The following is a 144,179-nucleotide window of genomic DNA, read 5'->3' as shown; positions in this document are numbered from 1 at the left end:
ACTTTTTTTTTCAGAATTGACTATTTCTCAGAATTGCGGGAATTGAGTAATTATGACTTTATAACTCACAAATGCAAGTTTATATCACAAAATTGTGAGTTTATATTTCACAATTCTGACTTTTTTTCTTAGAATAATGAGATATAAACTTGCAATTGCGAGTTACAAAGTCAGAATTGCAATTAAGTCCAATAAATTCCAATTTTGAGGGAAAAGAGACGATATTTTCTTAGAATTGTGAGTTCAAAACCCACAATTCTGACTTAATAACTCGCAATTGTAAGTTTATATAGTCAGAATTACAAGATATAAATGCACAATTCTGACTTTTTTCTCAGAATTGTGACTTTATTTCTCAAAATTGTGGGAATTGCATAACTCTGACTTTACTCACAAATGCAAGTTTATAGGTGTGTTCGAGCTCATGCTGCGCTGCGCAGACCGATCGGCGAGATTAGCTGAAAGCAGTCGGGGAGGAGCTGAAAACGGAGCCGTCAAGTCGGACACGTTGGTTGCTTCCTCAAACATGGCAGATCACGTGGCGTTTGCCTACTTTATTGCAGATGAACTGGAAGCTATAGAAATACCTTTTTTGTTGGAAGAAATGCAGCACATGCAAGTGAAGCAGCAACTACAGATTTCAGCATCAATCAATGTTGACCACATTACATTAAATGTCTGTGACATTTTAGTTATTCCATAAAAAAATATTACTTAAATATGCAGCTGAATACTATAAGTGGTCTGTATGAAAAAAGTACAATAATAAACTTATGCACAAATCCAATATAAAGAATTTAAGGGAAAAAATGTACTGCAGTCAAAAGATCGTAAACTTTTTACGAAATGGCATGCAAATTGATTTGTTATGCAATTATATGGATTGAAGCACGAAACACGCGTGATCATCGTCATGTGGTGAATGTGGCCAATCATGAGAAGCTGTGATGTCATCGCAGCCTGGTGCAGTCGCTCCTGAAATGCTGCGCCGGCTGAGCAAGCCGGCTGTTCTCGAAACGCTCTCGCGTTACTTTGATGCCACACGTGAACGTCACGTGGTGTCGGCGCCGGTTCAAGTCGGACAAAATTTCTAACCGGCATGCACTACTTCAAGTCAGCCGCCGATCGGTCTGCGCAGCGCCGTATGAAGTTGAACGCACCTTATGTTACCCTGGAAATCCAAAGGTCTCGCGAGAGCACATTTTGAATTGTCTCTGCAAGACACTCTGGCATCGAGCAATGTTGCACTTACTGCATTACGTAAGCAGTTCTGGGAACCAATCAAATCGGTGTATCTGATGTAGGCGGGCCAGAGGCGAGCTAAGCTGATGACGACAGCGCTGCGACGTCCGGAATCATTTAGTAAACAAAGACGGCTACAGATAAACACCAGTTGTTTGAAACGGCTTTGGCCGCTACAATGAACGAGTTAGACTTGGCTTTTCATATAAAAGAGGAACAGAAAACCGCGCTCGAATCGTTCCTTTGCAAGAAGGACATTTTTGCTGTTTTGCCAACTGGATACGGCGAGAGTTTAATCTATCAGTTAGCTCCGCTGGTAGCTAAGCGAATGGGGCTTAGTGAATTTGTGATTGGTCGTGGCGTTATCCAATTGCGTGCAGTGAGAGTTTCAAATGCATGCTTGGTGCCGCCCCTCGAGTTAGGACCTTTTCATTGCTCGATGCCAGACCCTTAATCTTAATAGATTAGGGTCTGGATTTTTTCCAGGCTAAGTTTATATCACACAATAGTCAGATTTGTGAGTCTGTATCACAGTTTTGAGAAAAAAAAAAGTCTGAATTGCAAGATGTAAACCCGCAATTGTGAGAAAAAAAAGTCTAAATTGTCGCAATGACCTTTTTTCATTCATTATAAATATTTTTTACAATAAATATTCAATTTAGGATGCATGTTAAATAAAATAAACCCATATTTGTTTATTGTTGTTTTTTATTTTTATTTTTTTATCTTGGGTGAAATATTGAAATAAGACTTTTTAAAAATAATATAACTTCTTTTTTGTAAAACTAAAACTATACAATGAAGCAATGATAAAATCACAAATAAAGTATATTTTAATCAAATAAATGAAGCAATAAAGTAACATTAAAGCAGTAAAGTAATATTAGGTAACAGCAGTATTTCAAATCACAAAAGAAAACCACAAACATGCAAAATATGTTGTAAACATATTTATCTAAAACAGTGCAGAGTAAACTAAGAATGACTTTAACAAAAGGAACAAATGAAGTAATCTTTGATTTGTTGTAGATCCCTGGTCTGAAGATGCCTCGTGGGATTGCTGTGGATTGGGTGGCCAATAACATCTACTGGACGGACTCGGGTCGTGATGTCATTGAGGTGGCACAGATGAACGGACGCAATCGCAAGACCCTCATCTCGGGCATGATTGACGAACCCTACGCCATTGTGGTGGACCCACCGAGAGGGTGAGCGAATCATAAACAGAAAATAGACAGCTCTGTTTGTGTCAGTATATTTTTGCTGCAAAACATTACATTCATTAGTGGTATTTGCAATCATAGTCAATCATACTGTTGGGTTAGCACTCTTTAAATAAGTGTTTGGCTTTGTTTTTAAAACTACTGTATGTTAACCTTTGATTCTTGAAGCACCATGTACTGGGCCGACTGGGGAAACCATCCTAAAATCGAGACAGCTGCTATGGATGGTACCATGAGAGAGACACTGGTACAAGAAAACATCCAGTGGCCCACAGGTCAGTCATCCTGTGACTCAAACACCATTCATACTTATTTAAACACCTGGGACACCCGTAACATGACCTCTGTTGGGTTTGTTTGCCAGGTCTAGCTGTGGATTACTTCAATGAACGTCTGTACTGGGCTGATGCCAAACTCTCTGTTATCGGGAGCGTCAAACTGAACGGAACAGATCCAGTCGTTGCTGTCTCCAGCATTAAAAACAGTTGAGTCACTTTATCAATTTAGGTCAACATGCATTCCCATGCTAAAATAGTAGGATGTTATAGGACGACAAGCCTGGTAAAATTGTTTCACTAATGCGTCCTTAACTCTGGATTGAAAAGCCTACAGAGAATAAATCATTAAAGCCAAGGACAAAACATGAAAACACATTTTTTGTAATTTAATGCATGTTTTGGTAAAGTTAATGCATCACTAAACTAACAAGTCTTTTTTTTCTCTCTCAGATTTGCACCATCCTTTTAGTATCGACATCTTTGAGGATTTCATATATGGCGTGACCTATCACAACAACTTTGTCTTCCGTGTTAACAAGTTTGGCAAGAGTGCAGTGGAGCATCTGACAACAGGAATGAACCATGCCACAGATTTAGTCCTGTACCACCCTTACAAACAGCCAGAGAGTAAGTCTGGGAAATAAATCTGTCAAACAACTGATTCTTACAAATGACTCAGGCTTTATTATGTGTAAACTCACTCATAAAACATGACAATCAGTGTAGTTTTTGCCCCTTGATTGATGGAGAAATGTACTGGCAGAAATTTTGACAGAATGTTTTGATGAAGTGTTAATTGACACAAATGTGCATGACTTTGGTTTGATTATTAAACAAAAACATATCATGTAAACATTGCTGTTTTATATCACAGTGTCCAACCCATGTGACAGGAAGAAGTGTGAGTGGTTGTGTCTGCTCAGCCCCAGTGGCCCAGTTTGCATGTGTCCGAACGGCAGAATACTGGACAATGGCACCTGTGTGGAGGTTCCCACCCCAACACTGTCCCCAGTGTGTAAGTACTTGAGAAGATACGCTTGAGAAGATAAACAGATTTCATATGGTATTCTTTGAAAGAACAATGATATCTAATGGCTTAGTCAGTATTACATTCTACAGTGCTGTATGAATGGCACAATGTGCTCCTGTGCTATGCAATGCAGTATGCAGTCAGTAACAGCAGTGAAAAAACATAAGAGCCACAGTGGAACTAGTCCACCCAGTCAAAACTGCAAAAATACAAAGCTCGGTCAATGAATCTCTAGATGGTGCAAGCCAGAAGGTTCTATCTCCATTTGATATCTCATCATTATTCACATGTTGCAGCTGATTGGTTTGTTTTCACATCATGAGCTTGCTGCTCAACATTTTAAATATTTGGCCAGTGCTTCACTGTAAAAAGTTTGCTGTAAATTTTACAGTAACTTACTGGCAGCTGGATGCCAGTAAGTTACTGTAAAAATGTTTACAGTATTATTACTGTAAGTGCATTTACAGTACTAAAAGACCTTTACTGTAATTTCATTTACAGTATTTTTATTGTAATTTCATTTACAGTGTTTTACTGTATCTTCAATTACAGTATTTTTACTGTATTTTCAATTACAGTATCAGTACTATAGAGTTTATTTTCATTTATTTTAAACTTTTTTTACCTGTAAAAACAATCCAATTGTCGTATAGCACTGTATTTTAAGATTTTTACCACCCCAACCCCATAAAAATCACAATAACTCATAAGCATTAGTTCTGATAATATTCTTTTTATTTGTTGAACATTTTCTTTTTAAAAGTACAAATTACAAATGTTGACCTCTAGGATACAGCAGAAAAAAGGGCTTCACCACAGTCCCCTGGAGACTTTGTATCATGGCAAACATACACATACTGAAAAGCAAAAATAAGTAAGTACACTACCAGTCAAAAGTTTTTGAACACTAAGATTTTTTTAAAGAATTCTCTTCTGCACACCAAGCCTGCATTAATTTGATCCAAATTACAGCAAAAGCAATACAATTGTGATAAATTATATAAATGAACTGCTATTTGAATATATTTTACAATTTAATTTATTCCTTTGATCAAAGCTAAATTTTCAGCATCATTACTCGTCTTCAGTATCACATGATCCTTCAGAAATCATTCTAGTATGCTGATAAACATATTTTATTTATTTTTTAAATTTTTCAGGATTCTTTGATGAATAGAAAGATATTATTTAGCAAGGATGACTTAAATTGATTAAAAGTGATGATAAAGACATTCATAATGTTACAAACTATTTCTATTTCAGATAAATGCTGTTTATCTGAACCTTCTATTCATCAAAGAAACCTGAAAAAAATCTACTTCACTGTTTTTAGCATTATATTAATCTCAGCAACATCATAATAATAGTTTTTGAGCAGAAAATCAGATAATTAGAATGATTACTGAAGGATCATGTGACTGCAGTAATGATCCTAAAAATTCAGCTTTGAATTAATGACATTTTAAAATATATTCAAAAAGAAAACGGCTCAAAAGTGTACTGTTTTTGCTGTACTTTGGATCAAATAAATGCAGGCTTAGTGAGCAGAAGAGACCTACTTTAAAAACATTTAAAATCTTACTGTTCAAAAGCTTTGTCTGGTAGTGTAAATAAAATAAAATCATACAGTAAAAATGAGTTTGTGTTGTGTTAAATTTTAGTAATTTTGAGTCAATGTTGACAAGCTCTCTGATGAGAAACAGCAGAATGGAATTCAGGCTGATGCTTGTTGTTTGCACCCTCTTTCCAGAAGTCCATCTGATCTGTGACTGTCAATGCATTTGCTGCCACAAAGATTGACTGTCTGAACGAACCTGCAAGCACAAGAAAAAAAAAAGATTTTTTTAAAGCAGTGTTTATAGAATTTGCCTCAACTGTCGAACTTGATGCTGTATGCATTTTTTTATTTTTATTATATACTACATATGAACGCTGTAGTAAGAAAAAAAACTGAAGAAACTTTTTATTGAAATTTTTTATAAAGAATTTTATGAATGGGCCAGTGAATCACTGATTCAAGGTGTTTAAAAAAGGTAAATTCATTCAGTAATTAAACACTGCTGTGTGCAGAGACGCAAGACATGGCTTTGTTTAAAACCGTTTTTACTAAATGGAGCACAAAGACAATATTTTCTTCATGATTTAAATGACTTAATATTACATTCTTGTTTATCTAATTTTGTTGCCCTGACACTTAGTAAAGTCTGCCACAGACCATGCTAAATGCTAACTAATCTGTTCATATAAACATTCTAAACGTGTGTTTCCTAGAAAGTCTGTGCATATAATAAGCCTACTACGATTAAAAAAATCTCTATTTGTTGCTTTACAGTAACAATAATCTAAATTTGACAGATGGTAAGATTGCTATTATGAATTTAAAGGTTACAGTAAGGTAAAGACACCTGAAGCAGCTGCATTTTGCTGTTTAAATGCTGGTTTAATAGAAATCATTTTAATGCGCATGCAAACTCAATCTTGATGTGACAAGACATGGTAATAAAAAACATTCCCAGGGGGGTGTTCCATAAAACAAGTTTACCAAATAAGCCAGGCTTATTTCAGTTAGTCTGACTTATTGTCACTTGATTTGGCACAAAATAAGTCAGACTAACTGAAATAAGCCTGACTTATTTGGTAAACTTGTTTTATGGAACACCCCCCAGGAAATGAATACCTTACGAAATACAATAAATAACAATATAAATACAATATAACTTGCTTAGGATAAAAGCATCTGAAAAATGCATGAATGTAAATGCAATGTAAAACAAAATGTGTTTTGGGTTACCTGATTCTGCATGTCTGTAAAATGGACAGCTGGCTGTATGATGATTCTGCATCTGATGGTCAGCATCCAGTTAGTGCTTGGAGAAATCTCCTGTAACAGACAGTGTCACAACACCCTTTTAGTGTTACTATAGTTTATGATCAGAAAAGACAACTACTGTACAGTAATAAAATTTACATTTTTAATAAAATAAGCATTTATCATATTTATTAGCAAAACTTGCTATATTAATATATTGCTAGTTCGTTACTCTCTTTAAAAAGTTAACCTGTTCTGCAAGTCAGTGGAGAACAGCAGCCTGTGGCTAATTTGGCTAATTTAGTAACGTTAACATTAACTTAGTTAAATTGATGAAAGGGGAAGCTCACCTGTTGTTTGCACCGCAACGACGGCAATCACCAGAAAAGACTCTAATACACCTCCGATGCAGACGACATGACCACGAGACCACAAACTTGAAAATAAAACACAAAAGATGCAGTTAACCGCGGTGTTCAGTTTTACCTCAGTGTTTCATGTTAGCGCGCTGTTTATGTCACGTCTGTCACTGAAGGGACCGTCTATAAAGTTACATACGACATTCATACACACATTTCTTACTTAAACATCATTTGAAGAGAATTACCTTGCTAGCTATAAAGAGGCAGCGTTTAAAAGATATTATGCTGCTCTGTGACTAACGTTAAGTTTGTCAACTTCGGCTTACTGACATTATTAGCTTACCAGTTCATGTTATCGTCGATACTATGGCAGTCATTCACAGAAGAAGATCCAAAATACACCTCCGCGCTCCGACGTTACAGACGACATCCAGACCAGAAACTTGAAAATAACAAACAAAAGAAGGGCTTGAAAATACAGTTTAAAATCTCCACAGAAACAGTGGTGTTGTTTAACGCACTTTACCTCAGTATTTCACCTCAGTTTGCTGTTAAGCTTGAGTAAGGGCTCGTCAGACGAACTAACTTGCATTAAAGGGCAGCCGAATATACAAACGTGTTTCTCAGTTTAAATAAAGTTTATTTCGACTAATATAGGTCACCTTAATTTACTCACCAGTCCATGTTTTCACCGTTATGGCGGCGCCCCGGCCGTCAGTCAGAAAAAAAAAGGCTACCGACATGAAAAACACGATGAATATTGTTAGTTTGCTGTTAACAAGTGAAAACAAATTACAATTGTTCAGTTTTTCATAAAACAGAAATAATATACTAACCTTTTTGTCGAGTTATTGATGCAACATTTCTCTTTTGTCCTTTTTACCGCCACTTCCTCTCAACAGGAGAAAAAAAAATCTCCCTTGCCATTGGTCAATTTTTCGCGGGCAAGTTCACTACTGTAAACGGATTTACAGTAGTGGAGAATTACAGTAGTGATCATATATTTTCCCATAATCCTTTGCAGTTTACAGTAAAATACTGTATATACATTTTACAGTATCTTACTGTAGATATTACAGTAAAATACTGTTCAAATTACAAAAATCGGTTACAGTGTTGCAGTAGCAGTTGCAGCATGCTTCAGAAACCCTTCACCTTCCCCAGCTCCACCTGTATACATCTGCTATGGGATAATTTCACGTATGTTATATATGAGGGTTATTTTATATATGCTATATGTGCAGCAGCAGTATTTCCTACATGCTCATAGCAGCAAGTCTCTGTATTTGCTCTGATGCTGCAGCAGCTTAGCAGATCTATTCCACCAAGACCAAATACATTAACATTACCATGTACATTACGATGCTAAACTCTCAGAGAGTTGTCTTGTATATAATATAATAGGTTGAAAATAAAATGAAACTGCAAAACAATTTTAGTTCTAACACATGCACATCATTTCCACTGAAAATATAGTTTGAAATTCAAGATTCAGGTTGTAAATAAGGTAAGTGCTTATGGAAGAGATTGAGTCTTGAGCTGATATTAAACTGAAAGTTGGTTTCAGTAGATTGAGTGGAGGCTGCAGTTTGTTCCACTACAGAAGAACAGAGAGTGGGAAGGTTTTGGAAAGTGATTTTGTTTTTCATTATGAAGGAACATCTAGGTACCACTAGCACTACCACAGGCAGGAGAGAGAATGTGCTTGTAGGAGTGTACTAAGGTAGTGACAGTCCTGAGGGCCAACGTCAAAGACTTGGATGTGGGCAGAAACAGGTAGTGAGACCAAGTGAGGTGTGACATTGGCCATCTTTGGTAGTTTGAAGACTTTTTCTGGCAAAAAAGAGCAGTAGTTCAATCAATGGAGAACATGAAAGGAGAATGACCAAAAAAGAAAAGAGAAATATAAGTGAATGGCAGGATGGCTGTTATACAGGTATGGGTAAGGATGAGGTCTAGTTGTTTGTCTAGGATTTCAGCAGCTTGAAGTTTGTCTAGGTGGATTTTGAAATTACCAAAAACCTCCAGCAATGCTCCATCCTCAAGGAAAGAGGACCACTGGATGTGTACCTCTTCAAGAAGGTTGTCCAGTTGACCTGGAGGATGATAATTGACTAAATGAATTTTGGCAGGATTAATAGTAGTAATTGCTATTCAAGGGATGTCTAAAAGCAGAGAGATGATTAAAGAGTGAATCTGGACTTAGAGTGTGGTCAGAGAAAATATAGCAACATTAGTGTTGCTGTAGTTCAAACAGTAGAGCTCAGCATTGTCTAAGTCATGGGTTCCATGCCAATAGAATGCCTGAACTGATCAAGTGTAGAAATTAATTGATGTCCACCCATTTATCATCGTATCATCGATATTCTCCGTATTGGTCTTAATATTAATGAATCATTAGTGCATGTTAGTCCAAAGAAAGAAAATGTTTGGGTAGAAATGTTTTGTAGTCTTTCATGAACATAGAAACATCACTTAGGCCACAAGATGCCAAAATAGCTTTTTTAACTATTCAGTTTGGCATAAATCTGGTATGTAACACACTTTCAAACATCAATCTATCAAATCAAATCCCATTCTACATTTTATTCTGGTTGAAAATCATGTTTTATTCTGAAATGTCACATTATGGAAATAAAATGGATTTTTCACCTGGGTTGAACTTTTATAAAAATACTCTTTCTATCTTTCCTCAGCCCCGAGTGGCACCTGTAATCTGCTGTGTCTAAATGGAGGAACTTGTGTCCTGAATGCCAGAAAACAACCCAAGTGTCGCTGTCAGCCTAACTATGGAGGAGATAGATGTGAGGTAAACCAGTGCAGAGAGTACTGCCAGAACGGAGGAACGTGTACCGCATCACCCACAGGTACAATGCCACAAAAACACACTATATGGATCTTTTCACATGTACAATCTTACAGGTTACTGCTGTACAACACATACGTAAGTGAATTCTGGGAGACACCACAATGTATAATTAAAAGGCATATTATGTTATTATAGTAATAAAACAAAACTAACTTTTTCAGGAGCTCCGACCTGCCGTTGTCTGGCTGGCTTCACAGGACCCAACTGTAACCAGCGCACATGTGGGAACTACTGTAAGAATGGAGGAAACTGCACAGTTAACCGTGGAAACCAGCCTACCTGCAGCTGCCCTGCAGACTTCCTAGGAGACCAGTGCCAGTATCGTAAGTACTACAGCCTCTTCTATAGGCTGAAATAAAATGTTTAGGTTTTTCCAAACTTCTCCACTGGACAGGTGTTTTATTTTAAACCCACACACTGGTTAATTAAAAGACGAATAGGGTCCTTCACCGTAATGCATTATTATACAAAGGTCAAAGTGATCCTCAAGCCATGATGAAGAAACTAACTAAGATGAAGTGGGATATTAAACATTGTCCTCTACTTCTCTAACAGGGGCATGTGATGGATTCTGTGATCATGAAGGGACATGTCTGCAGTCCAGCGATGGGTCGAGACAATGTCGGTGTCCTCCACGCTTTATTGGAAACAACTGTGAAGTGGACAAGTGTCACTATTGCCGTGATGGCAAGTGTATTCCAACCAATATCTACCAGACGCATGGAGATGTTACATGCAGGTACAAAATCCTATACTCTAGTATACATATACTTGTTCAAATATACATATGTTAGGGCTACATAGAATTAAATTGATCTGTTTACTGTCTTTATCTCAGTTCTTGTTCAGTTAGCTCGTTTGACACCTTACTATGGGAAATGTCTGTTGTGTGGCCAAACATTAAGACTGTTATAATCACTTAATGGCTGTAGAGCACTGCAGTGATGGTGTATGTCTGTAGACCGATCTGGAATTCAGCATCACCCTGGTTTTCTAGCCACGCTCTATTGTCCAATGCAGGCTAGTGGCCCTGCCCATTCCCTGTTAACTTTTGCACAAGCCCAAAAGGGCATCCTATATTTTTTGACTTGCAGCTTCTGCAACAAGGCTTTCCTGTTCAGTTGCGTCCACACTCTTAAAAATAAAGGTGCTTCACGATGCCATAGAAGAACCTTTTTTGTTTAAGTGGTTCCATTAAGAACCTTTAACATCTGAAGAACCTTTCTGTTTCACAAAAGGTTCTTTGTGGCAAAAGAAGGTTTTTCAGATTATAAAAAGAGATAGTTCTTTAAAGAACCTTGAATGGTTCATTGTGGAACCAAAAATGGTTATTCTATGGCATCGCTCTGAAGATCCTTTTAAAGCACCTTTATTTTTAAGAGTGCATGTTTAATATTGTTGTCTCGATTTGATTCTTTAAGGAGTTACTACTGGAACATCTGGAGCTGACATCAGTGTCATATTGAGACAATGACATTTCAGTGTGCATAAAAACAACATCTGTTCATGCACTACAGCAGTTTTGTTCTCTCCTGACACATACATTGTTGGTTGGAAACTTTAATGTTCATAATGCTTTTCCAACAGTGTGTTTGTTGGTTTCCCTGATTTGTATTAACTAAGTGAAATTACAGAATGTGAATGTGTTTACTCTGTGTTATAGGTGTACCAATGGCAGAATCCAGCCGAGCTGTTATACGTGTGAAGGATACTGTGCTAATGGCCAGTGCTCTCTCAGTGCCACAAACCTCCCACAGTGCAAGTAAGCAGTGTTGTTTTAGTAATATTTACAGCTATTTTGCTTTTTCTTTTGTTTAGTTTTAGTAACTACTTTGTTCTGCCATGAAACTCTAGATGACACAGGCTGACGGGTTGTTAACGTAACTGATAATATCACAGAGTTATACGACTTGGCACAAGCTTATTGGTTCATGTTCCATACGCAACCAATGATCTTGCAGCTTTTTTATATTGCTGTTAGCATTCACTTGGGCATTTCAAAGCACGCTTTTAGAGTTCCTCTGAAACCCTCCACCTTCCCCAGCTCCACTTGTATAGATCTGCTACGGGTTATTTTATGCTATTTGTGCAGCAGCAGTATGTCTTAAATACTAGCACTGTATCGCCATATGCTTTGGCAGAAGCAAGTGCTGTACTTGCTTGCAGCAGCAGCAGCAATAATCTACAACTACAGCAATAACCATCAGCAGCAGCAGCGTAGCAGATCTATTCCGCCAAAACCAAATACATTAACATTGTCATATCATCTACCTCCAACTAGAAAACCAATTTCTCGATATTTGAAACCTCATTTCTTCTTTTCGTGGCTAAAGCTGTGCTGCTTGTCCTCTGTCATTTAGACTACAAAAATATTTATTCTGTTGATGTTGCTTTCGATTCTTAAGTCAAGTTTCTGCACCAAATCTTTGGCTAGAATGTTGTAGCAAACCTTTGCAGTAAATGCTATTTCTATCTATGCATCAGTCTATCTGACACCATCAACCACAGAATTCAGACCAGCAGGAAGTAGCATTTCTATACTAGTGTTTTAGTTCTTATGCTATCTGTACAACATGTCTCATCATGTAAACTGGACAGGTTCTTATTCTTCACCATGTGTGGACCACATTATAAAAATGCAGGATCCTGCGATTTCAAGCTCCATAACATTAAGTTATAACATTAAGTCCTTCTTAAGAAGCTCATCATTGTACTATGACTATAACTATGTGAGAATTTAGTAGCAACAGCATTGTTCATTGTGCAGTTAATAAATAGGCTTGATTTTGCTGTTTTGGGTTTAGGTCAAGGTCATTTTTTTTTTTTTTTTTTAATGAACTGCAGCATTTTAAACCAGCTGCAAGCATGATGGGGAAAACTGGTTGACACCAGCATATATGGCACTACAATAATCAGTCCTCGCTGAAATAAATGCCAGAATGACTGTCCGTAGATCGTTTAAAAAAAAAAAAAAAAAACTTGAAGCTTCCGTAAACTCCTAAGTTGGAAAACATGGGTGCAGATATTAGCTTGCAGCTGTCCTAAATTAGAGGCCAGACTATCTAACTAATGAGGGGAGCCAAATAAGATGACTTCAGTCTTATTTTCATTAAATTGAGGAAAATTATCACCCATCCAACTTTTAATGTAATTTACACAAGCTAACAAAGCAAATAAGTACGTCATACCGGATTTTTTTGGCAAGTATAATTGGGTGTTGTCTGCATAAATATGATATAGAACCTTGTGAAATTCAAAAATGGAGCAGAGAGGAAGCATGTAGAAAGCAAATAAAATGGTACCCAAAATGGAGCCCTGTGGCACCCCACACATAACAGAAGCAGGCAATTAATGAAACTGACCAATCTCTAGAACTAAGAAAGCTCCTCTTTGGTTTGTTAAACCCCTCTGTTGCTCTATGTAGATGTCCTCTTGGATGGGATGGTCATCGCTGTGAGAATCCTGCTCCCAATGAAAATGCTGAATCCAGTAGCCGTAAGTGATTTTTTTTAAATTCCAGTTTAAAACTAGTTAAAGGTTTTGTTAAACATGTATCTTTTTGATATAAATATCTTAATAATACTTGTTATAATACTTGTTTCTTTTAGGAACAGCTTCAATAGTTATTCCATTGGTTTTACTGCTACTACTGGTGTTGCTGATTGGTGGAGCAGTGTTATGGTACAGAAAAAGAATGAGAGGGTGAGTATATTATATAATTGAACTTCTGTTCTTTTTCAAAAGATTTTCACCTCTATAAAGTGTTGTACTGTGCAGAATTTGAAATATAAGCAACTTCCCATCCCCAAAACACCTCTTTTCTCTCCTTCTTTCTTGGTAAACCGCATCTGCTCTTTTCCGTAGGCTTGGCAAATCCCGCTCCAAGCGACCGCGGTAACGGTCTTTGTCCATTATGTCTTTATTTTGTCTCTCTCCCATTCTGTTCATCTTTCTTGCTGGTTTGGAGAATTGTGGTCCAAGTGTTCTTGTTGTCTTCATGGTCCCACCCGACCTCTTTCTGTCATACCTCTGTCAAACCACCTGACTAAACCCTACAAGTGGTTTGTGCCTTGTTTAGTTGAGAAGGTGGTAATCTGTTGCCAACAAAAAAAAGAAAAAGATCCAGTTGTGTTAGACTGTGAGAACCTATCGTATTTTCAACAGAGTCATACCCATCCCGCTGTAATACTGTATGTTTATCTACGATCGGTTCTCAGCAGGACTGCAGATCTGTTGAACATGTGCCATGTTCAAAACCCAGTGTTTATCAAGATAATGTGGCCATTTGATGTCCTTAACTTAGAAAGTAACGGGGAGGGCAGTCAGACCTGAATTCTATATAATGATACCGAGAAATAACACAATTTAAATAAATAAATAAATAAATAAATGTGGTAATGCCTTAATAATAATTATCATTTGTTTAAATTTCTGGAGAAAGAAACGCATATCAATCTAAAGTGAAATGCAATATATAAACATACGCCTGTGACCACACATCAGTTGAATTTAATTGAACTACTGTATATCAAAGTTAGTTCACCTAAAATCATTTACTCACCCTCATGTCATTCCAAACGCTTAAGAGTTTCATTCCTTTGTCTTTTTGACCTTTATCTACATAAACATGATAAACACATACAGACGTTAACAATGTCATTCTGAACTGTTTTTGAAGTTTCAGAGTTTTGGTAAAATTGACTTCCAAAAGAGGGACAGAAATCTCTCAGGTTTAAATAAAATACATTTGTGGTTACAGGCAATAAACTGTACACACATACAATGTATTTTGGTAAATGCTGGGTTTATGATGTTGCTTCATTTTAGGTTGTTCCAGTGACTGTTAGTGGCATCCCTCTGTGTTGTGGCCGTATTTCTCCCTGTGCTGCTTTGTACAGTGTAATACTGACTTCACAACCTCATTTCCTGTGAATAAAAAACTGCACATTGTGTATCTGCAGAGCCAAAGGCTTTCAGCACCAGAGAATGACAAATGGCGCTATGAATGTTGAGATTGGGAACCCAGCCTATAAAATATATGAAGGAGAGCAAGACGACGACGTTGGAGAATTGCTGGACGCTGACTTCACACTGGATCCTGACAAAGTATGATGAGAACAAACCACATATATTCTGAAAGATATCCATCACTACTTCATTATTCCTTGAAGAAAACAAGACTAGATGAGCAAATAACTTTTCAATTCCAGTCATCCGCTTCATAAATGTTGATTTTCTCACAGTCCCAGTTATTGTAATGATTGCAACAGTAGGGAAGCAGTTGAAATCTAAATTATGTTCCCCCATAGATAAACTGGTACCATGGAAAATTAATTTGCAACACTCAAATTATACATTGCAGTTTATGTACTGCACTCAAGTCAGGTCATCTTTATTTATGTAGTGCTTTATACAATACAGATTGTGTCAAAGCAGCTTTACAGTGTTAAAGGTTGTATCAGCGATTTCTAGCCTAAAACATAAAGTGTCAAATTCAGCTGACCTTTATTCACGATCCGCTCGCTGCCTGCCCCATAAATTGTCTGTGAAAAAACCGCGTCTCTCTGGTCAGCCTAGGGTCCGAGATATGCCAAAAAAAACAATCGGCGCTATCAACAATAACCACAGATAAACAAACCGTGTTCCAACCAATCAGCGTCAGGGGGTTCGTGTTGTGGACTTTCCTACTGGTGCAGGGATGTGAGGGAGGCGGAGCGAAAGTCCACAACACCAAACCCCTGACGCTGATTGGTTGGAACAATGTTTGTTTTTGCTGTGGAAAGGTTGGTAGTGCCGATTGTTTTTTTGGCATATCTCGGACCCTAGGCTGACCAGAGAGACGCGGTTTTTTCACAGACAATTTATGGGGCAGGCAGCGAGCGGATCGTGATGAAAGATAAGCTGAATTTTACACTTTATGTTTCAGGCTAGAAATCGCTGATACAACCTTTAAACAGGAACAAAGTGTGTCAGCAATGCAAACAAAATTCAATTCTGGTTCAAAGCAGCTCTAAAAAGTTAGGTCATCTGTGATTTATTGATTTCATCTTCCAGCTGAGTTCAGTTCCTTTTCCAACAGTGTCTATAAATATGAGCAATATCACACAAGTGGACGTGAGATATGTCTGTATATTGGCATGGCCTTGATTCAGCCGTAGGTAATCACAGCGTGCCGATATACAGCCATCTTTCACGTCTACAAGTGTGATATTGCGTTTATACAACAGTTCGAAAGCATGAGTGTGTAAATACATAAAATAACAGCGGAGTGTCTTTAAAATCCCTCTTTTGTGCAGAACTGCTTCCTTCCACCACAAATTCAAACCTCAGTTTGACAGAGCACAAGCCTCCGTTACTAATTCCAAAACATCATTTTAGAACTAGCAACGAAGGAATTGTGAGTTGCTTCATTAAAGGAACACTCCACTTTTTTTGGAAATAGGCTCATTCTCCAACTCCCCCGGAGTTAATAAGTTGATTTTTACCGTTTTGAAATCCATTCAACCGTTCTCCTGTTCTGGCGATATCACTTTTAGCATAGCTTAGCATAGATCATTGAATCCTATTAGACCAATAGCATCGCGTTCAAAAATGACCAACGAGTTTCGATATTTGTTGTATTTAAAACTTGACTCTTCTGTAGTTATATCGTGTACTAAGACCGGTGGAAATGCAAAGCTTCAATTTTCTAGGCTGATAAGACTAGGAACTACACTCCCATTCCGGCGTAATAGTCAAGGAAGTTTGCTGCCGTAATAAGGCTGAAGCAGGAGCAGTAATACCACGCAGCACATGTGCAAATGCTAAACTAGCTGGGAACTCATTTCTGATAATACTCCGCCTGCTTCAGCCATATTACGGCAGCAAACTTCCTTGACTATTACACCGGAATGGAAGTGTAGTTCCTAATCTTATCAGCCTAGAAACTCGCAGCTTTGCATTTCAACCGGTCTTAGTACACGATATAACTACAGAAGAGTCAAGTTTTAAATACAACAAATATGGAAACTCGTTGGTCATTATTGAACACAATGCTATTGGTCTAATAGGATTCAATGATCTATGCTAAGCTATGCTAAAAGTGATATCGCCAGAACAGGAGAACGGCTGAATGGATTTCAAAACGGTAAAGATCAATTTATTAACTCGGGGGGAGTTGGAGAATGAGCCTATTTCCAAAAAAAGTGGAGTGTTCCTTTAAAAGCTTATTGAATTACTGTAGTAAAAGCAGTGTATTATTTGTAATCGAGTATTATGAGAGAGAGATGGACTGGATTACCTGCATCTGTTACAGCATTCATTCTTCAGCTCAAAAAAAAAAAAAAAACGTTAGTTTGAATGTCCGCTGAGGAAAACGTTAATATCCTGTTAAGGGTGATTTCTGATGACAGTGCTGCTCAGTGCACTTGTTAGCTGTGTTAAGCTGATGTTGAAACTAAAAATAACTTCAGTTTATGACAGAGGTAATTTTTTCAATGTAAAAGTCTTTACTGTTAACTCATAAAAACATTGTCACGTATTTATCTAAATATATGAAGCAGCACAACTATTTTCAACATTGATGATATTCATTAATGTTTCTTGAGCAGCAGATCAGCATATTAAGAATGATTTCTGGATTATGCGACAGTGATGACTGGAGTAATGGATGCTAAAAAACAGCTTACTCATGTTTAGGGGCCCCTTGTACCTCTTTATTGCTTCAGGTCACCTCAAAATCACTGTCAGAAGGGTGTTTTTCTTTCGCTTAGTTGAATGTGCTGCCTAAAGGGCACAGGTGTCTTTGAAGGCAGCACATTATTTAAAACAATCTGTGTAGAGCGTGGATATGATGCCTTAAAATGCTGACTATGTTTTGTTACACAGCTAAAGAATCAGTCTGATCACATGTATTTCCAATTATTTTTTTTAGCCGACCAATTTCACAAATCCTGTGTATGCTACTCTGTACATGGGAGCTCACAACAGCCGCAATTCCCTGGCCAGTACAGATGAGAAGAAGGAGCTGCTATCACGGGGCGACGAGGAGCCCCTGGTGGACCCCCTGGCTTAGACTGTCCCTCAGTTTGGTCCATACATGGAAAATACCATTTGCCTTTTTGAGAAAAAGAAAAAAGAAGAAAAAAACAGGAAGAAAATCAATGATTAAGTGTTAACACTGTATAAAATGTACAAAATGAAGGACTACTTTTGTATGTGATTGCAGTATTATATTTTGTTCTTTTACAATTCCTCTGGTCACAGCAAAACATCACAAGAACAAAAGATACATTTTTTACAAAAAAAGATGCAGTTTTTTTTTTGTTTCAATTTTTAGGTCACCTCCCCTTTACCTTAATAGCCACTACCTCTGTGCAATATGGAGTCAAAAAAAGAGATTGGAACAATGACATTTTTTTTATTTTTGTATGAGATGTATAGAGAAAAATGTTGTTCCATCAGTAATGCCAACTGTTTGTTGTATGTTTGACTGTGTGGAGAGGGAAACTTTGACATGGAACCAGTGTCGTTTGCTTCAAACTTACTACAATATCTAGCAGATGTTATCAGTTATGTGCCAGTTTTACTACTCCCATTGTAAGTTCATAATTATTTATAAGGATAATCGATTTCTTGTGCACAGATCCAAAACATTGCAGTATTACATATGCTTATTACAGAACAACTTTTACAGAACAGATTTTTTAAGTGAGAATGTCAGTGTTGTAGATTTGGACACACTTGACAGCAATGTTTCTCATGATTTAAAAACCTTTTGATCTAAAGGCTTCTGCTTAACTGCTTGAAATTAGTTTTATAGACAACAATGAATTGTGCCTATGTATGAATCTCTTTACAAAACTAAACATTTTTGTTTAAATGTACGACAAATAAAATGAAACATTGAGTTGGAAAGGACAGTGAAGAAAAGGCAACCACCAGGAGTCCAGCACATGTGGGAACTCCTTCAATATTGTTTGAATTAAGAGTAAAGGAAAAAAAAGAATATTAGCGTGCAGAGTTCAGACTTAACATTTTGGTCACTACATAATTCCCATACTTCAGTTTGATTTTAGATTAAGTGTAAAGAACGAGTAGGTGTGTCCCAACTTTTGACTGGTACTGTATTTATTTTTAGATGAATGAAGTAAAGCATGGGTAATTGAAAGTGAACATTCCTGTAGAACGTAAAAAGCTGCTTACAAGGAAATCCCAAAGCAATCAAACACACATTTGTGCATTGGTTGTAGTGACACATGTTTTGAGCACCTTTAAAGCTGCACATACTCCTGAAGAGGGTTTTTGACAGAAGAAAGTGAATTTTTACACTTGTTTGTAATTGTTTTTAAAATGTCACAGTTAAAGATGAAAAAACGATGTGTTCTAATATTGACACACTTTTGTCTTTTGTAATCTGCCTCTGAAATATACCATCCATCATGTTGCTTTTAAAATGTACGCTTTTTTCTCAGTAAATCCATATTGTCCTACTCAGATGGTTTCTGACATGTTGCTTTTGTCAGAATTATTAGCAGAAAATACAACAAAGGTATAAGTATAATCTCAGATGAATTACTGATGCTTAAAATTTACTAGACAGGTTATTATATTCATATCAATATTCAAGATAGGAGATTTAAACCCTTTCAAAGTTTTGCTGTTTTGCTGGATCAAGTCATAATTAATCAGCTGCCACAAGAACCCTGGGTTGGGGTAAATTAGCCTCTGCTCACTGATGTGTATAAAGGCTGATAATGAACGTTTATATTCTGATGGATCATGAGGTAAGCCAGAACAAGTGTAGCACAGCGACTGACGCAATCTGTCTAGTGAAGTACCTTATATGGAGAAATAAAAATATAAGGACTCTCAGAAACTTAAGGATGGTTTACCCCTGTAAAACACTTAAAAAAAGATAGACGATAAATGGTGTGTGCGTGTGACACCAGCACAGGGCTCATTAACTGCACATCTGTCTTTTGTGATAAATGTGCAGAGCAGTTAAGAGTCAAGTTCAAACATTGCCAGCTGAAATTCAACAAACGAGGAAAAGTAAAACGGTAAAAAATGTCACAACAGCAAAGACATTAGCAATATAAGGTGGAATTGGCCGTCACCTAGGCTTGACCTATAGCCTGTAGCTCCAGTACTATCCCTGCTTTCAGAAAACCAACCAACCTGCATAGTTTTCTGGGTCAAGGTCAGCATAATGTGTTACCACAGCACTGTGACAAAGCCAATAAGGCAGGTATTAGACCCCCACTCAAGTTACTGACCATACGGTCTCTGCAGGGATAGGACCAATAAATGTTGATATCCTTGGGGAAGTTAATGCCCCAATACAAGTCAGGGAGAGCTTTATTGTAACAAATGTGGTAGAGGGCACAGAGACCATTGTAGGACACCCATTCTTAGCACAAGCACACTTAAACTTTGGAAGCCATAAAATGGTATTGTTCGGTGAGCAAATAGCTTACTTCAACCTGAAGAACAAGCCTAGATCACTAAAAAGCTATGGTGATCTTTATGGGACCATCGGCCACACCAAACTGGTGTGAAATTAAACTAAAAACAGTGAAAAAGCAACCTCATTAGATGGCCTTCAATGATCAGCAAAATGCAGATAAACAGACTAAGACTAAGACCAAACACACCATCAAAGATGTTTACCTATTTCCAAGAATCCAAGACACCCTGGATACCCTGTCTATGGTGAACTGGTTTGGTGCATTGGATCTAGCCTACGGTTATTGGCAAGTGGAGATGACACCAGAGAAGGCAACTTTGTTTTGTAGCAGAAAGGGTTGTTTAAGTAGAAAGTTATGCCATTTGGCCTTTGCAATGTCCCAGTGGTGTTCCAGCATTTAACAGTTCATGTCTTGGCTGAAAGAGACTTTTTTTAAGCAGGGACAATAAACAGCAATAATACATAAGAGCAATTAGCCACATTGGCAAATTTTCATTTGTAGTCCCCTGGTTTATGGTTAGGCGGAATATCAGCCACACCTCCCCTTAACAGTGCATGTAATTGACAAAACTAGCAACTGCAAAACTACTTATTACTGCTGAGATGACCAGATTGTCCAATAATAATGTCCTAATAGATTTGCTGTCATCATGGTCACTGTAAGAAAACCACATGGTTTGGACAACAGACAAAAAGGGAAATGTTGTCAGTGGACTACACAAGAACAACTGGAAGAGTCTTTCTTGTTTTGGACAAAGGCTGCATATTACAATTGGTATGTAATTTGGGTACTTCTATGAAATATCCATATGCAATATCCATGAAATCAATCTTACATTTGTTGGGACATTTAAAATGTACAAAAAGGAATAATTATAATTTGCTGGAGTTAGATGCTCTTCAGTGTCCTAGACAAACCATTTTGAACACCAAGTACACAGAATACTGTATGAATGAGCTGTTGAGTTTAGCATCCACACTTGATCTCTGGTTCAAAAATTGCTACAGTAATGCTGACAGGGTTAAAGACATTATGATTTTGGCAGTAATTTTAATAAAACAGTAATTCAGATCTGTGCACACTTTGATTGAAAAAGAGATCAGTAACTACTTGTTGATACCTGAAGTGGACATTTCATTTACATTTCTCTATACTGGGGAATCTTGAAAAAAAGTACCCCTGCATCCTTGCAGAGGTACACACATTTTGTGACTGTATGCAGAGCAAGTAACAGACCAAACGGCAGGACTATGAGGGGCTATTCAGGTCCACTGGGATAAACCAGTCCCTCGGCTGAACATGCGATTGAAAAAGACGATTTGTTTCAGTGTTATCAATTTTAAGTAATAGCGGCACACATGGTTGCAGCGGTTCGGTAGTCCTGTGAAGGTCCTCTGTTATTGTTTGTGCTTTTATGTCATTATTTTGGACTGTAACATTGTGGCATAGATATCGTACAGTAGTTTTGATCAAACTACAGTTTGTTTTGAGCAAACAAATCTCAATGGACAACATAACATCATCGGGATAAGTTTAGGGCACTACCCTTTAAGGAAGGCAGACCATAAATCATTTTATCCAAAATCCTACAAAAAGGTTAAATTCCCAACTAGGGGAAAGAACATATTAGACCATGTCTACACAAATGCTGATCTTGTGCCAGCTGCTGTTTTGAGCTTGAACATTTCTCCATAGCGTCAGCTAATGACACAATGTCGAAGAAAACCTAAATATAAAGAAGTGCTTTAAAACCTATTGTGAACCTAAAAGTCGGTTTCTGTGTAAAGTAAACATTTTGTTGTCCTTCTAAATAATTGTATAATGTAATAAAACGTGTGGATAGTGCTTATAAAATTTGCTATGGTTGGGTATGCCAGACTTTTCTTAATGTACAGTAAACTTTAAAAGACAACCTCACCAAAAATAAACAATCCACAGGCATTAGGACAAAGAAATTCCTTTTCTCCTAAAATGCTTTGACAAACTCATTCAGAGCCAGGCCTTTGATAAGAAGGTTCCACTCCCATAAAATCTGATCTGTCATCAGTTGTTATTTGATTGTTTAAATATAAAGGATGAGAAGCTTGTGGAGAAGATGCTGGTTTAAGATCAGATAACATGAGGTCAAGCGGTTTGATGTGTGATTTATCTCCAGAGATAAAGTGCTTCCTGTTTTGCCTGCCTCAGTAACCATGGCTTCCCCACATCAAATGCTGACTTCATTTCTGGATTCCTTGACCTTGTAAACTGCCTGTCTCTGCTAGATCTAATTTAATGAGAAGTACAACAAGCAGCAAACAGAAATACCCAACTGACTTGTCATATTCTGTTGAGTTTAGATACTAAACAAAATAAAATATGAAAATGCTCTTTGCAGCCAGATATTGTGAAGATATGCTACCTACCAGAAGAAACTAATGGGGTCATGATAAGACACAGAGACAAACTTTCAGCTTGCAAGTGGCAAGTGGTGGCAAGAAAGGGGAGGAGCACACAAGTTAAGCTTGCATTTTTAACACTGAACTCAAGGTGTCGCCATCTACTCTTCTTGGCAAGCTTTTGCAAATAGATTGTGTAACTGCAACCAATATTGAGGCAGTTCATTGGGGTAACATATAGCCTTGAAATAAGTCCATAGTCCCTTTTTAGTAAAAAATATTGATTCAGGTCTCTATCTTGCACAATGTTGCCAAAAATATACAGTGTACAAAAAAAGATTTCCTGATCCCCCACCCCTTCTCTCTTTCCCCTTTCACTTCCTGTCATATCTAAACTGTCCTGTCGAACGAAGAAAAATGGAAAAATAAAAAAAGGATCTAGTTGACCCCTCCCCCCTTTTTTATTTATTGTGTGTTCAAATTAGAAGTCTATGTACAGCCAGTAGGCAGTTCTCTAAGCAGAATATTGACTTGTTCATAATATTAGCTTCTCTTATTATGATCCACTTCACATATCTGCTATAGAAACATGTTTTGAGAAGAAAATGTAGCTCAGGAGGTAGTTGTATAGCCCCTGGTCACCATTTCCTTTCATTATATGGAAAAGAGCAGCCTTAGGTTCTGCTAAACATCTAATTTTGTCTTCCACAGAAGAAAATCAGTAAATCAATAACAAAGGTTTTAAATTTGTGGTAAAATGTATTTAAAATAGGAATTTTAGCCACAGAAAATGTGCTGCTGTGAACCACTATATTAAACTTATCAAAAATTACACTGTGAATGAAACAGTGTTAAATTGCTAAGCGATTGTTGCTGAAATCTCTCTATTCTTGACTTACTTGACTTAAATAAAACATGAAACAGATTTATTTTTTTTTAAATCTACACAATAACGTTTTTGTAGCTCCTCTGGTTTATGTTGAATGCAAAGGTCATAGGTTCATACAAATATTATTATGTTTTCTATATTTAGAATATGTAAAATTCTAGCTATGACCAAGATAAATGTTTAAAACGATTCTAGCAATGTCATATCCACCACAGAACACTGCTAAACATAGTACTTAATCTGAGATGTGGTGGAAATTACATCATTTCAGGGTTTAAATTGGATATTGCTAGGCATTGTTCGCAGACGAAAGACATAAACACAGTAACTTATTTCAGGAAAGAGAGACTATTCAAAGTTGTTTTAGTAAAGACAGTTGATAAATTTTGGTTCTTTGGTATGGTTGTTTTCTGTAGCTCAAAACCTAATAAAATGGCAAATGTCTCTAAGCAGTGTGATTTGGTAGTTGTTATTGTTATGTTGTTTGGATGCAATGGAAATCTCACTTTTTCTAATCATGTTATCATTCTGTTTTCATAGTTTAAAGGACAAAAACAATACTTGAACTGCTTGTAACCGTGTAAACAACTATAAAAACTAACAAAATCCCACATGTACCATGCTTAGGCACTTAAAGCTCATTTGTGTGGCATTTTGTGCTCATTTTATGAGACAAAATGCCCATAACTGAGGGGATATGTTGCTTGGAAAAAGACCTGTTTATACTCAAACCATATTAGTCTCCACAGTGACATATCCATAGAGCAGCTCTCATTCACTATCACTTTGCATCTCTGACTGAGGGACATTTTATCTGTAGGCAAGACAGCATTCTGTATATGTCTAATTATAGCATTCAATTTCATGGTAAAATTAATTTTGTAAACTGAAAAGAATAGTCAAACTGAAGTGTTTAGCATTTCATACACAATAAAACAATTAACAAAAAATCTATTTAAACAACAAGAAAATAGAGGATTTGAGAAAAGAGAACATCTCACTGAGACAGCAGTGCTTGAAACAAGCCAGATACAAGAGAAGATGGGATCTTAGACTAACTGGCCTCCCAGAGAAAAAGAAAAAGAAGACACAAGAGAAGTGGTTGGCTCTGGTTGGGTCTCCACCTCCATCTGCTTTATCTCGGTCGTCATCCCTCTGGGGTTATCAGCCCAATCTCCACCGTGCCTCCTTCCCTCCTTGACTCCACCAGGGACCTCCTTCCTGCCTGGATTTATGGTCCTCATCTGGCTTCTCTCACCATCATCACCACCATGGTTTCTCCTGCCGTCACCTTGTTCCTGTTGGACCATTTACAGTGTAAGTGCTTGAAGCAAGATATAAGAGAAGATAGGATCTTAGACTAATTGGCCTCCCAGAGAAAACGATAAAGAAGACACAAGCAAAGTGGTTGGCTCTGCTTGGGTCTCCACCTCCATTTGCTCCATCTTGGTTGTCATCCCTCTGGGGTTATCAGCCCAATCTACATCATGCCTCCTTCCCTCCTTGACTCCACCGTGGACCTCCTTCCTGGCTGGGTCCATAGTCCCCATCTGGCTCCTCCTTCCATCATCACCACCCTGGTTTCTCCTGCCCTTACCTTCTTCCTGTTGGACCATTTACAGTGTAAGTGTTTGAAGCAAGATACAAGAGAAGATGGGATCTTAGACTAATTGGCCTCCCAGAGAAAAAGAAGACACAAGAGAAGTGGTTGGCTCTGCTTGGGTCTCCACCTCCATCTGCTCCATCTTAGTCGTCATCCCTCTGAGGTTATCAGCCCAATCTCCACCATGCCTCCTTCCCCCTTGTCTTCACCGTGGACCTCCTTTCTGGCTGGGTTCATGGTACCCATCTGGCTCCTCCCTCCATCTTCACCACCCTGGTTTCTCCTGCCGTCACCTTCTCCCTGTTGGACCATTTACAGTGAGAACTTGCCTTTCAGGATGGGGAGCTAATGTCACAGTCTCTGTTTGTTTACTTTCTTTGCATTTTGGATATCCTTGTTCCTGTTTTGCCTGTTACTAGTCATCATTATTTTCCATGGTTTCTGGTTAGTCTACACCTGTCATTTGTTCCAGTTAATTAGGCTACATTATTCTGTAATTAAGCCTTCAGTTCTCTTTGTTCCGTGTTTGATCTCGTGTTTAGTTTGCAGGGTTGTGCTTCTTTGACTTCCATAGCTATCTCCTGCATGTTAACTTGTTTATTAAAGACTGTCTCTGTTTATTCCTTCGTCATGCTCTCATTACAGCCACCAATGTGAACATCAAGATGAAGTGTGGAAAAATCTAAAGAGGCGAAAGTCTGTAAAGAGATGAACATCCAGTTCAAGGACAACTTGTACTAAGCTGTGGCTTTAATAAGAAGGGAAAAGGGTCTTTCTAAAAGGCGGATATTCTCTCATTGATGGAATCAGAGTTGACCCTTAATTGATGGTGACCATAGTAAGATGACATCAAAGCACCTGGTAAAGAATTCAAGGTACTGTCCTGCATATCAGATGGAAATAATCTGATAAAGTTGTTAAGAAAAGAAAACTACAATTCTGGTATTATTTAACAGGTTTTCAGGCTCTGTAATTGTCCATAAAAGGGATTCATAAGGTCATTAATTTAGGATATGATAGATTATCAATCAATAATTTAATAAGACAGTCAAGAATATGACAGGGTTGTCCATTTTCTCCAAAATTGTTTATATTATGCACTCAAATGTTAGCTTACTTAATTGTCAACCATCCACAAATCATTTTTGACTAATAATTTACCTATGCTACTCTCTTTATGATTAATTAAAATGGTCTGTAATGTTATATGGATAAATAAAACTCTGAACATTTGAATCAGTGATTGGTGTACACAAACTGAATTTGATTAAAACTTATTTAGCACAGCCTAATTTAATGTGGTTTCATATACCAAAATGTGTATTCAACAGAGTCAGAGGTTTAGATTTTTTACTGAATCATGATTTTGAGATTTCTAAATTGCCTATCCAGCTGTCATATTTCCTCAAGCTGATACTGTACTACTACTGGAAAATGATATTTACCTATAACTTCTACACCACATGGTTCCACCTTGTGGAATAACAGAACCATTACAATAAGTAGGAAGACATTATTTAAAGGAGTGGTGTGAGAAAAATTGTTATATAAATTTAATTTATCAAGGATAAAATATTATTTTAGAAAATGTATTAGTGTGTGTAAAGCCATCCCTTTTTCCTTAAAACAACTAATATAAAAAACTTGTACATATTCAAATATGTCTGTCTGAGTTGAAGGTTGGTGAAGTGTACATAAAAGTGTAACAACAAAGTAATAAGTAGGCTATATGTTTTTTTTTTCCTGATTTTTGAAAATAAAACGTAGTTTATAAATAAATATTGTAATTATCTGAAATGGCCAATCTTACCTAAAGTGAGCGAAATACATTATAATAATAAACAATGTTTATCCTGCTGTTATCTGTTTTGAAGTAGATTTTAGTAGATTCTGTCTGAAAGTGTTAAAAACTATTGAAAATGTATTTTATTTACACTCTACAGTTCTGGCTGGATCTTTACAACTGGCTAAACAAGATTACTGACATTCCTTTATTGAATTTATTTCAGTTTTTGGTTTATGTGTATGGTCTTTTAGGGGAAAAAAAGATGTCACTGATGTTAAACATTAATATCATATACATAAAATCAAATGGAATAACAGTAAACAGTATTCTACTGGAGATTTACTTATAAGCCTATCCATATTGGTTTTCATATGCATGTATTGTTTCTTACTTGAGTTTGTACATTTAAATTGTTCAATTAGAGAGAGAGAAAAAAAGATCCCGCCTGAACTTCCTCTGACTGACGTCAGCCCCGCCGCTCCGGACACCGCGCTGAGAAAAATGCTGCTCTCCGTACCGCCGAGGACGGGAATCAACCCCTACAACGGATACAACAGCAGAAACAGCAAAAAGGTAACGCAGATGGGTTTTTCTTTGTATTTGACTGCTGCTTTCTAAAACCAGCGGCTTTCTATGCACAAATGTGAGCTGCAGTGTCCTTGACAAATCAACTCCAGCTTTCTGTGGGATCATTGTCTGTAGAGCTGGATACAGCGCGTTTAAAAGAAGGGTCAGAATCGGGTTGGTTTTGCTGGGAATGGCGGCTTTCATAAGTTTCTGGTAATAATAGCTTCGTCGTGTGGCTGTAAATATTAAAGTCGTTCGCACGCACTCACATTCATACACGCATAGATTTACTACCGAAGTTTCAGCGTCCCCGCGGAAGAGAATAACTTTGGTAGTAAATTATGGAAAATTCACTTTCAATCATTTTAAATATGAAGATATAGATATTATTGATGAACTATTCGAAACGTGACCAGAATCGGAAAGTGATCGACGTATTCTGTATCGTATCAAAAGAGGGATGCGGATGCTTTGATGTTTCATTTGCTTTGCAGTCGGAACGATTGCACGAAAGTTTTCAGCGGTGGGAAAATACAACGCCCCACCCCTTGAAAAACCCACCGTGACGCTTTGACTGTACCGTTGTGGAGTAATAACATGGAAAAAAGTTTCAGTTCAGCGAACTTATCAGACTGTGTGGGCAATGTTTACGCCTCTAGTGACCGTCCATGTTTGTTAAAGGACCAAAGGCGAACAACGCGACGCGACAAAACTACAACGCTATCAGCGAAACAGCCATATTATATAAGAACGTTTACATTTCTTATAAACGAAGTACTTACAGTGTTGCCAGCTTAGTTGTTGATAAGCGTTCCTGTCGCGACGCGTAGTAGCTGTTGATGGGGTTAAACAGTTACATAATTCAGGATGTGAATGTTCCATTGTTTCCCAGAACTTATTTTTTGGGGGGTAGGCTTATCAAATGCGACACTGTAGATATAATGTCAGACACATTTAAAAGATAATGATAATCGATGCTAATCTTCATATATTTCCTATAGCTATCAGTTGTTAGTTTATTTTTTTGTTTATTGGCGGTTATATTATGCACGCCTGCTTATTTTATTTGCATTTTTTTGTTGGTGGATAGAAATTATGGTGTAATGTATAGGTAACCTATAATTGGTTGTTTAAGTTTGACGTTTAATTTATATTCAGTTAAGTAATAACTAAGGTATAATAAGCTAATGTATATATGTTGTCTCTCTGTTTCACATTAAATAATCCTAGAAAGACAGCAAGAGATGTATATAGCATTTGATAGATGCTTTAATTTAAATATGTAGCATTCAGACTATATTTTATCGGTCCAAGTGTTGAACCCATGACTTTGGTGTTGCTAATGCTCTTCTTCAACCAGTGGAACCCGAAGAAACTACAGGCGTTTTAAGAGCACAAGCAACCCGTGTTGGTTAGAATTCTGAAGACTGCTGATGAGAGTTGTGCAAGAGTCAAGTGTCTGGAATGTTTACTGTCAAAAGCTTTTGACATCACTGCTAATAGATACACGGCTTGTGACGCAGTAGTGTTTCACAGTCACGCCTACAGTCAGAGAGAACAACGTCACAGATGAATTATAGAAACTGATTGTAATCTGAGGCTGTCACTTTAATTTCTTTACACTGATAAACTCCCACATTCCCTTATGTCATTGAATATATACACATTTAAGAAAGTGTTTATTTATTTGCAAAATACAGTGAATTTGTCATACAGATTTCTTTGTTTGGATTTAATTGAATGCTGTGATCTTTTTACTATTAAGTTAGAGAAGATTGTTGTCTAAATAAATAAATTAAGTCAACTTTCTTAGTAAATACTGGAATTTGCATGCATGTTATTTATGCTTGCATGACTTTTTTGGTGACATAAGCAACAGCAACCATTGGGGACATGATGTGGGCATGTTCATTGACACAACAAAGTTGAGAAATGTTTAACTTCATGCAAATGATCAGCGACCTTTGGGAGCAACTACCAGTATGAGCATAGCTGGTAGAGTGTATGTGATCATCTCCTGCCAGATACTGTACACTCTTTATTAAAAATAAAGGTGTTTCAAAAGGTTCTTCAAGCGATGCCATAGAAGAACCATTTTTGGCTCCACAAAGAACCATTCAGTCAACAGTTCTTCAAAGAACTATTTCTTGCTTACCTTTTTATAATCTGAAGAACCTTAGTTGCCACAAAGAACCTTTTGTGAAACAAAAAGGTTCTTCAGATGTTGAAGGTTCTTTATGGAACCATTTAGACAAAAAAGTTATTCTATGGCATCGCAAAGCACCCTTATTTTTAAGAGTGTAGTGAAGTGTCAGCAAGGAGAAGCTGATCCCATCAACCACAGTTTTTCAAATGATATTAAGCCTTTTATTTTAAGTCAAGGCTACTCACTGCAAACAAATTGACATCCGTTTGTCTTATAAAATGGCATGGCAGTTTTTTTGCTTGTCCACCTTCTATAGCAGCTCATCAATCTTTGTCCTCTCCAGCCTGAATTAGTGGAAGCAGATCACAGACCACATGCCCTGCACCAGCCGCTGGTATTCGCCATGCTGGCTGCCAGCCTGAATGGTCCTGTCTACCCAAACAGACCAGTAGTGTTACTCGCACCACAGCTAGAGGATGTGTTGTTTCTCATTTATCTTTTATATTATACATTGTATGCATTGATTGTATGTGTTAATGGTTGAATGCTAAAATCCTTAATGTTTTATGAACCATTGAATGTAGAGTGTGATTCCAAACGTTCAGGTTCATGTGTGTGAGTGGTTTTATGCTGCTCTACATGAACCCTTTTCACATTTTCAGTTTTGGAATGTACAAGTAAACTAGCATGGAAAATGGAGTTACAAATAGAGACCAAAGCCAATATAAATTTTGCATTCTCGCTTGCTCCAACACCAAAAAATACAACAAGACAGAAAAATACAATAAGACACATTAGGGCTGAAAATCCAGACCTAATATGTGACCCTAGACCACAAACCAGTCATAAGAGTTTTTTTTTTTTTTTTAAAGTGGACATTTATACATAATCTAAAAGCTAAATAAATAAGCTTTGTATTAATTATGCTTCTGTAGTTTGTTAGAATATTTGGCCGAGATACAACTATTTGAAAATCTGGAATCTGAGGGTGCAAAAAAAATCTAACTACAAAGAAAAATCACCTTTAAAGTTGTCCAAATTAAGTTCTTAGCAATGCATATTACTAATCAAAAATTAAGTTTTGATATATTTACGGTAGGAAATGTACAAAATATTTTCATGGAAGATTATCTTTATTTAATTTCCTAATGATTTTTTGCCATTGAAGAAAAATATACCCGTTCTACTTAAGACTGGTTTTGTGGTCCAGATTTACATATGTTTTAGTGGTCCCACTGATATCTGAAAGGCCCTTCAATAAAGTGAATATTAATTTGAAAATGTATCTCTCGTCTAAATATATTTATGTTTTGCCAAAAACACAAGCTTTAAGCAAAAAGCTTTTAAAATTGTAAACATAAGTCCAATGTGAGATTATATTTGTATAAGAGTACGTTTATTAAATTTGTTCCATTTAAAAAAATCATGTTTTAATGGTTTCAAATTGTATTAAATATTTTTAAATAAATTGTATATGAATCACAGTGTGGAGTGTTCAGCATTTTCAGCATCCATTTAACAAAAAACTGTTTTTCTAAACTATTAGAATTACAGGCAGAGATTTTTTTTATTATTTATTTCATTTGGCTTTAAGTAGCTTTAATGATGTTTTAATTTATTATGATTACTGTCATTTTTTTAATATTTTACTACTTTCTTCGTCAGAATCACTTTGTCAGAAAATGTCTTGCACTTGCTACAGATACTCATTAATGAAGTACACAATATTCCTGTTAAATGCTGTTAAAATTCTACAATTTTAATAACTCCTTAATAACCTGACAGACATTTCCTGTATTAGTTATTTCGATATTTTGACCCTGTGCTTGATTGTATGAAAATACACATTGCAGACAAACATTTCTATATTCACATACATATCGCTGGTAGGCAGCAATATAACAAACATATCTTAAACATTATTTTATGATGTTGTTTTTTCATGTTTTCTCAACATAGCTATGTTCCTCAGAAGAGAGCGTTTCACAACACTATGGCCGCAGTGAACTGTTATGTTAGTGGTGAGAATGTTACTCCCATGACTAGCTGAAAAACATTTGGCCGTAGCCTGGAGTTCAGGCACAGGTTAAGTGCACATGTGGAGAATTCCAGACATATCTCCTACCATCGCTCTTTTCTGTCTTTCTGACCTGATCTCTCGTTCCTGTACCTGTGCCATAAGAGTAAACAAAGGAGAGAACACAAAATAAACACAAGCCGAGGGACCAGAAAAGGCTCTTTGTAAGTGGGAGGCGATTATAGAACCAGATGGCACAGGGTTTTGAATTACCACATTGCCTTTAAAATGACGTTACTCAAAACTACATTTCCCAGAAATCCTAATTCTGCTGGCTGTCTTGCTGTGCTGATGAACTCTTGAACGGAGGCAGCGTGGGTTTGTTTTCCAAGCTTTTACAAAAAGTTGTGAAGGAATAAGAAATGTTGTTGCTGTAAATTGAATCACTGCTTTCTAAGCAACAGCTTGTAATAGTTTAGTCATACTTTTGTGTCTACACTATTCACTGCCTGTGAATACATTGTGGGAAGAGAGCGTTTTTTGTTAAAATGTTAAATATTTTCCTGTCTATACTTTTCAAATGTGAACACTATAACAAATGTAGAAACTAAATGCGTACTGTAGTCTTTCAAACACTTACTTATCTTGTGTTCTTGAGTTTGATTATTAAATGCTCTGTGCTACTTTTTATAATAGATATTAAAATGTAAAGCCAAAGGCTACCTGAATAGTGGTAAAACCGTCACGTAATGAAATCCAGGCTAAATTCATTGGGATTTTTAATCTTACAGCCTCATTAACATTATCTTTTTTTTAAACAACAATGCACTTTTCAGGTTTGTGCTAGAAATCTTACTGAAATTTGTCAGTAATAAATGTTAAATGTGGTGATTAGTACAATTATTTGGTACAAGAGTTTTGTAACAACTAAAATGTCAGAAATGTCTTTGTTGGATATATGAAACAAACCATGGCTTTACCAGATCAGATAACAGAAACTTTGACACAGAGATAATGCAGTTTGTGCCTGTAAATTTATGCCGCTTTAATCATATTTAATGTAAAGCTGGGTGATTGTGCTGGTGATATGATGAGACACACACCCATTCTGAACTTGTCATAAGATAAGATAAGATAACCTCAGTCTCACTGAAGTCCACAGGATATCATTAAAATCTAATTTCAAATTTAGCTTACTTTTTCTAATTGCACAATAACTGATGCTGCCTCATTACTGTTCATTTCTTTATTTGGACATCTGTGAACGTTGATGCTTAATGCAGCTCACTGAAATTACAATTTAGCATCATTATTGTTGCTTTGTATCAGCTTTCATGCCAAATTAAGCCTATGTTTTAATTAGATTTTTTGTTGTTGTAAGTTTAGTCTATTTTTGTATACACTGTAGAACATTAGACCGTGAAATGTTATAATACTAGGTGCTTACTTTAGTTGAGGTGCTTACTAAGTGGAAGTGGATGCTTGCTAATTGCATGATAATTTAGGTTACAATGCCTCATACAAGTCTAAACTGGACATCTTTCAGACAGACTGGTCAAATGAAAAGTTCATTTTATTCATTCAAACAACTGACTGCTGTCGTAGGTTAATGTGTTGATTTTGTATCTTGAGTCAGGTCGGTGTTTAGCTGAGTTATATTCTGATGCCTGAATTGGCAGGGACAGTTTGTTCAGTGCTCAACCCAGACCTGGCACCATCATAGGTATATGATAAATGTTAAATCTGTGCCATTTTCATGAAATAAATCTTTTAATATTACTAGAGCTTTTTTCTCTAGTAAGTGTCTCAAAAAAAAAAAAAAAAAGATTACTTTAAAATAACACAAACGTTTGTTTCGGCTTTCTCTATTATTAACCGGTGACAGCTATATAATTCACTCACTAAGGGTTTTATTTGAATTTTTTTAAAATTTATTTGGTAAATTTGCAATATTCATTATGAAATAGTTTAAAACAGCTGTCCGTGCCGCTAGCCTTGTGATTAGCGTGCTGACATATAGCGCAACTGCGCTTGTGGTGACCTGAGTTCAATTGCCTTTTTGTGCACTGTAAATTCTAACAAGTTCAGTTTACTAAAAAAAAAAAAAAAATTAAAAACCTTTGCCTTATTTTTTCAAAGCAAACTTAGTTCATTTAATAATCAGTTTAAAGTAAGAAAAAAGCAAACTCTTCCCAAGTAAATTAAGTAATAAATATCAAGTAAATTTATTGTCAATTCTAATTAACATACTCTAGAATATTTACTAATCTTACTTGGGATTAGGGGTGGGCGATATCTCGATATTTAAAATATATCAAGATATTTTTTTAAACTTGATATGAATTTTGACATATCGTATATCGATTTAATGTTTATATTTAATTTTCGCCACTTTGCTAGTTTGCCTTCTCTGTACTGTGCTCGCCCCCGCCTCCTTGCTTTTGTTCCGCCTGTCGTCTCATTCAACATGGCGGCGCCCGCAACCAGCCCGGAGGCTACAGAACTCGTCGCAAAAAAAGGACAACTGGCTCCATTATATGGAGATACTTTGGTTTTAAGGCGTCCGACGAACAACAGACATATGTCTACTGTCGTGAATATATGTATACCAGTGTCTCCCCTACCATTATCTTAGGGGGCGCCACCCAACCCCCCCCCCCCCCCCCCCCCAACGGCACCCCCGCCCCCCTTGAACGTCAAGTTCATTTTATTTTCGATATAGCGCCAGATCACAATAGAAGTCATTTAAGGTTATCTTTCCTAGAACAGGGATATACATTGTTCTTTTATTAAACAAACTAAGGTGTTTATATATTCCTATTTAAATAATTTACATAAAACAAGATTCACCACTTAATTGTAGAAAAAAATACTACAATTATTATTTAAACGTTTTAAACTGAATATAATTTGTCTTCCATGTATTGATTTTAACAGTAAACCTCTGTTTGTTTGCCAAAAATTAAAAGGGTTTATTTATATATTAAAAGAAAATTCGCAGAAGCACTTTGTTCTGAACTGCCTACCTCTGAGTTTCAATAAAAAAGACTTTGGTATTTGGCATATTTGTTTTTGCAGTAGTTTTGGGGGGGTTATTTATCCTGTAAAGATATCGAGATATATATCGTATATCGAGATATAGCAAAATACATCGAGATATATTTTTGGCTCCATATCGCCCAGCCCTACTTGGGATTTAATACTTAAGTTTACTTTATTCATTCTGTGTGTTCCAACAGTGTTATTTTGTGTTCTGCAAGCATCTGAAATGCTGTTATTCTCAACATGGATTTAATTTGCCATTTTAAGCTACCGGGACTTAAAAAACTTAAAGAATATCACATTAATAAATCTAAGTTTTTAAGTTCTTGTAATTGTAATCATGAATAACGATGTGGGGTGAAAACTAACAATTTAAAAATATTTACTTAACCCTGAACATTTTTAACATTCTAGTAGACATTATAGTCTACCAACAAAGCACAATTTAACTTAAAATTAAGCCATTTTTAAGACCCCCTTCTTGAATCAGGCATGTGTGTTTTTTAATGTACAAATAAATGCAGCCTTGCTGAGCAATGGAGAATATTATAATAAATGTATTAATAAAGCTGTTGTAATGATTGTAATCATTATTTTTGTCTTACTTTTTTTTATTAGATTTTACAGAACAACAGTAAAATTACAATGCTAACATTTATGAATGTTGACTTTTATTTTGTCGGAAACCCACAAGAAGAGCTCAGTGCTACTTTTTATATTTTTGCTGACAGCAGCAGATTTATGAATGATTCTCATTACGCTGTTTCAGTACAGATTTCCCTCACGCTTTGGACTTTGAACCCTGGCTAATGAGCTCATGCAGAGCTGTCAGAATACATACAATTTATGCGTGTATTAGACAACATAACGTTCTGTAGTTTATTTACTAATGGTTTAAGGCCATCATACAGTAACCAGCAACAACCACCCCTTTTTCAACATGCAATGCGGTTCTAAACAGTCTCTCGCTGTTGGTGCTTGTAATGATTTTTGATTCTTTTTCTGACAGTTTTAAATGCTTCCACACTGCCGACATGTTTGCTGCATTAGTGCGCGCATCTATTTGATTGCCTTTTTGCTTATTTGGCAGAACACCGAAAGAGCTTTTTTGCTATTTTCGTCCAAATAATTTCGGTTGCCGAACATTCGGTGCATCTCTAGTCCAAACAGTTGATAAAAACATCCCAATAATCCACAAGTAATCCACACCATCCATTAATGTCTCGTGAATCCAAAAGCTGTGTGCTTGTAAGAAACAAGTCCATCATTAAGACATTTTTAACTTCAAAATGGTTGATTATGGCTAAGTTACGAGTCCTTTATCCATATTGCTTTCCCCAGTGCAAAAGTCGTCTGGTCTGAATCAGAAGAGAAATATGCACCGATCAAACACTGTTTACAAGCCAAACCAGTTCTAAACAAATAGTTGATGGATTTTGGTGTGAGAGGAAAATAAAGGATGGACTGCACTCATTCTGACGGCACCTATCCACAGCAGAGGATCCATTGGTGATCAAGTGATGTAATGCTACATTTCTCCAAATCTTTTCCCAGAAACAAACTCATCTACATCTTGGCCTGAGGTTGAGGACATTTTCAGGCAATTTTAATTTTAGGGTGAACTATTCCTTTAAGACAGATCTTTTAAAAAGTTTAAAAGCTACACTAAGAGAGCATTAGGATAAGAGAGACGCCACTCTGAGCAGAATCAGGTTAATGTAAGACAACATCAGGTTTCCGCCTCTGAACGCTGTTTTACGTTACATAGCAGACGGTATTGAAGACATGAGACAGACAGACAGCGAGAGTGAGACGCTGGGGACGGAGCGAGTCTGGACTGGAATCTGATGTCGCTCTGCAGTTGGCAGGAATGTGGCGTAGCATGTGAGAATGAGTGTGTGTGTGTGTGTGTGTGTTTGAGGGTGATATAAGAGCGTGACAGAGGATGTCCTGCCCTGCTCTGCCTGCTGATGATGGTTTGTCTCTCTTCAACCACAGAGACTTACGCAAACCTGCCTGCAGATTTCTGAAAATGTTGCTTTTTTATAGCAATACAAGTCATTCAAACAAATGGTCTGTAACTGTAACCATTCACAGCAGAGGATCCAGTGATCAAGTGATGTAATGCTACATTTCTCCAAATCTTTTCCCAGAAACAAACTCATCTACATCTTGGCCTGAGGGTGAGGACATTTTCAGCCAGTTTTCATTTTAGGGTGAACATTTCCTTTAAGATAGATCTTTTGAAAAGTTGAAAATGCTTTTTTATAGCAATACAAGTCATTCAAACAAATGGTCTGTAACTGTATTGAAGCGATCAAGTTCAAACAGTTTGAGGGAAGGTTTTTCACAGAAAACATGTTGAAACCAACCAACTGAATGTTCAATTCTTGAGTGTGTTGTGAGTGCATGTAGCTATTTTTACTAGAAGTCACATTAAAACATAGCTGATGTACACAAAATAGACGCAGTAGAGCATCAAAAATAAGCCCAAATTATATTTAATGCTTTGAAATTATAATACATAACCATGACTTTTTTGTCCAGTAGGCTTTTAAATTATACTTTATGCTTTTCAACTGTATACCAACTTTATTAAAAGGTTGTTCACATGTGTAAAAGAAAATAAAACTAAATTGGGTAATTTTCCCAAGATTATACAAACTTACATACATTATGAAAGCGGCATTTACACATTTTATACATCCCAAAACATGTCCAAACATTCTTTACTACATTCTTCCCATTTTAATGTAGAAGTAAAATGAATCAGAAATCTATACTTTATAATACATAAATACATATAACTTTTTATTGCACTGTTACTAGGTCACTAATGTAATAAATATATGAGTATTTTTGAGTGTAACAAAATTAACAATGTAATTATTTAGTTTTGTCACGTGAACTCTTATTTTATTATTAGATTTTATTTATTTATTTATTTATTTATTTATATTTTTAAGTTAAATCATCATCATGCCATAGGTTTAGTCAGCTGTTCTGATGTGTTGTATTTGTTGTTATTGCTGTTTGTTGATGAGGTGTGGAAGCAGGTGTGTTGTTGACTGGCATGTTGTTAATGGAAGAGAAGAAAAGATTTGCTTCTTTTAGGAACATCCCAAAAATTCTTGGAATGTAATTGATTATAGGGGCACAAAGGACACACACATGTAGAGAACAAACAGGCATGAGAAGAAAAGGAGGTGAATTCTCTGAGATGTTTAAAGAACATTGGCCTCGTGGATATCCGGAGTCTTAATTAAGACCAGAGGAGCCAATAAAATGCTCCATGTGAAGCACAAGTTTCTATTTTAGCCCTCATTGTGTACGACTAGACCGTGACACAGGATTTGGAGTTCCTTTCTGAGCCATCAGATCGGAAATGTGTTTCCTCCTCTCACACCTAATGCAGAGTCAACTTCATATTCCTCACCTTGCAACAGCATTTAGAAAGTTTTCATCCTAGTTTTTTTTATTTTTATCTAATGCTATGTATGTTTACATACACTAATTTTTTTTTATCAAATATTAATTAATCCGTTCCAATCAGATTTTGAACATTTTGTTTATATGAACCCTAAATTTTTCAGTCTGATTTACATTTCTTCATGTGTATTCTGAACAAAACTTGTGTGCATGTGCAGTGCTCAGTTGATGGATTCAAAACGAAGGAAAACTTCTAAAAGGAAAACATACACATTATGGCAGTGCAACTGTGTGCTAGGTATTTTTTGAATCCAGTTGAGAAGATTGAGGGTTTTATTTTTCCCTGTTGATTGGAATATTGCAAAGTTTCAATCTGATTCAAATTTAGTTTGGATGGAGCTCATCTGGATCAATGAGGTGTTTACATGAGGGATTTTTTGGGTGCATGTCAGTGTAGCCACATTTGGGGAAAAAAGAAGTAATAATCTTGATTCAGAAACAATTACAAAAAAGAAACACATTGAATTAAATGTGAAATTCCCAAGTAGAAAGACTGAAATTGTATTTTCTTGTAAAACATGCACTAATATTTTAAAAAATGTTTTACAGTGTGCTTATACACACAAGTGGGAGGGTATGAGGATCCCTCATATGTCAGATTGCTATCAGAGAAGCTTGATTATTGTTTTCACATCCGTTTGTTCTGTTTAAACAGTCACTCAGGTGCCATAGCAGCATTTGAGAGCACATAGTGTTTAGAGTCTGATTGTTGGTTATGTGTTTTGTACGTCTTATGTTTCAGTTTTAACATAGAAATAAAATGTTTGTAAGCTTTTACGTTACCATATATGTGCTTCCGAGGCATTTATACTTAATAATAACAATATGATGACGCATTTCTGAGAGTGTTACATTTCTGTTTACGAGGCCCTACAAAGGTCTTAAATTAAGCCTTATGAAACTGCAGAAACCCTGTAATTGAATACGAACTGACTCATATGACTATGGTTTTCCCTGATCTTCAGGCATTAACTGTTGGCAAGGCAAAGCTAAGAGCACTTTGAAGTAGTTCCCTGTGTCTAATTATTGTAGTATTTGCACATTGATCTGTGTTTTTTGGCACCTGTGTTCTCTATGAGTCATTGTGGATGTTGGAGACGTTTTGGTGCAAGTTGGGTACTTTGATGCAAATAATGGATTCAAACTGCTCCAAAATTGCTTAAGTATTCTTCACTTTTGAATATTAGGAGTGTTTTTCTTTGAATGAATCAGCAGACAGAGATCAGCCAGCCCTCTACAAAAGGCTGTATTTTTATTTTATTTTATTTTTTTTTGAGCCAATGCGTGGTTCTCTTAAAACTTTTAAAGCGCAAGCAAGATGGTCTCACAAAAGCAGAAAGACTCATAATTAGCACGACTGAAGTGGGTCCCCGCAGGGCCCCTGAACCCTTGATTTGTGCTGGTGGATCCTTAAACTAGCAGGCCGTGATCTATAACCCCAATGGTGGTGTGCGCTGTCAGAAGTCTGCTGCCGGCTGTAATTGGACGCTTTATCCTTCTCTGAACCCCGTCAAGAGCAAATAAGGCAGCCAGAAAGTTTCCTGGAGTGATAATACAGAGGGAGTGTTATTATGTGTCACATGGTGAAGCTGTGATGAATTCTCAGTTTGCTTAATGTGGTGTTCTTTGTGTTCTTTAATGCAGTCTTCCTGTAAATGTCTTGAGGAAACTTACATTAGTGTTGTTAGTAGTGTGGAATGGAATGGATCATTGAGTTTGTTGTAAATGACACACTATTTCAGACAAAGCAGGAATCAGTGAAACTCAGTGAATCACTTCTTTTTGTGTGTTTATATATATTAGGGTTGCACGGTATACCGGTACTACGGTAGTATCGCGATACTAAAGCTTACAAATACCCCCGGTGCCATTGCATTTTTGAATCGTCCACACAATAGTACCGTGAGATATGTTGTAGATATGTTGAACACTGTTTAAAACGTTCATGCACGCCAGCAGAAACATTACAAGTTGATTGCCAAAATGTCTTTCTGCTGTGCGTTGTGTAGTATAGGCTGTGTATACGCTTTCTGTGCTATTCAGTGTTTCCCGACGCTTCAGTTCAGTTTGAAATGAGCAGCTGCGCGCGCACGTCGTTCTTCACGCTGCAGTTTCAGAAGAGAGGGTGTGATTCAGACCGTCTAATGTTATTTAAAAAATAGCAGCTCAAGAATCACTTATTAAACATCAAAATATTTTACTAGAAAGAATTTTCGTATTTTTATTCATTTGCCCACTTTTAGAACAAGTGTAATAATTCGTTTCTGGAAGCATCTTTGCGATCACGAAGAATGTTTTTTTTAACATTATAAATGAATATGTTTTAATATACAACCTGCTTACTTTGAAATTTTAAGATATGGCAGCAAAAATGCTTCAGCAATATGACACGAGCAAGATGTTTTTGTTTCGTTTCTGTGTTCGAATCTGAATTGGCGTTGGTTTGGGGCGAATCACTGATTCACTAAGCCATTCATAAAAATGAGTCATTTGATTCACTCCTGAATGATTCAGCCGTTTTGAAAGAATCGTTTGAACGACTCAGTGATTCAATTATGAACATTGCTGCCACCTGCTGGCGGTTTTAAGTTTCCCGTCATGTTCCATTCTTTTCCAACATATTTCTATATTCAGAGTTTTGTACTTAAAATATTAATCTTATAACATTATTTATGCAATTATAAGTACAGTCTAAATGTATAAACACCACATCTAAATGTCACTCCATAAAGCTTCTGTGTAGTGCTCAGATGAGTTTTGTTTACATGATTTCATGGATAACAATAGCCAGTCATTCATTCACATTAATGAAGTATTCAGAGAAAAATCTTGCCTGTTTTCATGTACATCTTTTTATTTATGAATTTTTTATTCATTTTGTAGAATTGAATTCTAAATTAACAGGATACTGCATGGTATCGTGATACTACTTGGTATCGTGATACTTCAGCTGGTATAGTATCGTAAGTCATTTGTATGGTATCGTGACAACCCTAATATATATATATTAAGTTTTTATAATAGCAATTTGAATATACTCCAGAATGTTATGAAGAGTGATCAGATGAATTGCATAGTCCTTCTTTGCCATGAAAATTAACTTCCCGACAAAAATTTTTCCACTGCATTTCATTGCTGTCATTAAAGGACCTGCTGAGATCATTTCAGTAATCGTCTTGTTAACTCAGGTGAGAATGTTGACGAGCACAAGGCTGGAGATCATTATGTCAGGCTAATTGGGTTAGAATGGCAGACTTGACATGTTAAAAGGAGGGTGATGCTTGAAATCATTGTTCTTCCATTGTTAACCATGGTGACCTGCAAAGAAACGCGTTCATCATTGCGTTGCATAAAAATGGCTTCACAGGCAAGGATATTGTGGCTACTAAGATTGCACCTACAGTAAATCAACAATTTATAGGATCATCAAGAACTTCAAGGAAAGAGGTTCAGTTCTTGTTAAGAAGGCTTCAGGGCGTCCCAGAAAGTCCAGTAAGCGCCAGGATCCTAAAGAGGATTCAGCTGCGGGATCGGAGTGCCACCAGTGCAGAGCTTGCTCAGGAATGGCAGCAGGCAGGTGTGAGCGCATCTGCACGCACAGTGAGGCCAAGACTTTTGGAAGATGGCCTGGTGTCAAGAAGGGCAGCAAAGAAGCCACTTCTCTCCAAAAAAAACATCAGGGACAGATTGATCTTCTGCAAAAAGTATGGCGAATGGACTGCTGAGGACTGAGGCAAAGTCATATTCTCCGATGAAGTCTCTTTCCGATTGTTTGGGGCATCTGGAAAAAGGCTTGTCTGGAGAAGAAAAGGTGAGCGCTACCATCAGTCCTGTGTCATGCCAACAGTAAAGCATCCTGAGACCATTCATGTGTGGGGTTGCTTCTCATCCAAGGGAGTGGGCTCACTCACAATTTTACCCAAAAACACAGCCATGAATAAAGAATGGTACCAAAACACCCTCCAACAGAAACTTCTTCCAACAATCCAACAATAGTTTGGTGAAGAACAATGCATTTTCCAGCACGATGGAGCACCGTGCCATAAGGCAAAAGTGATAACTAAGTGGCTCTGGGACCAAAATGTTGAAAATCCATGGCCTGGAAACTCCCCAGATCTTAATCCCATTGAGAACTTGTGGTCAATCCTCAAGAGGCGGGTGGACAAACAAAAACCCACAAGAATGGGTTGCTATCAGTCAGGACTTGGCCCAGAAGTTGATTGAGAGCATGCCCAGTCGAATTGCAGAGGTCCTGAAAAAGAAGGGCCAACACTGCAAATACTGACTCTTTGCATAAATGTCATGTAATTGTCGATAAAAGCCTTTGAAACGTATGAAGTGCTTAATTATATTTCAGTACATCACAGAAACAACTGAAACAAAGAATTAAAAGCAGTTTAGCAGCAAACTTTGTGAAAACTAATATTTGTGTAACAAGTAATGTAACGAGTAATGTTTGGCAGCATTCCAGACTGGACCAACCTGTCTCATATGTAGGGCCCTCTGATTTCCGTGATGCGGAAAACGTGGACGGAATAAAAACGGAATTTACAGTTTAACGCGGAATGTTACGGAATTTGTCAAAGTTTGGATTAATTAATCAAAAGTAGGTCATTACACGAATCAAATCGTGATATGGACTAATATTTGTAAATATTAAGCCGCAAAACAACTATTTAAATAAGAATTGTGCGTGTCTCTGTTTCAGTGAAAAGAGGCGCGGTTTTGTTTGCTGCTTGTACTGAAGCACGCGTGACACTTTTGGTAATATTACAGGGCTCCAGGCTATGACTAGTTTTTCTGCCAGTGCGATTAATTTTTGAGAGCGGTTGCACTGGTGCGACCACCGCATTGTTCAGCTTATAAGCGCAGAATTCTCTGTTATAAACAGCGCTGATGTACATCAGAAAACCAGAAGTAGTAATGCTAATTATAAAAATACTGTCAAACCATAAAATATGGTTATGCACACCATAAAATAGTTTGATCAATCAATTCATATAGGGCTAGTAGTATCTACAGCTGTATATACAGATACGCACCCAGGTATTGGATCAGTACTCAGTATCGTCCGATACCCCGAGCCCAGGTATCAGAATCGGTATTGGGAAGGGAAAACGGGTATCGAACCTCTCTAGTCGCAGTATCAGATGCCTTGTGAGTGAGAACTGTCTTGAGACTGAATGTAAGTGGAGTAGAATGACTGCAGTTTCCCCTTATACCCCTTTAGGTTTTGAGCTGGAGAAATCCCTCAGAGAGTTGAATAGACTACAGATCTGAGAGGAGAGAGTGACGTATTGCCCTTCTTTTCATTTTTTCCTCATTCCCTTATGTGAAAGGAACCCTTCATCATGTTCTTCTAAAAACTTAAAATTCCACTTTGAATTTTTATTTATCGCCACATTCAAATTACCTGTTAATAGTTCTTTTGCATGTAGTAAATTATTTTTGACATCGCATTTCGGGAGCATTAACATGCTTGCAATGTGGTAGTACTGGAGTGACAGAACACAGACACTCAAGCTTCTCGCTCCAGGCAAAATTGTGCAATTCCTGGTTTACTCACATACTCTGGTTTAAAGCTATCACTCATGCCGTCAGTCATGTCAGTCCACATCCTCTCCATGTCCTGGCTCAGTGTTTTGTGGGCTAAAGCTGTCTGTGACAGCTTTATTACCTGTGTCCATGTCCCCTGCTTTCCCTGTCTTAGTGTGATTAATGCTTGATACATGGATGCTTTAAACTTTAGACCAAGATTAACTACACATTTTGCTGTCCTTCACATTTCAGTGCTGGTTTTCTGTTGGCAAGCATCTGGAGGTTGCTTAATGTTGTTATTATTGGATGGAATAGACAAAAGGTTAAGTCAACACACTCATAGAGCGGAGATGAAAGGGAAACCATGAGATGTTGAAACATGCAGGATTTTGATTCTGTATTTAGTTGAATTAGCCTGTCCGTCACATTAGCCAGTGTAGGTTGATGCAAGGACACAGCTGTCCAATCCAAGAAGTGGTGACCCACTGCCCTGAATATCATAACATATGACAGAAATCTGTATGTGACAACTAAGTCCATTTTTTCAGGGTGTTCTGTTTGTTGTATTTGACAGAAACGTGTTCCACAAAATAATTGGAAAATAGAAAAGGCATGGGATCTGAACATGGACTTGGAACACAGGCCAAATGTGAATTTGTGTACTTGCAACTTGCTGACGAAGCACTTTCACTCATATTTGACTACTTGACTGATCATAAAACAACCAAGGGTTATTAAAAATATGTGCATGTGTCAACATTTTTGCAACACTGACATTACATGTCTTATCACACGTTTTGTGGCAACTTTAAAGTGAAATGTCCAGTGAGTAGCGCTAAAACAGTAAATCAGTTTTCTTTGAAACAGATATATGTGACTGTGGCAACGTTTTTATTATGTTGGTTTTGGGAAATATTGCGGGGATCCAGAATTCAAATGTCATTGGAGTGTCGCTAAAAGGTTAATGCTCAGTGTGGTTAGAAAATATCATACCCCTTACACTAAACCCAACCCTAAAACCTATCCATTAGTGTAACAAAACAAAAGTTATATTAAACACATTTGCTGATGCAACTGTGCTAATTTATCTTTCTTAGACGTAGGTTTGAGCTGTTTTGTTGAAATCCGAACAAACCTACTGTGTTAGGAAATTCATACGTATTAAGCTTTTTTTATTAAGTTTTTAAATTTCAAAGTCATAAAACAATATTGTGCATAGAAATGTGTGAAAATTAAACTTTCTTAATCAAAACTCTGGCCCTGTAAATCATACTTTGTTTAAAAAATAATAAAAGTTGTCAGAGTTTTAGTGCCTCTAGTGTTTATTTCAACTGGAAACTTCAGCGATTCATACATTTAGGTATGTTTTTTTGAGTTTTGCAGAAATGTAAGTAGAAGCGCACATTTTTTAATGAGCCTTGGTTGTAAATGCCATGGTGTTTTGCATTTTTGCTGCTACCTTTACAAGTGCATTTTTTTTTCTTTTTTAAGACTTAATTTTTTCACTGCTATTTTTAGTCTTTTTCCTTAAAGAAGTTCATTTCCAGAACAAAACTTTACAGATAATTTACTCACCCCATTGTCATCTGAGATGTTAGTGTCTTTTTTTCTTTAGTTGTAAAGCAATTATGTTTCTTGAGGAAAACATTTCAGGAATGTTTTCTATAGTGGACCTCTATTCCAAAATGCAGTTCAATGCAGCTTCAAAGGGCTCTAAACGATCTGATCGGTTATTTTCTAAAAGAAATGTGCACTTTATATACTTTTTATTCTTAAATGCTAGTCTTGTCTAGCTTTGCAATGTGCATGCAAACGATGTAATCCGGGTCAATACTGTTAGGGTATGTCGAAAAACTCCCATCTCATTTTCTCCTCCAACTCCTCCATGTTTTTCGACATACCCTAACTGCCTTGAACCGGAGTGCACAGAGTATACAAGGCGCATGGCAGAGCTAGAAAGGACAAGCATTTAAAAAATATTTAAATCGTAAAATATTTTTTTAAAATAGCCGATCATTTTGCTAGATTAGTCCCTTCTTCCTTGCCTGGGGTTGTTTAGAGCCCTTTGAAGCTGCATTTAAACTGCATTTTGGAAGTTCAAAATCGTGGGCACCATAGAAGCCCACTATATGGAGAACATTGCTGAAATGTTTTCCTCAAAAAACATAATTTCTTTACGACTGAAGAAAGAAAGGCATGATATCTTGGATGACAAGGAGGTGAATAAATTATCTGTAAATTGTTGTTCTGGAAGTGAACTTCTCTTTTAACAGTGATAACACTGATTTAACTATACTTATATTTTATTATCTAAGCACAATGTATGTTTTTTTTATTTCAACAGCAAGCCTATGTGTCCTCCAGCCACCAGATGGCGCTGCCCAGTCCCAACACCAACAGTAGCAGCGCGAGTAGCGTGGGAGGCGGGGAACAGCTGAGCAAAACCAACCTTTACATCCGTGGACTCCATCCTGGGACCACTGACCAAGACCTAGTCAAGCTCTGCCAACCGTAAGTCTTTCTGGTCTATGTAAACTACTTTAGGCTAGCTAACTGTGTTGTGCTTGTATGTGAATGATGATTGTATTTCTTGAAAAGTATTGATGGGAATTGTTTTGAAACTGACTTAACCATTCAATCATGTGATTTTGGAAGTTGAATACAAGTTTGAAATTTTGTTTGTTTATTTTCTTAGTGCCATTCTTGCATCTATGGCTATATTTATGGGGGGAATCAGTTAGTCCATACACAAGTCATTCCATACACAAGTCTGTTATACACACAAGTCAGGAGATAATTTAGAATGTTCAATTCACCTAACCTGCATGTCTTTGGGGTGTGGGAGGAAACTGGAGTACCCGGTGTAAACCTACGCTGACACAGGGAGAACATGCAAACTAGTTTGAAATAAAAGATTTCCAAAGGTTTTGAAGCTTCAAAGCAATATTTCATGAAGTTCCTCAAGGATTATTACACTTAGATGTTTCAAAACACCAATTCAGTTACAATATGCAAAGCAAAGGTAGCAAAGTTAAAGGGATAGTTCACCCAAAAATGAAAATTCTGTCATTAGTTACTCACCCTCATGTCATTCCTGGAAACATGTCAGTTACATTGCTGTTTACGCAGGGTCAGAAAGCTCTTCGATTTCATCAACAAACATCTTAATTTGTGTTCCGAAGATGAATGTTCTTACGGGTTTGTAACAACATGAGGGTGAGCAATTAATAGCAGAATTTTCCTTTTTGGGTGAACTATTCTTTTAACAACACAACTACTACAACACACCATGATATTACCACTTTATGTCTGGTCTGAATGAATTTGGACCTGAAATTATCTTAGTAAGGAAATTTTTAGTCATCTCTCAGCTCTTAAATAAAAAGGTAATAAGCCTAGTGTAATGTTGTAGTCACTGTATATTTAAAATCAATGAAAAAAAGGTCTTCTCACTGCTTTGATGGTCCTTCAGCATTCATCACTTTTTAAAGGAGTTCACTTCCAGAACAACAATTCACAGATAATGTACTCACCCCCTTGTCATCCAAGATATTCATGTTTTCTTTCTTCAGTCATAAAGAAATTATGCTTTTTGAGGAAAATATTTCAGGATTTCTCTCCATATAGTGGACTTCTATGGTGCCCTGAGTTTGAACTTCCAAAATGCAGTTTAAAGGCCTTTCCACACTGAGCGCGAGACGAATATCGCATGCGATGACGCACTTGAATAAAACAACAGATGGATGGATGCTTCCACATAGAGCGCAAACTTTTGCCTCACGTTTTTAACATCGTTTTCACATCGCGCTCAGTGTGGAAAGGCCTTTTGGTTGTAAAGGATCCCAGCTAAGGATGAAGAGTATTATCTAAATTATTTATTATAATTTATATACTTTTTAACTTCAAACACTTGTCTTGTCTTGCTCTGCCTAAACTCTGTTTTTTCCGGTTCAATACAGTTAGGGTATGTCGAAAACTCCCATCTCATTTTCTCCCTCAACTTCAAAATCGTCCTACATCGCTGTTTTACCTTTTTTTTGTTAAGGGTGTTTGATCTTCTTTGCATGTTTACTTTGCAAACACTGGGCTGGTACTTCTGCAGTAATGTAGGATGATATTGAATTGATTTTTGAAGTTGAGGGAGAAAATAAGATGGGAGTTTTTCTGTACGTTATCTGTACATTTTTGTTCTGGAAGTGAACTTCTCCTTTAAGACTTATTTTATTGTGATACACATGTATGCGCTGTTTTGTTTGTTTGATTTTTTACAAATCCTGTTGAGAACCCTTTAGTTGGACACTTCATCTTTAAACTTTACTGGACACAAACAAAAATCCAGAACTTTAGCTTGGTTGCTAATGTGTTTACAGTCTAAAGATCTCACAATCAGATCTTACTTTGAGTATGTATTATTTCGCAAACTACAGTGTGCTTTGAGGTTTGAACTCAAGCCATTTGCGGTTCAAAAGAGGAAACATGAGGGTAAATTCAGGAGACATGAATCAAATAGGAGTGGCAGAAAGGAAATGCTTCGTTTTCTGTCCTGAGGTGGCCCTGTGGTGAAGCCAAGAGCTTTAGTTTAAAACGTTACGTCAAGCAACTTTACAAAGACTTTCAGCAAGTTCCAGTATTTAAATCGAAAACACTAATTAAACTAATTAGTATTATTATTAAATATTTATTTATATTTCATTTTATAATGAATTGTTAAGGTGCTAGGTAGTGTAAGCTAACAAAATACATCTACTCATGAGCAGCTTTGGATAACTTGATTGTGTGTGCTTTGATTACAAGAGTTAATTGTGCCTGAGTATACCGTAATTTAACAGATTTGTAAAGGCTGAGAACTGGTTTTGCTTCTGCAAGTCAAGACCAATCTTGTTTAGACCCTATCATTAATGTTTAAACAGACACATTCTTTAGTTCAGTTCAGATGTGGGACAGCGTTAGCACAGCGGCAGGAGAGAGAGGTGCTGACGCCTTGCTTCTGTTGGAGATGAACTGGAAAAGTGTGACGCTACTCTTAAACACTTCTGAGAAAAAAAAGTACACGTCTAATGCTTATTTTCCACAAACATCAGCGCAGCCGTATTTAGGCTATGGAAAAATTCAGGCGACAGTCCTCCATTTCTAGGTACGCAAGCGTAGTGCTATACTTCGTAATCCTGCAGTTCAGCACATCAAGTGCGCAACTTTGTCTGTTAGATACACTACTAGTCAAAAGTTTGGGCACATTGGACTAAATTGAAATGAATGAATGAAATTATAAATACGTAATATGTTGAATGAATGAATTTCTTTAGAAAACAGGAAAAGCATCCAACAAGTCTCCAGCGTAAATGTAAACTTCAATAATATTTCTGAAGTTAGTTAAGCGAATGAACAGAGTTTGCAGAGCTTTTTGACTGGTATGCAGATCAGAGTAAAAGCAAGTTCATCAACATTATTTGTTATAAAATGAAGCAGGTCAGTTTTGCTTTCTGTTTCGCAGCTGTGAGTCTCATCTCAGTAACTGTCGCAAATGAATTTGCGAATGATTATAAAGAATCTGTTCATGATCCACCCAGTTTTCCCTCCGCCGGGAGACTGTAGGGTAAGACGGGGGTTTACGGTAATTTCTCGATGATGTAATCTGTGTAAATCTCTCCGTTTATGGCCTCACAGGCTGTCTAGCCAACAGTCTTTTCCTGCCGTGTGAAGGATGTACCAGTCTAGAACAAAACTGTGTTTATTATTTGCTTTGGTGTGTAGTCAGCTAAATGCATGCATCATGTACTTCTGTCACAGTTTAATATGCAAAGACAACTAAGTAATTCATTCATAAGTTAAACACTGTGGCTCTGTGGTGCTTTGAACATTGCTCTATTTGTTGAGCGCTCTGACATATCAGCTTTAGTTGCGACAGTGTCTGCTTTAGACATGCCCAAAGTTGGCCTGTTGTGGCCTTAGACTTGGACTTAGTTTATTTACTCATTCATTTATAATTTAAATTAATCTAAAAAAAGTTTAAGCACCTCTGGTTTACACAGACAGCTACATTGAAAAACATTAAATATTTCAGTGTCTTTGTAAATATCAAAATAATAGAGAGACTCTTTTTTTTTCCTGGGCATAAGTTGCACGTTACATAAATATTTTTGCCTTTCACCTCATCGAGGGAAAAGTAGTGCTTATACTTCCAGTTTGCAAAAGCTACCTTTGAACTTGTTGGACTTCCCATCGTTGTGACTCCTGGATGTTGGTGTGTGCGACTGATCGTGGGTGTGCTTGTGTGTGAACACCCGCACTACTCTGCCTCTGATTGGCAAACAATGGAAATTTACTCAATCTAAGCCAATCATCGCGTTCTCAGTTATACCAGGTTTACAGACACTCATCATCACTGGTTATGTGTCCCGCCCCGAACACACACACACACACACACACACACACACACCCCAGAGAAGGAGAGGTCTTATGGCTGAGAGAGACGCTACTCGCATGAAAACCGCTTCAGTGTTCTCAGTTATAGTAACGCGCATTTTATTGCCAGTAACGGTAACGGCGTTGTAACGGGGGAAACAGTAATTCGTTTGATTACTCGTTACTGAAAAAAGTATCGCCGTTAGTAACGCCGTTTATTTATAGCGCCGTTATTCCCATCACTGGTTATGTCTAAAGTGAAAGTAAACAGTTGAGAGAAAAACGCATGCGCGCCTGTATATTAGATGCGCAGTGATGGGCAAGCTACTTGGAAAATGTAGTGAGCTAAGCTAACAGTTACTCTTTATTAAATGAAGCTTAACTACACTAAAGCTACAGCCTTGGGTAATGTAGCAAGCTAAGCTACAGCATCATGGCAAAAGTAGTTCACTACATCTAAGCTATTTTTTAAAATGTAATTTTTCTATTGAACCAACATCATACCAAATCAATGCTCTCTCGGTGATCAATTAAATTGTCAGTCATACAGGCATACAAGTTCAGTTTAATTGTTTATTCAACCACTCTTCCAAACCAATTTGGCAACAAAAATCTGTATCATGTACAGGGCTGGATTTATCTCATATTTTGGGGGGTTGAATTCTTTCTTGAAAAAAACAAAAACAAAAAAACAATGGCACCAGTTTCAGAATATTAAACGAATAAAACAGGGAAAACATGAAATTTGTTAATAAAGTAATTTTATACATATTATTAAATAACATAAGTCTATATATGAATGGGTGCATGTCATCAGAGTTTACAGTGTTGACAGCTTCGTAAAAAAATGGAAGCAATGTAGATTTGCTGTATATAGCTACTAAAATATGACACACAAAAACAGCACTCTAATTTACTGCCGTTTTTTTAACAAAGATAGTGGTTGATTTCATGAATACAGGAGCCTGTTTTTTTTTTTTTAATTGTCAGAATCTATAGTACATAACAAATACAAAAATAAAACAAATCACAAACATTTGCAGTCAAGACTGTGAATAAAAGACAAGTGTGGAATGTAAGCCAGATTTAGCCCAGACTAGGGCTGTCGCGGTTAAGGAATTTCCCTTGCGGTAATTTTGAGTGGCTCAGTAGCGCGGTATGCGGTATTACCGCCATATAATTGTGTGTAGGCTGTTACAATGTAAGGTCATATTTAGAAATCAATAAACCGAAACCAAATCGCGTTGATATATGAAGTGAAGTAAACAGTACTTACATAGAAACCTAGCAAGAAAGAAATGCAAATTTTGAAGAAAAAATGTCAGACATACTTAGAGGCTTTGCATCTGAAATCTTCGTGTATATAACAGTTAGCGCGCACCCTCAAGTCTGACTGGATGAGAGACTTTCTGTCAGTATTTTACCTGCGTGTTTTAGGCGAGCTGTCAGTCAGTGCAGTTTCATTGATACGCCACAAGATGGAGGCAAGAGACTATCTTTGAGTAAGTCTTTAATCCGTTCATTCAACTACACGTTCAAAAACGCTTATTTATTCAAAGAGAGACGTAATGAAACACGATGTTAAAATCATTTCAACTTTAATCGCCACTTTTAAAGGCTCAGCTGACCAGCAGAGCATCGATGTTAAGACAGAGATTTCACTTTCCTTGGACATGACAAGCTAGTTTCACATACATACCTGACTCGGTCTGAAAGACAGACGCAGGTAATCACACAAGCTCAGTCGATCTCTCTCTCATTCGCTGTCTGTTTAGGCATGTTAAGTGCATATCTACTGAGCCTCATAATAAATACATTATGTTATCATTACTAACTTATTACTAATTTAATATTCAGCACACAGGCATTAAGTGAGAAGGGCAAATCCTTAGGAAAAAAGAAAACAGGCAAATATCGCGGTTGCTGCGGTTGTTGCATTCCTCTGCGGTTATGCACGTCAATAGCGCGGTATTGCGATATTGCGGTTATCGCGACAGCCCTAGCCCAGACCCTGTTACTATCTGGGAAGCAAAGCTAAATTCTATTGTAAATTTGTTAACTGACAGTAAGAATATATAACCGAATCAAGCAGCTATTTTCGTTTGCAGAAGGTAAAACACATTAAAGGTCCCATATTGTACACATTTCTGGAGGTTTATTTTAGTTGTTGATGTCCTTAAGAATATATATTTGCGGTATAAGTGCCAAAATCCATCTCAATATATTTTTACAGCTCCTTTTTAGGAGCTCTGTCAAAAACAGGTCGATTTTGGCCCATCTAATTAATATTCATGAGCCGCTCTTCTGATTGGCCTGTTGTTTTCTGAGTGACGCACAGCCAGGCCAACCACAGTTAACTACGGTCATATGCTGTAGCCTAGCCAAGAGCCATAGAGAGAGCCTAGCCTGCTGATACTCAACAGGATATTTCAGAATGATCATTAATGTTTTTTCTTTTTCAAACACCGAATGCAGTAAGCTACATAACTGTTGCTTTAGTAAAGCCCCTTTCACAATGTGCGCTGATTCTGGAAAATTACGGGAACGAGCGCTGTGTGAACAAAAGCCAGAACCATAAAGGCGGTGTTGTAGTGATGATGCACGTTATCATGCGACTCTTCACAACGAAAAAATACGTGCAAAGTGGAATGAAGCGGCGATCGGGCAGAGCCAGCTCCTCACTATCAGCGCTGAAGCACAGTTTGTTCAGGTTAGTTTCAGTTTAGTGAAACGTACGCGTTGCATTACATCTCACATCCAAACGTCACATGTCTTTATGGGTTGTGTGTAAAGCACGCACAGATACCGGAAAACAACTGTGAATGAACCAAATCAACTCTGGAACAAATCATGGGACACATTATCCGTGTATTTACCGGAATTGCTGTGTGAAAGAGGCTGAAGTTGATGTGCCAGTGGTCTCTTATATTCACGTTGTTCTGAAGCCTGTGCAATGATGTAGTTTCGACATCTATAGACTGAACAAGGTTTTCTCGACTTGTTTTCATGTTGTTGTTGCTTAGCAATATTATGGACACGATACTGTCTGGGTTTGACAAAAGGAGGGTGGGACGTGATTGGTGCTCGGGGTGGTGACTGAAGACGGTGACTGAGTAGATCGGACGTCACATCTTTGCGGAAGTCACAGTGGCATATGAAAATGAACAGCTACTTTAAGCAGGCTGTGTGCAGTTTACTGTGGATTGACTGTTTTGAAACTCATATGGTAGTTACATAGCCCCTAGACCTCAGTTTTCATGAAAAAAGCCAGGAAATTTCGATTTTGACAATATGGGACCTTTAACATAAATTGTAAGTCTTTGAGAGGAAAAATTAAACCGACAGGTCACAGCGGCTAGGCCTATAAGTCACATTTTATGATGTTTTATTAACAAGGTTCGGGAGGAGCACGATCAGATAATCAACCTGGCCCAGGTGAAGCTCATCAGCCAATCACCTTAACAAGCTTAATTCGTACATAAATACAGCCAGCTCACCTCCGTTCCACGACGGTTTTCTAGCATCCCACCCCCACCCCAACACCTCACTCTCCATTTAAGTCATCCCAGTTCGGGATGGGGGGGGAGTTCTCCGGGTTCGGGCTCCATCCCGAGCTCGGAGCCCTCCCCTCGGACAGCACGCCAAAAATGTTTACTATATTGCCTTTTCACATTATATGAGAGTGTGAACTCGTGAAATTATATTCTGAAATAAACAGGCCTACAGCGTAATGTTATAATGTTTTGACTAGGGATGGCGAAAACTAAAAAATTTCTTGACCGACCACCGAGCCTCATTAGCCGGTTGAAACCGGTTAACCGATTAGTTTAATATGGTACGCTATTTGAAATAACAGCCATTTCGAGCCGCGCCTGCAATTTCGCAACTCTGTCGCATCTCTCTGCCGCTCTGCCTCCCGCACACACACACACACACACACACACACACACACACTGCCACTCACGTCACTTTTTTAAAATCCACTACAGCGCGAAACATGAGTCCCGCAAACGCGGCGCCGAAGAGCTTGTTGTATGTAATCGTAGGACAAATGGCTCCTTAGTTTCAAATGGTTTGGGTACAAGGTGATCGCTTTGAAAATAAAGACGTTTGTTTTGGTTAGAAGCTCATTTGAAACATTGCCACGGCTCATTTAAGAAAATGACAGCTCCGAAGAGACGCCGCTTTAGTTGAGGTAACAGTGCTAACCATAATAAAGAAAGATGATGATCATCATCACCTTATCGGTTACCACTGAAATGTAGATGTAATGTATTTCCAAATCTAAGCCCATCTTATGCGGAATGTTGCCTAATAGACTGCAACATGATAAAACCAATGGATAAAACAGGCACCTTCAGAATGCGTAAAAGACGCACCGGCACTTTTTTTTTTAACCGACTACCGACAACTTTGACCGGTTAACGTTGATACGGTCAACCACCGGTCAAACGGTCATCGGTTAACATCCCTAGTTTTGACATTATTTCTTTCACTCCACTACAAATCGTTTAACTTTAACCTTATTCAGAACAGAACAATGATGAAATAAATAAATAAATAAATAAATAAATAAATAAACAAATAAATTTGCCTAAACAATCCAAAACAAATTAAATGCGAAACTGAAAGTAAAGTTGGGCTTATGTAGACTACCTTTCTTGCCACAAATACAAATGATCCATTTCTGCAATGTATTTGAAGTGAAATTATTATGCATTGGGTAAGCTTTGTACTTCATGCACGTCGACGGAAAATCATGATGAGCAAAAATGTGCCACAGGACCGGTGGTCACGCTGAACTGCATGTAATACACACTATTTAAATTGACTAGTGTAACTTTTGGGTGACTGTGTTTTATTTTTTTAAATGAACAGGCTGCAGTGATAGTGTGCGCGTAATAAGACACCGGTGCGATCAAACAGCTGAATGGCATATTCTGTCATTTTGGTCATAGTAAAGACAAAATTCGATACTGCAAAGTCCAAAGCAGTTTGAAGTATCAAGAATATTAACAAAGATTATAATTCGTTTGTTTTTGATAAGAACGAACCGAAACATTTTGCCTTTCGCCATGAATTTGACACCCACACCCACCCACTCCCTCCCCATCTCATAGCCTACTTCTGAGGTTTGAGATCTTCCCAAAGCACTAGCCTGCTTCAAAGACTAAAATCAAGGCGCCCATCACTAGTTCTAATACTACGTTTTGCATTGCAGATTATACAGTTTTCTGTTGCTATGTGGGCGCTCAGTTGTTTTCTGACATTTAGCTAAAATATAAAGATTCAGCCCTTCACACAAGCAATTTGGTTGTGTCGACAACAAATGCTAAACTAAGACACACTTCTCTCATGTCCTCGAATGCAAAAAAAAACAAAAAAAAAACATTCGCCTTTATAAATACAGTGCTGTATTATAAATACAGAAAACATGTACTTTTCAATCAACACTTCTTTATTTACCTCAAGTCTGCAAACACGCTGAGATGCTTCAAACTGCGCGCCGCACTTCATTCACAAGAGAGGCAGGAGGAATAATACGGTTTGACTGACAGTTTAACGAGCCAATGGTGTCACGAGGTTTAGTGGCGGTGGCGCCGCTTACTGACCCAGGATCAGTGATCCGTAGCAGTTATATTTACGATTTGAGCTTAAAGTATAGAAAAATATATAGCTTGTAGCTTTTGTTGACGCTACCGTGCTACTTGATCAAAACAATAGCTTAGCTACTGAAAAGCTGATTCAGAAAACAGTGATGTTACCAGCACGCTACTGAGAAATGTAGTTAAGCTAGTAGCGTCACTACTTGTAGCGACGCTACTGCCCAACACTGTAGATGTGTGCAGCTCTTAAAGCGACATAACTGAACATGCTGCTGACTGTCATTGAAAGGACATTCAAAAGTTTACCCGAAACAGTTACTCACTCACATGTAAATTAAATTAAAGTAAATTATGACAGAATTGTCATTTTTGGGTGATGGTAGACTCATAAAAATGAAACACAAAGAAAAATCACTCACTTTTCTTCACTGAAGAAGTTTAATACAATTTTTTTTTTTAATAAGAGTTAATGTATAATTTATGTTTATAGTGTATATAATGTTTTATTTTTATATTTGTTAATTCACTTTTTAAATGCTACTGCTGCTGCACCTGAAAATGAAATCACAGTTTGTTTTATTTGTATGTTATGTGTATTTGTAACATGTAGTCTATCTTTGTTCTTATTTTTTAATAACGAAGATAAAATAATTACAAAGATTTTTTGTCTTCGCCCACTTTGGTCTAAACATTTGCCATTCTTTTTGTTTTATATTTTGTTACTTTGTAAGGCTTTGGTTTTAAAATAGGGAAATTAGTTTGGCTGTACTGCTCAGACAACTTGCAAAATAGTAAAACCAACATGACAAAGAATCGTAATATAAAATTGTGAATCGTGAAATTTCTGAAAAAAATCATAATATGATATTTTTGCCATATCGCCCACCCTTACTCACGCATTACATAATCACGCATACCTGACGTAGACGGAAGTGCCGACCCAGTGTTTACGAAGCAAACGTGTAAAAAAAGTCAAATGATTTTGAAGTTGGAGGAGAAAATGAGTTGTTTTTTTCCCTACCCAACTTTTTTTGGTTAAAAAGTCAATATTTTTTTAAGAAAACGACCTACGTTTCGCTAGATAAGACCTTTTTTCCTTGGCTGGGATTGTGTAGAGCAGTGGTTCTCAATCCTGGTCCTGGGGGACCCCTGCTCTGCACATTTTGCATGTCTCCCTTATTTAACACACTGGATTGAGATCATCAGCTCATTAGTTCAGTTCATGGATCTCTCTCTTAATGAGTTGATGATCTCAATCAGGTGTGTTAAATAAGGCATACATGCAAAATGTGCAGAGCAGGGGTCCCCCAGGACCAGGATTGAGAACCACTGGTGTAGAGGCCTTTGAAGCTGCATTAAAACTGCAGTTTGGACCTTCAACCTGCTGATCTCCATTGAAGTCCATTATATGGAGAAAATACCTGGAATGTTTTCCTCAAGATTGGAGAAAGAAAGACATGAACATCTTGGATGACATTGGAGTGAGTAAATTATAGGAGAAATGTTCATTTTGGAAGTGAACTTCTCCTTTAGGTTAATTATATAAAATACAATAAAATATTTGAGAATGGAGAAATTATACTGATCGGTGCTCAAGAACTACAATTATTATTTATCAGTGTTCTTTAACAACAGCTTAAGAAATGTAGTTGGACAGAATTAACAAGCATGCAAGGAGAGGGAAATCTGCTTTTCCCACGCTTTCCTATGAAATGGATAAGGAGAGGAAATGTTAAAATAAGTAGTTGTTTTGTGTTTTTGCACAGGTTTAATACGAGGGGGGATCTGCTAGTGCTTATTGCTCTGTTATGTTGGGATTTCTAGGGATTTCTTTAATATTGGGGTTACTGCTGTGGTAAAGAGCCTGTGGTTAGGCAGAGGATGTGCCAAGAGACGTTTAGACTATATAAGACACATGATGCTTTATTTTAAAGGGATAGTTCGAGCATTTAAGACATGAAGTTGTATGCAATCCTTATCAGCACTATAGTGTATACACACTGACCCACACTGCGTTCACCTCCCTGGTCAGAGTTCTGGCCGCTGGAAGTTTTTCAAGAAAGTAGTCACGGTTAGTTTCCGGGGCCTCAAAACTGTGCATTTTTACTTGAAAAAAATATATGCGTTTCAAAGCTTGATTAATTTACATCCCAAAAAACACTCCTGACAAAAATCATACCTCAGTTTTAATCGGCACTATATTCTTTCCGTTTCCATCAATCCGCGCTGCTGTCAGTTCGCACGTTCCGATCAGCTGTTGATAGCGCGACTCGCTGACAACATGTCTGACTACGAAACTTCTGATGATGAAACCAATTTTAGCACAATGTCGGACGGAACAGACGATATATATATTTTTATATTAGACCTCGTTTCACGTGATTTCCACAGGAGTCTAAACATCAGATTGTTTACTGTACAGTTTAGACATGGGATCTCCAGTCCTCGTGAGCTACTGTCTTGCTGGTTTTAGTTTTTCTCTGATGCAACACACCTGACTCAAATCAACGGGTTATTAGCAGGCTTGTACAGAATGTCTCATTTGAGAAAGGTGTCCTGACATAGGAAAACATCGCGCTGCAGGAATGTAGCTCACGATGACCGGAGTTGGAGATACCTGGTTTAGACCTACCTGTATGTGACTTCAAGCACACTTATAAACACGATGATACCGACACACGTTCCGCATAATTACAGACAATAACAAATATAGCAAAGCATCATATTTTGTTGTGTTATATAGATTCAATTAAATTCATTAGTTATGACATTTGCTGATTTTCTCACCACATAGACAGTCGATTATTGTCGATGCTATCACTGCCCCGGTTATAATATTCTTAGTGTAACGTTAGCCTAAAAACCGACGTTAGCTTCAAAATAAACCTGTCGTATGCGACATAAAGTTAGTAAATAGAGCTTACCCATGGTACTGGTACAACAGAACTCTTTAAAATCCGTTTTTTGATTTTTCCTCCTTGGTTGGGGATGTAATCGTCTTCGCTGAAGTGAGCGCACACGCGAAAATCCTTGATACTGGATATTTTAGCTCCCACAGAGTAGCCGATGGCAACCAGCCAAAGCTGTCTCATAACTATATCAGAAACAGGAAAACGATGGAATCTGTGGTCACAACCTGGGAATTTACAAGTTCGCACCATTGTTAATTTTCTACTTTTTACGTCGTTGTCATTCGAGTGTGTAATGGAACAGCTGATCGGAACGTGCGAACTGACAGCAGCGCGGATTGATGGAAACGGAAAGAAAATAGTGCCGATTAAAACTGAGGTATGATTTTTGTCAGGAGTGTTTTTTGGGATGTAAATTAATCAAGCTTTGAAACGCATATATTTTTATCACGTAAAAACGCACAGTTTTGAGGCCCCGGAAACTAACCGTGACTACTTTCTTGAAAAACTTCCAGCGGCCAGAACTCTGACCAGGGAGGTGAACGCAGTGTGGGTCAGTGTGTATACACTATAGTGACGATAAGGATTGCATACAACTTCATGTCTTAAATGCTCGAACTATCCCTTTAAAGCAGTAACTGTGTGCACATCAGTGCTCTTTGCTATTGCATAGGGAATAGGAATAAAAGATGTGTTTTATTTTTTTAGTGAATTTAAATAATGCAAGTTCACATCGCTGATAACTACTGTACTTTAAATCAGTTTTCTCAAATGACTTGGGTTTTATAGTGTATTCAGTTTTATGTCATCATGACTAAATAGAGTTATTCAGATCTACTTTTTACTAATTTACTCAATTCATAAGGTATATTTAAATGATTTCACAGCTTTAAAATTTACTCACATTTTTTTAAATGTAAAAATGTTTCACCAGTAAATTAAGTGCATCATTGTTTAAGATTTTAAAGTGTATGATACATTAATTCAAGTCTGTAATTACAATGAGTTTTATTTATCTGTTTGATTGTTTGTAACTTTATGCTGACGTTCAGCTGTAGATGATTTATTAAAGCCGTGGAGTTGAACAGTGCATTCTCGTAGACGTGACCGGTGTGCAGCAGACTGGATTGAAGTATAGAGATCACAGAGGGTGAGAGGTGAGGAAGTGTCAGCAGTGGAAATTCTTTAAAGGGGAAACAAATACCAGAGCAAGTGAAGGAAAGGACAGCATCAGAGCTAACTAGGTCATGGTTGAACGGTAGTGGCTCAGCTATCCTTCTGCACAAACACACACACAACCCAATGTCAAAATGAGATAGCTGTCTGTCTGGTTACCTTTGAACTGTTCAACAGGATGTCACACAGTCTTCAGCATAATACGGCACTTCCTCTTTTTGTCGTTCTGACTTGTTGGTTTTTCTCCCTTTATACCTTTATCCTCTCAGTTATCTTTCTCTCACACTGATAATGTGAAACTCAGACCTCTATTATCCCTTTCTGTTGATAATTTGTTCAGAAAATGATGTCAACCATAAAGGGCATTACTGCATTTTAGTTTACCACTTAATAGAGAATAGCTATTTCTTTTAAAGAACTGAAAATTGCCATCGTTTTCTCACCCTGATGTAATTCCAAACATTTTTCTGTAGACAAACATTAAAATTCAACTAAATTATGTGCTAACTTTTATTTAAACAGTTTTAAAATATTTAATCTATTCTATAATTCAATGGTTATTATAAAAAAAAGTAATTTAGGTATTACCTTGCGTGCAAAAATGATACAAAATAAATGCATAGCATGCATTTTATTGGCTTTAGTAGTTCACTTCGATAACATAAATTTACAGATAATGTACTCACCCCCATGTCATCCAAGATGTTCATGTCTTTCTTTCTTCAGTCATAAAGAAATTATGTTTTTTGAGGAAACATTTTAGGATTTATCTCCATATAGTGGACTTCTATGGTGCCCCCGAGTTTGAACTTCCAAAATGCAGTTTAAATGCAGCTTCAAAGGACTCTAATGATCCCAGCCGAGAAAAATGGGTCTTATCTAGCGAAACGATTGATTATTTTCTTTTTAACCTCAAATGCTTGTCTTTTCTACGTCTGCATGAACTCTGTTTTTTCGACAAACCCTAACTGTCATAAACAGGAATACACACAGTTCATGCACAGCTAGACCAAGACGTGAGTTTGAGCTTAAAAAGTTTATAAATTGTCATTTTTAAAATAAAATAAACCAATCGTTTCACTAGATAAGACGCTTCTTCCTTGGCTGGGATCATTTAGAGCCCTTTGAAGCTGCATTTAAACTGCATTTTGGAAGTTCAAACTCGCGGGCACCATAGAAGTCCACTATATAGAGAGAAATCCTGAAATGTTCTCCTCAAAAAACATAATTTATTTACGACTTAAGAAAGAAAGACATGAACATCTTGGATGACAAGGGGGTGAGTACATTCTCTGTACATTTTTGTTCTGGAATCAAAGAAGTAATCAACAAATTAATTATCAAAATACCAGTTTATTGCAGCACTACAGCAGACTTTTATAGACACAAGGATGGGCGATTTTGACTAGTTTAAAATTCAAAGCTGATTTGGAAAAGAACCATATTGGCCTTTTAATGCGGTGTTAGTAACTCATGACAGACAAGGTGGTTGTTGTAGCAGCCAAACGGTGTGTTAATAACGCTTATACTGTTCCAACACTTGTACTCAATGTAGAAAGTTATGCTTCATTTAGTCATTCCAAAGTAGCTTTGCCAACAACACTCCTCTGTGCCAACTGGCCGAACGACAGACTTCCCACATGTCAGCGCGATCGGAAAAGAGTCCGAGACAGACAGGAATGTCTGTGCGTATTGCCAGAGGCGGTGAAGAGTTATCTCTGTTGTCTGAACAAGGATTACAGTGAGTTTATGGCGAATGTTTTAAAAGTTATTACTAATAAGCAGCAGACATTATGCATCATTTTTCTTCTTTTGTTTATGTTTTTTTATTAACTAATTCATTATTTTACTCATTCATTCATTCGTTTAGTTCTTTTAATTACTGTTTACTACAAGTTTAGACTCCATTTTGGGAAATATATTTCCCATGCATGCTGGACAGCCATTGCCTGCTTTTCTTTAAGATGGATAAGCTGGAGCTTTTTCTGTTCCAGCTTATCCATTACAGTTTGGTTCAGTTCAGTTCAATTCATTTAAAAATTCTTCTAGGATTTGAGAATCAAATTAAACAGTAGTAATGTACATTAGGTAAATATTTTAATTTAGAGTTATTTTAAAAAGCATAAGGAAGTATAATTGTAGTAAAATAATACACGCAAACATAATTAGCATGATAGCATAGTGAATCCAGACTGCACTAAGACCCAGAGAGAGAGGAGCTGAAGGAGGAGACAGAAGCGGAGTCAGGTTACATTAGTCGTCTGCTCTCACTGAAGCTCACGAGAGCACAAAACAGGCGTTCACTTCGTCTAATACATTATTTATGTCATGACAATGTGTCTGTGTAATGTACACAAATAAGACATATAGAAATACTGCCCCTGTTTAGTCTGCATTTAATTGAACATTAAATACATTAGATATGTATTTAATGTTGCTGAAATGTCCTGTGTGTGTTTGCCATTAGAAATATTTTTAAACAGCATTGTGCTAATTATTTTATAATTATGTTTATTAAAATATTATTAAAATAAACTGCAGGTTTTTTTTAGCACAGTGGTAACCTAAAAATGGTAAATTGAACTGTTTAAATGAACTGGTAATGGTAAATGAATTGTTTTTATTCAAGTTCAACTTTTTCAAAATTGGTATTTAATAAAAATGAATGAATGAATGCATGTTAAATACATGAGTTTGTACCAACAAAACAATTCTTGGGGGGTTAAATCAGGTAGAACACTCTTTATGCAGGTAACCACTTTTTGCAGTGCATGTTTTAAATAGCACAGAGAATATTTTTGCTTTTAAAATGTAATTCCAAAAAGAACCAATGGGAAAAGAAACTACTACAAAATGTATTTTCCTCATTCCTATATTACAATAGAATGATACCTAATATACAGTGAGGGGAAAAAAATTGATCCCCTGCTGATTTTGTATGTTTCCCCACTGACAAAAAAATGATCAGTCTATAATTTTAATGGTAGGTTTATTTGAACAGTAAGAGACATAATAACAACAACAAAATCCAGAAAAAAGCATTTCAAAAACGTTATACAGTGATTTGCATTTTAATGAGTAGGGTTGGGCATCGTTTTGATTTGAACGATTCTGATTCCGATTCCGATTCTTCCTTTCGATTTCGGTTCTTTTCGATTCTCAATTCCGATTTTTTGTGGGCTGAGTCAAAACATGTCACAGGCTCATTTGATTTCACAGAGGATAATTTTATTTTGATTCAATATGAGTTTTAGTTTTAGGAGCTGCAGCCCATGTAGGAGAAAATTAGGAATACCTCTGCACCAGCCCAAAAACAGATTTATATATGCAGAACTTGCACCCTGGTCTGGACTCTCTGTGCATGACGAGACAGTGGACCTGCGCAGCACGTAAAACACGCTACACCCCTTAATTTGTACATCATGCAGGCGTAGGTGTTTCGTTATATTCGTAGTGCATCCTTCCGTGCAAGATATCATTTTGTCACATGTGTTGCATGTAAAAACACAGGAAGAGCGCGCTCTCGCTGAACGCAATTTAGTCCATCGCTCTTTTACTTTGTGGATAGTAATTTTGAGTCGTTTGTTCCGCGGTTGTCCACAGCCTATCGTTAAACATGTCTATCGCATTTGTGGCACGAAAATTTTCGCGCAATCGTGCTGCTTGTATGAGGAGGTTTGCAAGTTACCAGCTGAAGTGCAGCAAGGACTTTGCAGCTTTGATTATGGACTATAAAAACGCTGATTACCTCGCAAAAACGCGACATCACGCGTCCTGTTCCGTGCTCCAGCACGGTTAGCGCTCACACTGCATGCTAACCGCGCCAGATTCCAACTTTACCGTCCCACCTCTTCCAAGCGGGCCAGGGCCGGCTAAACGAGCCGCGCCCGGGCACGGCTCGGAGAACTCACACTAGTCAAACGAACCTCGCTTTGGTGGTCAACGCACTTGGGCACGGTTCAAACTGCCTAGTGTGAGTACACCCTTAGTGTGAAATAAAGCCACACTTTTGAGCGCCGCTTACCGTTCTCCATAGCTGCAACTGAACAAGCGCGCGGCAAGCATTTCCAGAAATACGGTGGCCACAATGGAAACCAAAACTTGCGTGTTTGGAACCGATGATCGGAATCGAAAACAAATTTTATAAACGATTCCAATGGCATCGTTATTTTTTAAACGGTTCCAAGTTGGAACCGGTTCTCGATGCCCAACCCTATTAATGAGTGAAATAAGTATTTGACCCCTTCGCAAACATGACTTAGTACTTGGTGGCCAAACCCTTGTTGGCAATCACAGAGGTCAGACGTTTCTTGCAGTTGGCCACCAGGTTTGCACACATCTCAGGTGGGATTTTTTTTCAACTCCTCTTTGCAGATCCTCTCCAAGTCATTAAGGTTTCGAGGCTGACATTTGGCAACTTGAACCTTCAGCTCCCTCCACAGGTTTCCTATGACATTAAGGTCTGGAGACTGGCTAGGCCACTCTGGGACCTTAATGTGCATTGTTGTTATGAAACAATAAAATAACTGATGATGATTGGCTTAGGTAGAGTGACTTTCCATCGTTTGCCAGAGGCAGAATAGTGCGGGTGTTCCAGTGTTGCCAAGTCCACGTTTATTTTTAAACACAATAACAACATATGCAGGTAATTTTAGGCTACTGATCAGAATGATCTCCTCCACTGGATCAAGCTGTGCATCGCATCGCATTGCATTCTTATTCTGAGGTAAATTCTGGCTTATTCCTCGTCTTCCAGAAACAAAAGTAGCCAAGATGAACTTGATAAATGTTCAAGTTTGTTTACGGAGGTGATGTGGGTGTTTACCTGTCCTCGTGTCAGTATACAGTATACAGTGCTAAATCTGTTTTTGTATTGATTTTTATAGGTATGGAAAGATTGTGTCCACCAAGGCTATTCTGGACAAAACTACCAACAAGTGCAAAGGTGAGTGAAAATTGCCTCTATGTTCTTGAGAGAATCATGCCTGAATTCTCACTGTTTTATTTACAATGGAGTAGCTTATGCATGAATGTATTCACTTTATTTATTTATTTATTTTGTATGTGTTTGTGTGTGTAGGCTATGGCTTTGTGGATTTCGACAGTCCTGCAGCAGCACAGAAGGCCGTGACGGCGCTCAAGGCCAGTGGGGTTCAAGCTCAGATGGCCAAGGTAGACTATTACAGAAAAACATCATGAATATAATTTCCATTCAGCATATAAACCTCTGTTCCTTACGTAACAATCTGGATGAACTTGCGATGACGCTTCAGCTTCAGCAGTATGGTTGAGAAGGTCATCTTTGTTTATTTCATGAATTCCAGCTCTCATACCTTAAAAGTGTTTCTTCTCAGATGTCCGACTCCACTGACGTGTTTCCTTTTGAGCAGTTCAGCCCTGATTAATCACCATGCCTTGATTGTCTCAATGCTTTTGATAAAACTGAATGCAGTTTAGACTGGACCAGAAATGAAAGTGCAACAGTCTGAAAAAAATACTTGCAGAACACAGTCTCAGTCCAGTCTCGGAGAGTCTACTTCAGGGCTATTCAACTTGCGACCCGCAGGCCAAATCCGGCCCACCAATCATCTTCATCTAGCCCAAGGGAGAAGTACGCACAGGTCGCACATATACCTTGAATTGTTGTCCACAAGGTGGCAACGCTGAGAGACAAAAGAAAGCAATGCAACAACAACAATCTACGGAGACCGCAACATTAATAGATGGCAGCATTGACAAGTGCTTATGAGGGAGTTGAGGGAGAAAGACAGACGCTTCAGACAGACTGCCAGTAGCCCTCCAGCTGACAAAAACGCACACAATTATGTCAAAATGTGCGGTTTTGGCAAGTTACCTTGTAAACACAGTCTAAAATGAGTCTAAAAAGTCTTAAATGACCGTAAAGAGTTTGGAGAAAAACGGATGTGTGTCAGATCTGAGTCATGTGTGTCAGGTTTTAAAGAGATTGCGTTGATTTTAAAGCAAAACCTGCTGAAAGCTGTCATTGATGGACATCAAAGAACAAAAGAAAAGGAGAAATCACTCGACTGCTCTAGTCACTGATTTATTTTTGTAGCTTAAATAAAAAATAACCTATATAGTTTATGCATATACAATTTATAGTTTATGTGAAGATTGTTTTAAAATCACTTAAATTAAAAGTTGTTATATATTTCAGAGCCTATTAAATGCTAAAAATAATACCTTTCAATTATACTGTAATGTTGAATGGCTATAATTAATAGGTAAAGTTTTTATTATTTTTTTTTTTGTTATAGTATATGTCTGCTATAGGATACTTACCAAACTGGCAAGGCTTAAATGAGTTTAGTTTAAACACAGATATCAACCTGTGCTGTTCAGGTCTTACCAGTGCACACACGCTATCAGCACGCTGATGGAATAAATGACTGCGTATATTCCAGCAAATGGCATTTGCATTAAACGAGAATAAATGGTTTGTCCACTTTTTTCTTTTTTTTTATCGCTGTTGCTGTAATGTACTGGGAAGCCAGAATGCGTATCCATCAACAGAAACATAAATTAGCTGAACCCTATTTGTTTTTCGGTTAGATTCCACCATTCCACCCCTAGTATTAATACTTCTTTAATAGTAGGCTACTTAGTAAAATGCCACACATATATTAACACATATATATCATCTTTATGTTGTTTCTACATTATTTGGAGGTTCAATGTGAAATTATGACAATATAAATTCATAAGTATGCGATAAATCATGATTAAAGGAACCGTATGTAGGATTGTGGCCAAAACTGGTACTGCAATAACTTACAAAATACTGTAGAACGGTGTATCCCCTCCCCCTCCCCCCTGACTCGAGGTTGCCAGCTAAGCTGCAGGATTCAGCAGGAACGTAGGCTGCTACAAGGAGCTTCCAATGGCAAGTGACGAGTCCTACACAGTATTTTTTTTTCTTCTGTTAATTATGTTTATGCTTCACAAGAGATGTTTTGCGAAGTAATTATGTATCGCAAAAATGTACTAATGGCGATTAGCGAAATACTTCGTAAAGATGTACTGTAATACCACATTTCAGTCGGAACATAGATTGTTTTCATACCCTGCTAGTGGTGCGATATAAAGCTTTTTATGAACGCATTTAGTACAGGCGACCGTGGAAAATCCACTGTGTACGGAAGCAAAGTTAGCCAAACATAGATGAATCTTACCTGTCCAGGAGAAAATCAGCAACGATGGCGTCTGTCTTCAAATTCTTCTCCGTTTTCAGTCGTCTGCATCTTTCAAAGGCATCTCCTATACAAATCCTTGTGTTATTTCGGACTTTGTCACAACGTATTTCGGATTCATAACGAGGCTTTTAGGTTTCGTAACGTTATACATGTTTTATCCGACACGTTCGTAACTGCAGCTGAGCTGGCAACCCGGAGGACGAAACTCTACTGACTTCGTGATTAGTCGATAGCTGGAGGGTGGAGCCTCAGACCAAAACACACAATGACAACAATAACATCAGTCGTGGGCTGCAACTCTATACAATATCCTGGCCGGACCACTGTTGTCGGTGATATAAGTATTTGAAATGAACATGATTTCTTAATGTCTAGTGACATGTCAGGACCATTTTATGATTAACTGAAATAAATTTCTTACATACAGTTCCTTTAATTACAGAAAAATTAGATTTTTTTTTTTTTTAATTGATTGACAGACAGAACTACTGTTAACCTTTCATAAATCTTGGTGTTGGTAACATTAGTTCATTTTACTGCTAAATATGCATTTCAGTTTAATTTCTAATTTTATAGACCTCCCAGAAAGAGATTGGGATGGCCCCCACCCCCTTGGCCCCCTTCAAATTTTTAGTTCGATAATCCAACCCTCAAATGAAGCTTGTTAAATAGCTCTGCTCTTTTTTAATAATATAATGTGTCATATTACTGACACTTTTTAATTCAAATTAATTTAAATCAAATTAATTAAAAGTGACATTTATAGTATTACAAAAGTATATTTAAAAAAAATGCTGTGCATTTGAACTTTATATTCATCTAATCCTAAATAAATATAAAAAAAATGTCCACAGAAAAAATATTAAAAAGCAAAAATAACATTGATTATAATCAGATTATAATTTATTGTGCAGCAAATCAGCATATTAAAATGATTTCTGGAAAATCAAGTGACACTGAAGTCTGGAGTAATGATGCTGAAAATTAAACTTTGATCATAAAAATACATTTCTACCAGAAAGGCTGAGAGGAAAGGTGAATGTTTTTACATGGTAAACATGGAATGTTTGGTACTTATATACAAGCAGTGATTGGCCAGAGCTAAAAGTCATGAATGAATGACTAGCGTTAGAGTCTTCCTGGTAGAGTCTTTACTGATACTTTCACTATTATATTTATATTTTACAATATATTAACACAGATAACAGCTGTTTTAAATTATAATAATATTTCACTGTATTATTGTTTTTTACTGTATTTTTGATCAAATAAATGCAAAAGCAGAAGATACTTATTTCAAAAACATTAAACAATCCTGCTAACCCCAAACTGTTTAACAGTAGTGTATGTACAGAACAGTACTGTAAAATAAAGTACTACCCAAATTTTTTCCACAAACTAAAAGTATGTACACATTTACATACCAGTATCATATACCAGTACCTGCGTGGCCTCATGGACACAAGTCAAGCTTTGTGTTTTACAATGAGGTTTGTTGACATTGGTTAGGTAATGTTTGGCTCATTTAATCACACACACACACACACACACACACACACACACACACACACACACACACGTTGGGTTTACATGTTTTATGGGGACATTCCATAGGCGTAATGGTTTTCATACTGTACAAACTGTATTTTCTATCGCCCTACACCTAAACCTAGCCCTCACAGGAGATTGTGCACACTTTTACTTCCTCAAAAAAACTCATTGTGCATGATTTATAAGCCTGTTTCCTCATGGGGACCTAAGAAATGTCCCCACAAGGTCAAAATCTACTGGTATTACTATCCTTGTGGGGACATTTGGTCCCCACAACGTGATGAATACCAGGTACACACACACACACACACATGTTGGGTTTACATGTTTTATGGGGACATTCCATAGGCGTAATGGTTTTTATACTGTACAAACCGTACTTTCTATCGCCATACACCTAAACCTAGCCCTCACAGGAGATTGTGCATACTTTTACTTCATCAAAAAAACTCATTGTGCATGATTTATAAGCCTATTTCCTCATGGGGACCTGAGAAATGTCCCCACAACGTGATGAATACCAGGTACACACACACACACACACACACACACACATACATATATGCTGATATGAAAGTATCTTTATTCCCAGTGATAAGATTAATTGACACATAAAGATATGTATCTGTCTCTTGGCTCTATGAGTCTTTTTTTCTGGCACGTTCTGTGGCATTGTTTGCCATTTAGCTGTAATGTGATGGTGTGTGTGTGTGCGTGCTGTGAATGGCTCTGTTGTAGTCTTTTGAAGTTGATCCCTCTGTGTCTTCCAGAATCCCTTTTGTACCATACACAGGGAGTGTGCTAAGGTCATATGGAAACACACATTTAAACACACACACACACACACACACACACACACACACACACACACACACACACACACACACACACACACACACACACACACACACACACACACACACACACACACACACACACACACACAAACAAACACACACACATAACTGCTAGGTATACATCCATACAGTAAACCTACAAACATTCCATTGAAAGAACAGTATTTATTACTTAAATTTTCTAATAAAATCGACAGAATTTGAAATTTGAGACCTTGTTTTATTGCAATTTATTGGATGGGAGGCGCACTATATACTGTTCATTCATCAACTCCAAACAGCATAGACCAAAATATCAATTGGGATTTACAAATCGATATTGGACAAAAAACCTAGAATATATTAAAAAAGCTGTCACTGCAGGGTGTGTTGTTGAACATGAAAAGTTACACAGTCTCATCTGTTCATCTTTTCTCTTCAAAATAAATGCATAAGCCTATATCGTCCTGTAGGTTTATAATAAAAAAAAAGGTGAACAAAAATAAATGCAATTAAACGTGTTATTATAATTAAAATGTGTCTGGTTAACACTTTATTATAATTAAAATCTCTGGTTAACACTTTAATTTAATTACTTAAACTTGCTAAATCAATTACAGTAAATTATGGGTAAGTTAATTAATATCATGTGTATATATATATATAAAGGTTTTATTTTATGTCAGTATTATGAGACATTATATTATTAAAAAGGAGCAGGGCTGTTTAACAAGCTTCATTTGAGGGCTGGATTATCGAACTAAAAATTTGAAGGAGGCCAAAAGAGTAGGGGCTGTCCTCCTGCACGTATTTGAGTAATTACACTGTAACAACCTTAAAAAAGTGTAATTGAACAAACTGATCCATTTGTTATCACTCTCTGCTAGAAATTTTAATAAACTACTCCTATTTGAATGGTTTTATTGTAACTATAAAACAGTGGATGCTGTTTTATATTTAGCCCTAATACACAATATAGTTGTTCACTGTAGAGGCAAAGAATGAACTTTAATTTACATGTCAGGGTTAAAGGGTTAGTTCACCCAAAAATTAGCCCATTATTTACTCACCCTCAAGCCTTCCTAGGCGTATATGACTTCCTTTTTTTTGTAGACGAATCCAGTTGGAGTTATATTAAAAAATGTCCTGGCTCTTTTAAGCTTTATCATAACAATATGCGGGTGTTTTACTTTAACAGTCCAATAAAGTGCAGCCATCCATAATAAAAAGTGCCTCACATGGCTCTGGGGTGTGAATAATGCATTTTTGTAAGATAAATATCTATATTTAAAACGTAATAATCACTTTAATCTAGCTTGCACTCACTGTTGTACACGGAAACTGTTCCAGGCGGATTACGTTTTAAATATGGATATTTTTCTTACAAAACTGCATCAATTTGCTATAGGAGGCTTAATTCACCCCCTGGAGCCATGTGAGGCACTTTTTATTACAAATGGATGTGCTTTATTGGACTTCTTTTGACTAGTTAAAAAGATACTTCCGTCTATTGCCATGATAAAACTTGAAATAGCCAGGGCATTTTTTAATATAACTGTGATTGGATTTGTCTAAAAGAAAGGTGAGTAAATAATGAGGGTGAGTAAATAATGGGCTAATTTTCATTTTTGGTTGAACTAACCCTTTAATGTTTGTAATGTAATTGTGACTTAGTAACTTACTAGCGACAATGCCTGCTACCTATTAAAAATAGTAAGCAGTAGACATTACTCTTCAATAATCAGTTCAAAGTAATCAGTTCAATGTAACACAAGTTACATTGTGTTTGTCATGATCTGGGCTGTGGGGCTTCCCTCAGCCACCTGAGGTCGCTGTTCCCTTTCCTTGCACTGCACTTCCCTGATTGTTCACTCCTGTCGTGTCATTAGCAGCTCATCATCTTACACCTGTTCACTATTACTCAGACTATAAGAAACTCTCATTTCCCACCCATCATCGTGTCTGCATTGTCTTTGTATGTGTGTCTCTGGCTCCTGGATCTCCTGATCGTGTTTTCGGTTCTGTTTACTTTCTTTTAGTCTGAGTAATAGTGAACAGGTGTGAGATGATGAGCTGCTAATGACACGACAAGAGTGTCAATGACACGACAGGAGTGACAAATGACAAATGACACGACAGGAGTGACAAATGACCGTCATTTGTCAGTGCCTCACATTAATGAGTGTGTAGATGACACGAAGCAGCGGATGTTAGCTACATTATAAACAGATGGATGCTATTTGAATGGGTTCCTATGGAAACCGGAACAGAAAAGCATTCAATCTGACGTTAGAATTCGTAATGGTGGCGCTCATCGTTTACTCAGGAAAAAGGTCTATACAACTATACCCCCAACTGTTGTCTAGGCAACACCCCGTGTGCTATGTAATGACACGCCCCACAGAACTGAGGGGCGGGGTGAGCAGAAGTTCATATCATTTAAAGGGCCAGGTACTGATATCGCTTGCTGAGAACAGAGGCATTTTTTACCAGGTAAATTAGTGTTTTTTTACACTACCATAGATAATTTTTAATCAAAGTATATTACAAACTTTTCATTTGGACCCTAAAGCATCATATTAACTTGTGGAAAATGGGCATCGGATGACCACTTTAACAGCAGATAGCACTGTGTGCTTTAGAAACAGCCGTACTCTGCTTGCTTCTAGTTCCTTACACACATCACTTCAACTAAAAATAATCATTCATAAAGTTTGAAAAAATTTAATAGAATTACAAGAGTGTTCACAGTAGGCTGTATTTACATTAATCTTTTGTCATAAAAGCCTAGGTGCAAGTACATTTATGTCACCAATAGCGCCTCTGTGGCCCTCTCTAACCGGACACAGCGGGAACCATCGCCCGAGTATTAGTTCCACACGGACCCATTTCACACACGTACCCCGGACATTTCCGTCTCAGCTGTTTCTCGTTTTTTCATTAGTGTTCGCCTATTTAAGGCACGGACTTTCTCTCTATCATTGAGAAGTCTTATTGTTCCTCATGGTCGTAATTCTGAGCTTTTCTTTCTGTGTTGGATTTCCCGTGTATGACTCTGGACTGTGTACCCCGTTATTGATTCCTGCTGCCTGCCATTGCGACCATTGCTTGAGTATTGAACTGTTTCCCGGATTACCTACGTTGTTCCTGTTTTCTGGTGTTTACTTCTGCCTGTCGACACATCTCAATAAAGCCTTGCAAATGGATCCGAATGTCTCTGACTCCGTGTTACAGAAGACTTCGCAATCATCAGGATCCAGCGGCTTTAGACCAAGTCGTGTCTGAGGTTACAAGGCAAGCCTCTCTGCTGACTGTTCATCACCAACAACTGGAACGGTTGACCACCATGACCGAGGAGTTGGTGCGGTCTATGCAGATGCTCACCTTGGCAGTACAACAAACCTCCACTCCGTCCAATCCTCCTGCTGTAGTCACTACCGCACCGCCTCCCGCTGCCCTCACCGTGGGAGCTCACGTACGTCTGGCACTTCCGGAGAAGTATGACGGCTCTCCAGGCAAGTGCAAGGGTTTCTTGATGCAGTGCGCCATTTATGTGAACTCACAGCCGCCGGGCTCCATGACGGAGGATGGCAAGGTTTCACTTGTTTGCACCCTTCTCACCGGCAAGGCCTTGAGCTGGGCAACGGCCCTGTGGGAGGGCCAACAAATGTCTTTTCCCTCCTATCAACACTTTCTGGCCAAATTCCGGGAGGTGTTTGATCATGCTGAGGATGGCAAGGAGGCTGAGGAGGAGCTGTTGAACCTTCGCCAGGGATCTTCCACCGCCGCGGATTACGCCCTCATGTTCCGTACCCTGGCAGCCCAGGCGGGCTGGGAGGGAAAGCCCCTTAAAGCCATGTACCGCCAGGGGCTTCGTATGGATCTGCAGGCCGAACTCACTTGTCGGGACGAGAGCAAGACTCTGGAGGAGTATATGGAGATGTCGATCAAAATGGACCATCTGCTCCGCTCTCGCAGGAGTCGTCAGCCACGATCTTCCCTCACCTCACCACAATCTCCTGCTCACGCCATGGAGGAACCCATGCAGGTGGGATTCACTCGCCTCACTGACGAAGAACGCGAGAGAAGGATGAGAAATCGACTCTGCCTCTACTGTGGCCAGTCTGGACACTTCCGAGCTCAATGTTCCACTCGCCCTCCTAGAGCCACCAGTACTCTTGATCGTCCACGGCCGCCATATCAAGACTAAAGCCTTTGTTGACTCTGGGGCGGCCGGTAACTTTATAGATCAGGATTTTGCTAACCACCATCGCATGTCTCTCGTTCCATGTAACCCTCCCGTGGCGGTGGCAGCCCTGGATGGAAGACCACTAGGAGCTGGAAAGATTCACCACATCACTGAGGCAATCACTTTGATCACCAGCTCCCTGCACACCGAGACCATCCAGTTTCACGTCACTCAATCACCTCACCATGCCATCATTCTCGGTCATCCCTGGCTCACCCTCCACGACCCACAGATTTCCTGGAAGGATCAGGACATCTCACAGTGGTCCCAGTCCTGTCTCCAAAAGTGCCTCAAATACCCTCAGAGGAACCATTCCGTGATCCCAGACCCCCAACCTGAGACCCAGCCACCGAAGGGCCTTCCCGAGGTTTATCGGGATTTCCACACAGCATTCATCAAAACCCGGGCCACTCAGCTTCCTCCTCATCGGGACACGGATTGTGCCATCGAGATCTTACCCGGAGCTACGCTCCCCAGAGGCCGAGTATACCCACTGTCTCAACCCGAGACCCAGAGCATGCAGCAATACATCGACGAGGAACTCGCCAAGGGGTTCATCCGCCCTTCCACCTCACCTACCTCGGCGGGCTTCTTCTTTGTGAAAAAGAAGGACGGGTCCTTGCGACCCTGCATCGATTACCGAGCCCTTAACGAAGTGACCACCAAGTACCGTTATCCCCTGCCATTGGTACCTTCCACCCTGGAACAGCTTCGCTCTGCTCGTATCTTCACCAAGCTCGACCTGAGATGCGCATACAACCTCATTCGCATCCGGGCAGGTGACGAGTGGAAGACGGCCTTCTCCACTACGACTGGTCACTATGAGTATCTGGTCATGCCCTTTGGTCTGTCCAACAGTCCCTCTGTCTTCCAGGCCCTTATCAATGACATTTTCCGGGATATGCTCAACAAGTTTGTCATTGTCTACATCGACGACATCCTGGTCTATTCCGAAAACTTGCCCGAGCACGTCCAACATGTACGAGCTGTACTCCAGAGACTCGTCCAGAACCAGCTGTACGCCAAACTCCCTAAGTGTGCCTTTCATCTCCCCACCGTCTCCTTCCTAGGATACATCATTTCTGCCGAGGGCGTCACGATGGACGACAACAAGGTTTCTGCCGTTCTGCACTGGCCCCGGCCTCAGACCGTCAAAGATCTCCAACGCTTCCTGGGATTTGCTAACTTCTATCGGAGATTCATCCGAGGATTCAGCCAAGTGGCAGCCCCCCTAACTTCCCTTTCTCATCCTGACTGACCACAAAAACTTGGAGTACTTGAGAACAGCCAGACGTCTCAATGCCCGCCAGGCCAGGTGGTCGTTGTTCTTCTCTAGATTTCTCTTCACCATCACCTATCGGCCCGGGTCCAAGAACGGAAAGGCGGACGCACTCTATCGCCAGCACGACCAATCCCAATCAGACACTTCTCCTGCCACCATCATTCCTACCTCCCTGATCGTCTCTCCCGTGCAATGGGACATCATGGCCGAGATCTCTGAGGCCCTTGAAACCGATCCTACCCCTCCCGAATGTCCTCCTGGGTTGACCTACGTCCCAGCTCTCCTACGGCAACGCGTGCTAACCCTGATTCATGAAAATCCCAGCGCTGGTCACCCCGGTGTTCAGGCGACCAGAGAGCTAGTCCTCAATACGTTTTGGTGGCCCTCCTTGACTCAACAGATCCTAACCTTCATCAGGGAGTGTGTCACGTGCAATCAGACCAAGTCCCTGCGCCAACGTCCCGCCGGTCTGCTCCAGCCTCTTCCCATCCCAGAGAGACCGTGGTCCCACTTGGCTGTGGACTTCATGACCGACTTGCCACCCTCTCACCACAACACAGTGATTCTCACCATTATTGACCGGTTCTCAAAGTCATGCTGTCTCATTCCACTTCCTAAACTTCCCACAGCATGGGAGACAGCTCAGGCCTTGCTCAACCAGGTCTTCAGATTCTACGGTTTGCCTGAGGACATAGTTTCGGATCGAGGACCACAATTCACGTCCCGTGTGTGGAGGGCTCTCTGGTCTCAACTGAATGTCAACGTCAGCCTCACGTCAGGGTACCATCCACAGTCCAACGGACAGGTAGAGAGGCTGAATCAAGAACTATCCCGCTTCCTACGGGCCTACTGTCATCTCCATCAGGAGGACTGGAGCGACTACCTCTTGTGGGCGGAATACGCCCAGAATTCTTTAAAGAAACCCTCTACTCAACTCACCCCATTCCAGTGCGTGCTAGGCTTCCAACCTCCACTATTCCCGTGGTCCGGGGAACCCACGAACCTCCCCGCGGTGGACACATGGCTACGGAGGAGCGAGGCAACCTGGGACCTGGCACACACCAATCTTCGGCAAGCCATCCAACGAGTGACCCGCCAGGCCAACCGCCTTCGGAGAGCCGCTCCTCAGTACCAGGTCGGACAGTGGGTCTGGCTCTCCACCAGGGACCTGAGACTCCGACTCCCATGTAGAAAGCTCAGCCCGAGGTATGTGGGTCCGTTCAAAATCATCAAACAAATCACTCCTGTGTCGTTTCGTCTTAAATTACCATCCCATTACCGCATCTCACCCACTTTTCATGTCTCCCTGCTTAAGCCCGCTGTGGATCCGGGAGGAGAGGGGGACCAGGACGAGGCCGCTCCAGCAGAGACTCCTCCCCTAATGTATGAAGATGAGAGCATCTACCAGGTCAACCAGATTCTGAACTCTCGACGCCGAGGCGGGGTTCTCCAGTATCTCGTGGACTGGGAGGGATACGGTCCCGAGGAACAGTCCTGGGTCAACTCTAAGGATATACTCGACCCTCAACTCACTGCTACGTTCCATCAGGAGCACCCGGAGAAACCCGCTCCTTGCCCCCGTGGTAGACCTCGGCGCCGAGGAGGAGCTCACGTCGGGAGCCGTTCGCAGGGGAGGGGCTCTGTCACCAATAGCGCCTCTGTGGCCCTCTCTAACCGGACACAGCGGGAACCATCGCCCGAGTATTAGTTCCACACGGACCCATTTCACACACGTACCCCGGACATTTCCGTCTCAGCTGTTTCTCGTTTTTTCATTAGTGTTCGCCTATTTAAGGCGCGGACTTTCTTTCTATCATTGCGAAGTCTTATCGTTCCTCATGGTCGTAATTCTGAGTGTTTATTTCTGTGTTGGATTTCCCGTGTATGACTCTGGACTGTGTACCCCGTTATTGATTCCTGCTGCCTGCCATTGCGACCATTGCTTGAGTATTGAACTGTTTCCCGGATTACCTACGTTGTTCCTGTTTTCTGGTGTTTACTCCTGCCTGTCGACACATCTCAATAAAGCCTTAGATAGATCCGAATGTCTCTGACTCCGTGTTACAATTTAACTACTTATATTACTCAGTTAAATGCACAAGTGCTTTTCTTTGTGAGCATTTGAATGTGCGGTTAAAAACTAAGCTCAAAATTGATTCCAGAGAGAACTGTGATGCATTCGGAATATTGCAAAATCGATCTACGAATCGATTTATTGTTACACCCCTACACTGTAGCTGGTAGCTAGCAGACATACAGTAGAGTTAGCTTTGCTTGGAGGGCAGGAGTAAATGCTATATATGAAATAACTCTGTGACTGAATGGAAAATTAGGGTTAAGTAAAAAAAAGACTTTATATTTTACATTGTATAACTGATGAGTGCAGTCAATTACATATAATTTATGCATTTATTTTTAGCAACAGGAACAGGACCCTACCAACCTGTACATCTCTAACCTGCCCGTGTCCATGGATGAGCAGGAACTGGAGGCCATGCTCAAATCCTTTGGCCAGGTTATTTCCACACGTATCTTACGGGATGCTAATGGAACCAGCAGAGGTGTAGGCTTTGCAAGGTACTTTATTAATCACTCAAGCTGCATTGAATACTCCAGTCCAGATAGGAGACCAGTTACATGTTACATTCTAAAAAAGACAAAAAACACAGCATATACTCATTGTGTGAAGTTGCAACAAGTAGGAATTTTGTTGTATAAAATTAGGTGTGGGGGAATTTGAATTTACACGTTTTGGATTTAGTAGTTTGACCTGAGCTCCATCTCTGATATATCTATGCCTGTAATACATTTTCCCACCATTTAGTTGTTTATTCATGTGTTTGTGTAACAGGATGGAATCCACAGAGAAATGTGAAGCCATCATTCAGCATTTTAATGGAAAATATATCAAAACCCCACCAGGAGTGCCAGGTAGATGATATATCATTTATTTATTTTATGTAAATTCTAATTCAAGAATTAAGTATTAATAATGGAACAATAAAATATATTGATTTTTAAAAATAATCTCTTACGTCTTATGTTTCACCTGTAGTACCTACAGAACCGCTGTTATGCAAGTTTGCTGACGGAGGTCAAAAGAAGCGACAGAACCAGGCCAAGTACCTACAGAATGGTCGACCCTGGACTAGAGATGGTGAAACGGTATGAAAGCTTTCATTCTGGACTTTGTACAGTGCATTTTATATATTGTTAATAATTTTTCTTTCCATGTTCAGGGAGGAATGACACTCACATACGACCCAACAGCCTTACAGAACGGGTGAGCAGAGAAACATTCTCAAAGTCTGCTTTAATGTGTCTAATGTGTAGAGGGTATAATAAAGAACTGTAAAAAAAGATCAGTATTTCTGCCAACAGGATATTAACGGCATAGTTCTCTCAAAGATTTTGTTATCATAAACTTTAATCAAGCTCATTTGATCTTCCATTTGCCATATTTGATGTGGTTTATTTGCATTGATCAGTATTCATGTGTGAATATAAGCCTTAATTAAATCTGTTCACCATATAACGTGATCCAGTCCCTTAAGAAGACTTGGATTCATGTGTATTAATGTTATGATCTCTCTATGAACATTTTAAAGCATCAGAGTTTTGGTTGGTTCAAAATTAAATAAATCTCATGGGTTTGGAATGACATGAGGGTGTATAAATGATGACATAATTTCCATCACACCCAAAATTCTCTTTTCATACATTGTTCATACAAAAAAATGCATTCTTTATTAATGCATATACCTAGTTCTGCCATGAAAACCTCTGAAAGCCTGCACCTTCCCCAGCTCCACTTGTATAGATCTGCTATGGGATATTTTATGCTATTTGTGCAGCAGCAGTATGTCTTAAATACTCACAGCACCGTATCGCCATTTGGCAGTAGGAAGTTCTGTACTTGCTTGCAGCAGCAGCAGCATTAATCTACAACTACAACAATTCAGTTCAACAGCAGCAATTCAGCAGCAGCAGCAGCAGCAGCAGCGTAGCAGATCTATTCCGACCAAGACCAAATATATTAACATTGTCATTTCATTACCATGCTAAACCTTTTTGAGAGTTGTCATGACAGAATTATTTTTAATGCTTTTGTGTATTATTTTCAGGTTTTATTCTCCTCCGTACAGCATTGCTCCAAACAGAATGATCGCTCAGACTTCTCTGTCTCCATACATGCCTTCACAAGTACCGTCCTACCAGGTCAGTATCATTAAGATAATGATATCAATTGTATACATGTCATAATTATACATTCTGTATACTCACTCTGTGATACAGCACTACTTACAGACAAGCTTTATAAAGAAAAACTGCAGGTTTTGGGCAATTACAATTCATTTGCAGAACTATATGAATCATTAAAAACAATGAGACATTCTAAAACGATTAATGTGGCTTAATGTACTAAGACAGTGATTTTAAAAAGCTCATATGAGTAATGCACAGCACTAAATTGCATGTTTTCTTTATGATGGTTTGTATGGGGAAAATGCTTCATGTGAAACTGAAATGTATGTTGCATTTATATTCTGGGAATATCTGCTTACCTGCACATAGAAGGGGTATGACAAGACACTTAGTTCACAAGATTAGACAAGGTTGGATTAATGAAAATCGTAATTTTTACACAGTATTTTTAAGAAATCCTCAGTGACAAAATACATGACAGGAAAAATAGTCTGAAGGAACATTCTGAAATGTTTAACTAATCATATTGTAATGAATGCCATTCAGTTCTACTGAGTCTGAATTATCCTATGCAGTAAAAGGCAACAATACTCAAGCACTGTAAAAGTTTTTTTCACAAACTAAATTGCCTGGCTTCTCTCGTGTTTGATTTCACTCGAGTCTCTTAACTGTACATGAATTGAATATCTGGAACTTCTGACCTCCTAACTGAACTCCTTTCCACAAATTGAACATATAAATAAAAACAGTATAAAAAATAAAATAAATAAACGTTTCCTGCTGCACTGTGCGCAACTCTGCAGTTCATGCTGGATGAGCAGAGCAGATACTTTAAGGACTGAAGTGATCATTATCCAACTGAATTAAATGTTTTTTTTATTCTATAAAAAAGCAAAACAACAGTGGAGGCAGTGGAGCTGTTTTCCTTGATGAGAAACATCATCACATTTTAATCTCGTCTTAATGCCTTTAGCAATATTAAGCATTTTCTTTATAGTGGTTTTCTATGGGAGAATGCTTTATGTGCGATTTAGTGCATTGTTCTCATATTCTGAGTGCATCTGATTGCATGTATGTAGTTTGCATGATTCTATACTGAATTTGGTCAATTTGGTCTTAATACATTAGCACTTAGTACTAAACTGGTAAAAAAGCCTTGTTTTGCCCTCCAGGTGGACATTCCTATAATAGTGTAATGTCACGTGAAAACTATGAATTGTCTGCTGGGACGCTGTGACTTCATATGCTTCAAATATATCAAGTTTCCTTGTCAAATTTCATCTTTTGTAGTTTAGTCTCCTCAGTGTGCTAATTCATTGTTTCACTTATTGGTTTCATAAGTCCATTTCTTTAAACACACTTTTTTTGTTTGTCTTTTCTAAATTCCCATTTCTGCATTTTATTAGCAGATTTATGAATCGAGATTATGTTTCATTTTTGTTGCGATACTGAGCTCAAGTTGAGCGTGTGCCAAAGCCGACAGCAGTCAGATGGAAACAGAAAGTGACTCACAGCATGTGTTCAGTGAGAATATTAGACCGCAGTGACTCAGCTGAGCTGGGGCTTGTGGGAACTCTGACACCTTATTGAGTGCTGATGGATGACTAGGCAAAAGCAAATAATGTTCGCTGAGGTCCTGTAGGTCTGGCATGTGTGCTCAAAGCGCTTTGAATGGCCCATTAGAGCCGGATTACGGAGTAATGATGCTACGGCTCAGTCTGCATAGCACGTACCAGGAGTAGCTCAACCAAAAATTAATTTTTTTTTCTAGTCTTGTGATATCTATAAAGCTTGGGGTCTATTCTGCTCACCAAGGCTGCATTTATTTGATCAAAAATCATGTAAAAATAAGTTTTTAAACATTATGACATTTTAAAATAGCTGTAGTTTATTTGAATATATTTTAAAATGTAATTCCTGTGATAGCAAAGCTGTTCAGTCAGTGTCATGTGATCCCTCAAGAAACATTTTGTATTGTTATAAATATTGAAAACAACCAACAGTCCGATCAGTTTTTTCAGCATTCCTTGATGAATAAAACATTCAGTAAACAGCATTTATTTGAAATAGAAATCTTTTGTAAAATTATATGTTTTACTGTCACTCAAGTAAAAATCCAAACCTGCTTTTTTGCATTATGATCCTCTTTTATCACATTACAGTAATACGATAATTCATAGACATATTCACGTTTAAACTCAATAAATATAAACAACGTATTATTCAATGCACTGGACTTCAAGATTTGTATATTAAGATGCTCAAGCAAGTTGCAACACATTTAAACACGGAATAGATATAGCTTCCTTGTACTCATGGAAATTACTAAAGTAGTCAAACCTTTTCATTAGAAGGGGGTCCCAATACTTTTGGCAATATAGTGTATATTAGTCAAAACCATGTGCATTGCAGCTGGTACATGTAATATAATTCCTGAGCAAAACCGATCAACTTCAGGCCAGTTCTAGGGAGTATTATTTTGGTGTGCAGCTAATTTTTGGTACCTTTGTGCTGTTTTCTTTTTCTACTGAAAGCACTGTGTGTAATGTGTAATATAATTTACAGATTTTACAAGGCGCTACATATCATTTTTTCGTTCTCTCTCTGTCTGTCCTTAAACCAACCGCAGTCTTTTCCTGATCCGCGGCTTTTTACCAAACACAGCATTTATCCGTTATTTTGATTTCAAATCCAAACATGCTTTTTTAGCATTGTGATCCTCTTTTATCACAGTACAGTAATACAATTGTTCATAGACATATTCACGTTTAAACTCAATAAATATAAACAACGTATTATTCAATGCACTCGACTTCTAGATTTGTATATTTAAGTTGCTCAAGCTTAAGTTGCAACACATTTAAACACAGCATAGATATAGCTTCCTTTTCTTATTGAAATTGGGCATTCACAAATATTTTAAATTAAAACTTACCACAGATAGAAACAGTCGGCTCCTATGCCTTTCTTTCGCATTAAATCTTTATTAAAAGCAATCCCTTAAAGAACTTTTCTTTTCTACCATCACAAGTGCATCTATTATGTTGCCTTTTTTATTTAAAAGTGCACTTTTCCTTGTTTTAAACCAAGCCGAAAAGCCACAGGTTGACTGTGAAACACAGTAGACTTTATTTATATGTATTTATGGTGTGATCACTACATTTTCGGTTCAATCCATGTTAATTTTTACCGCGAACAATGTACTGTCACTTAAATTCAGCGCATACAGCACGGTAAAATATAACTTGTTGCGGAAACGATCGCTCCACTGCTGCAGACGCACCGCTCCTAGAACGCACTGCTGTACCGCAACCGCGTGCAGTGTGAATGCTCTAATTCATTAACATGGGTGCGGGAAAAAAAAATGCAGCGCATGTGCACTGCATACGCACTGCATACAGTGCATTATAATATAGATTTTGACCCTCAAAACTATTTCTATATATTTTTTTTTAATGACTGACAAAATGTCAGTGCTTCACAAGGAAAAAATATTCATGTGTAGGCTAATGTTTTTTTTTTTCTGTCCTCAGGTGCACAGCCCATCCTGGATGCATCATCAGTCGTACCTCATGCAGCCCACTGTGAGTGCTCACATATCGCTTTGTAGGGTTTGCCATCAAACTGTAGCTTTACTGTACTTCACATTAAGATTTTTATCTTTCCTTTAATAACAAAAGAAGCACACAATGTTGATTTAGATACCCATGAGGTTTGGATATCTTAAATTCACCCTTGGTTTCTGGGTTTCTGAGCATCTCTCTCTCCATAGGGGGCCGTTCTGACTCAAGCTATGGATCATCCAATGTCCATTCAGCCCACGTCTATGATCGGACCCCTGACCCAGCAGCTCAGTCACCTGTCTCTCGGCAGCGCTGGCACGGTTGGTGGCCTATTACTGTGAATTTCACCTTTAATGGTTCCTCAGTAAGAGTTTGTCTTCTTAGTCGAATGTAATTACCATAGAGATGTAAAAGAATTTTTTTGTTTTATTTATTTTGCCCACAGTATATACCTAACGCAGCTATGCAAGGAACATATATCCCTCAGTACACCCCAGTGCCTCCCTCTAGTGTTACATTAGAGGTATGACAAGCGTTTGTCTTCACACGCTGCTTTGAACGTTGAACAGGTTCATTGTTAAGATTTGATTCATTCTTGTTCTTTGTCATGTAGGAAAGCAGTGGACAACAGCAGCAAGTTTCCATGGAGACGCCTTCAGAACACACTAATTATTCCTATCAACACAGCAAATGAAGCTACGGTAAGGCAACAGATAAAAGATGGGAAAGATTCCGTTTGCTCTCTGTATGTATGGTTTGGCCGTGCATTTACATTTTAATGCAATAAATTATTCAAAGAACAACTACACTATATTGCCAAAAGTATTGGGACACCCCCTTCTAATGAATAGGTTTGACTACTTTAGTAATTTCCATGAGTACAAATCTTAATGTTTAACCACATAATGATATTCTAGGGAATTGTGTGATCCTAATTTTATAGCAACAGTTTGGACACAACCCTTTTCTATTCCAGTGCCCCTGTATATAAAGCAAGGTTCAAATAGAAATGATTGATTCAGTCAATGTGGAAGAACTTGACTGGTCTGCATAAAGCCAAGTTGTAATCCCAGCTGAACACGTCTGGTGTGACTTTAAATGCAGACCTTGAGCCAAAAACCCATCGGTAAATACCAATGACTCAAACATAAGGGTACATTCATTTTAGACACTTCCAAAACTGGTGCAACAGAGATGGAAATACAATTTTTAAATTCATGAATTGTTTCCATCTTTTGTTGCCACAGTTTTGGAAGTGCCTTTTTCTGTTCTAAAGAAGAGGGTGTCCCAATACGTTTGTCCATATAGTGCATGTACAAGTCATTGGTGTTTGGTGATGAGTTTTTGGCTCAAGGTTGCATTTAAAGTCACACCAGAGGTGTTCAATTCCCTAGAATATCATTACATGCTTAAACATTTAGATTTGTACTGTTTTTGAGTCAAAACCATGTGCATTGCAGCTGGTGCATATAATACAATTCCTAAGCTTATTGTTGGTACCTTTGTGTTCTTTTTTTCTACTGAAAGCACTGTGTAATGTGTAATATAATTTACAGATTTTACAAGGCGCTACATATAATTTTTCTTTCTGTCTGTCTGTCCTTGACCCACCACAGGTCCTCTGGAGGTGCTACACAGTGCTGTGGACAATAGGAATCTCTCTGAGAGATTTGCAGATTACCACAGACAAAGAGTACCAGAGAGGATACGGATCACAAAAGGAGCATGTATCTTTTGTAGAACAGAGACAAAAAGGACATCACTCATCTTTTGTTCAACTCCTCTCTCTTCAGGAGTCACTCAGCCAACGGTGGGAGACTGTGCAAAAGAGCTATCAATCTTTGATCTATTTTGATAACAAAACAAAAAAAAAAAAGCGTAAAAAAACAATGATGATTTAGAAAAGGGTAAGGAAAACACAATGTGTTCTTTTATGCACGTAATGTCAAATTCTTATTTTTAAGAACTAATTCTTTAATATGGGAGGATCAAAAAAGAGGAAGTTAAAAATGTGTCTTTTATTGTTTGTAAAATATGCAACTTTGTTTTTTTTTTAGATTTGTTCTTTTTTTTCTCGAGTCAGCAGCAGTAAGATATTTTTGTACAGATTAAAGTGCAAACAGTGCATTTGGTTTGTACTATTTTTGAATTTGTTGTTTGATATTTAGATGTCTTGGTGAAGAAACCATTTAAAGCCACTTCTTCATGCTGCACATTTTTAGGAATCTTCATTAAAAAAGTGATGAAATCACTCTAATTCAATCATCACTTCTCTGAAAGCAACAGACAATCATTAACTTATTATTTATTGCAAAGTTTGGTACCTACCAAGGCAATATAGCTAAGTTCATATGAAATATTAGATGCAAAAATAGAGATTATCCAGTTATGTGCATTTTCGTTGTAATTAGTAATGGATCTGAATTTTTGTAAAGAGATATTTTATGAGGGGCATTTTAAATCTAAAGATTACCTGTGAAATGGTTTGTGCCTAATGTTACAGTGTTCAGGATCAATTCATTTTTATTTAACAGTTAAAAATGTAAAAAAAAATATCCTGTATCCTCTGTATAGCTAAAATGAGAGATAGGGCTGTTTTAGTATTTACTTTTTGGTGTATATACAGTACTGACACCAAACATTTCAGGTTTCTGAAAGCTTTTGTGTTTAAATGTGCTTTGTAATATACACAGTGTTGAATTCCATTGGCGTACAGTACAGAGGTCTAGAGGAAGTGACTTTAAGTGGTTTGTAAGTATCAAAAATAGTTCATGAAAGTGATGATAACACACTTGATGAAGATTCTCAAAGCCACGCTGCTATAAATCAGCATATTTTTCTTCATGCTGTAATTAAGCAGGTATGTGTCAGTCTGATTGGACGAAGTCTCTCACTAATCGCTGTGATTTCGGTGATTTTTGTTGTGTTATGAATCCATCAAACACAGAATATAATCATGAAAAGGTAAGGAAGAATAACAGGGCAGTTGGTTAATTAACTACACTCTTAAAAATAAAGATGTTTCACGATGCCATAGAAGAACATTTTTTGTCTAAATGGTTCCATGAAGAACTTTTAACATCTGAAGAACCTTTCTGTTTCACAAAAGGTTTTTTGTGGTGAAAGAAGGTTCTTCAGATTCTAAAAAGGTAAGAAAGAGATGGTTCTTTGTGGAACCAAAAATGGTTCTTCTATGGCATCACTGTGAAGAACCTTTTAAAGCACCTTTATTTTTAAGATTGTAGCCTACATTTTATGCAGTTTTTCACTCCCTCAAAAAAATTGGCTAAAAATGTACTCACCTCAGGTCATTCAAGATGTAGATTTGGAAAACATTTGCATGCAGTGCATGGGTGCCATCAGAATGAAAGTCCAAACAGTTGATAAAAACACAACAGTAATCCACAATTAATCCACACTTCTCCAGTACATCAACTAAAGTCTTTCAAAGCCAAAAGCTGTGTGTTCGTAAGAAACACATTTATCAGTAAGGCATTATTAACTTCAAACCATTGCTGCTGACTAAAACCAGTTTTCTGGTCTGAATTAGGAGAGAAATCTGCACAGATCAAGCACTGTTTTACAAGCCAAAACAGCAAATATGTGACCCTGGACCACAAAACCAGTCTTAAGTCGCTGGGGTTTGTTTGTAGCAATAGCCAAAAATACATTGCATGGGTCAAAATTTTTGATTTTTCTTTTATGCCAAAAATCATTGAGAAATTAAGTAAAGTTCATGTTCCATGAAGATTTTTTGTAAAATTCCTACTGTAAATATATCAAAATGTAATTTTTGATTTGTAATATGCATTGTTAAGAACCTAATTTGGACAACTTTAAAGGTGATTTTCTCAGTCTTTTTGATTTTTTGCATCCTCAGATTTCTGATTTCAAATAGATGTATCTCAGTCAAATATTGTCCGATCCTAACAAACCATACATCAATAGAAAGCTTATTTATTGAGCTTTCATATGATGTATAAATCTCAGTTTTGTCAAATTTAACCTTATGACTGGTTTTGTGGTCCAGGGTATGTTGGTGGATTTTGATGTGAGAGGACAACAGGGGATGTACTTTATCACTGAAAGAAGCGTTATTATGGTTAGAAACTGGTATTTCGGTCGGAATCAATGGCTTAAAGTTAAAATGTCTTGATGGATTTGTTTTTTCCGAATATGAAGCTTCTCACGTCACAAGATGTTAATTGATGGATTGGAGTCGAATGGATTACTTGTGTATTATTGTGATGTTTTTAGCTGTTTAGACTCTCATTCTGACGGCACCCATTTACTACAGAGGATCCAATGGTGAGCAAGTGATGAAATGCTACATTTCTGTTCCCATGAAGAAACTCCTATGCATCTTAGCTGGACTCAGAGTGAGTACATGTATTTTGTGTTTAGGATGTTTGGGTATTTTAAAACAAGACCAGTGTTTTAATCCAGCGATGTGGCCTCATCAGGTTATGTGTTATCATGGCTTCGTATTTGTAGAAATATCTTCAAAATGGTGCTGGGGTTATACATGAGACATGTATAGCAGGAAAAACTAATGGAACAGACAATTAGGAAGAAGGACAGAAGCAGTTCTTCAGCATGTATAGTCGCTTTCATCCTTCATGCTGCTGTTTTTCTGTTTTTTTAATGATTTGTTTTCACTGATGTGTGTTATCCTCCAAGTGAGATTAGCTGTAGTATTTGGGCAAAGCTTTACTTTTCTGAAACCTTTTTTTAGATGATGAATTCATTTGGTTGTGTGTGTTGGTTGCTGTTCATTTTTAAATCCCTGATTCATAGGATTTTTTTTTTGTGTGTGTGTGTTTGTGTGCAAAGGAAAGACATTTTCTTGAGTTGCTTTCATGTTCTTACGTCTTTCTCTGTGCTGTTTGTTGTTTTACTTGAAATTTACTGTCCTGGTCAATCATGATGCACTTCTAAAAAGAGTTTGAATATCCAAAATGCAATTTTTTGATATCATTGATGATCTAAAAACTGTGTTTATTCACTCATGAGTTGTTTTTGTACACTAAAACATACCAATAGATGTTTATTAATGTCTTTAGAAAGACTTGGCCGTCTATAGGATAGAAACACAAGGGCTTCTATAACACTGAAGACACATGGTGCAGTCGTTCCTTCATTTGAGGACTTCCTCTTGGTGCGTTTTACATTTTATGAATGTAAAACCATGACTTTGATCAGAAAACTATTAATTGGTTTTCATTAAGAGACTTTTTACATTCTTCTGGATCTCCATCCATAACAATACCTGGTTGCTACTAGCTAGAATACCATGTAGGATAGTTGTGTTATTGAAACTGATCAATACCTCTTTTACAGTTTACCGTCACTCAGGCTAAAATTCAAACTATCGGCAGTCATTGAGGTCTTTATGTGATGTTCTTGTCTTTAGACATCCAAAGAATCAATTCATTCCTGCTACCAAAGATATCAAAATCCATGCAAGTGATTAAGGAGCTGGTTCTGACAGAGTTTGGCATTATGATTTTATTTTCATTACTTTGACTTCTCATCCTTTGCCCACTTTTTAATGTGATTTTTTTTCTTCTGACAGTGCTATGTCAAATCTTCTGTACTCGATATTTCTCAAAATACCATGGAGTTCACCTCATGAAGGAAAATGGGATTTATTTTGGTTGTCAAACTTACAAATCATGTCATTCATTATTAACACAAAACATTAAACATGGTTTTGAAACTATGAAATGATGTGTTGATTATTTAATTCATGTGATTATTAGTAATTCATATTCATTACATCTATCTAAATTATAAATGATCTGGATGATACTGGATGTGAAAGTCAGTAAGCCTTTTCTCATTAATCAGTTCAAATTTGCCTGAATTCATCTGTTTTCAAAGACTAGCTGCTATTTTTTTTTTTATTTGTTTTTTTTGAACAGCTCATTTCATAGTTTCAAAATTAGTATTGCTGCTAACATGAGGTGTTCAAGCTGTTCACCAGATAAAGCCATAAACAACAGAGCCATTAAAAGTTATCGTAGCAAAGTTGTAATTCTGCCCTGCAGAGTTCAGAGTTTGTACAATGTGCCTCAAGAAATGAACTTAGTTGTATCTAGGTCTCTAGAAATGAGTAGTTGTACAGAAGTCAATGCTATGTATGTTTGATGCTGATGTTGTGATTATTGAACAAATGGCTTGATGGCTTGTCTCTTGAACAGCTTTTTTAAACAGTCTTTATTTATACAATAACACATTTTGTACAGGTAGGTGAAGAAAAAGTTTGGTGGTTTGTTTGCATGTTAACCGGAGCTTCTAGCCGGTAATTTGTCTTCCTGTGCCACAGTTTCTGATTTTTTTTTTTTTTTTTTTAAGGAAAAACTACATTTAAAATGTCCTTCTGTTTTTGTTTATGCCTTTTTTAAATTGATCTCTCAAATTCTCTTTTTTAATAAAATCTTGTTTGTATTTTGTTATGGTGTTTTTGCCTTTTTTTTTTTTTTTTTCTCACCAAAGAACATTAAAACATCAACTGCAGGTTTTTTTCTACCATGATTTACCCTAATGATTTTGTTGGTAAAAACCTATTTAGATTGATGAATTGTGATGTTAAAGTTTTCTTCTTTTTCTTTTTTTCCCCCCCCTCCATTTTTTCGGTGCACTGTTCTACACATTTATATTTGTACTGTTTAATATATTTTAGAATAAGAAGGTCATCAAAGTTAACAAATGAAAGTATGTGAATTATTTGGTGTCCAAAATATGTTAAATCAAAATGTCCTACACAGCAAAATCCCCAGTGTTAATTTAACACTCTGAGTGTGGACACATATAGACACTGAAGCAGTGTTGAAGTTAACAAGATAATTAGGTGATTAATGAAGTGATGATTGATCATTATTGAAGACACCTGATGTTAATAAGCAGAATCACCAAAGGAGAAAACCAAAATTTTTAAGCAACCATTATAGTGGTCAGTGTTTGCATTAGTTGGACTCTTGACCCTTTTTTTTTTTTTTGCTTATTGTAATAGCCTTGACAATCCACAGAAGATCCAGTGCCTCCTATACATTTTGGAAAGATTTTTTTACAACCTGTTAAAAAAAAAAAAGAGTTTCACATAGGCACACATAGACATCAAGAACCAGCCCATGAATCTCAACAGTGGTGACAAACGGCATATTCAGATTAACAGATCAACTCTGAACTCTCATAATTTATTCATGCCGCAATGCATGATGGGAGTCATGGATGAGTTCTGATTGGCTACAACACGCTTTTTGATGGTCACCGTTGTTGTGATTCTCACGCTGATTCTTCATGTCTGTGTGTCTAAATTAAAATAAACTCTTTTTTTCATCATCTGTCTGATTATGCCAAAACTGATTGCTCTTTTGTTCACAGTTTCTTGTAATCTGTAAGGAAATCCTATGTCAAATACTCAAGTCACTATATGATGATTATGTCAAGCACAGTCAATGCCACCTGATGACTTTTGCTCTTGGCTTGTCTGGCTGTTATAGCTCAGTAATTGTGGCCAAATAAGACCTAATATTGAGGATTTAAGGGTCAAGAGCCCAACTAATGCAAACACTGACCACTATAATGTTTGCTTAAAAATTTAGGTTTTCTCCTTTGGTGATTCTGCTTACTAACATCAGGTGTCTTCAATAATGATCAATCATCACTTTGTTAATCACCTAATTATCTCATTAACTTTTAACACTGCTTCAGTGTCTATATGTGTCCACACTCAGAATGTTAAATTAACACTGGGGATTTTGCTGTGTAATATATAGTTTTGTGTACAGCTAGTTTTGTGTCATGGAATGTAGTTGTTTAATGTGGTTACATCCAGGAATGTGGTTGGAAATTACTGATTTAGTAGACCAAAAATGCACCAGCACTGTCACCCATCATGTGTTTGTTTATACTAGTATTTCATTTATTTTCTGTACTTCTAGTGTTTACACCCTGTTGAAAAAACCTGTATATGCTGGTTAGGTATGTTTTATAGCACGGTAGCTTGTTTGAGCTGGTTCTTAGTTGGTCACAAGCTGATTTAAGTGGGTCCTAAGCTGGTCCTAAGATGCTCACAACCAAAAAGGCTCAAGTCCCAAATTTGATGACTTCTGACTTGACATAATCACAGAAGACTTGCAACTCGACTTAGACTTTGACAGCAATGACTCGAGACTTGACTTGGACTTGAACCCTGTGACTTGGCAAGTCTTTATGGCCTACCTTCTAAAAAAGGTCTGATACGCTTACTGAAGGTGGTATGATTGTATTGTTTTTATCCACATAATGTTCAGGATATTTAATGATTTAAACGTTTAAAATACACATAATCACTATAAAAACCACTTATAATAAAAAGAAGAAGAAGAAACGCCAATGTATATTGAAACAGCAGTAGCCTAATAAAAGTGCCAAACTCGTAAACTCAACATATTAATTCAACCTCTAGAATTATTAAAATATTTAAAAAAAATTAATATAGAATAACAAAGCGCCATGGTTACCCCTTCAGTCGAATCACTTCGACGTTACATTGGGATCTTGCTTGAGAGACCGATCACCTCTGAGCCTTATTAAAAAGGCCAATTGAAAATTGGCGAGTGGACGTGCGCGCCGGCCACGCCCCCATACACACGGGTATATGAGATGGCTGCGCGCACCACTCAGTCAGACTTTTGCTTTCAGAGCCGATGTGTCGAGCCTCTAAACAGCTGATAAGAGTTCTTCTGAGTTCATGCTCCCTCCTGCTGCTGCGCTGCCCAAACTAAAAGAGTGTTTCACAGAAAGAGCATTGTTTGGCAGCCGCCAGCGCGATCCTGCGGGCGGCCGTTTTCACGGCCATATAAAGCCTTTGCATTCCAGCGAGCAGCCCCGGCGAGTGCACGATTGCCCCGCGGCGCCTCCCTGGGCAAACCGGGATCACAAAAGAGCAATTTCTAGCGGCCGTTTCAGACGTTCTTTTCAGAATGTCTTTGCGGCCGTGCGTTTCTGGATGTGGTAGTTTCCTCTCCTCAGCAGACGGACATGAGCGCTGCCTCACGTGTTTAGCCTTGAGCACGCTGGCGTGGCGCTCACGAATGGTTCATGCGGTGAAAGCATGACCATGGCCACGCTGAAGTCCCGCCGCTCGTTCGCGAGCTGGCTCCCCCCGCCTCCCTCCCGTGGTCAGCCGTTGAGACGCCAATGCGCTTCGGCCACCGCGGTGGGGCCCGGGGGGGGACATTAAAAAAAAAAAGAAGAAAGAAAAAAAAAAAGATTAAAAAAAAAAAAAAGATGATAGAGAACGTTCCGCCGGCTCAAAAAGCCCTGCGGACTTCTCTGTCTCAGCGTGGTCCCGTTGAGTTTCCGCAGCAGTACGCTTCCCCGCCTGGCGGGCTGAGCGTCTCCTTCGGTGCTCTTGCAGAGGATGAGATGTCTGTCACAGCATCAGAGGGAGAGTCAGACGGTGACACATCTCTTCCCGCGGCGCAGCGCCCACCCGTGGTCGCTGCCCCCCCGGAGGTTGATGTCGAACTGTCGGCTATGCTTCTCCGGGCAGCCGGGGGGGATCGGTTTGGAGGTTCCTCAGGGGCCTCCGGCCGATCCTTCTAGGCTGGACGACTGGTTCCTGGGGGGGGCACCGGCGGCAGCGCCGCGCTCCCCCCCGGTCCCGTTCTGACCGGATATGCATGAGGAGCGGACAAAATCGATGGCGCCCTATCCATTTGAAGCGCACTCCAGCTCCTCTCCCCTCGCCACTCTCGATGGAGGGGCAGCCAAGGGGTACGTGGCGGTCCCCCGGGTCGGGCGCGCCGTCGCGGTGCACCTTTGCCCGCGGGCGCGGCCGCCTGGTGGGGCCCTCCGCGTCTCCCTTCCAGGGCATGTGAATTTTCTTCCGCCCTCATCGGCTGGGCCTTTTCTGCGCCCCCCGACACGCTGCCCCGCCCTGCATGCCATGGAAGCAACACTGCAAGAGTGCCAGGTGCAGGCACTTAAAGGCCTGCACGAGAGTGGTCCTGACCAGGGGGTACTTGAAGAACTCCGCGCCGCCACTGACTTCGCCCTTCGGGCCACTAGGTCGCGGCGTGTCCCCTTGGTCAGGTGATGTCCACCTGCGTGGTCCAGGAACGCCACCTATGGCTGACTCTGGCCCGGATGGCAGAGGCCGACAAAGTTCGCTTTCTCGACTCTCCCATTCCCCAGAGCGGCCTATTCGGCGACACCGTGAAGGGTTTTTGCTCAGTGGCGTCGAACGTATCGCCGGCCCCCAGAAGCCTGCGATCCTCCGCCCATCAGCATACCCCGTCGAGATGCCAGAGCAGTACGCCTCCCCGTCGTTCGGGCTGGGCGTCTCCTCTGGCGCTCCAACGGTCCAGAGGTAGACGGAGGCCATCCAACATATCCTGCCCCGCCGCGAAGTTACCATTCCGCCGCCTGGGCCCCCGCCTCCGCCTGCCCGTCGCGAGGGCGTCCCCCCGCAGCTCCGTCCCCTGCTGAGCCACACGATCCAGGCTCGCAGCCGACGTCGAGCCGCCCGTAGGAGAGGGACGCCGCTCGCCTCTCAGGGTCCTGCGAGGGAAGACCCTCGCAGGCGAGCTTCGAAGCGTCCCTGATGCGAGCACCCCCGGAGGTGGAGAGAGCTACTCTGTCGGCACTCCCGCTGGAAGCGGGACTTAGCCGGTCATTTGAAATCACAGAAAGACCCGGCTTTCTCACCTCTGGGGCCCCGGCCCCGAGTTTCCTTCCTGAGCAGCACTTCCTCTCCTCGGAACCAGACTCGGGACCGGATGTCGCCAGCGCGGGAACCAGGGAAGTAGGTAAGCACTGCTTAGTGCAGTTAGACACTTCTCCAGGACGTTTATCCTTCTGGGTTTTGTCTCCTTCCCTGTCTTTCCCCAGGCTGCCCCACCACGGTCACGCCGGTCAACGTTCCCTTGATACCACTACACTGGTTGATACGGACGGTACGGCCCGGCTCCAGGCGTCCGCCCAGACTCACAGGTACCCCTTACATTCTTTATTCGGAAACAGGCGTGCCTCTGTTCTGCCTGCGGAGGTCGCGTTCCTACTGGCGAAGGACGCGATCCAGCCTGTCTCTCCAGCCGGGACGAGGTCGGGGTTTGATAAGAGTCCCGACTTCACGTGTCCAGTTAGAGTGGTGGGTTAACATCCGCCCTGGATGGAGCTCTGTTCCGATCCCTTCTTAGGCTGTCGGCACACATGCTCACGACGACGCACATACAAGTATGTTTCCGTCTCCAGGGCTGGGTTGCAGCCATCTGCCTGAAGGGCACCCGCTGTCGCTTCTCGATCTTCCCCGGCGCACACCCCTTCGGCGGTCTGCCCCGGGGATCGAGCGCTCAGCGCGAGGTGCTTCCATTTGGCTAGTCCCTCTCCTTCCTGCCTTCTTAGGCCATGGGAGCTCCCCTGTCCCCTCTTCGGCAGACAGGAATTCGCGTCTTTAACCACCTCTTCGACTGGTGCTTTACCAGCCCACTCGTGAGTTCCGTTGTGCGAATACAGGGACCTGGTGCCTCTGCACCCCCGCCATCTGGTCCTTCAGGCCAACCGAGGGAATCCTTTTCCTCGGTCGGGAGCCCGACTCGGTCCACAAGACGGCCCGCCTTGCTACCAAGAGCGCGCAGTTAGTGCTGTAGTCCCTGAGCTAATCAGGCACTATACAGCGGTCCTCTCAAAATCAGAGGCTCCTGGGGCACATGACAGCTCTTGCCGCTAAGCTGTTTCATGTGAGACCGCTGCAGCACGATCGAGTCCCATGATGGGCATGGCATCTCGGCTCTCTCCGGACTGGCGTTTTCCCGCAGTATTGCCGACAAGTCAGCCCGTGGCTTACCACGGGTTGGGTTGCCATGTACAACAGAGGCTTACAGCTCCTCCCATCTGCTCCCATGGAGTCCGACGTGGCAGATTTTGCTACTTGCCATTCATTTGAAGCAGGGAAACTCAACCGTGCAGCCGGCCGGTTCCCACGGCAGTCCACCCACCTGCAGAATGGCGACTCCACCCCGTGACGCAGCTAGTTGGAGTTATATCGGCAGGCCCAGCCACATCCGCTCGCCCTCCCGATTCCTCCCATTGCCAGAGTAACTCTGGCACATAGCTGACCTCCGGGGCCCAAGTACGCCCTTCCCCAGTGAGCCTCCTTGCGCAGATTCTGTGCGAGTCCAGGGAGGACGAGGAGTAAGTCTGTAGGTGCGCTGCAAGGACGGCCCACCCGGACTTAGGTCTTAGTAACCATCCCCTCGCGGCAGTCCCTCCCTGTAAGGGCACGGGTTGACACCGTAGATCTCTCCGGCCTTTCACAGGCCGTGATACAAACTATCACTCGGTACTGAGCTCCCTTGACAAAGGCTGGCTTACGCACTGAGATGAGGTCTATCTGCTGGCATTCCTCTCGCTGAGAGGCACAGAGATACACGATTGCAGTAGTGCTTCCTTTCCTGCAGGAGAGTTGGAGCGCAGGCTGTCCCCTCGACTCTCGGAATATATGCCGCCGCTTAGCCGCATATCACATGCAGTAGATGAAGCAAAATAGGTAAGCACCCACTGGTCGTGAGGTCCCTCAGAGGTGCCAGACCGCGCCTCATACCCTCTTGGGACCCCCCCGTCGCCCTTCAGGGCCGCGGGGCGCTCCATTTGAGCCTCTGGCCTCAGTCGAGCTAGAATTCCTGTCATTTAGACAGCGCTCCTGATTGCCCTGGCTCCCATCAAGAGGGTAGGAGACCTACAAACTTTCTCTGTAGGGAAGCTTCCCCGTCGCCTTCTCAGGCCGCGGGGCGCTCCCTTGGAGCCTCGGGCCTCAGTTGAGCGAGAAAAACGCTCCTGACTGCCCTGGCTCCCATTAAACGAGCTAAGGTTCCCCAGAGGTGCTCAGTGGGCCTCAGTCGAGTCCTGTCATTAAGACAGCGCTCCTGACTGCCCTGGCTCCTATTAAGAGGGTTGGAGACCTACAAGCTTTCCTTGCCAGCAAAGTGTGTCAAGAAATTCGGGCCCGGCGACTCTCACGTTACTACCTGAGACCCCGGCCCGGCTATTGTGCCCAAGGTTCCCCACCACGCTTTTCCGCGGTCAGGTGGTGAACCTGCAAGCTCTGCCCTGGAGGAGGCAGACCCAGCCTTGCGATGTTGTGTCTATGTGAAAATGAAATCGCTCGGCACTTCAGACGCACCTAGCAGCTTATCTGCTTTGGGGTTCAGCAGAAAGGGAATGCTGTCCCCAAACTGAGGTGGCTCATTCGGTGGTAGATGCCATCTCCCTCTCTTATCTATATCAGGGAGAGCCATGCCCCTTAGGTGTTCATGCCCACTCCATTAAGAGTGCTGCTTCATCCTATGCGTTGGCTCATGGCGCCTCACTAGCAGATATCTGTAGAGCTGTGGGCTGGGCGACACCTAATACCTTCGCTAGGTTCTTCAACCTCCGCGCAGAGGCCGTATCCTCCCGTGTCTTAACATAAGACTTCAGGCGAGCGGGGGGACGGCTGGTGTCGGCTGGTGTCGGCTTGCTGCGCCATTCCCACGTGGATCCGTGCGCTATCTCCCAGAATGTTCCCTCCGGCGAACCTGGGTCCTCCATGCCCCGCAGTCAGGGCTAGATGCGGAGTAGTCCTTGGCTGTGATCCTGCCTGGGTCTCCTTCGCCCCGCAGGTTGTGGCTATACTTTCCAATATTTTCCAGCGGAGGAGACCGCTGTTTCCCTCGTGTATCCCTAAGAAGCCTTATGGATATATTGAATTATTCTCATTTCCACATGCACAAATTCCATGTGCTCCGCCCCCCAACCCATGCTTCAGTACAACTGGCATCCCTGCAGGCCCCCCTTATAAAAAGGGGCCTCGGGGCGTTGGGAAGGTTACGTTCAATGACCGCCTGCGGACACGTCTGGTAAGACCTGCCGGCACGTGGCGTTGTGCGTAACGTGGCGTCAGGGTCGTGGCCTTTTCCATGGGTCTAAGTTCCCAATGTAACGTCGAAGTGATTCGACTGAAGGGGTAACGTCTAGGTTACGAAGGTAACCCTCGTTCCCCGAAGGAGGGAACGGAGACGTTACATTCCCCTGCCACGCCCCTGGCGTCGCGCTGACGCTGGGCTCTCCCGGCTCTTCAGCAAAAGCCTGACTGAGTGGTGCGCGCAGCCATCTCATATACCCGTGTGTACGGGGGCGTGGCCGGCGCGCACGTCCACTCGCCAATTTTCAATTGGCCTTTTTAATAAGGCTCAGAGGTGATCGGTCTCTCAAGCGAGATCCCAATGTAACGTCTCCGTTCCCTCCTTCGGGGAACGAGGGTTACCTTCGTAACCTAGACGTTATAACTATCATTGTGCTCGCCTCCGTGACAGCACAAAATTTAACCGGACGTCTGTATTATGTATTAGTTATTAAATATTTGACACAATGAATATTTTCATTACAATCACTGAATCATTAACAAACGAAACAGTGGATTTAAAATAAATTATTCATTCAATTAGGCCTATATTTGTTCACAAACAATGATTAATTCCTCAATGAAACACCACTAATTATTATATTATTATCAGAAATAGTAACATCTGATCCAAATGTTGGAACAGTTAAATCTAATTACAAAGGCAGCAGGTGTCTCCTGCAGCAAAACCAAAGCCAGCTGATTGGACTGGATGATATCCTTCTCTACCCTTTAAAAAAAAAAAAAAAAAAACAGCATATGCTGGTTAGCTATGTTTTGAAGCATGGCTGTTGGTTTGAACTGGTTTAAGATGGACCAGCTAAGGAGCAGCTTAAACCAGCTCATGACCAACTAAGAACCAGCTTAAACCAGCTAAGGACCAGCTCAATCCAGCAGCCATGCTTCAAAACATACCTAACCAGCATATGCTGTTTTTTTCAACAGGGTAGTCATGCTTTAAGCCATAGATTTTGACTGGTATTTCTTCAGCTGATGTGAATAGCCATCTCTCTATGCCTTAGTGTCTTGCTGGGCTTGCAAGCTTTGGTAGTACGGACAGTCCCAAAATACCCTCTCACTTGTCATTGTGGTCTCAGAAGTTCCTCTCATGGTCACCCAAGAGGTTCCTAATACTTGCAAAAGGAAGCATCCAACCATCCAACAATGGCTGATCTTTAAATAAATGTTGGTTAAGAATCAATCAAAGAGTCCATCGTTTTTAATCCTGTGCGCTACATTAAGAGTTGCCCTTATCGATCTGTTAAGCTGGTTTGTTAGCCTATCTGCAAGAAGAAAGGGAGAAAAAGATTGTCTTTTCATATCATCAGTAGAAAATGAAAGCCCGTAGTGGATAACATTTTAGAGACTCATTTGTCTAGTTTAATTGACACTTTGGAGGCAGCAAGAAATAAGGTCTTGAGTGCTTACAATGAATTCAGGCAGTTTGTATTACATTCTAAATGAATTAAAAGGTCCTGATTGAGATTTTGGCCAAAGATTGTAGCAGTGTAAAAGGATCAAAATCAGATGTTCAGATTTTCTCAGACAAATATGAAATAATAGCATTTCAAAAAGCACATCATTAAAACTTAAAATGCAACATTTTAAGCATTAGTGATGGATGGTATATCTCTCTCCTTGTTCAAGCATTTTAAGATAACTTGGCTACAAGCAAGTTGTGCCAGAGCCTCTTGTCTTTACAGGTGACCCCATTCATTTAATTGAGTTTTTATGACACTTACTGATAAGAAGAGGGTTTTGTCTGCCAATAAGATGTTCTAGCTCAAGAAATATGTGAGTGGCCCTGCCAGGAAAGCTCTGAAAGGAATAGACGATGAGGCCTATCAGGATCCCTGGTGTAAGCTGAATAATGGTTACTGCCAACTATTTGTGATTCAAAAGGCATTTAGAGAAAGACCTGGCAAACTGGCTTAAATTCCATCCGTAGGATGTCATGGGCCTTCAAAAGTCTCAGACTTTTTGAATGCATGCCAGGGGGGGCATACCACTTGACAAACATCTCCAAATCGGAAAGTACAGCAGTTGACTGGGCAGTTAGTAGATGAAATTCACCAAGTCATGTCCTGACAATCATGAGTATCCCAAATTTAAAGAATTTGCTATGTTTGTGTCTGCTGAAGCAGAGATTGCTTGTAACCCAGTTACCTCCTTTTATGCTCTCCATGCCTCAAAACCTGCTACTGAGAAAGCAAACCGGAAAGAGAACAAGAGAAACAGAGCCAAGGTTCTCACTATTTAAATAAACATATTCTGGTCAAATCGGTAAACAAAACTTCATGTATGCTTTGTCTGAAAAATAATCATCAACTTAACAACTGTGACAATTTTCTCAGTAAACCATTGGAGGAGCTACAAAAAAAAACTATGCAGGATGGATGTTTAAAATCTGGGCATAGTGTGAAAAATGTTGCTATCTGAGTTTGTACTTATGGATATGTTTAGGCTCATATTTGAGACTTAGCAATAAGGACAAAGATGTTCATTGCACAATAGTGATGAAGTTTGGATTGCACCTTTTATAGTTGCAATGGCCTCTCGCTGCTGCAGTTGTTTCTCTTAAGATGAGAATTTAATTTAGCTTCAAATGCTCTTCATGCTATTGAAGAGACATTCTGGACTGATTCCAAATCACTGCTGGTTTACAAGTAATAATGCACTCAGGTTTCACTCTTTTATAGCAAACCGAGTACAAAAAATACACCTCAATACTGGTGTCCCATCACCTGCTTGTTCCATGCCTTCGCCTCAAGGTGACCCACAGCTTGGTCACCACAGATGCTTCCAACTCAAGGGCAGACCAGCATTCAGTCCTGGTCCAACCTAGACCAACACCAGCATATCAACTGCCTCGAAATGATGGTGGTTTTACTGGCTCTCAAAATCATTTTGCCAGCCCTAAAAATGCACCATGTCCTCGTCTATTTGGGCAACATGACAGTGGTGGCCTTCATAAACAACCTAGGTGGGCTCAGATCATAGCTTCTGAACAAGTTGGTGAGGCGCCTCGTCATTTGGGCACAAAGCAAGCTACGCTCTCTTAAGGCAGTGAACTTGCTGGGCAAGTTTAATTAGGGAGCGGACATGTTGTCCTGGGGCAAAATGTCTCCAGGGGAATGGAGGCTCCACCCCCAAATGCTTCATATGATCTGTGATCTTCATATATGTGGGCCATAGCTCACAAATGGCCCAGTGCGCACCTGTATGCCTTCCGTCCAATCGTTCTTTTCCCTTGGGTCAGCAGACGAGTCAGGGAGGTCCCTTTTGCCACTCTGGCAAAACCAATTGTGGTTCACTGAGTTAGTGGAGCTGCTGTTGGTAGCTCCTTGGCCTATTCCACTAAGGAAGAACCCGCTCTCCCAAGTGAGAGGAACAGTTTGGCACCCTCAGTTTGGTAGTGGAGACTACATCTATGGCCCCTCGAAAGGGAGCCTCCACAGCTTCCAGTAAAGGTCATCAACACTATTTCAAAAGGCAGAGCCCCATCTACAAGACATCTCTTTGCCCTCAAGTGGTCCGTATTTTTCACCCAAGCAAGTGGGTGACCCGTAGACACTCTCCGTGAGCACTTCTTGCCTTGAGTTTGGGTCTGCCAACTGCAAAGTCATACTCAAGCCAAAGCATCTTTCTGCTTCTGAGAATGAGCAGGGTATAAACTTACTCTGCCTGATCTTGGCTTTCAGAATATATGTAGAGCACACTAGCCAGTTTCAGAAATCAGAGCAACTCATTGTGTCCTATGGAGACCTCTCTAAAGTGCTGCTGGTCATGAAGCAGAGATTATCCCACTGGACAGTAGATGCCATAGCACTGTGGGCTTACAGTGCCCCATTAGATTGAGGGCCCACTCCTCTAGTAGTATGGTCTCCTCCTGGGCCTTGCCTTGCTAGGTTTTATAACTGACACCTGACACCTCGCCTATGCCAAACAAATATACTGTATAGCATGCTAAATATCTGGACCAGCTGGCCGACTCAACATCACGTGGTGTCAGGTAATGCGACGAGCTACAGCCAGTGAGAGAGAAAGGCATGGGATGAGGTCACCGGAAGAAAAACAGCAGCAGCAAAATGGTTGTAATAAAAGTTTGGACACAAGAAATGGAGCTAAATTTTTCAGAACAGATCATCACGCAAACAGCCTGCAGCACTAATTTCTTCCCAGCGTCCATTTTCAAATAAATTATTTGTTTCATGTGCTGTTTCGCATGATTTTCGCGAAAATGTGGTTTGGGTACCGTGTAGAATTGTTGGGTGACCCCATGTTGCGGATCATTTTTGTTGTGTCGCGTAGTGTGAACACCACAACAACTTCAAGGCAGACAGCAAGTCATGTAGTTTGAACAGCACAGCGATCTGCTAATGTTTAAATTCGTGTAGTGTAAACTTTAGTTGATGTTGCTGCTTATCAGTCGAAAGGTTCTGATGAAGTGGCACTCAGAGCTAACTTATATAGGCAGACAGCCCTGCCCATTTTTGCTCAAATGTTATTAAATAAGGCATTAGTATTTCAGGGAAACTGAGTTTCCCCATAAGCATTATGTAATGCACTGCTTGTTCCCATTATCTGAGAGAACTGAGGTTATGTTAGTAACCGGAGCGTTAGCATCCTAGCTTTGATGATGTAAACATACTGCTGTTGTTCACTAATGTTTTCTACATTGTCTTTAAAAAATGCAGTGCACTTGGCAGTGTATTTTGATGGTGACTTTGACCCCAACTTTTGCCTATAGGCAGTCATTCAACTCCCTAATAACAACCCTGGGACAAGAGTGTGTCCATGGATGGGGTCCTGTGCTAGAGACACTAATGTTCCAGTTTTGGTTGGCAAATGCCATATCATATGATGTCATTTCCAGGGCCCTTGCCAGCCCCCGCTCCACAGTTCACACAGCAATCCACAATGCCAGTAGGAGAATTCTTGGAATCATGAGAAAGGTAATCTTACTTCCTTCTGCTGACCACCTACCTGCATTGGGCAATGGAATTGCCAGGTTGGCTGGGTCTCCTGTCTTTGATAAGATGATGAACAGCATTGATAGATGCAAAATTCTAGCCTGGGTTCTCCCATGCTGCCTTGCGCGCAGCGCGATTTTATTCACGCTGCTAGGCAGCCTGGAGTCCATGGACCAAATTTTCACCTCAGATAGGGAACAAATCACAGAATGGGAAGGGAGCAGCAAGACGATGACGCCTTCTATGCGACTCACTGAAGCAGTTTGTTTATAACTATGGATCCAGCATGGCAGCAGACGCAAAGTTATCTTTCGATGCAGCCTTACGCCGGTTTCACACTGGAAGCGCAAGCAGAGCAGAGGCAGCGCAGAAGCAGCGTGTATGCAGAGCGGGAGCAGCTGAACCGCGGATTGTGAACTTCAATTACATACGAGTATCGTTCATTCAGTTGCGGATTTCAGGTGTTCTCCGACAATTATCGGTCATGTGCTTTTATTTATGATATAGGCAGCATGCTGTGATGTGGACGTGTTACCCTCTGTCCCACATACACAGGCTAACATGCTGTATAGTTTACAAGATAAAAAATATCTTTCTCTTTTTTTTGTTGTACAGTAGATTTCAGTAGCAAATGAGAAACGCTAAATTATTTAATAAATTTTCAGACAAAGGTCGTCCTAATGAATCCCAGTTTGGTTTAAGATAATTAAAGCAACCGTTTTTCAATAACAATTTTCACCCAACAATAACTTTAGCTGTTGGGACTAAAGACAATAATTTACAAGATAATTAATAGATGACTGACTTGTTGACAATTTGTTGACATGACATGGTTCGATTCAAATATATTTTATTATGGTGGTTGTCCACCAAAGATAATCATCAGGTTTATAATGAAACCATTATATTTAAAAACATGATAAGACATATCATATACAAATATAATTTGTTGTTACTACTGTAAATCTATATTAAATTATTAGGATCTCCTTCAGTACTTTCAGAAATTTCACTTTTAAAAATGATTTTCTTTCTATATTTTAAATTACGTTTTATATTAACATTTTAATGACAGTAGCCTATATATATTTTTTTTTTTTTGATTTTTGTATTTATCAAAATAAGCAGAAAATAGTACAAACATTGCTAACGTGATTGTTTTGAACAAGTATAACTAAGACATTATTTATAAAACCCCACAAAAACATTATTTTGTGCTGGTGAGTCTTGTAAGCCGTGATTGTGGTGCATATGATACACGATTCAATCAATTTTGATGAAGAACAATGCACTGTGGCTTTAATCCAGCGTAAGCGCCTCTGCGTGCGGTGTGAATGCTCTAATCTGTTAACATGGGCGGCGAAAAAAATATGCGCTGTTTACGCGTGCAGTGTGAAACCGGCGTTACACCGTGTCTACACCGGACATGACAGTTGTCGCGCCACGTCGCAACAGCTAAAGTCTGTCTACACTGGACACGACAAAGCGACCGTTGCAAATCATTTAAACTTTGTGTGAGCACGTCATAAATAGAACGCGGCAGCAGATTACTGTCGGAGATTTGCCGTGTCGCCCCGCGCCGCATCCAGTGTAGACAGCATAATAGGTTCTATTGTATTTTGTCGCATCGCGCCGCACCGTGCCGCTCGTGTCCGGTGTAGACACGGTGTTAGATAGTGTTCTAAGTAGTTTAGAACGCAAGTTCTACATACGTCATCTGGTATAATTGAAACGATTGGCTATGAGCTACGCACAGGTGCATTTGATAGACATTCGTAGCGCCCAATAAACGGCTCTGGGCATTCGTAAACCACGCCTCAAATACGAGAAAATGAACATGTGGTTCCCAGACCACGAATCATGACGTTGTCATGATGTGGTTTGGCATTAGCCAGGCTAGCAATATTCACCTCATGTCACAATAGCTGATGGGCCTTTCTACTAAAACAGAAAATGTTTATGTTCAGTTCAAGTTCAATTTCAGGCAATCTGTAACCACGCAGAAAAATTTCTGTATGAGTTCATATGGTTCCCTGAATCTGAAAAGAGAGTTAGAAACACCCCCATCTACCATTCTACCATGCGAGGCTTTATCCACTTGTAGTACAGGCAATGAATGCTGTATGTGGAGCAGAAAAAAAGAGACAGAATGGCAGCAATGTGTTGTGCACCAGCACTGTACTTTGGATTTTAACAGGAACCTACAGTTACACAAAAATATCTGAACATATAAGTTATCAGTAACACTTTATTTTACAGTCTCTTAACTAGTTGGTTATTAGCATGGATGTTACTAGAATATTAGCCATTTATTAGTACTAATTAAAAACATATTAATGCCTTATTCTACATCCCTAATCCTACCCAATACCTAAACTCAATTTTATTATTAATAAGCAGCAAATTAGGAATTTATTGAGGAAAAAGTTGTAGTTAATAATGAATTAGTGTTCCCTATTTTAAAGTGTTAAGTGTTATCTGTTATACAGATGTTTACTTGTTACCCATTACTCTATATATTATGTCTTAATAACACCTTCAATAATAATTAAAATATAATATTTAAACACTTTATTCATTCATATATGTCTTATGACTAAATAAGTAGTCATAAGACATATATGAATGAATAAAAAAATGAATTAATCTCTCTAGACCAGGCGGAAAGCAGTTCTCCTGTGCAACCATCTCCCTCCCGTTAGTATTTCATCTCTCTTCTGCATTTCCCTGATGACCTCTAGTAAGACGTCACTGACCTCCATCCTCCATCTTTTTGGGGTCACCTCACTTCTCTCATGCGTCAGCACAAAGGAAGGTGAACCACTGCTTCATTACGGGATGATGAGGACAGGCAGAGCCACAGATGGCCTGCCCCAGTTGCTTCATCCATCAAATTGTACCACTTCGAGGCAGCAGTGCTGCGCTGATTTTTGTTTTTCGGGCACTTTCTTGCATAAGCAAATGAATGGTTTACTACAGTGGTTCTCAGCTCTAGTCCTCGGGGCCCACTGCTCTGCACATTGTGTATGTCTCCCTCATTTAACACACTGGATTCAGACCATCAGCTCGTTACGAGAAAGATCCATGAACTGAACTGAGTGTGTCAGATTCAGAAAAATACAAAATGTGCAGAGCAGTGGGCCCCGAGGACTGGATTTAAGAACCACTGATTTACGACATGGCTACAGATCTTATTGGTTAAAAGGATAGTTCACCTAAACATGAGCATTCTCTTATCATTTACTTACTATTACTATTATAGATTAATTAGTTAATCTTTAAAACACAAATTAATATATTTTGAAAGAAATCTGAGCAATTGCTGTCCCTCAATTGAATGTCCAGGTAACCAAAAGATTCAAAAAGGTGTATGCTTACTTTAATAATGAACAGATGTCAGTATGTCAGTATTGCACATTTCAGTGTCTATGCAAATGTAAGTAAATGTACGTTTGGTAAAATCACACTTTACATAAAATATTCCTGAGATTGCATTGGTCATGCACAAGCGTCACACACAAACCTCTTTGGTTGTGGTGCATCACCCAAGCATGGCCTTCTGTGTATGCGATGTGGTTTATTGTAACACACAATGGCTGTAATGACAAGGAGTAATGCAAAATAGTCTTAGTCATAAATCCAAAACAATACACTCTGGAGAATCACAGGAAAACTTAAATATACATAAAGAGTATTCATGGAGAATAGAACTCCATTGGCTTGTATTTAAGCCAAGTTGTCCTTAAAAAAAAAAAAATCCAGAAAATCACATTGTATGATTTTTAAATAATTAATTTCCATTTTATTGCATGAAATAAGTATTTGATACAATAGAAAAATAGAACTTAATATTTTGTACAGAAACCTTTGTTTACAATTACAGAGGTCAGATGTTTCCTGTATTTCTTGACCAGGTTTGCACACACTGCAGCAGGGATTTTGGCCCGCTCCTTCATACAGGTCTTCTCCAGATCTTTCAGGTTTTGGGGCTGTCACTGGTCAACACAGAGTTTCAGCTTCCTCCATAGATTTTCTATTAGGTTCAGGTCTGGAGACTGGCTAGGCCACTTCAGGAGCCACTCCTTAGTTACCCTGGCTGTGTGTTTGGGGTCATTGTCATGCTGGAAGACCCAGCCACGACCCATCTTCAATGCTCTTACTGAGGGAAGGAGGTTGTTGCCCAAAATCTTGCGATACATGGCCCCATCAATCCTCCCCTCAATACGATGCAGTCGTCCTGTCCCCTTTGCAGAAAAGCACCCCCAAAGCATGATGTTTCCACCCCCATGCTTTACGGTTGGGATGGTGTTCTTGGGATTGTACTCATCCTTCTTCTTCCTCCAAACACGGCGAGTGGAGTTTATACCAAAAAGTTATATTTTGGTCTCATCTGACTACATGACCTTCTCCCATACCTCCTCTAGATCATCCAGATGGTCTTTTGCAAACTTCAGACGGGCCTGGACATGTGCTGGCTTGAGCAGGGGGACCTTGCGCACACTGCAGATTTTAATCTATGACGGTGTAGTGTGTTACTAATGATCAAAGTAAACTAATCAAAGTACTGCAATAGCATTCCAAAGGCGCTCTGATGATGACACAGCTGTTTCACGATTGGCCAAAATCACCACATGACATGTCACACGTGTGTTTAGGGTTTATTCTAACATCCTCAAAACATCCTCATCTCAGTTTATTACCTGTATAAAAGACACATGTCCATGGAAGCAGTCAATCAGATTCCAAACTCTCCACCATGGCCAAGACCAAAGAGCTGTCCAAGGATGTCAGGGACAAGATTGTAGACCTACACAAGGCGGAGTGGGCTACAAGACCATCACCAAGCAGCTTGGTGAGAAGGTGACAACAGTTGGTGTGATTCTTCGCAAATGGAAGAAACACAAAATAACTGTCAATCTCCCTTGGTCTGGGGCTCTGTGCAAGATTTCACCTTGTGGAGTTTCAATGATCATGAAAACGGTGAGGAATCAGCCCAGAACTACACGGGAGGATCTTGTCAATGGTCTCAAGGCAGCTGGGACCATAGTCACCAAGAAAACAATTGGGCACACACTAGGCCGTGAAGGACTGAAAGCCTGCAGTGCCCGCAAGGACCCCCTGCTCAAAAAAGCACATGTACAGGCCTGTCTGAAGTTTGCCAATGAACATCTGAATGATTTAGAGGAGAACTTGGTAAAAGTATTGTGGTCAGATGAAACCAAAATCAAGCTCTTTGGCATCAAATGGGTATTCCAGCATGGCAATGACCCAAAACACACAGCCAAGGCAACGGGGCAAAGGCCAAGGAGTGGCTCAAGAAGAAGCACATTAAGGTCCTGGAGTGGCCTAGCCAGTCTCCAGACTAGAGGGCTACATTGGGATTGGGATCCGCCGGGTCCCGCGGGACCCAACGCAAATCTCGCGGGAGCGGCCGGTTTGAACTTTGTTGCGGGCGGCAATGGGCGGCTAAAAAAAAAACAAACACTGCGGGATCGGGAGGTTGCCTAGCGACATGAATACAGAATAGCTGTGACATTATGCAACTTATGTCATATTAATGAATTACCTGTCCACTTTTGTCTGTTTTCACAGGTACATGCAATCAAAATGGCGTCAGCGAACAGCAGTGACACGCAGTGATGGGCAAGCTACTTGGAAAATGTAGTGAGCTAAGCTAACAGTTACTCTTCATTAAATGAAGCTTAACTACACTAAAGCTACAGCCTTTGGTAATGTAGCAAGCTAAGCTACAGCATCATGGCAAAAGTAGTTCACTACATCTAAGCTATTTTTTAAAATTTCATTTTTCTATTGAACCAACATCATACAAAGTCAGTGCTCTCTCAGTGATCAATTAAATTGTCAGTCATACAGGCATGCAAGTTCAGTTTAATTGTTTATTCAACCACTCTTCAAAACCAATTTGGCAACAAAAATCTGTATCATGTACAGGGCTGGATTTATCTCATATTCTGGGGGGTTGAATTCTTTCTTGAAAAAAATAAAAACAAAAAAGCAATGGCACCAGTCTCACAATATTAAACGAATAAAACAGGGAAAACACAAAATTTGTAAATAAAATAATTTTATACATATTATTGAATAACATAGTCTATATATGGATGGGTGTTCGTCAACTGATTGCATGTCGTCAGAGTTTACAGTGTTGACAGCTTCGTAATAAATAGCCTAAAGGAAGCGCTGTAGATTTGTTGTATATAGCTACTAAAATATGACAGACCGCACAAAAACAGCACTTTAATTTACTGCCGTGTTTGAACAAAGATAGTGATTGATTTCATGAATACAGGAGCCTGATTTTTTTAATTGTCAGAATCTATAGTACATAACAAATACAAAAATAAAAACAAATCACAAACTTTTGCAGTCAAGACTGTGAATAAAAGACAAGTGTGGAATGTAAGCCAGATTTGGCCCAGACTCTGTTACTATCTGGGAAGCAAAGCTAAATTCTATTGTAAATTTGTTAACTGACAGTAAGAATATATAACCGAATCAAGCGGCTATTTTCGTTTGCAGAAGGTAAAATGCATTAACGTAAAAATTTAACCGACAGGTCACAGCGGCTAGGCCTATAAGTCACATTTGTGACCCTGGACCACAAAACCAGTCATAAGGTTAAATTTTACAAAACTGAGATATATACATCATATGAAAGCTCAATAAATAAGCTTTCTATTGATTTATAGTTTGTTAGGATAGGACAATATTTGGCCGAGATACATCTATTTGAAAATCTGGAATCTAAGGATGCAAAAAAATCAAAATACTGAGAAAATCACCTTTAAAGTTGCCCAAATTAAGTTCTTAAAAATGCATATTACTAATCAAAAATTACATTTTGATAGGTTTACAGTAGGAATTTTACAAAAAATCTTAATGTAACTTAAACTTTACTTAATTTCCTAATGATTTTTGACATAAAAGAAAAATCAATAATTTTGACCCATACAATGTATTTTTGGCTATTGCTACAAATATACCCCAGCGACTTAAGACTGGTTTTGTGGTCCAGGGTCACATTTTATTATATTCTGAAATAAACAGGCCTACAGCATAATGTTATGACATTATTTCCCTCACTCCACAACAAATCCTTTAACTTTAATCTTATTCAGAACAGAACAATGATGAAATAAATAAATAAATAAATTTGCCTAAACAATCCAAAACAAATTAAATGTGAAAGTAAAGATGGGCTTATGTAGACTACCTCTCTTGCCACAAATACAAATGTTTCCATATCTGCAATGTATTTGAAGCAAAATTATTATGCATTGGGTAAGCTTTGTACTTCATGCACGTCGACGGAAAATATCATGATGAGCAAAAATTGTGCCACAGGACCGGTGGTCATGCTGAACTGCATGTTATACACACTATTTAAATTGACTAGTGTAACTTTTGGGTGACTGTGTTTTATTTTTCAAATGAACATAGTGTGCGCGTAAGACACGTAAGACACCAGCGCGACCAAACAGCTGAATATCATATTCTGTCATGTTGGTCATAGTAAAGGCATAATTTGCTACTGCAAAGTCCAAAGCAGTTTGAAGTATTCAGAATATTAGCAAAGATTATTATAATTCGTTTAGACTAGAACACGGTTTCATTCTTATTTTGCTATGGAACCTGGACGTTTTTTGTTTGTTTGTTTTTACTAACGAACCGAAATATTTTGCCTTTCGCCATGAATTTGACACCCACTCTCTGCCCATCTTGTACTTCTGAGTTTGAGATCTTCCCAGAGCACTAGCCTGCTTCAAATACTAAAATCAAGGCGCCCATCACTAGCATTGCAGATTATACAGTTTTCTGTTGCTATGTGGGCGCTCAGTTTTTTTCTGACATTTAGCTAAAATATCGACAACAAAAGTCTCGACAACCAGTGCTAGACTAAGACACACTTTTCTCATATCTTCGAATGCAAAAAAACAAAAAAACATTAGCCTTTATAAATGTACTTTCAATCAACACTTCTTTATTTACCTCAAGTCTGCAAACACGCTGAGATGCTTCAAACTGCGTGCCGCACTTCATTCACGAGAGAGGCGGGAGGAATAATACGGTTTGACTGACAGTTTAATGAGCCAATGGCATCACGAGGTTTAGTGGAGGTGGCGTCGCTTACTGACCCAGGATCAGTGATCCGTAGCAGTTATATTTCCGATTTGAGCTTAAAGTATAGAACAATATATAGCTTGTAGCTTTTGTTGACGCTACCGCGTTACTTGATCAAAATAATAGCTTAGCTACTGAAAAGCTATTTGATTCAGAAAACAGCGACGCTACCACCACGCTACTGAGAAATGTAGTTAAGCTAGTAGCGTCACTACTTGTAGCGACGCTACTGCCCAACACTGGTGACACGCACAGAATATGCAGCCTGACACAATCAACGCTGCAACAAACAATAACTCCATGTAACATCACAAAATAACACTGTTTTTAGTCGTAGATGCATAAAACAAATAAAACGTTTATATACGATCTGTTATCATTCATTTTTTTTACACTGATCTTATCAGTTGTACAACTCACCAACTTCACACGAAAGTTTTATGGTGCAGGAGTAACAAACACGCTGAATCCTCAGATCTCTTGCGATTATGGCTGTTTAGCTCATGTAAAATAAACTTAAATGAAGTAAAGATTTTGTATTTTCTATTTACAACACTCTCTCGTCCGATCAGGTTTCTCTCTTGCTCTGTATTAATCTATTCACGTGCACAACGCGGATCACACGTGAGTGGGCGGAGCCAATCACCTAGCGCTTCGATTGGCTCTCTTTCATTTCTTAGTTCAATACGAAAACATATGTAGATATTTGTTTACTATCTGTATTGATTTTTCAATCATATGAATGATTATTATACTGACTTTAAACAATGCTATATATAAAAATAATGTTTTTATTTTTATTTAAGCTTTTTTTTTTTATTACCAGAGCAATCATTTAACAAGGGTTACACTTTGGTTAATAATTGCAAAACTACTGTTTTCATGTAGTTTATCATTGGGTTTTTTTGCAAAGCAGTCTAATTTTATGTGCCGTGTGATGGTGCAACGTTTTTGATAAAAACGAAATTATATTTGAATGTATTGTGTGTTTTGTCTTTCTGTGTTCTCATAGGCTAACTGCTTTCAGACATGCTTTCTGCACATTTACACCAGGACCAATCAAGCCTACGGAATACTTCAATAGCCAAAATCAAAGTACATAAAGTTCTAAAGAAGTCTAAAGAAACACGCGGTAGCCCAAGCGTTTTAGATGTCCCCTATTCATCTTCCCTACCAGTGCGTCAGAATACATGCAGGCCAGGGAAAGAAACAATCATGAATCTCTTTAATAATAGCAATACCAATAGCCTACGTTTTTTTTTTTCTTTTTCCTGCGGGACGGGAGAAGACACAAAATCAATGCATCTCTATCATCATGCGGGAATAAATTCTCAGAGTTTTGCGGGTGCGGGCGGGAGTGTAACACACATGTTGCGGGAGCGGGCGGTAATGATCAGAAATTTGGCGGGCGCGGGCCGGAAGCGGGATGAAGAAAACAGTCCCGCGCAGGGCTCTACTCCAGACCTTAATCCCATAGAAAATCTGTGGAGGGAGCTGAAGGTTTGAGTTGTCAAACATTACCCTCGAAACCTTAATGACTTGGAGAGGATCTGCAAAGAGAAGTGGGACAAAATCCCTCCTGAGATGTGTGCAAACTTAGCGGCCAACTACAAGAAAGGTCTGACCTCTGTGATTGCCAACAAGGGTTTTTGCCACCAAATACTAAGTCATGTTTTTCAAAGGGGTCAAATACATATTTCACTAATTAAAATGCAAATCAATGTATAACTTTTTTTAAATGTGTTTTTCTGGAATTTTTGTTGTTATATTGTCTCTCATTGTTCAAATAAACCTACCATTAAAATTATCAGTCTGCAAATTCATTGCGATTTAACTTGTGCACTGACATTCATTATTATTTTCATTCTTCTGTTCTCCATTCTTTCTACCTTTCTCAGACCTATAACCACCTAACAAGAAAACTTGTCATTGTACATTTTTTTTTTAATTCTCCAAAAGCTGTTCCTGAGAAGGTTAGAATTAGCTCACTCTCCAAACAAAATTTAGTATCTATCATTAATTTATCTGCATTCAAGAATATGAAGCACCTAATGAGAACAGGCTGCTCATAACTACTTATGTAACCAGAACTGCTGTAGTACATTGTACAGGTAACAGAATGAACTGTCAAAATGAACACAATGAACTGTCAAATACAGAATAATGTATATGTGAAATATATTACAACACTACAATGCATTACAAAATGAATCATATTACAATGACAGCTTGTGATAATCAACAGAATTTGAGAATATCCAGACATTTGAATGGTTTTACTTGTTTTTACACTCAATCACAGCATAGAATTTATACAAAAAACCTGAAGTAAACAGATTATTGGTATGAAAATAATAGAGCTTAATATAAACTCAACATTTAAACTTTCTGAACTTTCAGCTAAGTGAAAATTGTTACTGACACACAAGGGTAATATAAATACATCATTTGTCATAAGCCAAAGTCTTTAATCTTCAATTTTGTAGCTTCTTTTAAGCCAATAGTTCATTTGTATTATTTTTTATTTTAAAATAAATCTCTAAACCAAATATAGTCAGATTGATTTAGTCATATGGAAAGGTTTTGACTATGACCTTTGACACATGAAGTGCATATTTCAGTACCTGAGAAAACATTTCCTTAAACCTAACAATAAACTGAAGGCCACGTGTTGTTCTAAAAATGTTGAGGTTGCAGAACAGTTTGAAACAACAGCGATCAATATTGTACATGACGGACAATATTACGACACAACCATGGCTCATTCTCTACCATTACCAAACAACTGCAGCAGGAATGTAAACAAGTACACAATATCCAGGTAGAGACTGAGAGTTGCAAAGATATATTCTTCAGGACTCATTGCGTATTGCTTGTTCCCCATCAGCAGCTGTGTATCAAAGGCTAGAAACTGAAACAGAAGATGTGAAAGAAGAGAACGAGACACAGGTCAGTCAATGTTATATCACCAGATAATCATCATTTAAAACCATAATCCTTTCTTGACTAATCTGCTTCTCACCATGGTAAAGACAACAGCTCCTATGCTGGCATAGACCGCATGTAACCAGGGAACCTTACAAAAGAGAAAACAGTTAGACTAGAAGTGACAAGAGTCTATATTTGGACTGTTAATGCTTTTGAGTCCTCAACTCTGTTTGTTAAATTGAGTGGAGAACTCAACAAGGTGTTCAAGTGCTGCTTATATTGACTCGAGAAAGCCATCATGACTGAAATTCTGTTTAAACTTAAAATTCTTCTTCTTCTGAAACTTAAATTTCTGACTAGCTTTAGAGCTACAGGCATCAAACTATCAAATAATGCTAGCAATGTGACAACTACTGCTACTGAACTGTCGGTAACCAATTTTCACTATTAACTAGCTGTTTATTAGCATGCATAATAATCTAGTTTACTTTTTGGATACTTACATAGCCAAAGGGAACCACAAATCCCATGACAATAGCACAGAAAAACATGACCATACACAAAATGAGGAGAAGACCTTGGAAAGAGGTGATGTCAATCTAAATAACAAGACAAAAAAACACTTTAGAATTGAAATTTGTTTTTTATGTGTATATACCATTGGCAACAGTGGTATGATAAAAGGCACCAGTGTTCATTTAAAAAAAAGAAAAAAAAGCTAATATTTATAACTGAATGTATTCTTCCAGCATTTGCTCACCTTGCTCTGAAAGCTGAAGATGGTGACACACAGACACACCATGGCGGTGATGCCAATGCACAGCACTACTGACTTGGTGTTGTAGAAACTGGCAGAAGCAGGAAAAGGTATTGTTATATTCAGTAGATATTAAACATATCTTGAGTTCAATCAAGGTACATGTAAAAGTATGCACACACAGCAGATTTTTGGCATTACCTAGAGATAAAACCCAACATGCAAGCCATGCTCAGAGTCTTTGTTTGCAAGACGTTCACAGAAGCATGCAAAATAAACGACGGGAGGAAAAATAATGTATTAATATATTTTTTTATTTTTTTTAATGTATGAAATGTATACATTGTATGACTCTAGAAATTCTAAAATGCTAAAAATAAATTAGACCAAGGCCAACATGCACTTTACTTGGGGTGAGGGACAGTTTTAAGCATGTAAGTGTAACAGATTTGGAAAAATTCCATCACTTGCTTATCAGTGGATCCACTGAAGTTAATGGGTGCCAATGAGCTGATAAAAAAACATCAAAAGCTGTGTGTACAATTCCATCCAAAAAACAACACTGCATGCTTTTTTTACTTAGATTTTTTGTCTTGTTTCCAGCCAAAATATCTAAAAATTCTTGAATCTGCAATGATTTTAGTTTAGAACAAGCAAAATAATCTGCAAATGGGGTAAGTAAAATAATCCTATTTCAAGCAGAAAACTCATTTAATTTTGACTTCTTTTTTCTAAAAACAAGAAAATAATTTTTACTTGTCTAGAAAATCCTTCTTGATTTAAGAATTTTTAGATATTTTGGCTGGAAACAAGACAAAAAATCCAAGTAAAAGAAGCATGCAGTGTTGTTTTTTAGATGGAATTGTACACACAGCTAAGAAAGGCATTTTTGCAGTGAAATCCATCAAGTAATTTTTTACCTCAACACTGCAAGAAATGCTTTTCTTACTTAGATTTTTTGTCTTGTTTCCAGCCAAAATATCAAAAAATTCTTAAATCAACAAGACTGGAAACAAGACAAAAAATCTACACTGTCAGAAAAAAGGGTACGGTTGGGGTCCATTTGTGACACTTAGGGTACAAATGGTGAAGTTGTACCCTCAATGGTTCATAGTTGCACCTTAGAGTACTCATATGTACCATTTAGGGGTAAAAAAGGTACAGATATGTTTCCAACTGCCAGAGGGTCCACGTTTGTACCATTTAATCCCCAAAGAAAGGTACAATCACTTTTGTGACCAAAGAAGTAAGCCAAAGTGTATGAAATAGTCACCCAAAATTAAACATAGCAAGATAATCATGTTCATTAGTTGTTAGTTATTTGGAAGAGATGCACAAAATAACCAAATATGTTCAAGAGCCTTCATCTTTCTGACCAGTTCTGAACAGTACACACGCAAATTACATTTTAGTGTTTATGCAGAACATCAAGATAATAACTTTTAAACGTAAAGCATTTGTATTAAAGTAGGTCTGCATTTTTAATTGTAATTTTAAACTGATATAAGAGCTGTTTTAAGTTTTGTTTTTAATGCAGAGTTAAACAAATACACATACTAATAGTAATTAGCAAAAGCACAATGTAGTATACAAAACTATTTAACGTTTATTAAACATTATATGGTGTACTACTTTGCCTCAGTTCAAATAATACATATTTTCGAAGCCAGCCTTTTCGTGTCATCCAATGGGATTGTAGCCCGCGCTGTGCATTTTGAAAATGAGATTGTGCATGACGGTTATTCTGGACATCATTCATTTCTGACGCTGTCGACGGAGACACGGAGGATCTTATTCAAAAACGGAAAGAAGCTGCCTGGAATACATGTCACTGAAGACGAAGCACAGAAATTTAGAGGTAAGTTTAATTTTAAGTACTGTGAAAATCTGTTGGTTCCCTTTCGATTTTTGTTAACTTGACATTGCGTCTGTAGCCAGGCCTAACGTTATCTGATGCGTGAGGAAAACCTTTCCTCGAAAACTGACCTGACAAAACCAACGCATTGCCATTACATTTTAAGCTTATTGTTATTATTACAATTATTTTTTATCATTTAGCCGGAAATTAAGATATAATTTTTCGCTTAACTCATACTCCACCTAGAGATGGCATGAGACGCTGACAAAACAGCGGTGAAACGGCCATAGAAACAGCTCAGGTCTATCGCGTTTGTGTACCATAGATTTATAAATTCAGTTTACCAAAATGTTCTTACTACTCTAATCTTAACGTTACGTTAACGTTAACTTACCCGTGTTTCCTTCCGGACACGAGCGAACGCCTTTTATTTTAACGCCTCTCCTAGTCTTTCTGGAATTATATACCTTACGATTATTATCCATGTTGATTTATATCAGTTTTGTTTGGTACATATTTAACTAACGTTATAAACGTAAATCCAGGAGAGTCCTAATTATTTGTTATGTCGTATTGAGGCGTCTGTATCGAGCCCTTCCAAGGACAGCAAGTAAAATTGGTTTAAGTTACCATTATTTATCAAAACTCGTGAAATACGTTTCTAGTCTGTGAGATGCAGATTTAAATAATTTGGCTTTTAATAATACACTCTCAGTTAAAAAAAGTATAGTTCTCTGTTAGTTTAAGTGTACATTTTGGTACCTTTTAGCTTTTGTACCTTAGGGTACTGTTCCAGTGACAGTATTGTACCTTTTTCTGGAAGTGTATAAGTACTAACTTATTCTGTATTTTTCTAAATTAAAGCAATGTTTTTATACTGATGAATGTCCATTGAAAAAAAGAGATTTTATTGTTGCTGTTAAAACCTCAAGCTCACACCGACTATATGCATTTTTTTCCTTTTAGAAAATAAGGTGGATTTAACAAATTTGTACAACAGATGGAGGTGGTAACAGTAACACTAGTACCAGTGCCAGCAGAAGCCTATCAAAAAACTTCAACTACAGAAATGTAAGTATAACACTGAGTTTTGTGTATTATATTTGTCCTATGTTTAACGGTTAACCGTATTGATTTTTTTAATGCCTGATGCCAATATTTTAAAAAGCAGGGTGGCCAGTCAGCACACACAAGGAAAGTTGGGAGAGTTAGAGTTAGTTTCATCAAAATTATTTTAAATTGTGTTCCGAAGATGAAGTCTTACTGGTTTGGAATGACATGAAGGTGAATAATTAATGACCAAACTAAACTTTTTGGCTGAATTAATGCTATAAGAAAGAAAATTTGAAAGACTAATAAGGTATCTTTAATTCTTTTTCTGTTACCGGCTTGAAAACTTCGGGCAAAAACAAGGGATTCTCCCATTTTTAAACTGTCACCGATAGCAATGTAGTAGTAGTAGATTGCTGAAGTCAGTAGATTTTACTCAGTCAAAATACATTTATTACATTTAATATTTTGGCTTTTATCATTATGTTAATAAATATTGAAATTAATTAAAATATTAACAAAATTACAAATTTGAGCCAGGGAAGATAAGAGAGATGAACATCCTCAGGGGTCAGTGATATCACAGATTCTAAATCAGTTATTGGGTTAAAATGAATGTTGAATGTCGATTTAAATAAACAATATGCTATAATGATAATTTACAGTTAAAACAAATTTGTAGAAACATTGTAATTTTCTAAATCTTCAGGTAAACAAATATTTGTGCATTCAATCTTAGAAATATTTGTATATTACTAAAGGGAAATGGCAATGAAAGAATATTAAAATGTCTGATTTGATTGTTTTGAAGTATTTTTAGTTAATTTAAATGATTAACTTTATCTTTTTGTAAATTTTCAGTTGTGTGATGAAGCTGACATTCATCGCCTGCAGTTTAAGCCGGCACTTCAGGGATGGCTTTACCAGTATTGTGCCCAAGGTGCTTCAGCTTGTTCAAAGAAATGCTCCGTTGGACGAAGTCTACAAGAAGCAAGAGAAAAGATGCTTGCAGAAGATCTAGGTATTTACATAAACATAGTGGTTTTGTGATTATCTATTTATTGATTATCTATTAAGCTTTTTTAAATGATATTTATAAATGATATTTAAATGTTTTTTCTTTGTGTGAAAAAAAATCTTCATGCCTTAAAATTGCTCGAATGTAACTCTACACCTTGATTGGTTACAAGGTAGTTTATGGCAAAATTTTCACATCATTTGTCTTAAAACATTTAAAACAGCACATTGCATTGTTTTACTGATAGATTTTTGATGTTTTCTTTTCTTCTCAGTGTGATGCTGATACTCCATACCCAACCTTACAGTTGGCAGAAACTGACTGGAAAATGGCTTTCTCCAAGAGGGTACAACTTTTCAAAGTGGATGGTGTGGAGTTGTGCAAGGAACTAGGAGTTGAAGAAAGGATCACTACAATGCACAGCCTTCAGTGCTTACTATTGTTTTCAACTTGGCTTGTCCACCCTACATGAAGAATTCACTGACTTTCTGGCAGCATGCCATAGCAAAGATAACTGAGGTGGGTGGCAAGCCCCTTCCAATATCTATCACCCGAATAATTAATATCCTGTGTTAAAATGCCAAATATACTGATACACAAGGGTGAAGATTTCGACATTCAGTGTTTCAAAAGTGATTTAAATCCAATACATTTTAAATGTCAACAGTGTATATATATATAATGTGGCAAGTTTTTTTAATACCAGTGTTGTATGATTCACAGTTCCATGCATACGCAGTAAAAGTTGACTTTGAATGAAGTGTTATAAAACCAGGGCAAGAGATGGACTTTCAGGCCCTTGCCGTGTACTCTGCTTATGATAAATAAGTAGTTTGTGATCCTCAAGAATGTTTAAAAAGTTCCAATTAGTACTGTGTATTAGTGTAGTACTGCGTTTGGTAAAAATGGGTTTGTGATAAAAAGAATTTACGCATATAAAGTTACAATTGATGAAATGTGTACTGTTGGAAAAGGGTTGTTTTTGATTCTTAATGTTTAAAACATTTTTTAGAAAATGTAGAATGCAGTAGAAAATTTTACTTAATGGGATGTATTGATTATGAAAAATTTAATATTAAGCTTAATATTCTTGATATTTGCAATTTTATAAAATGTTTTAAAAAAGTTAGAAATAGTATAAACAATTGTTTTTGGAAAAAAGAATTGCTCAATATTTGCATCCTTTTAAGACACATTGAGGTAGAGCTTATTTTGTGATAAAATGTTAGGGTATAATCAATTAATGAAATGTGTACTGTTGGAAAAAATGTTTTGCTTTATAAGAACAGTTTTGAGTATGAAATTTTTATTTATTTTTTTAAGTAAAATTTTGCAATATGCATCCTGTTATGACATTGTGATAGAGCTTAAAACATTCATCCTGTGAAAAATGTGAGAATGTAATGTTTTGAATGTTTAATAAATGTGATAAACAGCATCCTGGCCTTTTTAATGTGTTGTATGTAGTACAGATTTGCCACCATAAGGTACAAAAGGCTTGTCACTGGGGCAGTACCCTTAAAAAAGACAAATTTGTACCTTTTTTAAAAGTACATTATGGTACCATAGCACTAAATGGTACAATTTAGTCAGCAAAGGTACATATTTGCCTTTGTAAGGTACATACTGCAAGGGTACAGATATGTACCCATGTGAAAGGGTACAACGGGTGTACCCTTGAGGGTACTGCCCCAGTGACAAGCCTTTGTACCCCTGAAGGTACAAATTTTGCACATTTTTTCTGACAGTGTAGGAAAAGCATTTTTTTGCTGTGAAATCTTTGCTTATGGCTAAAATACGAATCGATAATGTATAACAACGCTTCATCCAGTGAAAAAGTAATCTGATTCAGGACAGAAATGCAAATCAAAAAACCTCTAAACAATTATGTGGGTGGGTTTTGATGTAAAAGGACAACAGGGAATGGACTTTCTCACTGGAGGAAATCTTATTATAGTTTATTAACTGTTATTTTGACCAAAGTTAAAACGACTTGATGGATTCGTTTTTGTTTTAATTGTTTTTTTTTTCTTACAAACACACTTTTGCCTTCACAAGACGTTAATTGATTGAATGGAGTTTTGAGGAGTATTGTAATGTTTTTATCAGCTGTTTGGACACTCATTCTGATGGCACCCATTCATTGCAGAGGATCCATTGGTACAATTGATAGCATGCTACATTTCTCCAAATCTGTTCCCATGGAAAAACAAACTTATCTAAATCTTGGAAGGGGGTGAGTAAATTTACAAGAAATCTTCATTTTTGTGTGAACTATTCCTTTAACGTGTCTTTAAACAGATACTCACAAAGATTGAAAGAAGAATAAGATTCCATGGAAACTGTCTCCTGTAATAGAGAAGGATACCACTATTATATTATGATGTTCTCCCAATTGTTTTATATATATATATATATATATATATATATATATATATATATATATATATATAGATGAGTGTATAACCAGTATATAACCACAACTGCAATTTATCAACAGTTTATTGACTTACCTCAAATCACCGCAGCAAGCCAATGTGATATATGTGACAAGAAACAGAAGACTGCAAAACACAAACACAGTTAGAGATACAGTTAGAATGCTCAATTTTAAAACATTTATATTAAACATTTTGATTACTGATTAAAACAGTAGTATTACATACTTTGACAAGGAGTATAAAACAGGATGTGTTTGAATGTATATCCTCACTGGAGCACTAAAGCAGAGAGAAAAAAGTCAGGAGTGTACAACAGTCAATACAAAATATATTATGCTAACATATTTAATACATTACAAACTATTGTTCTAAAGTTGTTCTAATCCAATCATTTTAATTATTTGTTGCTCAAGAAACATTTCTTATTTGCATTGAAAATAGTTGTGCTACTTCGCATTTTTGTGACAATTGATTTTTTTTTTCAGAATTCTTTGATGAATAGAAAGTTCAAAAGCACAACATTTATTTAAAATAGAAATAAAATTATAACATTATAAACGTCTTTACTGTCACTTTTAAATAACGTAATGCAACATTGCTGAATAACAATAAAATGATTAAAAAAAAGTAAATCTTACTGTCCCCTAACTTTTGATAGTGTAATTGATTCAGTGATGAGATAATGTCATACACTCCTAAAAATAAAGGTGCGATGCCATAGAAGAACCATTTTTGGTTCCACAAAGAACCATTCAGTCAAAGAACCATCTCTTTCTTACCAGTTTATAATCTGAAGAACTTTCTTTCGCCACAAAGAACCTTTTGTGAAACAGAAAGGTTCTTCAGATGTTAAAGGTTCTTTATGGAACCATTTAGACAAAAAGGGTTCTTCTATGGCATCGTGAAGCACCTTTATTTTTAAGAGTGTGTATTATTAAAATGCCATCAAGTTTTACAGATCAAGAATCGGTTACTTACCAGAATGTGAAGAGAGCAATGACTGCTACTGTTGAAAAGAGCTGCAGCATCAGAATTGAATAAACCTGCAAGAATATGATCAAAGTAAGTGTATTGTTTTTACAATTTTCAAAAACATTTTAATTTGAGAGTCCTCTATGGCTAATTTAAATGAACTTTAAATATTTCAGTTGCTACCTTTCGTATAAAAACTCTTCTAATAAACATATCATCCCAGGAAAAATTTCCATCACCATAGTAACCAGGACATCCTGTAAAGAGATAATAAAATAAAATTAAAACAAGACAAGACAAGAAAATATTACATATCTGACAAAAGGCAAAATGTTTGTTCTAATTAATAATTGATTAATTATAGTAAGATATTAGTAAACAGCTGTACCTGCATTTGCCTCTTCATAGCTTGGAGGCATGTTTCCTTCAACAGTTTGGACTGTTGGTGCAACCTGTGAATACATAATCATTTCATTTCATATGAGAATGTAGTTTAAGGTCTTTTTCGCAAGGGGAAATATCAGATAAAATGCTTGTATAACTTCAGTGTTGTTTGTACGCTCATGATTTGATTAAATCCAGTTTAGAGATTAACAGACCTGTGCAAAATAAACCATAAGATATAAGCGTATGACGAAGGAAACCTGATCTATAAATAGTCAGAATAATCTCTTTATAGAAATATGCATGTTGAAGCAGTGTCTTCTGAGGTTTTATTACACTGCTTCTGTATTGCTGTTCTATTAACATGAAATTATTTGCTCAGTTTTTATGACATAGATGTAAAACCATTATTTTATTTATTAACATCATATGTTACATTAATTCACTTTTTCTACTGTGCTTACAGGACTTGAAGTCTCCTGATTTCTATTCTATTCTATTCTATTCTATTCTATTCTATTCACTGTACACAAATATTGCTGATTACTTAACATAAAAAAATCAACATTAGAATTAATTACAAGTTGTTGTTTCAACTTAAAAAAAATGTGTTCATGCTTGACTTACAATTAGAAGTTCATTTAACTTTAGTTTACGTACGTTTGAGGTTTAAGTTATCTCAGCATATTTTAAGTTGATATAACTAATTGCAGCATCATTTTACAGTGTACTGTTCGACTGAATTGATAGAATTGATAAGATACCTTACCTTTTTCTGTGTCATCTTATTTATTTATTTATTTTCCCCCTTATGATGTGGACAAACAGAGCAGTTTTAGTCCTTTGTTCTGGATGTGGGTCAGTCTGTGCTTCATGTGTGCTGCAGTGGAGATTTAGTCTTTTATAGTGTCTATTCAGGCTAATCCTTCTTACGTTCCCATCAGTCCCTCCTCCACACAGGGCTTTAGGAGTTCATTCTAGCAACATCTCAGTACTACTGTAGATGACATGATGGGATTGAGCGGGAAAATACCACCTTCAACACAGAGGATGGGGTTTCACTTGATCTGTGATACAACCTTTCATTAGAAAACAGTGCTATATTTAGAGTTATGTGGAACAAAGAAGCACATTATGACGGATAAACAAGGCCTAAAGGATAAAGGTGATGCTACATAAGTACATACAAAGATGACATTATTTATTATTTATTATTATTTATTATTATTATTATTATATACATATAATAAGTACAGTACATAAATCCTGTTTTATTGAAAGTGCAATAAAATAAAAATAATAACAAAAACCACACAAATACCGACACTGATAGAGCTCTAGCACTGTTGTTACAATCTATGTGTTCTAAGGGTCACTTCACAAATCTGTGCTTTTTAAAATGTATTAATAAATATGTATTTAATAAACGTTTTCAGAAAAAAAAAACAGTTATGGTTGTGGCTGACATAACTTAAGAAGACAACTTCACTTCTTTTTAATAAAATACTATTAACAGTAAAAACATTAGAAGTTGGAGACAATAAAGGCATCTTCATGGAGAATTGTCACAGTGGGTTAGGCAAAAATGAGGAGAAGGATCTAAATGCAGATTAATTTTATTTGAACCGAAACATAAATAAATTGTTTTTACACGTTGGTCCCCACAACGTGATGAATACCAGGCACACACACACACACACACACACACACACACACACAAACTTCCTTCAAGTCTCTTAAACCCTCGATTTTGATAGCGGGAAAGAGTCTACCTCACACTTCAGACAGCTCCATACACTCTTAGCCCAGTTCTGTCAACACTGCACTGGCTCCCTGTTAAACATTGTATATATTTTAAAATCTTGCTAATTACTTATAAAGCCCTCGATGGTTCAGCTCCTCAGTACTTGAGTGAGCTCTTTTCACATTATAGTCCCTCACGCCCACTGCATTCTCCAAACTCTGGCAATTTGATAATACCTTGAATATAAAAATCAACTGCGGGTTGCAGATCATTTTCTTATTCATTCTTATTCCGAGGTCACCGTAGCCACCAGATCAGATGGTCATTGCAGTCCCCCGGATCTAGTCCGTACCCAGCTCAGATGGTGGATCAGCACCTAGAGACGACCTCTACAGCTAGATGAGCTCCATCAATGAAGACCTTGTCACCTAGATGGCAATCGGCGCAAGACCAATCTGACATTGGAACAAACTGCTGGTTTCATCTGGCCCCGACTGAGCCTGGTTTCTCCCAAGGTTTTTTTTCTCCATATCTGTCACCTGTGGAGTTTTGGTTCCTTGCCGCTGTCACCTCTGGCTTGCTTACACTCTTAAAAATAAAGGTGCTTCACGATGCCATAGAAGAACCTTTTTGTCTAAATGGATCCATAAAGAACCTTTAAGAGTGTAGTTGGGGACACGTAACTTCCAGCGATATTGAATACTATTTGAACTGAAGTGATGACATCACTGAATTCAAAGATGAACTGCCTTTAGCTGAAAATTTAACCCTCAAACCCTCAAAACAGACCTTCAACCCCTTGATTTTGATCGAGGGAAAGAGTCTACTTCACACTTCAGACAGCTCCATACACTCTTAAAAATAAAGGTTCTTTATTGCCATCAATGGTTCCAAGAAGAACCTTGACCATCCATGTAACCTTTCAAATAGTTGAAAAGGGTTCTTACGACTTTTTAAATGTTCTTCAAAATGGTTCTTTTAAAAACTGTTCACTGAAAAGTTCTTTGGAGAACCAAAAATGGTTCTTTTATGGCATCACTGCAAAAGCATCCTTTTTACCACAATGTAGAACGATACACACATCTAAATTGCTAGCACATAACATTGGCCCATTATTTATGGACTTTTTTTGGAGCGTATGTTCACTTTTTACATTTTCGCTGTTTTACCAATTGTTTTGCATTTCATAATACTAAAGTATTTTTAAAAGCAATTATAGCCAATTTGTGTGACTATATGTGAACAATAATGATTTATAAGCACATTATTAATGTTGTGTGGCCTATTAACAATGTAATATTATTAAAAATTAAAATATTAATAGATTAATATTTATTAGCGGAAAAGTTTTGTCCGTCCGCTGGTTGTGGGTTATGTGACAATCAGCTTGTGAAACAATGACTTCATGGCTTTCGTAAGGCTGGTTTTATAATGACTCGACAGTGCTAATGAGCTATGTGTTAAGAAAGTTAAAGGTTTAAAGGTTTATTTCTACAGTGCCTGGAAGCCTCCAAGTCAGTGGGGCTAACTATAATACGATTTGTGTAGATTTATACTATATGACCTAGACTAGAGGGAAAGAAAGATCTTAGTTTTTTTTTCTGTTTATTTTTTCTTAAAGTTCATCTAAGTTAACATGCTAGTTATGTCAGTAGAGGGAGCTGTTCCCTTTTTATGGCCTATAGTATCAGTTCAATAGTAATAACTTTGGCTTTGATAAGCACATGATTTTATATTTCTGTGTTCACAAATTCCAATTTATTACAAATTTTTCAAGTTACAAATTTCAAGTTGAAACAGTTATGTGTATATGTGTAGTAGTAGTAGTAGTAGTAGTAGTAGTAATATACTTATAAATAAACATTTTAGTTAAATTTTATTTATTTATAAATTGTTATGGTTTGCAATAATAGTAATTACTTATTAATAACTCAAAATAACAGTCCTTCATTTCACAGTCACAGCACAGCTATGACTCACCCTCTAAGGTTTCAAATGTTTCAGCTCAATGACGGCATGTTCTCTCTGCTCTGAGGGGAGATGAGGTCAGTTGCTTCTCAAACAGCTGATCGCAGAGCTTTACGTAACCTCAGTGCTACAGCAGCTTTCTATTATCCACGTATCAGCATGTTCATAACATTCCCAATCCCAACAACTACAACTAAACAGAGATTTATTTCACCAAATAGCCTTCAACAAGAGTTAGCAGCAATGAAAGTCAGTGACAAATTATTTGTTTCTTTGAATGTATTTGAATAAATGTGTATTTGATTTTGTTATTGTTGGATATAACTTGCAGCCTATTTTGCTTGGACAAGAAACGTAAAGAATATACAGTCAAGCCAGAAATTATTCATACCCCTGCAAAATTCTATCTTAAAGTTACTTTTATTCAACTAGTAAGTTTTTTTTTTTTTTTTTTTTTTTTTATACCCGGAAATGACACAGGCTTTTCCCAAAAGATAATAAGACGATGTACAAGAGGCATCATTGTGGAAAAAATATATTTTTCAGCTTTTATTTACATTTGAACAAAAAGTGGCATGTCCAAAATGATTCATACCCTTTGCAAACTGTCACAGTCTATAGGAAAATCCAAAGTTCTATACCATTCCAAATAGTCCAAGCTGTTCTAAAGCAACCTAATTACTGATTCATTAGGAACAGCTGTTTTAATCAACTCAACAGGTGAAAAACAGAAGCTCTCTGCTGTTGGTTTGTGGACAGTATGGCTAAGACAAAGGAGCTCACTGAGGACCTGCGGCAGCGCATTGTGGCTGCTAACAAGTCAGGAATGGGCTATAAGATCATATCTAAATGTTTTGAAGTTCCAGTGGCTACAGTGCAAAGTATTATTAAAAAATACAAGATGTTCCACACTGAAAAATCTCAGAGGACGTGGTCGGAAGCTAAAAGTGACATCTGTGCTGGCCAGGAGGATAGTGAGAGAGGTAAAAAAGAATCCAAGGATCACCACCAAGGCCATCCTGATGAATTTGGGCTCTGCTGGTGGCATCATCTCACGGCAGACAGTCCAACGGACACTGCACACCACTGGGTTCCACGGACGCAGACCAAGGAGGACACCACTTCTCCAGATAAGACACACAAAAGCCCGCTTGGCCTTTGCAAATGCTCATCTGGACAAAAAAGAAGACTTCAGGGGCCTCATTTATAAAGACTTGCGTAGAAACCATCCTTGATTTTATCTAAGAACTTTTCTGATTTGATCGTAAGAGCGATTCAGAGAAAACGAACGTACCACGAAATCCATGTGTACGCCAGTCATTCGGTTATAAATCACAAATGATCGTGGAATTGTGTGCAGCTGAATGTTCCGCCGTCGAAACGCCCCTGCTTAATTAATTAACATATAAAATGAGCTCATTCCTAAAGCAAAAACTCTGTGACAATGACAAGTAAAAAGGAGTGCAAGAAATCAAATTATAGTGAGGCTGAAGTATCTGCAATACCAGGCATTACCACAAGGAAACGGTCGTACGCCAAGCTGGAATCTGACGTGGAGATAAGTACTTTTCCACGTCAAAGACGGTTTTTATAAATCTGTACTTTGACGTGGATTTGATCGTACGAACACTCTAAGATCAAATCAGTGCGTAAGAAAGTTTTATAAATGAGGCCCCTGGTCTTCTATTTTATGGTCAGATGAAAAAAAAATTGAATTGGAAGGAGAAGGAGAATTGAAGGAGATGCCTTCAACCCTAAAAACACCATCCCCACTGTCAAACATGGTGGTGGGAACCTAATGTTTTGGGGGTGTTTTTTTTTTTTTTTAGCTGTTGGACCAGGGAACATAATCACAGCAAAATGGCACCATGAAATCAACATTCTCAACAACAACATCAGGCAGTCTGCAGAGAAACTTAGCTTTGGGCACCAGTGGACATCTCAGCACATCAACGACCCAAAATGCACAGCAAAAGTGGTGAAGAAATGGTAATCAGGCAAAAACATCAACGTTTTGCAGTGACCCAGCCAGAGTCCTGACTTAAATCCAATTGAGAATCTGTGGAGGGAGCTAAAGATCAGGGTGATGGTAAGGAGACCCTCCAACCTGAAAGAGTTGGAGCTCATCGCTAAAGATGAATGAGCAAAAATACCAGTGGAGACATGCAAAAAAGCTGGTCAGCAATTATAGGAAGCGTTTGATTGCTGTAATAGCCAATAAAGGCTTTTCTATTGATTATTGAGAAGGGTGTGAATAATTTTGGACATGCCACTTTTTGTTCAAATGTAAATAAAAGCTGAGAAATATTCTTTTCCACAGTGATGCCCTCTGTACATCGTCTTATTATCTTTTGGGAGAAGCCTGTGTTATTTCCGGTCAAAAAAACTTGCTTGTTGAATAAAAGTAACTTTAAGTCAGAATTTGCCAGGGGTATGATTAATTTCGCGCTTGACTGTATTATAAAATAATTTGTAAGGCTTTATTAAAACGAATGTCTTTAAAGTGTCATGAAACCCCCCTGTTTCTGGACTGGTCGTTCACATCTCAGATTTGAAAAAGACGCTAACTTGTAAAGCTGTGGAAAAGTGGGAGTAAAGAGGGTAGGAAGAGGGGAGAAAACCAATAAAACACAAACCTACAACACACTCAATATACAGACACATGAATATGATGAGCAGAGAAAGAAAGAAAGAAAGAAATGTTCATGTAAATGTAATATGGCACAGGAACCTCAAGAGGGCGCACTTACTGTATGTAATTCCAAATAAAATGTATTGGTTTCACGTACAAAATAAATCGGTAACAATTTATTTTAGGGTGTCCTTGTTTCACGTTACATGTAGACCTACTTACTGTTATAATAACAATTAATTATAGATAATTACATGCAAGTAACACTAAGCCAAACCTTAACCCTAACCCTAACCATATAAGTACATGTAGTTCATTAATATTACTCAGCACTTAAATGTATAATTAGCCTGTTACAAGGACACCTTAAAATAAAGTGTAACCCATAAGTTAAATTGCATAATTGTTGTTTTTATTGTTGTTCTGAATACATGCAATATCATCTGCAGATTTGTGCAGGTTTGAGTGTAGCCTACTGATAATAAATTTATGGATATTTAAGCTAATTTATGGAAAGTTTAGCTCTGTTTAAGTAGGATGTGTTTTATGCTACTTTTACCAATATTAATAAAAACTGTTATGATAGATAGGTAGGGTTAAATTTAAATTCAGGGTTACCTATTACCTATTGTAATTACTATAATAAGTACTACATAGTATGTACATGAGGAAAATGAAGTACTACTAAAAATAGCTTAATTGGTCATTTTAAGCACTCACAAACTATTCATGTTATGATATTATTCATTAACTTGATTACTGTCTGTGTGATTCATACTGTAAATTTGTTTTTTGTTTGTTGTGTAGACTTCGTAACAAAATTAACATTTATTAATTATTTGTTCAGGTTTTTGCAGGACCCAATCTAAAGTTGAGACTTCATTTGTAAATAAATGTTTACTAATCATTATTACCTACCATATAGATGGTAAAAAGTGTCCCAAATGACCTGAATTCACTTTATTCACACATCTTTACAAATCATTTGATCATGTTTCTGCAGTACCCAATCTAAAGTTGAGACTATTCATTATCTGTAAATGTTTATAAATATTTAATCATTTATTATTAACTTTATGGACATCAGACTATTAGCTGATGTAACAATGTTTGTGTAAAGGGTGGTTAGTTAAATTGAGCTAAATGCTTGGTTAAAAAATAACACACATTATAATGTGGGTGCAAAACATGTTTGCCTCGACACATATTATTTTTTGATTATATTACCAGAAAACAAATCTGTTTTTTTTAATTGCTTTTTTATTTATCAAAACAATGTAATATAAACAGATTGAACCATGTTCCCATAGTAATCAAACATCTGCCTGTACACTCCTGACTCCTTAACCAAGCCTTAAACCTAATCATACTATCAAACCTGTCCCTAACCTTACCTGTTTCACACCTCAATAGCAGTAAAAGTGTTGTGCATTAACAAATAATTAATCAATGTATAACATCTATTCAAATCTTTTGCAGATTTTTAAGAAGTGCAAATGAATCAAAAGTTAAACGTTTGTAGTTTTAATTTATATGAAATTATGATATGTTAATCCTTAGTACAGACCATATTAGTATTGTTAATATGGTCTGTCTTTGTTTATATATATAAGTGTGTGTGTGTGTGTGTGTGTGTGTGTGTGTGTGTGTGTGTGTGTGTGTGTGTGTGTGTGTGTATAGTATTATATAATATTATGTTTATTTAATATTATATAATGCTATTTTTATATGATTGTCTCATGAGTTCAATCTCAGCGCTACAACATTTTTATTTTTATTACTTATTTGGCTTGCAAATTGCGACATTTTTTAACTGGACAAGAAACGGTAAAAGGTACAGTGCAAAATGATATTTTAATGTTACTGTTCATTTAAATGTATTATGAAACAGCAACCTCAAGAGGGCGCCCGTACTGTACGCAATTCCATTGCTATCAAACATTATTGGTTTCTATATAATCGTTGTAGCTCTAAAATAGCTCTGGTCTCTGGTCCTATACATATACATATTCATATACATATTTTAATTTCTATATGTGACCCTGGACTACAAAATCAGTCATAAGGATCAATAAAAAAAAAAAAAAGATTTATTAATTACCTGAAAGCTTAATAAATATGCTTTCAATTGATGTATGGTTTGTTAGGATAGGACATTATTTGGTAAAGATACAACTTTTTTAAAATTTGGAATCTGAGGGTTCAAAACAAATATTGAGAAAATCACCTTTAAAATTGTCTAAATAAAGTTCTTAGCAATGCATATTACTAATCCAAATTAAGTTTTTATGTATTTACAGTAGAAAATGTACTAAATATCTTAATGGAACATGATCTTTACTTAACATCCTAACATTTTTTGACAAAAGAATTTTTTTTTTTTTACCAAATCTATGCAGAGCAAAAGAAAAGGGACAATACACAAGTGAGTTTCTCCCTGATTTTTTGTCACATACGATGAGAGGTTTCATTGTATAATGTTATGTTTAGTTCTGTTGCCTCATCCTCATTCTACCATGAGCATTTTAACTATCTAATATTTTAATAAAGAGGAAGAATTCACTAGTCTGATAATTATTCTAGACTGATTATTCTGTGCTACAATACTATATTCTAATGGCATAGTGATTCTGTCCTCAATTTATTGATTAAAAAAAAATGTATGAAAGGAAACAAAGATTCCCATTCGCGGTTGGACCCCTGGAGCCATTATTTAAATGAAGGTGAAAATCTTGGCATATATCATACATCAGCTCCATACGCCTGCCAGTGCCATTTGCCTGTTGCTAGGATACCATTGTGCACCATCAGCATTCTATGTGCAAAGGAACGTGCAGTGCTCAGGACACAGCTTATACATGTACATAAAATACTCAGCCCCAATACCTTACACAACTTGAAAGGTAAGCTTTTATTATCACATAATCTTCCATCTCTATGTAAAAAGATAAACATAAAACATTTACCAAATATACATTTAGATGCACATGAAATAAATGAATTGAATTTGTGTAGACATGGCAAAGTCCACTTTGCTGCAACCCACCCTCTGATACAAAAGACACTCTTTCAGAAAATTCTGAACTGCAAAGTGTGGAATAAACCATATCCATGCAGAGCTCTTGTAAATTACATTGGTTTAACACTTTAAATACAAGTTTATCAGTTCTTTCTTCATTAAAGACCCAATGTCCCTGGTATTGTCATGACATTAGCACACATGAATACATACTACAGTATTATACAGTTATAAGAAACTATTATATATTTCAATTATAATACATGTTTTTTTTACAACCAAGGTTTCGACTGTCTGACATAAGCAATAAACAATATTTATAAAGGTCCACAAAGAGATATAAGAATGTTAAATGAAATTGAATTGTGCAATTTAATTTAAATAGCTGATGATGAAGTTTATCTGAAAAATTGTACAATGTGTTGAACAACATGATAAATGCATAGCATCTGGAGTGAGAAATATATTTATAATGCTCCAAAACTTTATACCGACACTGAAAAACACTGTTTACAAAACAGCACTGTTTAAAAACATCCACCACTTCTTGATGTTGTCAGTCATCTGTGTAGAAAAAAAAAATCTATCTCCTCTGTTTTTCAATTTCTTGAAAACGCTCCTGAAATGTCCAAATGTCCAGCATCTGCTCCATACTTCTGTACTTCATATATTACACTGATAAAGTTCAATGTGAGTTTTTTCTTGTGGTGGAGCAAGTCTGAGGTGTCTGTGTAAGTGCCAGTCAAAAATCAGATGTTCATCCTGAATTATGCATGGCTTATTTGTACAAGAAGAGCACCCTGATTCAATGTTTTGACCCCTTATTATCAACGTGCAGACTTTGGCAATTGTCTCTTTCTGTTCTTAGGGGTCAATATGGAAGGCGAGGAGTTTCTCGGAGTGCTGGTTGTTGAGGGTACGGAGGTCAGGCAGACGTAGCAGGAGTTTGGGAAAGAGTGAGCTGTCTTCTGGTCTTCGGCGAGTGATGAGAGCACGAAGAGCGCCGATCAAATCCTCCTGGAGCTGCTCTACTGCCCCCATATCCAAGATACCTGAACGATCTGGAATAAAGGAAGGTAATGATGAGTACCAGGGACATCATGTACAAATACTGTCTACACAAGCAACTACCTAAAGCGAGCATCTCAGATATTGCTTGCATGTAAAAATTCTCGCAAGAAGTAATAGTTGGAAATCCAAAGTACCTGCAGAAACCAGCACCACAGCCATGAAGAGGGCCATCTCATCGGCCTCCAGACCCAGGTTCCCCAGCTTCTCGCTGAACTCAAACATGGCGTCCAGAAGGTTGCCCATGCCTAGCACTCGCAGGGATGTCAACGGGTAGGTCTGACCATTCAGGAATGTTACAGTACGTTCCTTGGCATTAAACAGCGAGCAGAACCTCACCATTAGAACCTGCAATGAACCAAAGTAAGGGTTAGAAAAATAATGTTAAACACTAGAACCTGTCTTCTTGTGATAGAGACCCCATATAAGGGCTATAAAGGTTCATTCTCATTTTGTTTTGTTCAGTTCAGTTTTTCAGCATGTGCACCTAGGTTAGGACAGTCTGACTGGAACTGATCTGAAAACAGACTTTAACGTTTCTCACCTGAAAGGTTCCTGCCTTCAGCAGCATGACTTGATCATGTTGACTCAGGGCTTGAAACCCTGGAATGCTCTTGGCAAATTCAACCACTTCTTTAACTGCTGGAGTGAAACACTGGGAGAAACTTTCCCAGACCTGTTGACTGGAGTGACTGGCTGGGGAAACTGGACATGCATTGAGAGGACATGCCTAGAGAAATACAGAAAGAGAACATTTGTTTTAGAAACTATAGTTATACAAAATAGTAAACCAAGACCTGCAACAACTCATATTCCATCATAGATACATACCAGAACTTTAGCACCAGGGCTCAGTCTCCAAGGGCAAGACGTCTGAGTGGAATAATTGTTGTACTTCGATGGATAGCTTTGAGAAGGTGTAGTTCCCTGACTGGGACTTGAGGACTGTGGGAAGTTATAGTGACTGTTGTCTATAACATGGGTTGGCGGTTTGTTGTCATGGTTGGTGACCGGGCATCTGGATTGGGGTAGACAGCTTGTTGTGGAATGGATGGAATGTTCTTGGTGTGAGATGTTTGGCTGAGGGTGAGATTGGCTGTAGCCAGATTCTTGTATTGGATTATGGCAGAAGGAAGAAGGATTGTTTTTATTGACGTTGATGTTGTCATTGTCAACCTTCACTAACAACTTCTCCCCGTTTACAAAGATATTGCGATAAGCTTGAGAGATAGCACCAATGGCCTCTTCCGACTGGCCATCTTCAGAGCTGGTAGTAGTCTCGGTGGGTGTAGTACAGTTCATGTCCATGGACGCTGATTCATTAAGGCTGTTCATGTAACTCTGCATTTCATCCAGTAGGCGTTGTTTCTCACGCTTCGGAATGCGCCCAAATCGCACAGCTGGAAAAAAAATGGGGGTATAAATGTTAATATATAGAAGAATGATACATAAATGTGTACAATACAAAGGTTTCCATTATCTTACAGCTTTATAATATTGCAATGTAGGTGGGGAATTGAACAAACAGCGCTCTCTTCCACCCTCATTACCAACAACTGAGGTGCCCTTGAGCAAAGCACCCAACCCACAATTGCTACAAACTCGGAGTATGGTTTACCATACTTGGCCTACATGTCCACGTTACGTCACATTAGAGCAGACCTGGAAGGTCACTGTCCTGAAGAGTTTAGCTCCAACCCAATTAAACACACCTGAACCTGCTGATCAAGGTTTTACTAGGCATACCAGAAACTTTCAGGCAGGTGTGTTAAGGCAAGTTGGAACTAAACTCTAAAAAGTCAGTTGGCCTCCAGGACTGAGGTTGGACACCTCTGCAGTAGAGAATGGTGCTTAAAATGCCAAGGTCATTGGTGTGATTCCCAAGGAAAGCAACAATTGATCAAATATATGCCCTAAATGCAAGATATAGTCCCTGATATGAACTCTCAAGGCCCAAGTTTTCTCAATTTTCCACATTCTGTTCCATATTGCACACTTAAATACTTTGGCTGATAGATGTTTTTTTCCCCAAGTCCTCAAATCACTTGTACTTTTGTTTATGCATGGACGGACGGTGTGTGTGGACATCAGTAGACACAGCTTATAAGAAAAATGATGTCCCCTGGACAGTGTTTTTTAAAGGGAAGCATAATTTTGGCTGTTAATAGTTGGATGCTGTGGAAAGCTATACAGCAGCGAGAGGTTCCTGTTTTAGTTTACTACCTTACATTTACACATTTTTGTGGATGGTTTTAATATATGATGTCCTTTAGAACCAATCAACATTCATTTTTATAACAGACATGAAATAAAATTACATCACAAAGACCACCAAGCTTTCCTATTAGATTACAGCTGCTGTTCAAAGCTTCTGGTTTACTTCTCCCACATTTTTCTCATCTGATCTCCCCCCTACTCTACCTCTCAGAGCTATTTATAGATCCTACTACTGTATAATACACCTCCCCCCATTCCCCTGTTTCTCTCTTGCTGTGTCTTTATCCCATTGGGAAGTGGGTCAGTGGGTCACCCGAAGCAGAGGTGATGCCATTGAGGGAACGAGTGATGGAGTAAATGACAGCAGGTGAAATAGATACTGTCATGAGTTAAAGGGTTAGCAGGTTAGGGGTGTAAAGGGCAGAGAGGAGAAGGCGTTGGAATACTTAAGTGGTGAAACGTTGTAGGGCAGAAGAACATGATATGATGATAAACTGGAATGATAAGGAGCACCAAGTGTTGAGCAATGTGAGATCTCTTTAGCAAGAAATGTTAAGTTAAAACTGCTAAGACAAGCGCTATTGCAAAACTAGGTCTTTAGGTCTGTAATATAACAATCATTTGAGGGCTTTTTGTGTTTAGAGGTATCATATAGCACCATCACGTGAGGGTGTGGAGCAGTGTAAGAGGAGACAAGGTTTCAGGTGACAAGTGCAATGACATAATACAATGGAGGTAGAAAATGGCATCTATCATGCAGTAAGCCACATAGTAGCTATGGTTTTTATATATTTAAGGGCACCACAAAAAAAGTAAAAATCATAAAAAAAAGTTATTCATATATTCATAAACTTACAAATTAATTGGAAATTCAGTGTAATTACAGTGTAAGTGGGGAGGGAGGAAAACAAGGTCAAGTACATCATGTGACGTTGAAATATGATGGTGCATATCACTTTACTTTCCCACTTTTTAGGTCACCTAAATATGTACACTAGCCCCAGAAAATATGATTTATTATCAGCCCAGTTTACAAAGCTCCCCAGAGACAACACTGTCCTGTATAGGCAAAGTGTGCTAGAGGACAAATTGCAAAGATATTTTAGCTCGTTTATGCATCACATTTAACTGAAATGAAGGTTTCTTTGCTTCTGGGTTACATCGACAAAGCACTTTATTAAATCCCGGCTAGCATTTGGATCTTAATTAATCCTGCAGTACAGCAAACAAAGACCTGGAAACACATTAAACTGCGGTGTACTAGGTGCTCTGGCTATTTGTGTCCCCAATTCCCCAAATTAACCTGATTTGCTGCAGTTTTTACAGTGAGTGATGACTTGTGGGATTTCAGAGAGCCCACACTAATAAATCAGTGGTGAAAGAAAACTGTCAGAACAGGGTGTAAGCTATAGGTGCAAACAGCACAGAACAGATGGTGGATGGAGGGTTGAGGAAATATAAAGGAGAATAGAACTCATGTTTTTAAATATACTGTAGCGGTGAGGTCATGTTAGCAAAATTTTGAAGGCAAATAAAGGTTCATTGTCTACTGTCATGACCCTTACTCGAATCTCCAGAAATAATCACTGGATTTTCAAAGTGAAATTTGCATTATCCAGTTGCTAAATAATACCGAGCATATTGCTGAGCAGTTGCTAGGGTGTTGCATGTGGTTGTTCTGGCTTAAGACCAACCAGTCAATATTCTGGTCTAATTGCTTAGAAAAGAGCAATTACTAAGGTATACTGGGGGCTTGCTAGGTGATTGCAAGGTGGTTGTTTACCGACCTAATAACATACCTAACACTAAAGTATGGATAGCAATACTGATACTTCCCTTAGCAAATACTGCAAGAATAATAATGTTATTTATTGTTCATAACTGTATGTTTAAAGCTCTTACCATCTCTGGACATGCCGACAGAGAGGCACTTCTTAAATCGACAGTGCTGGCAGCGATTGCGGTTCATCCTCATGATCACACAGTTTTCATTCTTCACACACATCTTATAATGGATGTTCTGCTGGATACTGCGGCGGAAGAAACCCTGAGGATAAAACAAGATCCACAAGAGTGAATGTGTGTTTCTGTAGGTGTGTGTGTAAAACATTGCATATGCGAACTGTGCCTCAGTCTCAGACTGACACTAAACACATCAGTTATGCATTTTGAGAGTATTTTATAAGCGAGTAGTGTGTATTTGAGTGTGTATGTGTGTGTCCATACCTTGCATCCCTCACATGCATGGACACCATAGTGAAATCCTGATGCAATATCTCCACACACTTTGCAAAGCAACACCATACCTCCGGTTTCTAGTAACACAAATTGGCAACAGTTTGTTAGCAGTGGTCAGTGGTCACCGAATTTGAGACAATATGAAAAAAATGCAGAGAATACTCACTGGTAAAGGCACCGGTGAACCCACTGGGTCGCCTGCCGACCAATGGATGAGAGTAGGAGTTTTGCCCTGATGATGTTACGGTCGGGGTAACTGGGTTTACAGCAGTAGCACTGCTTACTTCTGGAAATTGGAAAACCAGTTTGTTGCCCCCTGCAGAACTGCCATTGCTTCCAGCTGAATGTTTTTTAAGGGAGCTGAGCTCAGTGAAAGACACCTCCTCTGGGGATGAGGGCTGTGAGGCTGGAGACTGGGTCTGGTACCCACTGGATGGGCTTCCTGGACTGGGGCTGGCGCTTCCTGTTGAGCCTGCATATAGAATTACTCCTCCACCTGTGTGTGAAAGAGGGGCAGAAGAAAGACTATTACATGATGGCAAGCCAGGCTTGTTATTATTTATATCTAGTTCAGTCATGAAACTCCAGATGGTGCATACTGATAGATCCCTAATGCAATCTGCAATGCTCGACATTTACACAGTCTGGTTTAGTGTTCACTATAAGCTCACTCCTCAGAAACTTCCACCTCCCTCAGCTCCACCTGTCTAGATCTACTATGAGTAATTTAATATATGCTATTTTTAGGCATACATTAAATTACTCAATTTACTTAAACCTTTACTCAGGACCTTACATAATTTGTTTCTTACATAGTGTGACTAATTTCAACTACAAATAGGTATGTATAGTTGCATCTCAGATTACAAATTTTGTGTTTAAATCCATCCTACCAAATTCCTCAAATTTATCATTTAGCTTAGGCATTTTAGTAGTCAGTTTTCATGTAAACCTGATCCTTAGTATCTTGATCAAAGATACAATGCACGATTTGAATCAGTTTACTATTAAATGAATGGAATTGTTGGTGAACTGTTTCAGAGAGGGCGTGGATGTGGTCTATCCACGTTTTTTTTTCTTCCCCAGAACAGTAAGAAGTTCAAAATGCTGCCAGACCACTAATTTCTATGTAAACTCAAAAATGTCTCACATGTTTGAACCCTCTACTACTCTCGGTCTGTCAGCTCATCCTTCATCTTGAATCACATGTTTCAAACCACGCCAGCGGAAGGCTCAAACATGTGAGAAATGGGCCAGGATGAGCCAGACTGACTCACGTGTGTGAGTGCAACGTTGGGGAATCGGATGTAAGCGAGTCGGTTCACATCAGTGATTCAATCAATTTGTATCGTCTCTCCAAAAAGTGTTTCAAGAAGTGCATGATTCATTTCACAAGTTTTATGTTAGCTAAATACTCCTGGTTGCTATTATGTAATAAATTACGTTTTATAGTTTAGATCCGTCTTCCAGTTTAGTGTTGCTACCTTCCTAACACTTTTTTTTTTTGTCTCTATCGTGTAGGTATAGTTGCAAAGTTATTTACTGCAGTACAAAACGATTACTCTTACTAACCTTCTCGAGTCAGTTAAAACGAATCATTAAAAAGAACCGACTCAAAAGAACAATCTATTTGAGAATCGTAAACACGGATCTGAGAACTCCCACACCCCCACCACACGCGCTGCTCGCTCCTCTGGCGGCGCGCCCGGGAACGCGCTCCAGAGCTGCCAGCCACCTGACCGCCGACTCACATGCACTCCTGACATAGTGAACGCCCCGAAAATACAAGCCTCTTTCCGCAGTCCCGTGTCTAGCACAGCCGCAGTACGAGAGAAAAAAAAAAAAGAGTCACAAACTGCCAGCCTGCTGCTCACGTTTGAAGAGGGCTTAAAAACAGAAACCACGGCCATATTTATTGCGCCCGTGTTTATAATACTTGAGTCACCGGAAACTGGAGTGCATGCATGAACGTGCACGGTCACGTTTATTCGACATACGAGCTTGTTTTGTTTTTTCCTTTAGTTTTTTCTCAAATGCACATGGGCTAATGTGAGTGTGTGAGTGAAACAATGAATAAATAAACGGGTTATTAAATTTCAGTTGTTATTGTCTGAATTTGCCCTTTTGTGAAACCTGCCAAGAGAAAACAAACTCAACAGCAATGATAACAACTGACAGATGTAGACTGTGTTCATTTGATAGATTTTAAGTATAATCACTTTGTTAGTGGATTTTAATCACAATTTCATTGTAATATGTAGTATTGTGTGGCATATTTAGTTGTAATTATAACTAGTGGCAAGATATATACTATATCGAGTTTATAATCACCTGGAATGTGCAGTCTTTCAAAACAAAAGTGAATGCTAAAGCACTATGCTTCCTGTCAATGTTATTATTTACACTACATATTATTTCTGAGCTCAATGTTTTGGCCATCCTTTGTGTGCATTACATACAGTATTGAGTTTTTTGTCCATATAATGGAAGTCAATGGTAACTAAAACTATTTGGTTACCAACACTCCTCATGATATCTTCTTTTAGAAAAAAAAAAGAAAAAAAAAGAATGTTATACAAGTTGAAGGGAGAATAATAATGGAAGAATTTTAATTTCCTTTAAGTAAATTCCATTTACACTGATTTGGCAGGTGAGCTTTCTCGGCTGGGTCGGTTTGATTTCTTATTTCAAGGTTTGTTCAGACAGCTGAATGCCGTCAGACGTGTGCCGTTTCTAAAAAGTAGGTCAATATTACTATATCTTCTTGGAGACCTCACACGTGTAGTATAACTTATGAGAATTATACAAATGAACAAATATTGCTGTTATCATTCAATTGTTCATATTGTTTATTCATTTTGAATACCACACCTTAAAGGAGTGGTATTAAAGGAATAATAAAGTGTGCCTAATGCATCAGGTGTTCAGGTGTTTTCAAATATACTTCAAGTTACATATTTATTACAGCTTTGAGCTTTGTGTTTGTCAAACACTTTGCACAAATAGGCATTAAATATTACAAGTAATACACTGAATTAAACATTAGATTTTTAAAGTATAAAGACTAAAATAATATTTTATGGTAAATTACATTTTAAGATTAGAACTTAGAAAAAATAGTGTATGCTGGCCATTCATGGCTTTAAAAGTGGCATCTTCTATCACATAAAACTGCTTGTTATAAACACGTGTGCTTAATAGAGATCACACAGGCAGAGAAGAAAGATCTGAACTCAAATCTGTGCCTCTTTGACTTTGACCCAGTGACCAGCCTCCCTCCCTTCAGAGGCTGGATGAGACACGGGCTGCCGGAACAAAAACACAAGCAAGGAGGGGGTGTGTGCCTGGGAAATCACGCGTGGCACGTGGAGCTCAGAGTTAATCCACGTGACAGTGAAAGTGAAAGTCTGTCTGTGTGAATACCACTATGCCCTGACATCATCATGCCCGATGACAAGCAAAACGTGCAGGTGGCAAACTGAGCTTTCTAAGAAATCACAGGCACCAGAATCCCACAAAAATTACATACTGAATGTAACATTGACAGCACAGCTACGTGTTTCAAGAGATGCTGATGTTATAAATGTAAATGTTATGTTGCTAACCCATCATAAAATAACACACTGATGCTGAACCTTACAACAAATTGTAAGCTGTGAGAACAATATAACAGAAAGTATATTTAGAGCCTACTGAGATATGTTAAGTATGTAAAATTTGTATACTTGCTGCCAAAGTTTACTATGTCATATTGATCAGGAGGAAATAAGCTAGTAGCTGATTTAGCAGTGTTTCAGGATCACACTAACCTAGATGCATTCCATTCAGACTTATTAAAAATACAAATGTTTAAGATTACATTTATATGACTGCTATATAAAAAATAACTTCACATTAGTCATGGGAAAATGTCTCATAAGAAAGGCCATGTGATAAGTAAACAAAACACTGGTTTATTGCCTGCTGTGCTGTATAAATGGAAACTGAGTTTCCTTTCAGGATAAATGATCGTTATCTTCTCACATGTTCATGAGCAGTTATTGACAGGATCGAGCACGTGTTTGAGTTAGCCTAATGTAAAGGAGGAGCGCTAGGTAACGACACTCAGTCACCGGCACACGAGCGTGACTTGGTTAATGAATCACAGTATGAACACAAGTAACCTGTTTGAAAGGAAAAACCTTGACAGTAGCCAAGGTTTGGTTTGGATTTTACCCACTCCTATAATGGAGACCGGTGCTAAATTACATACGAAACTGAATAGAGTTAAGACTAGATAGCTTTTAGTTTTTATGACTGCAACTTTATTTTTGGCAACAACACGTTTGGTTGGAGGTCACGCAGTGAAACAGCTCACGATTAATTTATAAGTATGATGCGTCATGGTGTACAGTCTACTGGGAAGAGTGCGCGAGCAGAGCGAGCTGCACGTGAGTTTGTTTACGTGTAACGCGAGACCGGAAACATTTGCCAAAATCGATAGAGAGTTAGGCGTGCTCGCGATATAGTCAAAAATGTATTGGACATTAATTGCAGCATACACACACGCATGCATGCATACATACATACATATATATATATGACATTTATTATTATCAATTATTGTCAATCACGAGAACGTGTGTTAATTTTATATCTTTTTGCTTTGACACAACCTGTATTGTTAAAAGCGCTATATAAATAAAAACAAAGGTATATCTAAACTCGAAACCAATGTATTCACCATTTTCTAAAGTTAAACAAAATATTGACATGAATGACAAAGTTGGCTAAAATAAATAAACGACTGAATGAAACATACTATCAATAGCCTTTCATCTTTCATCAAATAACTGAACAGTATTACTACTTATAGCCAATATATTGTTTTTAACTCACCTGGACTCCCGTCCATGATGTCTGTTACTAGTGTTGATGAAGGAAAAGCAAGTATCTGAATCGCGTCTATAATTTTCAGCGTGCTTCAAATTCCGTTCACAAAGGCAAGAACTTGAAGAAGTCTGTTAGGAAATGTCTCGAAAAAGAAGTCGACTCTCTAATGTCAGATGTCCTTCAGGTAAGCAGGGCGATGTGCCGTCTTCACTCTTCGAAAGATGTTGTTAAATACTGTATCGTGTACATTACAGTATAGCGTATACCTCCAAAACAATCAGAGCCAATGTGCTGGTATCGTTCTCCAAGGCAGAACTGCAACTAGTTTGAGCCATGCACAAGCATCACACACATAAACACGTTTTCAGGTGTCTTAGAAATGTGACTGAGCTTTTTCCTCACTAGTTCCCCCCTCCTTTCTTTGCCCTTTAAATTGTTTGTTTTTGTATGCCAAGAACTGTTTTACACGCCCTCTTTCTTTCCTTCCCAGGCACGCTGCGGCTATAGTATTGTTCCTGCCTCCTCTCTGCTCTCAGTGGTAGATGACTGAGCTTGGACTCGTTTGCCATCGGAATGCCTGCTGCATGCGCACGCTGCATGTGAGCACTGCCCTACTGACACACATTTTATGCAAATGAGCACCGCTCTGATGAGGGGGAGGGAGAGGCGTGGGGGAAGCACATGGAGAAGAGGAGGAGCGCACCGTGACTGCTGTTTACTTCCCTCCCGAGCTTTATATTGCTCGAGATCCTCCTCTCTACAGCACAACCACTGATAGGCTTGGAGCCATTGAGGGCTTGCCGACTGAACACCACATCAAACAGCCTGAGCACAGGGGATGTCTGTTCTCAAAGGCATCCTGAGGGTCTCACGTTTTTGGCCTGCATCACACTGGTTTGGATGTAGGTCATGTGCCTAAATTAGAGACCCATATTTGATTGAACAGCTTGAAAAAACTGATGTATGGAGAACTAAGCATTGACGAGGTTATAAACACCATTATTTAAGTCAATTACAGTCAGGTCTATATATATTTGAACAATTTTCATATTTTCGGCTCTGTTTGCCATCAGAATAGAATTAAAATGAAACAAGATGAAAATTAAAGTGCAGACTTTAATTTAATACTTTAACAAAAATATACAAAATATAACATAAAATAAAACATAACATAAATACAAAATATAACATAAAATGCTTAGGAATTTTAACCATTTTTATACACATACATTTTATACATTGTAATTGGAAATAAATAAATATAATCATAAATAAATTGTTCATTTAAATACCCTTTAGAGAATACTTTTCAGGCGATTACTGCCTTAAAGAGTTAGTTCACTCCAAAAATGAATATTAGCCCATGTTGCTGAGCTCACCATTGTTTTTTTCTCAGAGTGTACCAAACTATTGATTTGGCCACTCCTAATGTTCCTGCTATCTCTCTGATGGATTTATTTTGTATTGGAAGTCTAACAATTGTCTGTTTTGCTTGCGTGCAGAGCTCCTTTGACCGAATTATGTGGGTTCAGAGCACACATGGTACAAATGGTACTATTAGAATCAAATATATATAGACCTGATTGTATATGTGACCCTGGAACACAAAACCAGTCATAAGTAGCACAGGTATATTTGTAGCAATAGCCAACAATACATTGTATGGGTCAAAATTATTGATTTTTCTTTTGTGCCAAAATCATTAGGATATTAAGTAAAGATCATGTTCTATGAAGGTATTTTGTAAATTTACTACAGTAAATATATCAAAACTTAATTTTTGATTAGTAATATGCATTACTAAGAATTTAATGATGCTAAGGCTCAATATTTTTCAATATTTTTCAATATTTGGATTTTTTTGCACCCTCAGATTCCAGATTTTCAAATAGTCGTATCACAGGCAAATACTGTCCTATCATAACATATCATAAATAATAAAAAAGCTTATTTATTCATCTTTCAAATGATGTATAAATCTCAGTTTCAAAATATTGACTTTTATGACTGGTTTTGTTGCCCAAGGTCACATACAGTATGTCACAAAAGTGAGTACACCCCTTACATTTCAGCAACCATTTTAGTATATCTTCTCAAGGGACAATACTATAGAAATGAAACTTGGATATATTTTAGAGTAGTCATTGTGCAGCTTGTATAGCAGTATAAATTTACTGTCCTCTAAAAATAACTCAACATACAGCCATTATTGTTAAAATAGCTGGCAACAAAAGTAAGTACACCATAAGTGATTAAAGGCAGTATATTGTTTAACCATGCAAAGCCACATGTCCTATTCATCATGTTTATGTTTTTGTCTGCTTGACAGGACCATGCAACGTTGTGTATCTTGTATCAGAGCAGTGAAAATTAGGTGCTTTAAGTACATCTCTCATATTGACCACTGGATGTTTCATGGCAAATAACTCTCTGAGGATTTGAGAATTAGAATTGTTGCTCTTCACAAAGATGGCCAAGACTATTAGAGGTCCAGAAACACCCTGAAACCGAGTTACACTACAGTGGTCAGGGTCATACAGAGGTTTTCCAAGATGGATTCCATTTGGAACAGGCCTTGCAAGGGTCGATCAATGAAGTTAAGCACTTGTTCTGTGCGTCAGGTGCAGAACCTGGCTTTAAAAAAAAAACAGATGCATGAGTGCTGCCAGTATTGCTTTAAAGGTTACAGAAGTAGAAGGTCAGCTTGTCAGTACTCAGACCATATACTGCACACTGCAACAAGTCGGTTTGCATAGGTGTCGCCCCAGGATGAAGCCTCATCTGAAGCAGGCTCACAAGAAAGCCTGCAAACAGTTTGCTGAAGACAACCTGTCTAAGAGCGTGAATTACTGGAACCATGTCCTGTGTTCTGATGAGACTATAAGATAAACTTGTTTGGCTCAGATAGTGTCCAGCATGTGTGGCGATGCCCTGGTGAGGAGTACCAAGAAAATTGTGTCTTGCCTACAGTCAAGCATGGTGGTGGTAGCATCATGGTCTGGGGCTGCATGAGTGCTGCTGGAGCTGCAGTTCATTGAGGGAAACATAGATTCCATTATGTACTGTACATTCTGAAGCAGAAAAGTATGCCTTCCCTCCAGAAACTAGGCAGAACGACAGTTTTCCAATATGTTAACGATCCCAAACACACCACCAAGATGACAACTGCCTTGCTGAGGAAGCTGAAGGTGATGGGGTGGCCAAGTATGTCTCCAGACTTGAACCCTATTAAGAACCTGTGGGGCATCCTCAAGTGTA

At 38.4% G+C, this 144,179-nt stretch overlaps 4 protein-coding genes and 1 long non-coding RNA gene across 5 annotated transcripts in view; 3 read left to right on the top strand and 2 right to left on the bottom strand.

The window, feature by feature from the left end:
- Positions 1–19,287, top strand: part of lrp1aa (low density lipoprotein receptor-related protein 1Aa) — a 135,451-nt gene extending 116,164 nt beyond the window's left edge. Inside the window, exons 73-86 of the mRNA XM_073825539.1 lie at positions 2,272–2,450; positions 2,634–2,740; positions 2,830–2,949; positions 3,194–3,370; positions 3,618–3,758; positions 9,641–9,811; positions 9,975–10,136; positions 10,369–10,552; positions 11,477–11,575; positions 13,238–13,308; positions 13,422–13,515; positions 13,678–13,707; positions 14,775–14,919; positions 17,726–19,287. Coding sequence (XP_073681640.1) covers positions 2,272–2,450; positions 2,634–2,740; positions 2,830–2,949; positions 3,194–3,370; positions 3,618–3,758; positions 9,641–9,811; positions 9,975–10,136; positions 10,369–10,552; positions 11,477–11,575; positions 13,238–13,308; positions 13,422–13,515; positions 13,678–13,707; positions 14,775–14,919; positions 17,726–17,866 — 1,821 coding nt within the window. The 3' untranslated portion in view covers positions 17,867–19,287. The remainder of the gene's footprint in view (positions 1–2,271; positions 2,451–2,633; positions 2,741–2,829; positions 2,950–3,193; positions 3,371–3,617; positions 3,759–9,640; positions 9,812–9,974; positions 10,137–10,368; positions 10,553–11,476; positions 11,576–13,237; positions 13,309–13,421; positions 13,516–13,677; positions 13,708–14,774; positions 14,920–17,725) is intronic.
- A 7,902-nt stretch (positions 19,288–27,189) lies between these two features.
- Positions 27,190–89,165, top strand: rbms2a (RNA binding motif, single stranded interacting protein 2a). The gene is made up of 14 exons (XM_073825773.1): positions 27,190–27,490; positions 46,061–46,227; positions 64,696–64,754; positions 64,890–64,981; positions 77,361–77,518; positions 77,793–77,872; positions 77,997–78,106; positions 78,181–78,224; positions 79,066–79,159; positions 82,681–82,731; positions 82,920–83,030; positions 83,156–83,233; positions 83,324–83,411; positions 84,327–89,165. The coding sequence occupies exons 1-13, from the start codon at positions 27,293–27,295 to the stop codon at positions 83,402–83,404; spliced, it is 1,323 nt and encodes a 440-aa protein (XP_073681874.1). The 5' UTR covers positions 27,190–27,292; the 3' UTR covers positions 83,405–83,411; positions 84,327–89,165.
- A 22,744-nt stretch (positions 89,166–111,909) lies between these two features.
- On the bottom strand, positions 111,910–122,043 carry faim2b (Fas apoptotic inhibitory molecule 2b). Its single transcript, XM_073826081.1, has 12 exons — positions 121,933–122,043; positions 121,168–121,231; positions 120,963–121,036; positions 120,786–120,850; positions 120,033–120,086; positions 119,880–119,930; positions 119,676–119,715; positions 113,642–113,679; positions 113,444–113,531; positions 113,187–113,282; positions 112,778–112,831; positions 111,910–112,666 (listed from the first exon to the last, which is right to left on the bottom strand). The coding sequence occupies exons 1-12, from the start codon at positions 121,945–121,947 to the stop codon at positions 112,517–112,519; spliced, it is 789 nt and encodes a 262-aa protein (XP_073682182.1). The 5' UTR covers positions 121,948–122,043; the 3' UTR covers positions 111,910–112,516.
- On the top strand, positions 117,074–118,804 carry LOC141293238 (uncharacterized). The gene is made up of 2 exons (XR_012340687.1): positions 117,074–117,369; positions 117,641–118,804. It is a non-coding gene; the product is annotated as an uncharacterized lncRNA (long non-coding RNA).
- Positions 122,044–130,493: 8,450 nt separating the features above from the next.
- nr1d4b (nuclear receptor subfamily 1, group D, member 4b) lies at positions 130,494–141,430 on the bottom strand. The gene is made up of 8 exons (XM_073826004.1): positions 140,928–141,430; positions 136,216–136,545; positions 136,038–136,126; positions 135,714–135,858; positions 132,426–132,994; positions 132,139–132,324; positions 131,732–131,942; positions 130,494–131,587 (listed from the first exon to the last, which is right to left on the bottom strand). The coding sequence occupies exons 1-8, from the start codon at positions 140,941–140,943 to the stop codon at positions 131,391–131,393; spliced, it is 1,743 nt and encodes a 580-aa protein (XP_073682105.1). The 5' UTR covers positions 140,944–141,430; the 3' UTR covers positions 130,494–131,390.
- Between the last annotated feature and the right edge of the window lie 2,749 nt (positions 141,431–144,179).

This window comes from Garra rufa, chromosome 20 (genome assembly GCF_049309525.1).
Source record: "Garra rufa chromosome 20, GarRuf1.0, whole genome shotgun sequence".
NCBI lineage: Eukaryota > Metazoa > Chordata > Actinopteri > Cypriniformes > Cyprinidae > Garra > Garra rufa.
The sequence above is the reverse complement of the archived record's forward strand: the minus strand, read 5'-3'. Positions and strand labels throughout refer to the sequence as shown.

Coding starts and splice junctions, on each gene's coding strand:
- rbms2a (XM_073825773.1), top strand. CDS start 27,293: ATGTATTGTTTCTTACTTGAGTTTGTACATTTAAATTGTTCAATTAGA. Junction 64,755..64,889: donor AACTACCAACAAGTGCAAAG/GTGAGTGAAAAT, acceptor TTGTGTGTGTAG/GCTATGGCTTTGTGGATTTC. Junction 78,107..78,180: donor GGACTAGAGATGGTGAAACG/GTATGAAAGCTT, acceptor TTCCATGTTCAG/GGAGGAATGACACTCACATA.
- faim2b (XM_073826081.1), bottom strand. Junction 121,037..121,167: donor CTATGAAGAGGCAAATGCAG/GTACAGCTGTTT, acceptor ATCTCTTTACAG/GATGTCCTGGTTACTATGGT. Junction 112,832..113,186: donor TTGTGGTTCCCTTTGGCTAT/GTAAGTATCCAA, acceptor CTCTTTTGTAAG/GTTCCCTGGTTACATGCGGT.
- nr1d4b (XM_073826004.1), bottom strand. Junction 132,325..132,425: donor GCCCTGGTGCTAAAGTTCTG/GTATGTATCTAT, acceptor GTATTTCTCTAG/GCATGTCCTCTCAATGCATG. Junction 131,943..132,138: donor TGAAGGCAGGAACCTTTCAG/GTGAGAAACGTT, acceptor GGTTCATTGCAG/GTTCTAATGGTGAGGTTCTG.